At 41.0% G+C, this 126,994-nt stretch overlaps 1 protein-coding gene across 4 annotated transcripts; it reads right to left on the bottom strand.

Annotated features, from left to right (window-relative positions):
- Positions 1 to 84,206: 84,206 nt before the first annotated feature.
- TRIM36 (tripartite motif containing 36) lies at positions 84,207 to 126,458 on the bottom strand. 4 transcript variants are annotated; one of them, XM_067569356.1, is made up of 10 exons: positions 126,081 to 126,458; positions 109,251 to 109,488; positions 99,379 to 99,704; positions 95,329 to 95,475; positions 93,212 to 93,307; positions 91,294 to 91,547; positions 89,647 to 89,771; positions 88,292 to 88,585; positions 87,654 to 87,951; positions 84,207 to 85,125 (listed from the first exon to the last, which is right to left on the bottom strand). In XM_067569356.1, the coding sequence occupies exons 1-10, from the start codon at positions 126,141 to 126,143 to the stop codon at positions 84,771 to 84,773; spliced, it is 2,196 nt and encodes a 731-aa protein (XP_067425457.1). In that variant the 5' UTR covers positions 126,144 to 126,458; the 3' UTR covers positions 84,207 to 84,770. The 4 variants fall into 4 exon arrangements, with proteins under 4 accessions (XP_067425457.1, XP_067425458.1, XP_067425460.1 ...); XM_067569357.1 differs by lacking the exon at positions 126,081 to 126,458 and adding an exon at positions 111,051 to 111,280; XM_067569359.1 differs by lacking the exon at positions 109,251 to 109,488 and having other exon boundaries at positions 126,081 to 126,135.
- Between the last annotated feature and the right edge of the window lie 536 nt (positions 126,459 to 126,994).

Genomic DNA, 126,994 nt, shown 5'->3' with positions numbered 1-126,994 from the left:
CATTTTAGACTGATCCGGAGTGCTGTATAAGTGGTTTTGAAAAGGTCTTCATATTAAGGAGAAAGACTGATTAAAGATAAGCACATTGCTGAAGACATCACAAGAGATCATCTCATTTACAAAAGACCACATCTAAAACAAAAAATTGTGCACTGGAAGATACTCCTGCCCATAACGATTCTGTGGTTTATATCTTCACACCAGATTTCAGCAATCTGATGAACCATGCCCATTGTGTTTTATAAACAAATTAATTCCTATACATTTTCTTGGGAATATATGAGAGTAAGGATATGCTCTTTATTCTCTTAATCTCAAATCATTAATATTTTAGAAGCCAGAAAATGACCAATATCCCTAAATCAATAATAATTCTTACTGTAATTTACCTATATCCAATATCTATTCTCAGCAGTTACTCTTACATTTATCTAAATTTCAGCAAACATGGTGGAAAAATCTCATAGTCAAACAAACTGAGAACATTCCTGGATTCTGCTATGCAATTCTTAGTACACTGGTTATATTTTGCAAAATTTCAGAAAAGTAAAAAGCAGCCATTACAGATGAACAAACATATAAATAATCAATGGGCATGTACTTAAATCCCTCCCACCATCCTAAAACCTAAGTACACGTGGGGCACTAGAAGCTGGATAATTTCACAATGAAAGTAAATTGCTCTTCTAAAATGTGTATTCTATATAGGAGCAACACCATGATAGATACGAACGCAGCAGCATTTGGATAGACAGTATAGTAGAAGCTTATTGAGAGACAATTACCATCAGTCATCTCAGATACCACAATTATTTCCTAGTCTGGGTATATGGAAACATAACAATATTTTGGATACCATGGTGTGGAATGGCTGGTAAGTGTAACTTCACTAATGATGATCAGTGTAACACTAGCTGGTCCAATAACTAACCTTCATCTATTAGTGGAAAGAAAAAGTCCCAACCAGCCACAGCACTACTGGTGCTTCTATCTCATTCACTCAAACCTTAGTCTATTTTTGCAAGTTAAGATTCATTTTCTAGCATATTTTAAATGCTGATACCTACTTTAATTTGATTGGTTAATGGGCTGTGAAGAGGAAATCTGACTACTGAATTTCTTGGAGCATTGCCCTTCAGTGCTACTTCAATACTTCTAACACAAAGTATGATAGACAATGCAAGGTAATCATTTGAGTGTGATGGCATGGTTGAAGTCAGTAAACATGAAACCCAAGGTTTCTGCCTACAAGATTTTTGTTGTATTCATACCTATGCAAGAGAAAATATTTTCCCTGACATTTGCTTGATCATTTTTATGCCTCTAAGTTATTCGTCTCAATATAGCATGCAAGCCATTTTCAAGTATATATCATAATGCTAACGCTCAGTGAATAATTTATGAGGTTAGAGTGAATTGAGCAGAAGCTACATTTCAAGTGAGATGCAAACCTGTTTTTCCTAGATATTCACACAATGCAGACCTAGTGCAGAACCTAGAAGTCCCGTAAAGAGAGAAGTTATTTAAAACTCTATGCTCTTTACCAAAAAGGTTCTCCTGACCCCAAAGGGTCAGGCACATTACCAGATCAATATAAGTTTGGATCTTACCCAAAATACCACGTTGCCAGCCAATCCTTTAGTAACTAAAACTAAAGGTTTATTAGAAAAGAAAAGTTAAATGATTAAAGCAATCAGATACATATAAATGGTTTAAGAGTCCATATGTATGAGGTTTTCATTAGAATTGTGGAGTTTGCATTCCTTAGCAACATTGCTATGCCAGCAAAACTTTCTAGTATAAACTTGCTCTAAAAGGGAAAGGGAATACGTAACAGGAGTTAAGATTTCAGGGTGATGGAGGGTAAGAAGAGAATGGCTTAACCTGGAACAAAGGGCTGAAGTATCTTTATTGTCCCAAATTGCAGTGGTCCTTCATGTAGGGACAAGTGCAGTGAAAGCAAACACAAGCCTGGATGGATTAGGATATTAGACTCTTGGTGCAAGTTACCACATTTCTCCCAAATCTTCTACTTTGATACTTTGATTTGATTTTTTTAAATTTTCTTCTGCCCTGTTGAGCCTTGTGATACCCCAATACAATAAACTACTTTGGATTTCATTTTCTCCTCCTGACAGGACCAGAATTGGGGAACTGCGTATTTTGTGATGTGCCTACCACCCAACATTTGGACCCATATGGAGTATCATTAAACAATTACAACTCATACTTGATGGGGAACACAACCTGAAAGAAAACTTCTCTGAACCCCCTCTTCTGTCCTTCAAACAAGCCTCCAACCTCGTCATCAGAAGCAAGCTCCCCATAGACCAACTCAAAGTGGCATTAGGCCTTGCCAGAACAGATGCAAAATCTGTAGCTTTATCTCCACTGCTGCGATAATCAACACCCCTGACAACACACCTTTATAGATCCTGGGTCTACTACAACATATGGTGTACCCATCCAGTACAACAACCACTATGTGGGTGAAACCAGACGATCAATATGCTTTTGAATGAATTCTCACAGAAAAATGATAAAAAAGGCAAAAGCCCCATATCACCTGTGGGCAAACACTTTGCACAAAGCGATCACTCTGTATCTGACCTATCAGTCCTCATCCTCAAAGGAAACCTGCATAAAATCTTCAAAAAAAATGAATGTGAGAGCTTAAATTCATAACTTGGCTGGACACTAAAAATCATGGACTAAACTGACACAATGGATAAATGGTTTATTACAATCATCTATAAACACCTAATTCTCCCACCACACGCACACACTTCCCTCCCTCCCCCCCTCCTTTCCCCTCTATGACTGCAGAGGTGTTAACTAGTCAGAATAGTCCCTTGAAATGTGTGTGTGTTAACTATGCTAAACCATCTGTTACACTTTGTATTTAGCTGTGACATGCTGAGTACGTTTCCCAGTCCTGAAGAAGAGCTCTGTGTAAATACTAAAGCTTGGCTCTCTCCCCAACAAAAGTTGGTCCAACAAATGATATTACCTCATCCATCTTGTCTCTCTAACATCCTGGGACCAACCTGGCTACAACACTGCATACATCTTGTGATGCTGCACTCTCAAATTCTACCTGTTTTTTCATCCTACATGAAATAGCAGTCACTGAAAGCCTCAAAAGACATAGTTCGTTTTAAGAAAACACGGGGCCTGATCCAAAGGAGTGTTTCTGAGCACTTTTAGTGAGGTCAACGGGAGATGGGGGTGGGCATCACTTCTCCGGAGGCTTTCAGGCACCTTGTAGGATTACGGTCCAGAATTACCAGCACACACATTTTTTGGCATCATCAGGAAAATAAAGTGAAACCGCAATTATCCAATCCTTATTTATCTGAAAACATTACTATTTTGAAATTCCCACAGCATATCCAACACTGTGTTTATATGAACTCCTTCCACATCCCACTATTTTGTTTGGATAAATGAGGGTTCAGTGAACACTGAGCCTTTCACTTGTCTTCAGCATTTTTATTGTAATCAGGCTAGATAGCCATCAGACAATATGGGAATTTGGCTACCAAAAGTATGAGGATACCAGTCTACTTACTATGACCTTCTCCCTTGAGAAGTCTTCTTGTATTAAAGGGCCTCAACCACTGACTGAACGAGGCACCACATGTTTGAAAGAAGTCTGCAAAAGGCCTGTCATCCCACGGTTTGTTATTCCTATTCCATTAATAAAAGCACATTTACAAGGAGTAGTGCTGCCTTATTTTGTGAGTGCTTCATAGGCCCAGAATCAAAAGGAACATCTTAAAAGCAAACATCTTATTGAGTCATTCCTTAGAAGAAAAACACATTAATACAAACAGGTTTTCCTGCTTCTCACTTTCTCTCATGTAGCCTGTTGTCGAGCCTTTTTTCCCTGCAGACATGTCTTAAATTTCTTTGTATCCTCCATGATAAAATTCCCTCACCTCTCATTTACATTTTAGATCTCTCTCAATTTCCTAACAGTTTGTGAACACAATCTCATTAAAAACCCCAATTATTAAACATCTGTTTCTAAGAGTTTAACAAGACTTGCTAAGATCATAAAGATCAATTACTGTTACCAAACACTTTCCCATGTATTTTATCCAACTTGATGGAGTCCCATTTCCCACAGCAAAAGTAAATCTGTTAATTTTTAAATATAGCTATTATTTAGTCAATATGTGTACAGCACTGTGAGATTCTCAGTTGAAGTTAGCCACTATAGGACTATTATTGTATTACTAAGAATTCCATGTTCTTAGAAGTCTCTACATCTGATGGAAGCCTTGCGCCATGTTTTTCTGTGCCCAAAGATCAGCCACTCGCTTTCCCTCAGAACGACCTTTATTTTACATTAAGGGAACAATAACACAAAAAGGTACACAAAGAGGGGCTCCATGAGGGAGCACACAGTGTATAGAACTGTATAGGAGGCTTCTCAGTATCAGACTACTTCTGAATACAAAATGGAAGCTACCTCTGCAACAGATTAGGGACTTCACTCTATTTAAAGGTGCAATATACGGAAAACAAGCCATAGCAGATATGTGCACCACAAAACATTCTGATGCAGTGCCAGTAGATCACATTGCCCGTGAGACACACCAGGATATAGACTTCTTAAAGTCTTGCTGTCCAGGCAACAAAGACCAGGCTTATCATAAAAGTGACATATTTCATTTCCAGACAGGAGAGTGCTGACTGTGCTGTTTTCAAAGCAGTATTATTAGCTGATCTAGGGACAACATTCGTTTGGGATGAAACATAAATTAGACCCTCTCTAATTTTCAACCACTGTAGATGCATGTGTCATTTTAAACATCAGACAGGAAAATTCAGAAGAAAAATCACTTATTCAAGAATAGGGGGAATGGAACTATAAATTCATCTACAGTGCTGCAAAAAATGAAGTTTGTTACAGAGCTTTTCAAAGCAGGCAATTTAAATATAGGACAAACTTTTCAGTGCTGGGTGCATAAAGTTAAGCTGCTAAATCCACATTAAGCTTCCTAAATAAAAGTAGCCTGATTTTCAGAGGTGCTGAGCACCTGCAGCACCCCTAAAAGCATATGCACACTTGCATACAAGAAACGTGAGCCATTGTATGTTCTTCAGACTGAAGAGTCTTTAGACCAAAATTCTGCCCTGAGTACTTCATTGGAAATTATATGTATACATTCTGCCAAGAGTAGCATGGCCTTTAAACTCGCTCTTCTAAAGGCAATACAATTATGTAATATTTGGCTTCCCCAACATTTTAATATTTAAAGTGCATCAGGGCTGTGGAAGTCAAAAATACATATACATTCCTAACATTAGCTATGAAGTATAATGGGAGATTTATATACTAAAAAACTGACTGGACTACACAGGATTAATTAGTTGGGTAATCATTATAGAGAAACATAATGCAGAACAATTTTAGTAATGTCAGCAAATCTGCTGGTGCTGTGCCCAAAACGCTGCCAGTTTGGATAAGCTCTTATCAATCATTAGCATCCACATATAGTTGATGGGCATTTTAGTCATACAAAGGGAGGTCTTCTTGTATTGCTTTCCATAGTTGTTGTCTGTGTATTTTTGCATTAAAGGTTATCTATGACTGCCTCCCAACCCATTCATCATCATCAGAATGCCAACCTCCTACACATAAAAAAAATCAGCAGCTTCCTCAGTGGCGTTGGAACAATTTTTATAGTGGGGTGCTGAAAGTCATTGAACAAAACTGTAAATCCTGTATATGATGGGAACCATTTCAAACCAGGGGATGCTGCCACACCCCAAGTTCCAGCACCTCTTCTCCCTGGATCATAAAGAATCCTGAAAGGTTTTTTGTTTTTGTTTTTTATTAGAAAAGAAGAGTATTTGTATAGAACTTTTACAATAATAGCCAAAGCTGCTTCAGAATTTTGCAGGTGAAGAAAAATCCTCTCTACTAGAAAAAGACTAAAAGCTCTAAGAAACTGACAGTGTGACAGGTAGATTAAGGCCACATCAGAAACACATGGGACTCAGGCCAAAGTCCACTAAAGTCAGTAGAGACACTCCTATGGACTTCCATGGGTTTTAGATCAGGCCCATGGTTCCCGTATTCTGAATTCATATTGCCCTTATTATTGTTGTTTGTTTGTTTGTTTCCAGTAGCTTCTACAAGATGCTAAGCACTATACAGATAAAAGCAGGCTTGGTCCCTGCCCTGGAAAGCTCGTAAATCTAAGAGGGAGAGAAAGAGTAAGGGAAAGGGGTAAACCACATACAAAGAGAGCAGACAAGGTGGTGTAAACACAATGTTTGGTAACACGACAGGGTTTGGTTCTGTCTTTGGTAAAATGAGTAGACTTGCCCCCCAACTTCGCCATCTTTATTTGGGTAGTTTTTGGAATCATTATGGTAGACGTGGGTGTTCAGATTAATAATAATTCTTTGCACTTCCAGGACACTGCACAACAAGGAGCACAAATCATGATGATGTCAATGAATTTAGCCTTATAAAACCCACGTGTAGTAAACATGCTTATTTACCTATTCCCCATTTTACAGATGAGGAAACTGAGGCACAGAGTAATTATGTGACTTGCCCATGGTCACATAGAAAAATCAAAGGCAAAGTCAAAAATGCAGATCTCTTGCCTCCCATTCCAGTGCTTTAATTGCTAGACCATGCTTCAGATTGCCGGCCCCTTGTGGTCAATAGTTGTGTTCTTTGTTTGCCAAACTCTAGCTATTTTGAAGTATCTTGTTGTACACATAAGATGCTATATACATAATAGTTTAAATGATATTTAGCATTCACATGCATGATGTGACAGTTTAAGTATAAATATTTACTGTCATAAAATTCCACTTTTTCTTCTGAAGAGATTCCAAAATAAAATGAGTTAAAAACAGTAACTATTTCTGATCTCTAAAACTACATTAGAGTCTTCTGTTTTGCTTTAAGGAGCATCAGCCTAAGGGCAAAATACTTCTCAAGATCCCACATTATGGTATTATCATCCGCTGTGTGGATCTTTCTTGCATATCTTGCACTAGTTCTGTATGCCAGTCTTTTACTGACATCAATAAGTGTCCAGGCAGGGACCTAGTGTGGAATATACAAGGAACAACTGCTTGCAAAGTTCAGAGAGACTATGTAATTTCAGTGTGTTAACACTGTTAGACTTCCAGCAAACATACCAGTGGTTACCTATCCATGCTAGAAGTGCAGTTATGCTTTCAATACAAAAATGCACTAGAATTACTTTCCTTTGGTCATTTGGGGCAGCTTGTATTGTATAATTTTGCCAATAATAGAGCCATTTAAACTGTGTGATCCATGGTTCATGGATGTCTATTCTTCTGTGTTTTATACATGACAGAGCATAGCACACTGTTGGCCTTTAGAGATAATAATAAGAATTAATAGCTCACTTACTGTATGTGGTAGGCACTATGTTCTCTTTCCTACTGGGTATTAAGGGAACTACATTCTCTCTAAAGAGATAATCAGTAAAAGGGTTACAATTTTTAAACCAAGAATGCAAAGTGTACATTAACTATAAACATTTCCCTTACAGATCAAACCCCATGTCCGGATCCATCTTCTTTTCCCCTCAAAGCACTCAGCACATCTGGCACTCCTGAAAAGTGTCAGGCTGAGATTCTTGTAGACCTATGTCAACAGAACAGGTACAATATGGACAATGGCAGTGAAAGCTTCCCCACTCTGCCTTTCCAATATGCCTTCTCAACTCTGACCTAAAGGAACTCCTCAGGTTCCCCCTTCCATGCACACTCAACCCTTGCTCTTCATGCAGGAACAGATACCGAGGGCCCCATATTGCTGCCAATTGGCAGAGTGCCTTTGGCAATAGGGACACCAGTGCATTAAGCACATGTAAATCTTCCAAAAGTGTCAAGTGTGTGAAGATGAAAAACTGTCGTACAGATACAAGAACTATCCTAGTAAACTCAGCGTGTGACCTGTGTGGGACACTGTCTGTAGCTACATAGATAGAGGGGAGATGTTATGATTCTGTTTTCTGTGCACTGCACCTCTAACTATAAAGAGCCTCCCTGCCTATGTGAGGTGGGAAGAGCAGAGAGTCAATTCACGATGGGCTTTACAAAGCCAGTTACACACACAGTTCCCTTTTGCTTTCTCTTGAACGCTTACATTTCTTTCCTTGTCTTCCTAAATCTGAAAACTGACAGAATATATCTGCTTTCCTCTTTGTGCAGGGAAAAGTTAACCAATACCGCACTCGGTCTGGGTGAAAACTATGATTTGCAGCACAGAAACATGTTTCTAAAGAAGCGTTCCTTAGGTCGCCCAACAGTCTAATGATGAGACCATGCACTGTCATGCAAGAAAGTTGGTATTCAAATTCAGATTGTGGCCTTTTGCTGCCTCGATTAGAAGAGGGGGGGAGCTTTGCGCAAGCAGTGTTTCAAATTCAGGTTCTGCTGCATGCCACTGCCATGGAAGCTTCCAGCAGCCATTAATTTTGGTATGTAACAGAGTTCTAAGAGAGACCCTGGATCTTAATTTCAGCTAAGGATGTTGCTGCCGTTCAAGCCTCATGCTAGAAGAAGCGAGGACACTCAAGGCTTCAGAGGCTCAATTAGGTGGGAGGATACCACGGTGAGATGCAGTAGGATTTTAAAGTAAAGATGTCCCAAGCTACAGAATTCAGATATTGGGACAGATTTCAAATCACAAAATTATGGAGTGGGACAAAATGGGATAGGGGCCTTTTGAAAAATTTAGATCCAACTATTTCCTCGGGACTATTTTTTCTCAAAGAGCTGCAGAAGTCTCATAAGAAACTTTGCAAACATTCTGCTAAGAAACACTTCTGCTGATACATATGTATCAGGCATTTCGGGCTCCTGATCCTTCTCTTAATTTTATTGCTATGGACATTTGCATTCCTTTGTTGCCTAATGAGCTTGCTCTGCTCCTGCTGCTTATTCATCTCACAAAATCATAATTAATATCTGCCTGTTACATCACATATTGCCATATACAGTGGTCTGAGCAATATACAACATATGGCATAAACAATAGAAGCAGACAAGCACTAAAACCTTGTCTTCATGTTAATATTTTTAGTAGTAAGAAATGGGAGGGGAAAAACAAAATAGACTACATTAAGTAGTAGATCAGAATGTTTCCTATTGAAAATATAGCAATGTCTAATAGACAATATTCTTCTACATATATTTTTCATAGTTTTCTGGAGCTGTCAATTTTTTAGATAAGCTCAGAAAACTTCATAATAAAATAAAAATAAAATTAAAAAAATAACAACCTCAATTTCTACATGGTTAAGTAATGTTAATATTTAGTATATATTGTCTGTATCTGACAATGTATCCCTACTTCCTTTTTGTTTTTTTATATATCAGCCAATAACAAAACCCACAAACCTAAACACTAAGCTTTCTCTCAGGAGATCATTAACCATCAAAGTCTCAATAATTTCTTTGCTTTCATAAACCATTTTAATGGTGTAGTTTTACTGAGCCACCTTCATTTTTATGTGGCAGAAACAATTGGTTGCAGTCCCTGTATATGCTGGGTCCCAAGTTGCTAGCTCCCTCTCAGATACCCAGCTACGCCTGTCACACATAGTCCAATGACATTCTCTCCTCTCAGGCTACGTCTTCACTGACAGCGGCAAATTCGCCACTGTCAGATCGATTTCTCTGGATCGACTGAGTGGTCAGTGAAGACCCGCTCAGTCGATCCAGAAATCGACGTATTAAGATCACCTTGTCAAGTGGCGTAGTGCTGCATCAACAGGAATGCGGTTCCCATCGACGCAGTGCAGTGAAGATGGCGCGCAGAACAGCGAAGATGGCGCGCAGAACAGCAGCTGAGAAGTCGATGGGAATTACGCAAGTTTTTTGCTTAGCTTGCATAACTCCCATCAACTGCCACCGAATCTACAAGGTAAGTGAAGACAAGCCCTCAGAAAGATAAATTGAATGTGGGACGTATATGGGGAAATTTGAATCAATTGAGGCCTAAGGGTGGATGGTTGAGATACATGCAAGTTTATGACAAACATGATGAATCAAGATGCAAAACTTTAAATGTGTTTCAATTTTCAAAATATTTACCTATTAATCATATGAGCTCAGAACAGAACATTTGGATCCAGATCTGAATTCTAAACATGCCAACTTTCAAGGGTGCTCAGATCTGCCGTGTCAAGTTGGAGCATTATAAAGACAGCTGACATTTGCAAAATTCAGATCCAGATCTTGGTTCCAATTGCAAAAACTCCAATACCCACCCCCACCTCAGGGATGTTCAGTTATAGGGTTTTGGTACAGAGCCATCTCTAATATATGCATGACATCTTCTGAAGAAACCTTAAGTAAAGTGCCTTCAATTATTTAACAACCTGATCCTGACAGAAACAAAATGAACTAAACATTTTCCCTGAGTGTATGTGATAAATCCATTAGTGTTACAGACACTCACCCCCCCATACACACACTTTCACTAGCTTTCACTTTTTCTCTTCTGTTTTTTTCCTCCCTCTATTCCCACTTACTGCTACTGCAGAGCCAGTTCAACAGAGCTGGGCACCAGCACAAAGCACCAAGAACTGCAGCCGTGGCAAGACATAAAATTAAGCTTTAGCGATAGGAAGCATGTGAAGCAAATGTTCCTCTCATTTACACTACTGTAACTGTTTTCAGTGGAGTTAGTCAAGATTCACCCCGCTGTAAATGAGGGCAGAATATGTCCAAAACGTGTCAGCTGAACAGCACGTCAGGAGACGTTGCAAGCAATCTGACTGGCTAATTCACAGGACATTAATCCTACAGAAATGCATTATAGATACAATTAAAATAGTATCCTCCACAAAAAAAAACAAAAAAAAAAAACCATCCAGGGGTCAAACTCAGGCCTGATGTCAGCAGTTGCACCTTTGTGGAAGTCAATGGGTTCAAACACAGTTGCACCCATTGATACTAAAGCTGAATTTGGCCCCTTTGACTTGTTTATTTTCAGGTTTAGTTTATAACGGCAACAACGATCTAAGCAGAGGGCATTTCCTAGGGATTAATGACCTGCTAGTTTAACGGCCATCCACTGTGATTTGGAACATCAATTCCACCCAGCTGACCATTAATCCCAAGGAAATGTCTTTCAATTATGATTGCTTAAATAACTGCAGATATAAAGTTTCTCTATGCACGATAGCAATGTCCTCATTAGCCACTTATAGCTGCACTGCTCATGAATAAAGATGCTGCCCCTACTTCATGAAAATTAATTTCCAGAATCCAGTCCTAACCTATTTACAGAAATGGAAGGATTTTTGCCATCTCCCCGCAAGGCCCTGCTAACTGTTTCCTACATGGAGTCCTTCTACCTGCCTAGAATCCATTAACCCTCCCACCCTGCTGCGTGTCTATACAGAATGTGCTTTACTTCCCCAAAGTCATGCTCTTTGCTTGCAGAGAGTATCACTTATTGTCCATGGGGGTTTTGACATGTAGCAGAGTTTGTGAAAGTATTTATGAAATACGTTAAACATTGGCAGCTATTGTAGCAATTATGATTTTATTTAATTTACTTCACTGCTGATCTACCACTCCAGATGGATCCCCTTAACTCCCCATAACAGCAACCCTCTCCCACAAGAAATGTCGAAACTGCATCCATCCTATTCTTCATTCACAGAAGGCCAAATCCTGAAGTCTATTATCCAGTTCCTACTATGAATGGGAATTTTGCCTAGGTAATTACTGATGTCCTGACCCCTCCATCACCTTGCCCTTCATGTAGTTATCATTTACCCCTGCCCAAAGGAGATGAACCAAAGCAGAATGGCTGAATTTTGCACTCTCTTTGCACAAGTGTACATGGCTATACCAGATGCCAGGCAGTGGAGGATCAGGTCCTGATTAGGAATTGAGCAAGGACTTTAGGATTTGTTCCTATAGTAGCCGTGCCAGTCAACTTATTTTGGATGACCTCACAGCATCAGAGGTTTGGTCAGATAAACAAAGTTTCTCAGCTGTCTGCACCACTTTGTTTTGGAAGCAAGGCTGTAAAGCTTGTGAGAAAAACCTGATCTTTCAATTTTTCCAGTATTTCCAGGTTTTGGTTGAGTTAGAAACACTGATTTTGTGATATTTCAGGCTTTCTACTTTCTATACATGGAAATGCAGAGACAGATGAAATTTTTAAAGTTAACAGACCTTTTTTTGTGGAGGGGCCTCAAAAAGTGAGGTTCTGTTCAAGATTTGAACTGGCTCTTAATTTATCCAAATTACTTTGCCTGTAACTAGTATCTTCTCCTTCACAGAAGTAGGAAAGTCTGAGCTTCCAAGGCACCCTCTTTCCATGGATTTGAAAACACTGTATAAACATTAATAAAATTCAGCATCTCAATGTCCCTTTGAGAAATAATTCTTATTTTAGTAATGGGGAAACAGTCATAGATTAAGTGATTTACCTAAAGCAATACAGAAAGTCTGTGGCACAGCCAGGAATAAAACCCAGATCCCCTGCTGCCAAGTCCTGTGCTTCCTCTGGAAACAAGAAAAAAGTATCTGAATCTTCTTTTTTGACAGGCTGGTTCTAACGCTGTTTCTTTTCAAGGAACTAGCTTATGATTCCAATAGACAATTTTCTGCTTTTATTAGTATTTGTGTGGCAATTTACTATTTGTGTTTTTCCATAATTTGCTTGTTATCTAATTACTCTCCATTTTGCAGTTGTGTTTGAAGCCTCTGTACTTCCCTGAACATTAAGGCTAAGTCTACATTTCACATCAGTAGCATTTGCAGATAAATAATGTTACCCTGCACCATTCTCAATATAGCCTACATTGCCATATAAAGATATATGGAGCTGAATAATAAAAAAAAAAAATCTTACATCTCTATTTCCAAGCCAAACTGTGGCATTGTTGAAATTCCAAAAGCAGATCTTAACTTCTTCACTGACCTCTATTTCTATAATGTTCCCCAACAAAAATGTATAGCCTTGGGTGTGTGATGCTAGGCCCGAAAAAGCCAAGCAACTTTGCGAGTTGAATGGCCCAACTCTGACCTTTCAAGATATATTATAGGAAAATACAATGTTAGTGAGGGTCATTCCTTATAAGTAGACTTAGAGCTTTGATATGCAAGTGTATGGTTGGTAGTTATTTGATGTTATTTACGCATCTCTTGTTAAAGGTTAGCAAGGTAGATAAACTGCTTTCCTGTCTGTCACTGTTTTATTGCTTAAGAGTTCAAAAGGAACATATGAACATTTAGATGGAACTTTGAATGTAACAATACTATTGTTTGTATTTCTCTTTGAAGTTTAAGTAGTAAATACCTGTGAATGGTTGTAAATGGCCAATTACCTTGTGCTAATGTAACTAGTTACTGGTGCGCTCAATACATAGGAGATGGTACTTCAGAGTCCCAAGTAATCATCTATTAATTGTTCAAGGAGTTACCTGCTGTCAAGAAAGTATTATGTCAGCCTGCATGGATCTATAAAAGACTCTAGTGGACTGATCCCTTTTTATCTCAAATCTGTCCAAGCTTGTCAGGGTAAGTTTGGATCGCAAGATTGAGATTCCAGCACCAACCTGGAATCATCCTGCTAATTCTCATGTGAGAATTTGAACAAACTCTGCATATGGACAATTTACTCTTCATTCCTCTGGATCAATTCATCTACAACTGAAGCTGTGGATCAAAGAATTGAGACCCATCCAGGTACTGGATGTATACCAGAGGAACTATACAAACCTGCAAACTCCACAATTCTACTATAAACCTGATATATATGGACTTTCAAATAATTTGTATGTATCTGATTGCTTTAATTCTTTAACATTTCTCTTAGAGTTTCTTTCCTTTTATAATAAACCTTGTAGTTTTAGTTACTAAAGGATTGGCTGGCAACATGGTATTTTGAGTAAGATCCAAACTTATATTGATCTGGTAATGTGGCTGATCCTCTGGGGTCAGGAGAACCTTTTTGGTAAAGAGCATAGATTTTTAAATAACTGGTCTCTTTACTGGACCTAGTAGCTGATTGGGGGCCAGAGACTGAAATGCAGTAAAGGGGGCCGTGTATATTTTTGTTTTAGCTTCTTGATTACCAGTGTGGGGAATCAGAAGCATTGTTTGCGGCTGGTGAGGAAGTTTGACTTCAGTGTCACCCACCAGTGCTGGGAGAATCTGCTCTCCTTCTGCAGCCTGCCCTGACCTTGGCATTTTCAGGTGGTCTACCCTAGGCATGGACGGGTCACAGGGTGGACTGAAGTATAGATCCAAACTTTAAGTTTGGGACTGTTCTACTGCATTCATGCTTATGATGAACTATGGCTTTGTGCGACTGTCATTAGGAGAAGTGTTCAGTTGACTGGAAGTTGGAATAGCATTCGGCCAATATTTTAAAAGTCCTCTAATTTGGGGTGACACTACTTTTGGGTGCCCCAACTTCAGACACCTAAAACCTGAGGCCATTCAACTTCAGAAGCACCTTTGCAACAAAAGCATTGACTTAGTTTTTAAGCTTTTTGGTTACTGATTTTGAGCTGGGTATTTCAATTGTTTTCACAGAAAAACAGATTTAAAAGAAGTGAGTGAAAAATATTAGCATATTCTACTGAGGAGTACTCTTTAAACAAATCAAACCTCAGATAGAAAATGGGGACAGAAGGTTGCAGCTCTTTAGCCCTCCAGTTTCATTTGTATTCCACACTCCAATACCAGGCCTTTAGATTTATAGTCCAATTAAAGCTGGCCATGGATTTCACACAGAGCTCCATGTCAGTTTTGGTTGGTCTGCTAGGTTACTCTTCCTAGGCAATTCTAACCTTTGCTTTGATACCTCCTCAGAACCAGTGACACATCTTTATTCATATCCATGCTGCAGGCATTTCGTTCATCACTTATACTGAGCCCCTTAAATCATATTATATTCTCTAGGTTTAATTCCAGCAATTTTTTTAAACATATAGAAGAAATACATTAATGTATGTAATTATGTCCTCACTTTGGTGTTGCAACCCAGGGTATAGACCTTACCACCTAATGAGCTCATCACCTGCTGCCTTCTCAGGGATGGATAAAAGTTTAAAGGGCCTGGATCCACCAAAATAGAAAGGTGCAAAAGAGTTGTAAGGAAGGTAGGAGGAGAAGAGGGAAGGGGAGAAAAAACAGCTGGAGTTGTTGGCATATTTTGTTGCCTTTGTCAAAGGCCTGGTCATTTACTATTTCAAGAACCACAGGATGTACATACTGTCGATACAATCCCCTGGATTTGATGATTGCTATTGACAGTGCAGTTCTTTTGTATTGTACTGTTAGTTGTTTAGATGTGGTGTAGGTTCTGTTAGTAACAATCCAGATTTTCAAATTCATGTTTGGTACAAGACATACATTTGTTTTGAAGCCAGTGGTGGAAAGGAAACTAAGGGCTGGAATTTAAAACACATGCACAAAACAGTTTTAAAATAAATATTTTTTCCAGAACATTCAAAAATAGACAGACATTTACAAAAAGTATATTGGAGAAAGTCCATATGAAAACAATTCACTCAGTGGTCTGGGACCCTTGTTTGCACCTTTGCTACAATATCTCTGATTGCAAAACACTATATTATCTATGCCTACAGTCACTGGTTTTCTTTTTTTTAACCTCTGTTTCTCTTACGAAAATAGATAGCTGCATGCTGTACCCGAACTTTCTCCCCATTGCACCAGGGAGTAAGCCCATATTTTTGCCCTTTTGAAAGTGCAGCCCTCCATAATTTATTGGAAGATTTACCTCTGGATTCTTCTCTCTTCATCTTCAACTTCATTATTTACAACTCTCGTGTTCATTATGGCTTATCCTTCATCTTCTTCCAAACTAGACTTTAAGCCCTTTTTGGCAGGGATAGTGTCTTCTTGTCTGTTTGTACAGTTTCTAGTACAATGTGGACTTTGGGAAACTACTGAAATATAAACTATCACAATCACAAAAAAATAGTTAAACAACACAAGAGGGTCAAGATGGCAATCAAAGCATTGATAAATGCCTTTATCTTTTGTAAGTTAGATATTTCCCCTCAGTTTTCCAAATGATCCAATAACTGAGCAGTTGAAATATATTTCAACAAATTTTAATACATCCTAACTAGATACCTATGATGTATCAAAGGATTTTATTTGCTATCTTACATAGAAGCTACCAATAATCGTATCAATGGAGATAATAAAAGTGGATGAACTAATATTTTCCCCACATTCCTCTATAGAGTAGAATTATCCATGTGGCAACCCATTCCAAAAATCATTCTAAATTTTCATAGGTTCTTGATAGTATTGCCAGCCTTTGACCCAGATGGTAAGAATTGAAAGGCAGCACTTGTCCTTAAAAGGTAGGTGAACAGGAACATTGCCCACTAAATAAAATATTCACATTTCCTCTGCAAAGCTGGTGGCGCTTGCAGGAAAAATTGGCAAAAAGAAAACCCTGTCACCATTTTTTCACCTATTTTCTCAAGCCTGACTGAGTATGTAAAAAAACCATCCTATATTCCCTTTTTAAAGTTGGTGGGGAGGGAGGCACCCCAGGTGTGACGCTGGGCCAGGAAGGGTTGAGCCTAGCAGGCTAATATAACATGAGGACATGTTTAAAGATACGAAAATGGAACCACTAAAATAGTAATTAGAGCCATTCATTGAAAATGGCTAAGGCATTGAGGTTAATTCTGGCATTGTTAAGAGTTTAGAAGTAGATATATGTCTATAATTACCTAAAATCTTGCCAGTGATTATCAATGTAAGCAGATAGTTCCCTGTCTGTCATTATGTTCAGTTAGTCAAAAAATCAAAGGAAGACACTAACATTTAGATGGAACTTGAATGTAACAACACTATTATTTTTATTTCTCTTTGAAGTTTAAATAGTAAATATCTGTGAATGGTTGTAAATTACCAATTGCCATATGCTAATACAACTCATTACCAGTGTGAATAAAAAATACGAGATGTTACTTCATAGCTGTGATATCTGCTGTCAAGAAGATATCAATAAGCCTACACGCATCTATAAGAGACTCAAAGGCCTTGATCCTGTTTATCTCAAGTCTGTCCAACCTTTGTCAGAGAAAGTTTGGACCACAAGATCCAATTCTCATGGGAGAATCTGAACAAACGCTGCACGTAGATTATTTGGTCTTCATTCCCTGCTTCACTTCTCTGGACTGGATTTCTAACAAGGAAGCTTTAAAAAAGGACTGATAACCCCCAAGCCGTTTGGGTAATTTCCAGAGACTTTGCAAATTAAGAACTTTGCAACTCAATTATCATCTCTACTTTGAAACTGACCTAAGAACTTCATTTTCATCTGTGAACGAATAATAATCTCTTAACCATTACTCTCTTTCCTTTTTTTAAAATAAATATTAGTTTAGTTAATAAGCATTGGCTTTAAGCATGTATTTTGGGTAAGATCTGAACTATTCATTGATCTGTTTGGTAATGTGTCTGATTCTTTGGGATTGGTAGAATTTTTTTTTACATATGATGGATAAAGATTTTCAATAACCTCCATCATATTTAACTTGGTTATCTGGGTGCTAGCCAGAGGACTGGATGGCTTTAAAGAAACTGTGTTTTTGTCTTCTGAATGACCAGTGAGGGGATCAGACGCTGTTTGTTGCTGGCTTGATATGTTTTACGGAAAAAAACCGCCAGTATTTAGGACTTTGCCTGCCCCATTCTTTGTAGTTTGCCTGTTTCAGCTATCTCAGTGTGGCTCCCCTAGAAGCCAAGATCACACCAGGCAAAAAAGTTTTTAAACTACAATATTTACTTTAGCTGTAACTCTATCTTTGCTTATTTTAACCAATACATTAGATTTAAGGGCCCTGATTCAATTCACAACTGTGTAAATCCAGAGTAACTTCACTGAAGTTAGCGGAATTACACTACTGTAGTAAAGTCATGCAATTAAGATCAGAATCAGACTCAAGATGTAGATGAATACTCAATACATTAATTCAGGATTGCATTTCTTTAAAATCTACACAACTTTAGCAATATCCCTGTGGCAAAATAAAGATCTATCATATTAATCAAGCAGTGCAAAATGTCTGTATATTTAATAAGGTAACACTCATTGAAAGTACACAAAAGGTGAACTCTACTGTCCCACGGATGTAATATACTCACTTACACACAGGGTGTACATCAGTAGCAGTAACTATGGCAAATTGGGTTACACGAACAGTTATACCTTTTGCTCCCAGATCCTGGAGTGATGGGTTCTGAGCTGGCCCCCTAGTGTAGATTAATGCAGCCTGAAGGCCACTTTAATATTCACTGCTGCTCATGGTCTCATTACAGCAGCTGGGGATCACTTAGGTACAAGAAAGTCCAGCCACACACTGCATGCTGGCTGAAAAGAGCCCAAGGTATATCCCATGCGTGGCTCTCCATGCATTGGCTGCCATATCAGATTCAGGGCTGCTTTCTACCAGTAGTGTGGAATAAAGCACTACAAGTGCAGGGAAGAATATGGACCTTTATAGGGACTGTATGGTTTATGCCAGATGCTCTCCTGTTCTATTATGAAACTGAGCAGATTCCCCAACCATGAAAATCCCACATTGTACCACGCACAGTGTAACTAAAAGTTTCATAAGACCTAGGAAATCACAAATGTGGGGAAATTAACCTGTGGGTCCAATGACTCCCACATGCAATACCATCCGATACAGGTCCCAGTCACCAATATCCCTAGTCTTGCTCCTCACTAGCAAATCCTACATCGTAGCTACATCCTCCTCAGTTTAGGCAGTTACAAGACTACTAGCAGCGTTCATAACAATGAATTTCTTCTGTGAATGTCACGTATGCACGATGCCAATGAGACACAGCAAGGGAAAGAATGTGAAAAACAAACAGAATAATGAACTCCCAAAGATGGCTGTGTCCATATTGTATAGACGGCCCTGTCGTATTTGTTCTAAACACATGGCACCTTTGTAGAAAGATCACTTCTGGAGGGATAGTTGTCCTCTGTTTCTTATTCCTGTGATATCTGCAGTAGTTAGAGTAGGCTGAAATAGTAGGGGGGGTACCCTTCAGCACCCGCTGAGCGGGAGGAGGAGCTGTGAAGGATCACTGCTTACCTAAGCCAGGGGGGAGGAAAGGGAGCACCCCTCTGTTTTAGCAGAGAAGAGGCAGCTGAGCTTCCTTCCAGCTCTCATATACTTCAACCCCTGAATGTAGCCCTGGAGGAATCCACAAAGAATAAAAGACATTATTCCCCTGAGAGGAGCGGGGAGCAGCACAGATGAAAGATGGCGATGCTGTATAATTCTATTCCAGCCCCTCTAAAGGAAAAGGGACTCACAGATGAGCCTGGCAGAGATGATTCACTGCTAGGAAGGAAAGAAATATATGGATACCAAGGAAAGGACAAACTGGCACATTTGTTGCTTTAGGGCCTAATTCTACAGCCACTGAAGCCAGTTGCAAAATCCTCATTCATTTCAATGAGCATAGAGCCCCCTGAAGCGGTGATACTCAGACCTCAGGGGTTCAGGAGCCAAATTAGTGATTAATGTTACTCAAAAGAGCCACCGTAGTGTGTTTCATTTACTATTTTTATATATATTTTCTCACAGCAAAGTGACTCACCAAGTGTTACTATATCAGCTACAATGGGTTAACAACATAGTAAAAGCATCCTGATTGGTTAATAATTAAATCACACAGCGTTTTAATATCATGTGCTACACAGAGCAGGAGACACATTAAAGAGCCACTTGCGAGTATCACTGCCCTAAAGGGTAATAGTTAGATACCTGTTGCTCCATTAATAAAACTGTTTTCTGCTGCATGTGCAGTAAAAACCAAACCAAAACCAAATCAGGACTGTGCAGTACAGAATGTGCCAGGAAGGCACAAGGGAATGTGATTTAGGGTAACTCCAGCAAATTCCATTTAACAAGACTCCCTGGGGGCGGCTGACCAATTCATCATTCTGTCCCAATCCAAAACCTTAATGAAAGTTGGAAATCTGTTTTGTTTTGATACAACAGGGCATACATTTGCAGCCCTGTTGTATAAATGCCATTTCCAGGCACACGTTATACTTCTCTTTAACTTCATGTTATATAAATTGCAAGGCCAATGCATGATTTTGTCTGTGTTGCATTTCAGAGAAGCACTGGGAAGCCAACCTTCTGTTCATTGCTTGGCCAAGAGTGAATTCAGTTTAGAGAACTGCAGGCAGCTAAATGTTTGTTTTAAAATATATATATATATATAAAGCAGCAACAGAGACTTTTCATAGCCTGTGTCACGCTGGCTGGATTGGTGGGGGGAGGGAGGGCGGCATTTAGTATATTGTTGGACATCCGTGTGTCAAAATCATAATAATTCATGTGAGATATGCCATGTCAGGTACTGTTAGAAAGGCTATTATGTGCTAAGTAAGATGATGATGTTTATGTTCATGTGTTATATGTGAGATGGAAGTTATGGATATGTTTGATATATCAACATTTCAGATTGTGCTGTCTGGGTAATGACTCAGACAGGATGGCTGCAGAACAATAGCCTGCTTAATGGCTCCTTAAGACATTCCCAGGTGCAAGGGGCCCAGGGGGAGAAGCCAGGGATATACCTGAGGAGTCACCAGGATTTGTCCATGTGACTCTGGATTACTTGCCCATGTGACTCCAGATTCCATTTTAGTTCCTGTAAATTTCCACAAACAGCATGGCAAGGGCCAGAAGGTATATAAGGCAGAGGCCTGGGGAATCCATTTTGTCTTTCAGTTGGGATTCAGCTTCAGCTACCAACCTACATCTGGATCAATTCTTCTGCAACTGAACTGAAGCTGTGAAACAAAGGACTGAGACCCATCCAAGTACTGGATGTATACCAGAGGACTATACAAGCCAGCAAACTCCACAATTCTTCTAGAAACCTGATATATATGGACTTCCAAATCATTTGTATGTATCTGATTGCTCTAATCCTTTAACATTTCTCTTATGGTTCGTTTCTTTCTTTTATAATAAACCTTTAGTTTTAGTTACTAAAGGATTGGGTGACAGTGTGGTATTTTTGGTAAGATCCAAACTTATATTGATCTGGTACTGTGGCTGACCCTTTGGGGTCAGAGGGAACCCTTTTAGTAAAGAGCATAGAGTTTAAATAACGGGTCTCTTTACTGGACCTAGTAGCTGATTAGGAGCCGGAGACTGGAATGCAGTAAAGGGGGCTATGTGTATTAGTGGACTGGCTTCTTGATAACCGGTTTGGGGGAATCAGAAGCACAGTTTATGGTTGGTTGGGAAGTATGGCTTCAGTGCCACCCACCAGCGCTGGGAGAATCTGCTCTTCTTTTGCAGCCTGCCCTGACCTTGCATTTTCAGGTGGCTACCCTAGGCACGGACGGGTCACAGCCTGGTCATAGAAGCTGACCCAGATGCATCAGAGCTCCAGGGGCCGTAGCTGACAAAGCATGAACGATTCATGCAAAAGAGCTGAAACAAAATGAGAACCTCCTAATGTAACATTTTCATATTTATCTCAATGTGGTGGATTCTGGAATTTCAAAATGAGCTAAAAGCTATTAGTTAAATATTTCTAAATGGCTTAAAACATTGTTATGGTAAAATAAAGGCTATTTATCTGATTCATTATTATTAGTTCTACTGCATACTTGTGCCTGGAGACCCCAGTCAAGACTAAGGCCCGCTGTGCTAGGTATTGTTGTGTGCGCGCGCGCACGCACGCACACACACACACACAGTCGCTACCTTGAAAAGTGTACATGCTAAATAGACAATGCAGACAGAATGGAAAGGAAACTGATTGTACCCAGGATTATGAGTCACCTTGTTACCCCTCTGTCTCCAGCATGAGGGACGCTTGCTTGTGCTTAACTGCGTGCCAGCTCCCCGATACCACCAGTCTATTAGCCATTCAAACAATCTACTCTGGGCTATGCCAGGCCTTAGTTTGCCTTGCAGATTAACAACAGGTTTACCCTAGTCCCAACCCCCTTTGCGGTGTTCCCCTTTTGTGTCCAGCCCCTTATCCACTGAACACTCACAGACACCGAGTCTGCTTCCCCAGAGGAACTGTGTACATACCAGCTTGCATGATTCAACTCAAGACAAGCTCCTTGCTTAATACCATGGCACTGAGATAAACTTCTTGTTTTCACTGTAAATATAATATCAAAGATTCAAGAGATAGTGAAGATAATGGAAACAAAAGGATTATATTTAAGACAAAATCATACCATACGTGCTAGAGACTAAATTCAACAAGCTAACCTCCTGTCTAAATAAGAAGTCTTATCTCACCCAAAATCTTCTCTGGTTTGTTTTTCCTTTTTGTGGCTGCCCTGTTGAATTCACATTTCCCTGTTGATTTCGTATGTAGAGATCTCACCACTGCATTAGCTTCCTGTGCTTAATTTGCATGCTGACAGAGATACAGATGAACATCTTTTGCCTTGATACAGACTTTAAAACACATTTTCAGAATACACATGTAACTTCTTACATTGTGTCTGTACATGCATTTCACAATGATACTAATGACCAGCATGACCTCATTTAAACCTCACGTGACATTCTTTGGTTAACCAGAATGTACATACTAAAATGAGGATAATCTTGAACCCCTTTGCCAGTTGGTACTGAAGAGTTTTTGGATCACAAAAACAGAGGCACAGAAAGATGAAATAACTTGAAAGAGGAGAACAAGCCAGGAATAGAACCCAGGGTCTTCTGATTCCCAGGCCCATGTTCTATCCGTCATATGATGCTTTTCAATTTCCTATCCCAAAGAAAATATTGTTTAAAATACTGGGCGCCATCACTTTTCCTATAAAAAAGAACATCCTAAAATTATGACTTTTGTTATGCAGCTAACACCATTTTTAATCCCTTTTTGTCATGAAAACAACCAACCTTGCCATTACATACCATGAGAACATTTCAAGACCATCCCAGAGGCTGAAAGTTATTTGCATAAACTGTTTGTACAATTAATAACAAATACAGCCATAAAAAACATTTGCTTGCAAATGATCCATGAGCATTAAAAAAAAGACTATATTCATTAGATAATTTATTCACAGTAATTCAACTAGTTATTTTCCTCATCACCTTTTTACCTTGCAACAAAAGGTTTGCCTAAACTGGCAACACTAGACAGTTGTGTACAAATACATTTGGACCCAATTTTTTGCATATGACACTCATTTGTTTTGGGAGTGGTAAATTCCACTTGAAGTTACCTCATAGTTTTGATGGTGTGTTCTAATAATGGATGAAAGTCACCCATCTGCAGAGGGCCAACATGAGGTCTGCTATTCTGAGGGCTTAAATGAGACCTAAGTTGCACATAGGCCTCTACACTGGAGAGCATTTCAGCTAACATGAATTCTGTCTATTAAACTAATGTTGAAATGAAAAAGTGAAGCTCAGACCATCTGAGAGCTTCTGTTTCAAAACAAATCTACTTGGTGCCAGTTAGCCACCAAAGAAAAAAGCATTCCAGTTGGCAATCACGGATTGCTCTTTCACAGATGCTGCACTACAGCTGCCAGTGGGTTAATGCTGCAATATGAGAGGTTTGTTTTAATTTTTCAGCGAAGCTCTTTATGTACCTTAGTAACCCTGATACGTCAGCACTGGATTTCACATAATGCTGTGCTAATGCAGTCTAATCTATGCACTTAAATATGCAGAATTGTGTAGCCAACTCTGGGGAGATCTTAAGTCTCATCTAGTGTTTGTGAAACGGTAATGCTGTAGAGGAATGCATGTGCGCTGAAGTGCCATTCCTCAGGCATCGTGGGCTAACAGATTTTCATAATCTACAGCTGAAGGGAGAGCAACTGGAGAGAAAAATGTTAAAGATATTAAATTTGAGTTTAAGAGGTAAGATGCTAATAAAGAAATACTGCAGGATTTCAGTGCAGATTTCATGTGGGTTGTTCAAGTCATTTCCCCACCATTATCAACATTGGAACATTACATTCTGTAATGACTGTCTCTGCAAATAGGTTGTGTGTTTTCTTTCTCCTCCCATCTCACTTCAGCAATTGTTATGCAAATTTCCAATCTCTATGTTCATAAAACTCCAAAGGGGGTTTCTGGTACGAAGTAGTTTTTAAAGCTCCACTTTTATGATGCACGCAATTTATGGGGTAATTTGCATGCCATCTTAATCCTGACAGCAAAAAAGTTTTAAAGTGTCATTATGATGAACACCCCCACAGCAGGTGAACAGACAGCAGGATAGGAAAGTGTATGTGCCCAGTCCACAAATGGCTGATATCAGGTCTGAATCATTGTTCTCATAGTGTGGTAATTAATGTGAGCTAATTTTAAAAGCAACTATCTGTGAACCTGTTCCACATCTACCCACAGTCATTTTCCATGATATCTGTGAAGAACTATAGATGTTTAATGTTTAGCTATTAGTTTCAGCTTACATTATATTTATGTCATTATAATTATGTGCAAAACTCATGGTTTAGAAGTTATACACTATGCAACCGTCAAACCATTCTTGTTTTTCAATGACATTTTTCAAAACTCCTTTCTACGCTACATTTTACTACGTGTGTAATCAGCTTGTAATTTAGTTGACTTTCTGTCTAGTCTACATCTACACATCACCTAGTCAACACACATTTCCTAAATATACAGGTGTGCCAGTTTCATCTTTGCCATCCAGCTCTAATGCAATTGTCAGGCCATAAACTGGCTTTCCTGTGGGGCTTTATCATAAAATCATAGGACTGGGAGGGACCTCAAGAGATCTTCTACTCCAGTCCCCTGCACTCGGATGTAGATGGTATTGTATAGATGGTATCACTCACCCAAGATTGGTCTGCCAGTCGCCCTACATCCTGGGTGTCTCTGCACAAGGACATCCCAAAGAGCACTGCATTGTGTATTATAGGGAGTGGTTGGTGATCAGTTCCTCCTCTGTCTCCCCACATCAGCTGTCCAATATGACGGGGCTGCCTACATAGCCAAGAAGCAAAAGCCCTGATGTTTGAAAATAACTTCTAAAAGTTATTTGTTTTTGCAAGTAAAGAGGACTATGTGCCTGATCCAAAGCTTAAAAGCTCAGCATTTTCAAATGCTTTGTTAAATCAGGCCCTAAATATAAGTATTTTTAAAAAGCTAAATTATCTTTGGTAAATAACAATTTCCCTATAGTCTAGGAACCTCTAGACCAACTTTTCCACTGATCAGATTTGTAAATGCCATGGAACGCATGCTTAGAGAATGGACTCCACTAATATATCTGCTGTTAGAATTTGATTGTTCAACTTCATCCCCAAAATTTACAAATGAATTGTTGTATATCTGAGCTGGCAGAGCTCGTTACTGTGTAAAGCGCTGAGACTGAATATAAACAGTGCAATTATAAAAAATAAAATCTGTTCTGTTTAGTTGTACAATATTTCCTTACAGCTGCCACCCTGCAGAATACAGATAGAAAAATTATGCTATTTTACTTTCTAGCGTTGAATGGGCTTCCACAGCATATAAAATGGATCGAGTGAGTACAGAACTTCACCCCAGTGAGTGGCATACTCCCAAGAGCTAATCTTAATTCTACCACATTGGAAAGCAAGCTGTGATATCATGAGGAAACTAAATTGAAAGTCACAGCCCAGTTGCAACTAGCTAGAAGTCTCATAAATACATTATGTTAATACAAATTAATTTTAGAAAGTAGACTCAATTTGAATATAAGCCATCATATTAAGAAGGTTGGAAAATACGAAATGGCAGGCAGGTGATGACACAAACTAAAAGTTATAATGGAGGGATAACCTGACATACTGTACCAAAGGATTAGATTTAAGTCACTGAACAAACATGACAGGAAAACAAAGAAAATGCTTGTAGCCAATTGGTCTTCAAGCAAAAGTGGAGAAAATAAATAAGTCAATATCTTTTATTGGAAAAACAAACGAAATTGGCCTGCAAGATTGTGAATTTTAGAATTATATAATACCACTTATTTTTATATAATGTCCTTTGGACAAAGAATTTACAATGACAGGCAGAAAGAAATGCTTGACTTTAATATTCTTTCCAACAAAACCCTTTTTGTAGGCCTGATTTCCAGCTATCAGAAACCTAGGGCTCTGCAATTAGTCACAAAATATGTAGATGCAGGTGCCGGAGTCAGGCATCTAACTGGTGAGTAATGCACACAAAAACTGATTTGCAAATACAATCACAGTACCTGTACATGCAAATTAGACAAGCAATTGCACTCACATTTTACTGTGCAGCCTGGAGTTTCCAATAGTTTGAAAATCAGGTCCTGTAAGTCTACCTACCACCATCTCCAAAACAGTGTCAGAATTCATCCTGACCCTGCTTTACTTTAACATTTACACACCCTTAATCACCTCCCAGTCTCTTACAATTCTGTCTTTCCATATTCCTACTGCTGTGTCCTTTGCTTTTTACATAACAAATGTAATAAGAAGGAACCACATTGGTATAGTGAGGTCCTAATAACCATGTTTACTAATTGCATATGACATGCAAGGCCTAGCTACATATTTATACCAGTGCTCTAGCAGGATTCTGATGACTTCTGGAACACAACACAGTGAGGGTTACTAGAGGGCTCACAACTATTTAAAGGAATAATACCCAATTTCCGTACATTATACAAAGCAAAACCTCTCTTTCTTAGAAGTAAGCTAGAATCCTCTCAACTTCCCTGGCTTTCTCTCCATCTCCAAATATAACTCAAATTTGTGTTCCTGGTTGCTGAAACTCTCAAACTAAAGGTATGGCTACACTGACGGCGGCAAATTCGCCACTGTCAGATCGATTTATCTGGATCGATTGAGCGGAAGTGAAAGACCAGCTCAATCAATCTGGAAGTCAATTTAATAAAACCACCTCCCCAAAAAGCATAGTGCTGTGCATTTCCCGTCAGCACAGCACAGTGGAGATGGCACACTATATGGAAGTTATGAAGTCAATGGGAGTTTCACAAGCTACTCAGCCAAATTTCACAGGCAGTGTAGACCAGGCCTAATTATTTTAGCTCAACTACACCTGCTTCTCTACCTACTCTCTGCCAATTTAGTTTTCCTCCTTGTCTCCTTCCTGTGGCATTTAAGAGTCATGAGTCCCTCTAGCGTGGCCTTGCCCTCTTCTCTACAAAGTCTCCCTGGCCCTTAAAGAGAGGGTCATCTCTTCTTGCTGACTGTCAGTATTACTCTGGTACCACTCCCTCTGTCCCCATGTCTGCCCCTGCTGTACTCATGGATTTTGTACACTGGGGTTTACTTGGAATAGGGTAGCCTGATCAGCACTGCCACCTCTGGCCCCCTGATTCTCTGTCCTTAAAGGGCCAGTACTTCCCGTTACAGACCTGAAGAAAAGCCACTGTTAAAGCCAGATTGAAAACTGTCAAGGAGCTAAGCTGGAAGAGATGGTAACTGAGAGAGGGGTGAACCTTGCTGAGGAAAAAAGGTGAGAGATGGGACCCTCAGTGAGGAAGAATCAAAAGAGCTTTTTCAGACGACCCTGACAAAACACCAAAATAAGGCTTCAAAGTCTGCATTAAGTCAGATTTTAAGGACGCAATATTATAAAACAGTATCAAGAGTAAAAAATACTTTTGATGGAAACATTCGCTACTGTCAATTAAAAAAAGAAAAGATAATTGTGTATTTTAAGTGTTTGGTGGTTTTTTGTTTTGGGGTTTTGTTTGTTTTTTATTTTTGTTGGTGATGTTTTGGGGGTTTTTTTAAATAAAAGCAAGTGGACTTTTTGCTAGATTTGTACAACACTGCCACTTAGTTATTGCACCAACCTTCTGCTGTAAAATAAAAGCTCACAACACTTAGGCAACCATGTCATACAGAGCACCACCTTTGTTTTTCCCATTGCAACAGGAGACAAAAACGAGTAAAAATTATGACTGATACGTGATTTCTAAAGTCTGACTGTTCATATTAATATCCCTGAAAATATCTGACAGGAATTTCAAGTAATTACATTTCTATTGATCTTGTTTCTAATTTTGGTTTCTTTACAGGCCAACTGACTCAGATGAGTACATCAATAACTTGACCTCTGGAGGAAGTAGTTTGGAAATTGCTCATGAACTGTTCTGTTATTTATGTCCAAAAATCCTTTCTATTAGCCTTTTGAAGTCCCTGGAGGTATTGATTGCTTTGTAATGTCACTTAAAATTATAAGTAGTTGTTTGTTAAAGAGCCTCCTGTGTCAAGGTTGCATAGAAGTTCATAAGAGGTGCTCCTTATAGGTCTTTGGCGAAGCAGAGTCTGAAAGGTGCTGCTGTGATTTCATTTAGCATTACAGGGCTCTGGGCATTATGGGAACTGTAACAAGTTATGATTTAGAAAAGAGAGTGTTTGCAAAATATGGGCCCAGTCTTCATTTCTTTGACCATCCAGAACCTCTACTGATTGCAGCTGGAAACTCTGGGTGCACGCAGAATTCAGGACTAGTTGCAATGAAGTCATCAGTTTATATTGTCTAAGTCCCATCATTTGCCAGCTTTCAAAGTAGACATCAAAAGATGTAACTGGGATAGAAACAACTCTAGTGTCATTGTTAGTGAGCTTCTGTGGCAAAGTGATTACAGAAAATATCAGTACCTGCTCTTTGATCTGAAAGTGGGAATGCTCAGCTAACTAAGGGAAAGGATTTCAGATCTGGTAAAGATATTCACTAAAATCTGTTTATATATTTGACTAGTGTACAAGCAGTTTTAGACTTCAAGGCATATAAACCCCAAAAGGCTGCCTTCCATATACCAAAGCTGCATTTAGTAGAATTGAAAAATCAGGGTCTGCTAGTAAGAAACACATGCCTACATCACATTTTCTAATTTTAATATGTCACTCAGGATTCAGATCCCACTCACATTTTCTAGAGGAAAATGGCTGATACTCACAGCTACGTACCAGCAGGAGCAGAGTGGAGAAGAGTAACATAACAGCAAGACATGTGAAGATCCCCAAACTCACCCATCTTTTTTTCCCCTTCTCTCCTTTCTTTCTATCCTTACTGGACAGATTGAACTTTTAAAAAAGATACATTAACATGGGGACACATACTGGTTATGACCAAGATTTCAGAAAGGTGAATTGTGATTTTAGTTCCCTCCATTTTGGAGGCATCTTACATGGAGCAGAGTTTCAGAGGGATGGCTTTCAGCCTTTTTTGAAACTCCAGGCCCTTTGTGTTGTCTATATGGGCATGTAAAAATGTAGGCACCCAAATTACTAGTCACTTCTGAAAACCTTGGCCAAAATCTTTAAATTTCAGATATCAACCAACCTTCCTGGTATCTGTTTGGACACCAAATACCAGTTCGTCATCTCTGTAAAATGCTGAACACAACCGTGAACAACCAGTGAAGATTATTTTATACATAGCTGAGTAAGTTATTTGTAATCTTTACTCAATTAGTTTCTAATTAAAACCAAAATGCATACCATATCTATAACAATTAGTTATCCATACAGTTATCTCTGAGATAATCTGCATATTCATATCAGCTAATACTACAAGCTTGTAACTGTAGTTCAAAGTTCTATTTGACTAAAACACATATAGCTGCCGAAAAGCATTGAAATAATGAGATGTGTAAATAATAGCAGCATTTGAAATGTTCTGACACCCTGTAAATCCCTAGCACGTTGTAGGAACTACTAGAATGCAAATAATACTAATTAGCATGTTTCCCTCTTTCACAAAATCATATGCAGGGCCACAATGAAGGTTTTCTCCCATGAAGGGTGTTCATTGAATCTTGTAGAATACTTCTGACTAGAGTTTAAATACTGGCATTTGAATAGAATGGATGCAAAATAAGGCCCCAATCTCGCAATTTACAATATGCAGGCAGATTGCATGGAAACCCACGCATAGTAAATTACAGAGTTGAGATTTTAAACATGGACCAAGGGCACAGGATCCAGTTCTGATTCAACATAGAGAACTTCAGAGAAATTGCAGTCAGTCAGAATTTAAGCTTTCATATTAATCCTTCACCCCACCCCACCCCCAAGACTTCTGTGATTCATTGCCAATTAAATGAGCACAGTATTGGCTAGAACAAAGGACATTCAGGCATTGTTACTGTCTGTCACTCTTGTAAACCATTTAAATCGTTTGACTATACCCACCATACTCTCAAACTTTTCTATTGTAATGGATGCAGTGATATAACATTTGATTCTACCAAAAAACAAAAAAAACCTCAAGTATATTTATTTTTGATGAACTGTCTCATGCTATAGTAATGACAGGTCCATCTTGTGATACTATCTGGAACTAGCTGGTTTACACTCATGCCTAGCTCTTTCTCTAGCTGGTGATATTTGAATTTGGGCAGAAAAATGCTTTAGATGGACTGATGACTAGTCCTGACAGGTTTGCTGTGTCATGAGAATGTGAGATTTCAAGAATTTTTCCCCATTCCACACCGGAATGAAAACTCAAAATCTTGAAAGTTTCTGCAAAGCAATAATTGAAAAATTTTTGGACTGGGGTAATCAAAACATTGTTTGATAGTATGGAACAGTTAGTTTCAACCTTGACCTTTTTATTTTTTTTAACCTTGGGAAGATTACTATAAATTAACTGAAATTTCAAAACAAACATCATTTTGAACCAGAAAACACAACTTTTCATTTAAAAATGCCAAGGACAGGAGATTTCAACCATTACAAAACTTTTAAAATTGGGACATTCGTTGAATCTTTCCTTCAAACAGTTTGTTTCAAAGAATCAACATTTTCTGACAAAAAACATTTTATCAAAAAGTTCCCAATCAGCTCCTCTGCTAATTAAATCAATATTTCATAGCTAAAGGGTGTAAACAAAATATATAAATAATAAAAATCTCATGGATTTTAAAATGTTAGTGGTGTTTTCCTCAAAAGGACAAAGTGGCAGCTGCCTGGCAATTTGCTATTTCTAAATCATTTTAGAAGCTATCAGGTATCAGAAGTGACAGACCTGGAAACCTAGTCAGTGATGAATGATTGTTCTTCTGCATCAAAATCTCTATGAAGAGACTGAGCAGTTTGTAACATCACACACTTTGGTGTTCTTTCACAGATGTTGACATTGCTCTGTCTATGAAAATTTTGTGGAAAGAGATTGGAGAATGTGGCCATTGATTGATAACAAACCCTCTGTCCTCCATAACAGAATAAAATGTGAACAGGTAGTGTTCACATCTTATCCAGGGAATTATGAATCTTGTTCACCACAGATTCTATCATCTAGGATCTTCTCTGGCTGCATTGCTGCATCTAATGCTAACTGAATAGTGCAGATACAACGCATATATGAGAATGCCAGGGGAAGGGAAGGGTTCAAGAGGAGAAAAAACAAGGTGGCTGAAATTTTGTAGTTTGTTAAAATAAAAAATCCAGTTTAATCTTACTATTTGTTTGCACACAAGTCCGACTAGAAGAGTCTCCTTTTCTAGATATTTTGTTCAGCTCTAGACAGTCTAATATCCTTAACAGAGAACCCACAGTATCAACAACCTTCCATTCTACCACCTTTACTCTGATCTTGCTCCAAGTTTTCCACTGAGAATAAATTTTCTTCTGCTCAACAGAAAAAAGTGACTCATTCCACTGAGTCTGGCTTAAATCAAGACTATATAAATTAGAGGTACTAAAACACCCTTAATTTCTTCTTGTGATGTTTCATCGCTGGGCTAAGGAAGACCATGGTCAGATATTGGAGGCATAGTGTTCCCGTGTTGCAGAGATACGCATTGAAGCTGAACTGAAAAAGAAGGGTTGTCTTTGAATATGTACTTGACCCCTTCTTGGAATTCAGGATATAGCTTTAGTTCTACTGTATGGGCAATTTTCACCATCCACTCTATCGAGGTCTATGGAGAGGTACAGAAAAGTCCTCCCTGGAAGGAAGGAGATAGTGTGGGGTGCTTGCACTAATATAGTACCCTCTATTTCTGCCTGGCATATGTCTCCTACACTTTTGAGATGGACTTAGGTGGATAACTGCCTAAGTGGGCATGGAGCTATCCATTGGAGTACAGGCAGTTCCAGACTCTAGTGTATCAGAGAGATTTGTCCATAACGAAGCCATTATCTGAAAAAAAAATGCATGCAGCAGAGTGCAGCCCTAAGGTGAAACAGTACATGAGTACTCCTTCCATGCACTCAAGGAACACAGCAAGGTAGGTTTTGCTGGCAGGTGTTCTATGTACAAGCATAAAAAGAGAAAGTCTGGATGCTGCACTATTCCTTCCACCACAGATAATGTCCCTTTTCATCAAGTGGAGTTCCTGAAGTTTCTGTACATGATCACACTGCAGCATCCCAGAGGGAAGCTATTTATCACAACATCCTTTTCACCACAATCAAACATAAATACCATAACCTGCTTGCATGCTTACCATTCTATCATATCCCCATCATTCAGTTTGTCTCAATAGGTCCGGTATTCTTAAGAGGCAGATGGGGCTTTTCCCCTGGTGTCTGCTCATCCTGACAGAATGATGGTGGTGAGCACTTGTACGTCTTTGTCATGTATGGTTTGTCTTTCCTGCCCTGCTTTTTATGTCTGTGTTTTATGTATTTTTACCAGGTCAAGGAAATCATATTTTTCCTATTCAGTTCTTCATATTCTTGTTCAGTTGCTGCATTTTCATACTCTAGGGCTGCTCTGGATAAGAAATCAGCAACATCTCACTCCCCTTTTTGTAGTGTACATCTAATGTAGCATTGCAGTTTCAGTTGTATCCAACACAAGGGAATTTTATAATACACCTCATCTTGACATAGAGAAACTGATAAAAAACTAAAAATTAACAGTAACTTAGATACAACTGATCATGACCCGATCATACTTATAATGTGCAAACAGAATAGAGTCCGGACCAATGATGTATATACTTGGTGCTTTGAAAGGGCCAATTTCATAAAGCTGAAAACAGAGAGCCAAATCAGCTGAGGAAGAAGTGAATCAGAAAAATGTGAATGACAACTGAGAATTGTTTAAGAACATTATACTAGATGCCTGAAAAGCCACAATTGAGGAAGAAGGTTATATTGGTTACAAACAAAACAAAAAAGAAACCACAGGCAACCTTGTAGAGAGGGGAATTGAAGGCAGCTATAAGAAGTAAAGAAATAATATATAACAAAGGGAAGAAAGGGGAAGCAGATATCAATAAATCAGAAGGTAGGAACTATAGAAAATGGATAAGGGAAACAAAGGGACACAAGGACAAATCTTAACTCCGCAGGCCATAGAACAATAAGACGGAGTTTAAATATATTAGGAACAAAAAGAATCCTAACTATGGTACTTAGACCTTTACTAGATGGAAAAGGTAGAACAATATAGAAAAGGCAGAAGTGTTCAGTAAATATTTCTGTTCTGTATGTGGTAAGCAAAACATATGTAGTCCCATCATTTATGATGATGACGACCATGGCATTACCACCCTTTCCATTCCACTAGTATTTTGGGATGAGGTTAAAACAGCAGCTATTTAAGTTAAACACTTAAGTCAGCAGGTCCAGATAAATTGGCACCAAAATTTTAAGAGAGCTAGCTGAGAAGCTCACTGGACCATTAATATTGATTTTCAATAATTCCTGGAACATTGGGGAATTACAGAAGAAAGTCGAAGTTGTTCCACTGTTTTTTAAATGGGTAAATGGGATGACCCAGATAATTAGAGGCCTGTCAATCTGACATCGATTCCGGGCAAGCTATTGCAGCGGCTGATATGGGACTTAAATGAGGGTAATATAAAGTAATGCCAATCAACAACAGGTTTATGGAAAATATATCCTGTCAAACTAACTTGGTATCTTTTCATGATGATATTACAAGTTTGATTGATAAAGATAATAATGTTGATGTAATATACTTTGACTTAGAAAAGGCATTTGAATTGAAACTCTGTGACAGTTTGATTAATTTTATATCATTCTAGTTTTCTAATGTCGCATACATTAAATAGATTAAAAAAAAGATGGCTAACTAAGAGGTCTCAAAATGTAATTGTACATGGAGAATCATCATTGAACATGTGTGTTTCTATTGTGCTCCCACAGGGACCAGTTCTCGGCCCTGCGTTAGTTAATATTTTTATCAGTGATCTGCGATATAACATAGAATCATCACTGCTAAAGTTTGCAAATTACACAAAAGTTGGGGGAATGGTAAATAATGAAAAGGCCAGGTCACTGCTAGGATACGGTGTCCAGTTCTGGTGTCCACAATTCAAGAAGGATGCTGATAAATTGGAGAAGGTTCAGAGAAGAGCCAAGAGAATGATTAAAGGATTACACGACATGCCTGATAGTGATAATTCAAAGAGCTCATTCTACTTAATTTAATAAAAAGAAGATTAAAGAGTGACTTGATCATAGTCTATAAGTTCCTGCATTGGGAACAAATATTTGATAGTAGGCTCTCTGGACTATCAGAGAAAGGTAGAACATGACCCAGTAGCTGGAAGTTAAAGCTAGACAAATTCAGACTGCAGAGAAGGTGTACATTTTTAAACAGTCAGGGTAATTAATCATGGGACAAGTTTACTAAAGGTCATGGTGGATTCTCCATCACTGACCATTTTTAAATCAAGATTGGATGTTTTCCTAACAGATTTGCTCTAGGAATTATTTTGGGGGAGTTCTATGGGCTTGCACAGGAGTGCACACTAGATGATCACAATGGTCACTTCTGGCCTTGGACTCTAGTTGCAGCCAAGCACACTCACAGATATCCCACTATCTATTTCCATTCAGTTTCCTGTCTGTGTGCTGCTGCTTTGTCTTTGCATTAAGTATCAGTCTGTGCTTTACCAACCATTCTTTTTTTGCTCTTTTGCTTTGTATTAGTGTCATATACATGCAAAATCTCATCCTCAGAACCACTGCTTGCTTCCTCTATATGGTACATTCTATTCTTTGTTTTTCCTGCCAGCTTTGGCATAATAATTTCTCTTGCCACAATTATTGCACAACCCCCCATATGCAGGCTATTTTCCATCATCACGTTTTCCACTGCAGGTCTTCCTTTGCACTTGGTTTTCTATTTGTGCATTTGCTTTGCTCAAATGTGGGTGTATTTTTTCATTATTTTCACGTTTTCCCTTGTGCTACTGGAATTCTTGGTGTCTGCTTCAGTCACACCCTGCATTTGGATGTGAGCTTGGTTACTAGTTTTGCAAGTCTCTCTATAGCTCTTCATAGAACTAGTGTGGGCTCTGAGCATTCCCATTTCAAGTTCCTGCACCTTTCATCCCCCCTACTAACCTATCATAAATTAGTTCACCTTTTAAGATTTGATAATCACATGAGTATTTTGCGCAGTGTTTCCAATACTCTGCTCTGTTTCTCCAGATTCTTGATTACACTGGTTTTAAAGATCCATTCATAAATTTAAGGGTTTTTTTGAAAACTTCAGTATTTTGCCTGGATCTTTGAGGTCTGTTGCTGACATATCCAGATGCTGCTAGAGCACTTAGCAGGCTTTATTCACTACAGCTAATTGTGTGGCCGCTCTTACTTTGTTCTCTTTTTCATAGTTTTCCCATTACAATCTAAAGAATATCCAATTGCTAAACACATCCCCTTTTGTGTCCATCTGCTTGAGAACATAAATCTGGGATGCTGCCATGATTACTGTTTTCTGGTTGCCTTTTTTTTTTTTTTTTTGGGGGGGGGGGGTGGAGGGGGGGAAGAGAAGAACAGGCAAGAGGAGAGAGGATTTTGCAACATGCTTACTTTTGGATTTCACATACCTGCAAAAGCCATCCTACTGCTAACTCCACATTCTGAGAACGTTTAGGCTTTATTCCTTCCTCCACAGATACTGCCCTCTCTCTCTCATCAAGCACTCCCTCAAAGTAGAGTTTTTTAAGTTCCTATACATAAATCATACTATAGCACTCCCTGTTGCGAAGCTGTTTATCTTAAGAGCAGGAGAGACAGCACTGCATGGGAGGGGAAGAGCAACTTCTTTATAGCTGCTTTTTTTCACCTGCAGCCTGTGTAGTCACTATCTATAGGACTACGTGGTCACGAGCTTTGAAGCACAAGGGTCAGAGAGAGACCGTTTTAAAAGGACTAAGCAACAATCAAAGTGTGAAAAATAATATCACTTCATATACAAAAAATCCCCAATAAATTCAAAGCAAATCCTTTTCTTTAGGTTTATGTATCATTGTTTAATCATGAGCTCAGTTGACTACTGGTTGGAATGGGATGGGTGGTAACCAAGCAGGAGAGGGGAGTGGGGGGGAAGAGATAGAGAGAGGAGAATAATGATCAGTATTGTAGTAATTGACAGCAGGTGGCAAAACAACTCCTGGAAGGGCAGAAAGCTATATCTAATGAAGCTTATAGGAGGCAATATGCAGCACTGTGTCACTTCTCATGTAGCTGTTTTCTCTTTTATCCAGGCTTGTGATATGTATTTGAATAGTAGGTCAAACACCTAAAGAACTATTTGCTTTGCTACTGAACAAAGTGGACTTCACCTTCTGCACAGTCTATAATAGCCTCTCCACCAGCATCTTTTCAACTTCAGCATACATGCCCCTAATAACAGCAAGGACGACAGAAGAGATCAGGTTTTTTCAGAACTGAACTTATGAAGAAAATCATTTAAAAAAAGCAAAAACCAAGAGAACAAATTGACAAGAAAGGAAATTAACACTTTACTTCACTGCTGGACAAAGCTGGGAATAGAGAAGAGGGTAGGGTAAAGATTAAAATACTAAATACTATTAATTATTTGCATTATCGTAGCACCTAGAAGCCCCAGTCATGTACCAAGACCACATTGTGCTAAGTGCTATACAAAACACAGAACAAAGAAAGTCTCTGCCCCAAAGAGCCTACAACTAATGTGGATCTTACTAAGGATACTTCGCTTTATAAGTATAAAGCTTTATTGATTTGCATTCGAAAAGGTACCATGGATGGATATTCTTTTGAAAATTAGCCGTAACTAACTTGGTCTAAGGCTACTTATAGTGGGTCACTGGCAGAGATGGGGATAAAACTTATTTCCTGACTCATAGTCCACTGCCCTTTCAAGCATCTGTTGCCTGAAGTTCCTATGAAACCTTAAAATATGAAGAAAAAGGCATAGACAACAAATGGAATGTGTATAAGAGGAAGTGACACACCCCTGCTGCTGGTAAAAGCCTAAACTTCATTTGCTGGTCCCAGACACCTGACCTGGGTTAGTCCTATATAACCCTACACTCCTGTCACATGACAGGGATCAGTATCCCCTGGCTGCTGCCATCACTGTTACAGACAGACCCTGGTTTTACTCATATTTGCAGGTAGCTTCGCAAGTCCTTCGATCAAGGAACTGAATACAAAGAGTGCAGGGTGTCAATTCAAGATGAAAATTTAGAAGACCAAAATTATGTTCAACACAAATGGGAAGGGGGTGGGGGGGGAGGAAGAGTGCCACAGGGATAGAAAAGAATTAGAAGTTGTCAATAAGTGTGTCTACAGCGCCATCTGATGTATGGTATTCAAATATTGTGAAGAGACGAATAAAAGTTGGATGAAGAGCCTGATGGGAAACTGAACTGAACAATACATCATGAAGACTTTTTTAAAAGCCCACAAAGTTATTGACTCCAGTGTGTTGCTAGTTACCAATAGAAAAAAGGAAAAGCAGAAATATTGGGTTCTCCAAAGAGAAACAAAATAATGGCAAGACATATGCTTTGCATCACACAGGGAAAAAGTGAACATACAAGTGAGTGAGAAGGCAAACTAAGGTGAAGGAGAGCACAAAGAGCCTCATCAGATCAAAGAGCCAGCCTTTATTTTGTAACAGTCTGAACAAAACAATGAAAATAATCACCCCTAAATAATCATACCTAGTATGACGCTAGAATAGCCTACTCCTGCCATCCAATCAGCAAACCAAAAGACCAGATAAAAATGCTGGCAATTACAAGAAAATAGCTGTGATTTATTTTTGCTATTCTAATTGTTATTTAAAGTAGCAGTTAGTGATTGTTTGACTTTATATAATAAAAAACAACAATGCTTAACACATGTAGAGCATGTATTAGGTTAGCGGATGCTAGATCCAGGACAGTGTTCTAGTAAGACTGTCTCTTGGTACCATTACTTTATATTTTCTGGTTAGGACTCAAACCTCTGTGTGATGGGTAGCGTCCTCCACTTAGCTAAAGTCCATGAGAGTTGAGAGTGCACTGCACCTGGCAGGATCAGGCCATCACTTATGTTTACAATCCCAAACTTTTTCCATTATCTAATGAGTGTGCCGTGGTTTTGCTCCTCTTAAACCATTTTCCGCATAAGGACAGCAGCAAGTGTGATTTCTCTTTGGTTGCATTTTAAATTAGGGGCTGGGGTGTCAGGGCTGGGTGAGAACCCCTCGCTCTCCAGAGAGAAAAGTGACAGAATTAGTAGATCCATAGCATGAGACTGGCCAAACTTTCAACTTCCCACCACAGAAGCAGATTAAGCAATTCCACACCTTGGGCACTTCCTTCATCTCTGACTAACCTATTCCTTGGGTCTTGGGGCCACGCTTACCCCAGTCTGAAAGCAGCAGCAGGAAATAGACTGAATATCTCTATAGTCAGGTCCTGTTTACCTAGCCCTAAGTTCCTGAGACACCAATGATCAACACTATTCCTGACCGAGGAAGGGGCTGCAGGCAGGGGCATGGAGTGCAACGGGATGGGAGTGGAATGCCCTAAACACCCAACTGTACTTGAGTTACCAAACTTGTGCTGAGGAAGCACTAAAAGAGGAGAAATCTGCAGTTCCCCTGTACTCCTACCAAAGAAAAACAAGGTTACTTACCAGTAACTGATGTTCTTCGAGATGTGTTGCTCATGTCCATTCCACTATAGGTGAGTGCACGCCACCGTGCACAGTTCCCGGAACTTTTTTCCCCTTACTAGACCCCGTAGGGCCATCTCTGGTGCCCCCTGGAGTCCCGGCCCTACACCTCCTCAGTCCCTTCTTTCTGCCAACTCTGGCCGTGGGGACGGGGGGTGGGTTGTGGAATGGACATGAGCAACACATCTCAAAGAACATCAGTTACTGGTAAGTAACTTTGTTTTCTTCTTCGAGTGATTGCTCATGTCCATTCCACGATAGGTGACTAACAAGCAATATCTTGGAAGTGGGCAGGAATTACTAGTGAGCTGCCCTCAGCACGGCTCTGCCAAATCCCGTGTCCTCTCTCGCCTGCTGGACAATGACATAGTGGGACGCGAAGGTATGCACTGACGACCAGGTGGCAGCTTTGCAGATGTCCTGCAGGGGCACTATCTCCAGGAAGGCTGTAGACGAGGCTTGAGCTCTGGTTGAGTGTTCTGTGATGGTTCCTGGAAGCGGCACCCTCGCCTGCTTGTAGCAGAACTTGATGCACGATGTAATCTACGAGGAGATGTGCTGTGTAGAGACAGGTGAGCCTTTCATCCGGTCAGTCACTGCAATGAAGAGCTGCGTCGATTTCCGGAACGGCATTGTATGCTCGATGTAGAAGGCCAGGGCTCGTCTCATGTCCAGCGAATGCCATCTCCTCTCCTCCTCCGAACCGAGCGGTTTGGGAAAAAACACAGGAAGAAAAATATCTTGGTTACAATGAAATTGGGAAACCACCTTGGGCAGGAAGGCTGGATGCAGCCTCAACTTCACCTTATCCTTATAGAATACTGTGTAAGGGGGCTCTGAGGTCAAGGCCCTAATTTGGGAGACCCTCCTAGCTGAGGTAATGGCCACCAGGAAGGCTACCTTCCATGAAAGCATGAGCGGAGGGCATGAAGCCATGGGTTCGAAGGGGGGCCCCGTGAGTCTCGAGAGGACCAGGTTGAGATCCCAGGGAGGCACAATTTCACGAACCTGCGGATACAGCCTCTCCACCCCCTTGAGGAACCTGACCAACATGGGATGAGAGAACAGGGATCTCACCTCTAGCAGCTGATGGAAGTTCGAAATGGCCGCCAAGTGAACCTTCAACAAGGCCAGCGCCAGACCCTGGAGCTTTAGCTGGAGCAGGTACTCCAGGATCACCTGCACAAGCAAGATGCTGGGCAGGATGCCCCGGGACTCTGCCAAAGAGGTAAACTGTTTCCACTTAGCCCGATACACGACCTGGGTAGAAGGTTTCCTGCTGCCCAGCAGGACATGTTGGACTTGCACCAAGCAGGCTCTCTCTCCCTCCGTCAGCCACAGAGCCTCCAGGCCGTTAGGTGCAGAGAGTCCAGGTCCGGGTGCAACAGGCGACCATGGTCCTGGGAAAGAAGGTTGTGCCGCCTTGGGAGTTTCATGGGTAGGGCGATCGAAAGGTCCAGCAGCATACTGAACCAATTCTGTCTCGGCCAGGCCAGAGCGATGAGTATAACATCCGCCCTGTCCCTCTTTATTTTCAGCAGGACGTTGGGCAGGAGCGGAATGGGCAGGAATGTGTACATGAGGGTCCCCATCCAGTCGATCAGGAACACATCGGAAATCGACCCAGTCTCGCAACCCCAGAGTGAGCAGAACCTTAGGCACTTTGTGTTCCAGGCCGACGCGAATAGGTCCAGTTGGGGAACACCCCACTTTTGGGGGTTTGTAGTCACTACCTCCAGGTGTAGTGACCAGTCGTGGCAGGGTATAAACGACCTGCTGAGGTGATCCACCTTGTTGTTCCTCTCTCCCAGGAGGTGAGAGGCAGTCAAGTGGAAGTCATGCCTCACGGCAAAGTCCCACAGACGGATAGCTTCCTCACAGAGAGCCGAGGAGCGTGCGCCTCCCTGCCTGTTTATATAGAACATAGCTGCGTTGTTTTCTGTCAGCACCTGCACCACTCTGCCTGTCAGGAATTGGAGGAACACCCTGCATGCTAGGCGAATAGCCCTCAGATCCTTCACATTGATGTGCAGGCGCCTCTTCTCCCCCGACCAGAGCCCGAGTGCTCAGGTTGGCACTGATAAGGGCTCCCCATCCCACATCCGAGGCGTCGGAGATTAGGGTGACCGAAGGGACCAGTTCCGTGAATGGGATGCCCTTCAAACACTGCCCTGGGAGACCTCCACCAGTCTACGGAGGCTAGGATGGGTGGGGGAAACTGTGATCACCCGATCCAATGGGTGTCTGCTCGGCACATATACCGAGGCCAACCATGCCTGAAGCGGTCTGAGCCTCGAGCGAGCTAGTCTCACTACGTACGTGCAGGCCACCATGTGGCCTAACAGCTGTAGGCAGTGCCTGGCTGTTGTCGTGGGGCATCGGTGCAACTGGTTGATGATAGAGACCATCGCTTCGAAACATGGCTGAGGCAGGAAGGCTCTGGCCTGGGAGGCATCCAGGGTGCCCCCAATGAATTCTATACGTTACACTGAGGTTAGTGTGGACTTCTGCTCATTTATGAGCAGTCCCAGCCTGCTGCACGTGGAGCAAGTGAAAGTCACGCTCTCCTGCACTTGGGACCTGGACCTGCCCCTGATCAGCCAATCGTCCAGGTAAGGGAAGATTTGCACACCCTTCCGTCTCAAGTGGGCAGCCACTACCGCCATGCATTTAGTGAACACCCTTGGAGCCGAAGATAGGCCAAAGGGCAGGGCTGTAAATTGGTAGTGGGAGCCAGCCACCGTGAAGCAGAGGAAGTGCCTGTGGCTGGGGAGGATGGACACATGAAAGTACGCTTCCTTGAGATCGAGGGCGGCATACCAGTCTTCTGGATCCAGGGAAGGGATTATGGAGGCTAGGGAAACCAGGCGAAACCTGAATCATTTGACATATTTGTTTAGATGACACAGGTCTAATATGAGTCTCAGACCCCTCTTCGCCTTGGGGATGAGGAAGTACCTCAGATAGAACCCCTACCCTCTTCTGCCTTGAGGAACCATAACCACCACTCCTATGTTGAGGAGAGTGTCCACCTCCTGCAAGAGGAGTTGCTCATGAGAGGGGTCCCTGAAGAGGGATGGAGGAGGGAAGTAGCCCTCAGAGACTATCTTGAGGACCTAGCGGTCCGACGTAATCTTTGCCCATTCGGGATAGAAGGGCCTCAATCTGTTTAGGAAGGGGTGGGGCAGATCCAGGGGAACAGTAGGGATGACACCCACAGGCGCACCATCAAAACTCCCTCCTCTGATTGCCTGGCCCCTGCTGGGGGGCTGAGGACGAACTGGGGTGCTGATTTCAATCTTCTAAACCCCCTATTTCTGTCCCTATTTCTGTAGGGTTGAAATGGCCTAGGCGGAGGCCTTGGCTGCTGCTGCGCCTGGGGCCGTGACTATTGCCTGGAAGCCTGGGGCATGTACAGGCCCAGGGAGTGAAGCATGGCCCTGGAGTCCTTCAGACTGTGCAGCTTCGCATCGGTCTGATTGGAGAACAGGGCCAACCATCGAAGGGGAGGTCCTGGATCGATTGCTGCACCTCCTGGGACAGGCCCGAGGATTGTAGCCATGAGCACCTCCTCATGGAAATGGCGGAGGCTATGGCCTACCCACCGAGTCAGCAGTGTCACTGGACATTTGGAGGGCTGCCCTAGCCACCGTGATTCCTTCATCCAGGATAGTGGTGAAGTCTGCAGCCTGGTCCTGGAGTAGGGCCTCAGCAAACCACCTGAGGGAGTCCCACAAATTAAAATTATATCTCCCCAGGAAGGCCTGACGGTTGGCAATCCTGAACTGCAGGGCTGCTGTGGAATAAATTTTTCTCCCAAACAAATCCAGCTTTTTGTTGTGTTTGTTCTTGGGAGTGGAACTAGGCTGACCTTGCCTGTCCCACTGGTTGGCTGCGTCTACCACCAGGGTTCCTGGGGCTGGGTGAGTGAACAAATACTCAAACCCTTCGGCCGGGACATAATACTTCTTCTAAGCCACCTTCGATGTAGGGGGCGACCGAGGAAGGGGTTTGCCACAGGGCCTTAATTTTGAGGACCCTTTCATGGACGGGCAGGGCCACTCTTGCTGGGCAGTCGCCTCCAGCACATTGAAGAGGGTATCATCGGCCTCCACTAACTCTAGCCCCAATTTGGAGGCCACCCTCTTGAGCAGCTCCTTGTGCGCCCTGAAATCCTCCAGTGGCGCCATGTGGTCCCGGGAGACAGCTTCGTCTAGGGAGGAGGAAGAGGACTACCGAGATGCATCCTGCGGGTGCTCCCCCGCCTGACGAAGGGATGCACCCGTAGATGGTCCCTCCATGGGGTCCGACTCCTCATCTGAGGAGCGGTGTCTATGGGCATTCTCCTGTGCTGGGGGCACAGACTGAACCCCCGCTGACAGGGTGGATTGGGGCCCCGGTCCCATCTGGATGTCCCATGGGGCCCAATAAGGCCATTGTTGTGGCCACTGTCCCTGGGGCCAAACTGGGGCTGACTGTGCCACCTGCTGTGACGCCATGTGAGGGCGCTGGCTGTCCCGATGATTGTCCCTGCTATAGGATCCAGAGCCACTAGACAGCAGTGCCCTGCCCATCCTTGGTCCCGGATGCTGTGCTGTGCCAGGTACCATCCTCTCGATGCCTCAGACATGGAGGATGACAAGGACCACGTCCGTCGCCACAAGCGGTGCCAACGGATGGAGGAGCGCTCCGAAGAGCTCTCAGTAGCGGAGCGTCGTCTCGGTAGTGAGGACTTGTGGTGCCGTTTGCCCCTTGGTAATCGAGACCAGCGCCGCCCCAAACTCCGTGGTGCCGAGCCAGACTCTGGTGACCGGGTTCCGCGTCGGGGACTGTGCGGTGCGGGGTCCTCGTATGGCGACCGGGTTCTGTGCCACGTTGGTGCGGGCGAACTCCTCGGTGCCGGGGATCTGGAGCAGGAGCTGTCCAAGCGCTGCCTGGCATCCTGAGTCCATGCAGGCCGGCTCGACGACGCCAACCTGGAGCAACTGCTGGGAGAGCGTCCTCGCTCCACCCCCCGTGGCCGTTTGGGGGGAGATCTTCCTCTCCGTAACGGGGATCTTCACTGCCCTTCTGGGGGACCCAACGCGGACTTGCCCTAGGACACCGGCCCCTTCTCCCTTGGCGGGGGAGGGGAGGGGGGGGCGGGGCAGAGGTGGCGTAGGCAAGGCCAAGAAGGCTCTTGCCACCCGAAAAGCCTCTGGTGTCGACAGCGCCGGCAGGGGCACTCTCCCACTTCCAGGAGTCGGGGGAGGCTCCCTGCTCGGAGATGCAGGCACCGGAGAAGACTCGACAGGCCGTGGCCGGTGCATCTCCGCACTCGACCCTGCCTGTACCGATGGTGCAGGGAAGTGTCCGTGCTCTGCCTCTTCTTCTTCGGCACCGGGGATGTTGCTCGGTGCCGAGTCAGGGCCGGTGCCGGCGGTGCACTCTGCACCGAGGTGATGCTCAGTGCTGTGGAGCAGGACAGCTCAGACGCCGAGCGGAGCGTTGCTTCCATGAGCAGAGCTTTTAACCGGATTTCTCAGTCCTTCTGAGTCCGTGGTTTAAAAGCCCTGCAGATCTTACATTTATCTTTCCTGTGCTCTTCCCCCAGGCACTTAAGGCACCGATCGTGGGGGTCGCTGAGCAGGAAAGCCTTCCTGCAGGAGGCACACGGCTTAAATCCAGACAACCGGGGCATGGCCCAGCCGCACTAAATCCCTCAGGGACTCCTTATCTAACTACACTTAACACTACTTAACACTAACTAAACTACTTCGAATAACAAAGAGTTCAAAGAAAGGGAATTGTACCTGCAGAGAGCAAGGCTAGTTCCAGCAACCATCACGGGTGGAAAGAAGGAACTGAGGGGGCGTAGGGCCAGCAGTGCCTCACATACCACGGCATGCGCGCAGGACTCCAGGGGGCACCAGAGCCAGCCCTACAGGGTCTGCTAAGGGGAATAAAGTTCCAGGAACCGTGCAAGGTGGCGGGCACTGACCTATAGCGGAATGGACATGAGCAATCACTCGAAGAACCTTTTGCTTCCTGAATTGGAGAGAAAACAGCCAAACTACCCACTCTCCCATCCTCTACTTTCCTGGAAAGCAGTCCCAAAGAGACTTTAGAGGATCATCTCAGCCATGCATAGAAGTAAAATACTATACTTTTACGGTGATTGCAGTCCCTGAAGCATCCAGCAATTAGCTTGTGAGAGGAACTTCACATCTATCTCTGAAGCATTGAATGCAGAAGACAGCTCACTTTTAGCAGACTGAAATTGGAATTTACAAGTTCCCTACAGATAATGTTATAGCAACACATCTACATTCCTTGTAAATTGATTACATTATTTGTCACCAGTCTATATTGGCAGGATCTTTGAATCCGATTTTCTAAGTGAAAAAAACTGAACAGGACATGTAGTCTTTAAAGATATACATACACACACACACACACCCCTGTACAAAGCACTAGAGTAATCTGTCATACTAGTTTCAAATTGAGTGTTTACTCTCCGGAGTAGATATGAGATATAGTTAGTGTTGCAGATATCAATGTCTTATGTCTCACCTGTTATTATGGGCGGGGAGATATTTCCAGATTAAAAAGCTATTTTGATTCCTGGTGAACTATACATGTGTTTAACTGCATTCAATTTTGATATCAGCACAAAGAAGGAATGCAGCACTTTGTTCAAAATGAATGCTGGTAGATCGCCAGAATTTGAATTTTTTATAAAATATCATTAGTTATCTTCAGAAGTGCTGTCTCTGTGCTATTCTAAGGTCTGAATATTCAGCTCAATTAGCAGAAGATCTCAATTTGCTAAAAGACTATGCAGCTGGAGCGTGTGTGACTTGTTCATCATTGCCAGAAAAAATAAGCGAGCTTGGGTTTTTATGTAATAAAATGTTATTTCAATGGGAATTAGATGTGTTCTTGGCTAGGAGAAGAGAGTCCCAGAATTTAACAATATTGTTTCCCAAAATATTCACTGTCACTTTAGCTAGTGACAAACAGAGGGACCAGTCATGGCTTTAGGATGCTCTGCTAGCCAGTCTGCCATCTACTCATTGGGTTAGGTGTGTTGGTAAGCAGGTCTGTAAGTACATCAGATTGTGCCATTCAACCATTCTTTGACGTTATAGAATCATAGAATATTAGAGTTGGAAGGGACCTCAGGAGATCATCTAGTCCAACCCCCTGCTCAAAGCAGAAGGTCTATAAGAGCTTCTCAGCAGTTACTGTGCTCTGGCATGGTTGTTTTGCTTTGCAGATGAAAAGTGACAGTTACTTCTGGGTAACTGAGTTACCCAGTTCTCATACTTCTCAAGTGTCTCTGCAGGAGTTGATCCCAAAGTGCATTGTAACATGTGATACAGACAGCACTCTGTAACAAAGTTCTCCAAGAATGCCACGCACCCACAGTCTCAGCCATCCCGAAGGGCATAGCTGTCAGTGCCTATATAATCAGGAAATGGTAGGCAACTATAACATGTCTGGTTCTTGCTATAACACTCTAGAGTAATAACCTCTGCACCCACATCTGCTGGATAGCTGAACACTTGTGAAAAGTTGCATCATGCCTTGTCTGTGCTTGCTATCGGCCTGCAAGAGAAGCCATGAGCATATGCCTGGTCTGATATTAATGTAGAGACCTGCTAACAATCTAGAGCAAGGAGATCATGCAAGCCAATTTCCATTCTGCATTCAGCAAGCCACAGATCACAGCCAAACTGCCCAAGTCTGGAATCACCCAGATGATCAGCCAAGTTTTGAGAAATTACAGGTCTTAAAGGTCTGGTTTTTTACAGACTTCAGTGACCTCTTAAGTCTGCCAGAAACACACTCCCCACCACCACTCAGCTACTGTGGAGACAATAGACGTGTCACTTGTCCATATGAGAGTAACTGGGTTATGATTTCATTCCCCAAGATAGGAAAGGATAGTGAAGGAAACTGATTGTCTCACAGGGACGCTAAAATGGCAGAATATAGTTTCAGATATGACTCTGATTTGTACCTATAATTGTTTGCTTTCTTCAATCTCAATACCTTTATCTCCAATGAGATGAGAAAAACTTTCAGGTTTTACCACTATTTTTGACACAGGATTATTAGATAACCACTGAGCTTCGGCATAGATGAAGCAGTCTCTGCAATGGTTGACAAATGGATCCACCAACATCACACCCTTCTAATTGTAAGTCTTGGTTTACAGAAAAACTTCCATAGAAATCCCTTGGCCACTGCATGGTGTATCTATATTGTAAATATTCCTGCTCAGAATAGAAAATAATCAGTGCTTCTTTCTAAATCCTAATCACATTATGTTCTTGAGACGACAACATCCAAGAGGAAAAAAAATATCATGTGGACTATTTATAACTTCCTATGCAGTACACTGTACATCATTCTTCAGATAGTCTTGTCACGACTGTTAGGGAGCGTCCCCCGATATTCTAAGAATAGTCACAGCTTTTCCAGTTATCAGTCACTATCTACAAATCTACATGCAGATTTAAATTCTTCAGTACTCTTAGGACTGACTGATTTTCATCTCTTAGACCTTATCTACCAGCATGTAGCTATATTTAATTACACCAACATTCAGTCAAATAAATGCTCAGTGATAGTATTCATTTTACAGTTATCAATAATAAGTCTCTCTAGGACCGTGTCCAGACATTTGGGGGATTGCCTGTAAAACATCCACTTTGAATATACCACTTGGTTCGTCCCCTCTTCAATTAACAGCATAAACAAAGAAACCAAAAACACAGAAACCCACTAGTTATCTTCTTTAAGCCTCAATTTTATCTTTAAAATCATGCTTTCATCTTCTCTGAATTTGTCTTCCTTCTTTTCCATCCACCCCCTTACCTCCTCCTACTCCAATAAATAATGCATGGCTCTGGATATCGGCATGCACACAGCTATTCATACTCCCAAGCAGCAGATCCTGGGCTTTCACAGCATAACAAATGAGATCTCACTGCATAGGTTTGCAAGTAAAATAAGTGCCAGTGTAACACAACAAATATTAGACAGTATGTCAGAATGTTGCTAAAGAGCAACAGTTGTGCAGGCAGGTAGCTCCCCACCCTGCTCCAAACGTTTTACAGAAGCTGTTTGGAAATGGAACAGTACATAATCTAGCCCAAGCCTTCTCCCAGGGCTTGTCTGCTTCAGGGCTCCTCACTAAGGACTCAGCTTACACCCTGCATCTGAGAGCCACTCCTACCATCTTTCCCTCTGAGCAGGGTTCATGTTTTCCAGCTGGATCACCATCTGCTAACAGTGGAATTCAGACAAACACTGCCAGCCTGCTGATCATTTAAATCAAAACAACCTCTCTTTAGCCTCGCCAGAGCAGCCCTGTATATTTACATAGAGGGCCAGGAACAGGTAAATAGCATCACTACAACCAAACCAAGAAAACACTCAGTATCTGACAGCCATAGAAGAAACCTAAAAAACACATGGGATATGCTTCCAAACTTTCATGTATGGGGGTGGAGGGAATGGACTGTGGTCTTTGAACAGGTCCAAAGTTGAGAGGTGACAGCTTCACAACACAAAACACTGCTTCAATTATCCCTGGTCTTCTTTCTTTGTCTTCTAAGGACCAAAGAAAACCTAATACTCAAAGGAGAAAAAGAAGTATGTATAGCAGTCTTCATTCTGGGGTCTCAAAACAACTTATAAACATTGGGCTAAGTTCACTCTTCTTTTCTACCCTATGGATGGACAAATCTGTCATGATTTGTAAAATTTCAGATTAGACTTTTAATGTTACTTAAAATAGCTGGTCAATTTTGCTGCAGCGCATGTTTGATCTTTCATTCCAGTTCTGTTGTCCTAATTTTATTATCTTAATTGATTTTTATGGATGGAGACTTGGCTTAGACAAGTAGTCTGGCATAATGTTATTGGGGGTCACCAGATAGTGTTATTACAGGAAGTCTTACAGACAGTCTGTTTAACTCAATGTATTGGCAGTTAGATCTTGGGAAATGCTGCCTGTTAATTGTGGTGCTGTTCCTTTTAGAAATTCATCATGAAAAGTTAGTTCACTGCCCCGGTTTGTAACTTTACCAGGTTATACACATGCAGACAAATAAAACACAAGGTTTGTTTTTTTTAACATAGTTACCCATGAAAGGTTACATTTCATGTCTTAAATGGCATCTACTGAGGCAGTGCATCATGTTGACTAATTTTTTAAGGGTTATATTAGCCTGAGGCTGAACTCAGTTTTGTCTATTCATTTGCTTTAATAAAATTTTTATTTCCATTTTGTATGAGCTGCAACAAAAACAGCTGTCTATTACTATCTATTGTCAATTCAAAGGAGAATCCCAATGCATCATCCAAAATACACATATGTTTTGGAGACAGGAAGTCATATCAGAACCCTCTAGTCTAATACCACTGAACTGTAGGAGGGAGATCAAGGTTTACGTCCCAGGCCTCTCTCTATCTTGTGTTTCAATGGGGTATTGGTGATATGCTGAACTGCTTAGAGAAGATCTTGCCACCATATTTTATCTTGAAACACTGGGGACGGGGCTCTAGGCACACCAGAAGAGTCTCTTAAGTCCCTATATACCTGTTGTAGGATTTTGTGCAAGACCCCTCACTATACGATCTAAACCCCGTCTTCAGTTCTATCAAAAGCTGCGATGAGGTTCAGTACAAGCAAACTGGCCATCTGAGCCCAAATTAAAGTCACCAGGAAGTGCTGAGCAGCACAGTGTCAAATACAGGCTAAAGCTTCCTCAGAATATCACTGATCCATGAAAATTTTACAGCCATACTTTCTCAGTCATCTTCCCAAAGAAGTCAAGACCCCAAGACTGGTTGAAAATTGGCAAACAATTCATGGTCAAGAGAAGTTTGTATGTTTAACAATTATTGTCCCCTTTCCACTGCTATGCGAGCCATTGATAATGTATCACATTAATGGCTCTAAAGCCATAGCACAAGAAGGTCAGAGTCACTGTTGGTGGACCTCTAGGATCATAGAAGATCAGGGTGTCCTAATCTGAGACCAGAGTTCAGCTCAACCCAGGGAATATAAAACCCATAACCCTTGCCACCAAAATATCTGAAGACTTTATCTGTTTTATCAGTAAAGAACTAAGTCACCACAGTGACCAACCAATAGAATTACAAAAGACCTGGATTAATGACAGAGTTAAACCAACAATAACAGCCATCACATCTAAGATGGACGCTGGTCATTCTGAATGGAAGTCTGCACACACACACACTGAAATCCTTGAGGGCAATGATAAGTTCTTTGGTGTGGTGCTGGCATTATCTATTAAATTCTCCATATCACTTCACCGTCTATACCCCAGTTGAACTGGGTTATCCTGCACAAAAGTGATAGGAAATGGCCAGATTACTCAAACTTTTGTCTCAGCAGTTGACCACCTCATGTTTTGTAAACTGAATGAAATCATCACAGCTATCGGTCATTAATTACCTCTTGGGAAGCTTGTTGTACCAAAATATGGCCATATACATTGTCCAACCAGATCTCAGTGATAGACACCCAATCCAGGTGCCATATCCCAATAGAACTGGGAAGAATTTCAGCTTTATTCACACGAGATTGGGCATTATCCAGTCAAAAACAGATGCACATCAATTAAAAATGCTATTGAACAGCTGGAAAACCTCAACTATATTCTTCAGAATCAGTTATTATTCAACTGATATGTATGGCAATAATTGTCATAAATCAAAATGAAACATGCATTTAAGAATGTTAGTTTAATACACTACCCTGGCTTTTGCTTTTTTTAAAATTATTATTATTATTTTTTAAACTAAGTGGCCATTGCAGCTAGTAGCACAATGTGTTTGGCCCCCACTAGCTGCATTACCCAATGGCTACACAGTTCAAACAAAGTCCCTCTAGGCTTCCAACTTAAACTGTTCACTGGTTTAGCCCCCATAGCTGAAAAGAATGGAGCTCCAGTGAAGCAGGAGTCTCAGATGTACTGGTATAGAAGCCTGCTGATTACAACACAGAGCACAAGTGGAGTTAATAATAATAAGTGGTGGCCTTTACCCACTTTGGAGGAAATGTTGAGAGATTGCTTTATATTATGTTACTTTACAATAGTGCTGTGACAGAATGAATTACATATACGTCGTGAAGTGCTGTTCTACAGGCAACCATGGCTACCATTCTGTACTCACAAAAATTTACAGCTGTCTACAAGATTTTTTTTTTTTTTAAACCAGAGCTGTTCCATGTTACAATGGGACTTATTACAAGGAAAACAAAGTCTCTTCTCTAGGTTGAACTGTGGACAGTGCTGGTACAAGGGACACAGCTGTAAAAAAAATTGTTTTAAAGGAAAAAGCTGGGAATATTGAGTTTCTGATTTTTCAGTTTGCAGCCAGATGCTCAAGATGAAAGTGTTTGACAGGCTTAATCATGTTTTTATTGATTTAGTATTGTCAGCTTAAGTTTATATGACAGGTATCTGCATAGCTGGCATATAGACATTTCATGAAGCTTGCTTGATCAAATATCCTCAGAGACTTGAGCTTCAAGGCAAGGTGAAGTTGAACTCATTCAAAAGGAAGGAAGATGAAGCACTTCAGCTTAATCAAGAACTACCCTCTCTAGCAGGTCAGAGATGAAGAGTACATTCCCTCAGATTTATGCTAATGTTCACCCTTTGTGGACAACCAAAAGCAGCGGAAAGTCTGTTTTCAGAAAGCATTCATAACCTCTCATTCACCAAGCAGACTAGTGGAGCCCAAAAAGTGGGCCTTGCTAGGAAATGGACATGGCCAAGTAGTAGGGAATTCACTGATTCAGCACAACCTCTCAGCAGTCCGACTCAATGGGAATGGCTCCAACTGAGCTCCCAGTGGAAGTTAAAGCTACTCCCCACCCCAGTGGAAAACTTAAGGGAAGTTGGCTGGAGTAACACTAATAGGGTTCTGCTTTCAGGTCAAGTTCTGCACAGGACAGATGACCCTGGTCCAGCCTCTCTGCTATTAACTGCAGAAGCAGACTTTTGCATTACCTCCTAGCTGAATAAATAGCGTTCAAATGCTGTTACCTTTTGGGGGAGATTATGTAAAAGAAACAGCAACAATAAAAAAGGTTCATTTTATGATATAATCTGGGAGTTCTGAATGATTGCACAACATATGAACAGTTGGACACAACCATCTCTTTGAGCAGAGGGTTGGACTAGGTGACCTCCTGAGGTCCCTTCCAACCCTAATCTTCTATGATTCTAAGATTCTATGATCTCCTATACTATTTGGAACTGAAGGTCATCATATCATATGCTACCGGAAAGTTAATTCATACCATATGCTACCGGAAAGTTATTTCTCCCTACATATGATTTTCAAAACAGGATCATTTGGATATTTTTAGTATACATGTTCTTTGAATGGTACCTCCACAGTATTGATACAGGCATCATGTTGGCAAGTAGTTATTCTAGATTTCTTTCAGGACTTATGAGTTTCCACTATAATAGAGAAGTTTACTAATCAAGAGATTATAGCTGCCTCATTACAGCAAACAGGGAAGGAAAGTTTGTTTGTTTGTTTTTTAAACAATGTTAGCATTAGAAAGTGTTTCCCAGCAGTGTGGAAACTTAAGTTATTTTGACTAGTTGGAGGTAGGAAGGGGACATGGGGCTTGATTCACCCCAGTATAAGTGCAAAAACAGGCTGTGTTTTATACTATGAAAAACAATGCAATCACCCCTCACCCCCATAATATAACAGATTTCTGCTCTCCTAGGATTACAGGATTGTCTCTATGTTAGAGACAGCTTTTCACTGGGAGAGTGGGGATAGAATTCATATCCGTATGCTTCTACAGCTCAAGCCCTGCTGCTTGAACTAATGGAGAAATGCTGTTAGCAATACAGTGCCTATGGCACACAGCATGGCAACTGCAATTCCATCCAGTAGACAACTGTAGTTGCATATATGTACCAGCCAGTTTGTTTCCAATGGCATTCAAACAAAAGATACCAGCATTGTTTGTATAATTTACACTTCGGTGTTTGTACTTCATCCTGGAAAGACTTTTATATATTTAAATCTTCTCAATAGGAAAATCAGCTACAACAGGTAAGTTTGATACACTCAGTTTGCACAGTGGACTCTGCATACTTGAGTTGGAGTTTAAGGACCAGCAAGGTGCAGTTTATTTAAAAACAGAATTAGAGCAAGAGGTCATTTTTTCCTTACTAAGCCTCAGCAGAAAGACAGAAGAGTTTTCCCTGAGCCATGGCTAAAAGAGGAGAAAAGGGCTTTCTGTGGCTACAGTCAAAAACAAAACAATATAAGACGGAGCTTGCTTAAGCCAAGATCCCAAATAACCAGAATATATATTTAACAAAAGACACAAAACTTGCTTTAGTCTTCACAGATCTAAGATAAAAATTACCCTCCCTGATCTGTTGATACATCTCTCTTCCCTGCAGTACCTTCGCTGCAGGTTTATATGCACCAGCCTGAGAAACTCTGGTGCCTGTTGTCAAAGACTCATTAACATTCTTATAAGGAACACCTGATATTAAATCCATCCTTTGAGGCAGAATTCAAGGGCAGTTGACGGCTTAGGGCCGTGATCTTCGCTATTTTTCAAGCGGGGGCCACTTTGGCAAAAAACCTTCAATGTGAGAGCCACATCAACTACTAAATTAACACATTGGTTGCTATGGTAATATTACGGTTATTACACAATAGATATACTTAGATGCACTTATTGGCACACATCGTACCATGTGGTCAGTGTGACGTGTAAAGAAGGCAGACTTTGATAGGCTCGGTACATATTCTAATGTTAAAAATAAATTGGTATATAAACAATTAGTCAGGGAGCCACACTTAGGGTCCATGGGAGCTGCCACTGGCTCCCGGGACTTGCAATGAAGAACACTGGCTTAAAGAGAGACTTTAACCCCATTGCTAGTGATGGGCAATGGACCACAATTCACTGCATCAGAACTGAAATAATTCCAAATGAAAAATTATTTTGATTATATTACTAGCCGCCCACATTACCCACAAGCAAATGGAGAGACTGAGAGAGCTTTACAGACAGCCAAGAAAATCTTACAGCAGAAAGATCCATTCCTTGCTCTGAGGTACAGATCAACATCAATAGCAGTTACTACATATCGTTCAGCACAACTCCTGATGGGAGGACAACTCAGGACAATTCTTTTAACTTAGATTACTTTCCAGACTCCAAGGTGCCCAGATCCGAAGAGAGCAGCCAGATCGGGGGGGAAGGGTGGGGGGGGGGGTGTGGAAAGAAAAAAAAAAAGACAAAAATAGCTTATGAACACTGTAATAACAGACGACACTCAGAGAGCTGTTGAGTCTAGAACCTAGTGACTCTGTGTCATACTGGAGGGAGAAAGAGGATGGAAAACTCCAGTTGTCAAAGAAAAAATTCATTGCCCAGACCTTATGTAAATGAGTGGAGAGTTCAGACACCGTTGACATCTATTGTTCTTTCAGAGGAACAAACTATCAGCAGAGCAAATTCTACAGATGCAGAACAACAGCAAAATGACAATTCAAAGATTCCAGACCAACCACAGCCAGTTTTTGTAGCTAACAGACAGCCGGATGATGAAATTGTTACATAACCCAAATGTGCAATTAGAAAATCACTATGATTCAGACATTTACCAGGCAGATCCACACTTTAAAGATCGCATGACAGGGCAAATTTTGTAAAATGGTAGGAATGTAAAACCTAACGGGGAAAATGGAATGGAAGTGCGCTTGGTCTTGGCCATAATAGGCGGCAGACCGAAGTAATGTTTTATCGCCTACAGCCAGAAGACACATGGGAGCCAGAAGGCGCAGCATAGTCCCCAACAGGCAATCAACTAGATCTTAGCCACTAGCTACTAAACTGCTCAGCCACCAAGTGGTGCTGAGTGTAACGTACCTGACTTAAGTCACAACAGCCATTCATGGCCGTGCAATAAAAGATCTTATAGTGAACACATGTGGTCTCTCTCTCTGCAAAGGAAGCTCTGTAGCCAGTACATATCGGGTATAGAAGCTGACCTGTTAGCAGCAGCCTTGCAACCTGCCATGTACACAGTGTACAGGAGAGTTTGGTTCTTTGCTTTGCCACTGATGTACTGGGTGATAGCAAGCAAATCCTTTCATTTCCCTGTGCTTTAGGATTCCCCTTTCCCCCATCTGTAAAGTGAGGATAATGATTCTGACCTCTTTTGTAAAATGCTTTGAATTCTACTGATGAAAGCCACTATAAGAGCGAGGCATATGATTTTTATTATCGTCTACTTCGATTGTAATGTTTGGGGCAGAGGCTGGCTCTCACTCTGTGTATGTACCGAGCCTACTACAGGTTTCCCAGCTCTACGAGTTAACAAGAGTTAAGTGGGCTCATCCACTGCTCTTCCAGGAATGCAAGTTACAGTAAACTCATGGAGTCGAACGGGTCAAACAGGGGAGCAGGACAGTGGACTCCTGTATTCTATGCCAATTAATTTACTGTCTGACTTTGGGCAGGTGACCGATCTGTGGCTGAGTTCACCCCTCATACAATGAATGTAACAATACCTCCTCCTCGGGGACAAAGACATTTCATGAAAGCTTGTAAGTGCTCCGAGACCCTGAGATGAGACGAGCTATAAAGATGCGAAGTATTACATGGCTACTGCTTAAGAAGATTAGTGTGACGACAGCCAGAATAGAAGGGAGGGCATTGTGAGTCAAGGCCCCCCGTCTGCTAACCTGACCTCGCATAGGTGCCAAAGGTCACGGTCACATCTAGTGCTGTATGTGGCAATTTAAATATCAATACTCCTCTCAAGCTATCAGTGGCTGCCTTTTAATCAATCCTATTTCTTTTTGGCAGTCACCATGACCTAATTAAGTACCATATCCCTTACTGTGATGAGTCTGCTGTTCCTTTTCATCTCCCAGCAAGGGAGACCTTCCGTTGGCATCTAATAGCATTGCTGAGAGGCAGTGACCTGTGATGTCCTTTATGACTATTTGCTGCAAATAATTAGTAATCAAAATGAGCTGTGGTCTTTCTGTGTAAGAGCCCCATACTTCCTTGTGCTGACGGGAACCTTGGCCTGTTGAAGGAAGCAGTTATCTATATTACAGTGGCACTGAAAACCCCTAAAGTCACATTCCCCCTTGTGGTAGACACTGTAAAACATCGTGGGACAGTCCCTGCCCAGAGCATCTAGTTAGATTGCTCACTAAGACTGACAAATGGAGAGAGACACAGAATGGAGACACAGAAGTAAAATTACTCGCCTAAGGTCATATGCCAAGTCAGTGACAGAGCCATAAAGAGAACCCAGGCTTCCTGACATGCAAACCCGTGCCTCATAACTAGACCATGCTGCCTCCTGACTGCAGCATTCTCCATCCTTCTCTCAAACTATAAGTAAGCCTCATTCATGGATAATCTATGAGTTTCAGCCTCACAGAATCAGCAGGGGCAGGGAGGGGGAGGCCAGGGACAAGATGGGGCAAGGCAGAGAAGCCAGATGGGTACGTTCAGGTTATCCCTAATCTCCAATGTTCAGCAAAAGCAATGCAAACAATTACCTCCTGAGGCTGTGTGAACCTGTGCTACTTTCCTTTCTATGTTACAGAGCCCCTTCTTCGGGATGGTTTGAGGGCAGGTGCAGCAGGGGGAAGATCCTGAACATACAGCTTCTGCCACAGGAGTGCTGTCCAGGAACAATCAAGAGCCAAAGTGTCCAGGCTGCAAAGATAGGCAAACAGTGTCTGGGCAGATCCCTCAAGATGTATGCAGCTGTCAGGACATTAATCGATCAAAGGCTTCTTCTATGGAGTGGCAAACAACTCCCACCCCTAGAAGGAGTATAGCAAATGTAGATCTGGTCTATATTGAAAAGTTTTATAGGTGTTGTGAGTCCCACGTAACTCGCCATGTGGACTCTTATTCCAGAATTTTTTTTTTTTAAATGTGGCTTTTTGCAGTTTAGCTTAAATCCCTTCTCAAGTGACAAAACGACACTTTTAGCAGAATAAGAACATCCGCATGTTGGGGAAAGGGGAGGGGGGGAAGTTGTACTTCCTGTCATGGGGATTCTGGCCTCCACCACACCCCTTTGTGTCCCCTTATGGCCCTGCGGGTGCACTGCACTCAGCACCTCCTCAGATTCTTTCAGTTACCCAGACTTGATTCCAAACACGACCCCTTTCAAGAAATCAAATTTACTGAGTTGTTCTACAAAATGTAACTCACTTTGTTAGTTGCCCCAAGCCACCCCACTCTGGCTCCTGGTCAGGAAACTGTCCCAGCCCCCTTCCTGGAGGTGTGTGATGAGGGTAGGGGGAGGAGATAAACTTCAAAAGGCCAAATCCTGTATATATTTCACTTTTGGGGACCCAATGTTGCAAGATGCTGAGTGCCCTCAACTCCCACTGACTTTATTGGGCAGTTGTTTAGCAGCTGGTGAGATCAAGCCCTAAATGATTCCTATCAGCTTGATTGATTTTTCTGGTTTCTTTTTCTCTTCCATTTAGGGTGAGCCGCCTTTTCTACCAAGGCCCCTCAAGAGGATTTGAAATCTCAGTGCCCTTTTGCTGAGTACATTGATGTGGATCCAAAGCTTGAGTATGAGGTTATCCGTGACTTTCAGTGACTAGTATGTTTTGGCTAATCAAGTTAGTTGCCAGTTGCCCTGAAATGTGTTCCACCCCAGTGTTGAAGCCTTAATTCACCCAGTAATATGCATACCAACAACCTTGAAGCTTTCTAACAGCTACTTCATTTCTCACAGCCATTTGTGATGAGACTCATCTATGTGCTACACTAATTTCACCTGCTGCAGTGACTTTCTTTGTCCTACAGAAATGACTTCTCAAGGGAAATATTCTCTCAGGGGAAGACAAAGAAGAAATGATGACTGTTATGCATGGATTTTTACTGCTCTATTGAGACATAACTTGTTAAGACCTTGATCCTGAAACCCTGGCTCACACAAGTCATCCTGTTCACTTCCATGGGAGTACTGGCAATGACAACTACTTGCATAAGCAACGGTTGCAGAATTTGTCCCTATACAACCGCTTGCTTTTTAATTATGTATGATCAAGTTTATAAGCCACATTCTGTAAGGTTAATGTGTGTTCTAGGCACCAAAGAGAAAACATGCATCCTGAAAGGGGAGCACAGCGCTCATTGTCTGTCTAATTCCTGGATCCTCAGCAAAATCCACAGAGCTTACTCCAACAGCCTTATTGACAGAAGCCATGAATGGGCATTTCAAGGAGGAGGAATAAATTATGATCTACATGAACCCCTTGGCTGACCTGCATCCACCTCTTTACACAGATTATCCATACTAATAGCATGAATAATCTTCAGACTGCTTCTGAAATGGATCTGTGTGTCCATTTGAGGGTCCTTAATAGGTTGGTCCAGAATTAAGCCCTTTTGTCCCAATTAACAGAGGACAGCAATGCCCTTTTATTACTATATATTTCTATTATTTTTTCCATTCATCATTATTGTTGAGTTGCTGAGGCCTTCTTTATGACGTCATTCTAATTTGTTCGGCTGCTCAAGAATTTCAATCTCCCATAGATGGAATGTTCTAAGAGGATCTGCATGAAATTCTAGAAGTCAGACTGAGTCAATCCCGTTAGATATTTAGCTAAACCTCACTTATTTACCCAAACTTCAAAATATATGTTTTTTTGTTTCTATTTTCTGCCCCTTTACTCTCTCGGGTATTGATCCAAATTCTATTGAATTCAATAGGATTCTTCCTGTCGATATCAATGGACTTTGGATCAGAATCTAGACTGAGATGCTGGAAAGGTTTACTACCTCTCCATGTATGTCAGTGGTCACTGCAGGTACTCTTATTAGCTTTTGGGGGGAGGGACAGTATACCATTGCACCAAAAATTGTATAAGAGTTCCCAACCATGACAAATGGGCAAGTATGTGTGGCGGAGGAAGATATGGGAGGAATCATTCCAAGTTACTTTTGCAGGTATGGGAGAGAATGAAATTAGTGATGGATGTTGATGGCACTATATCTCTATTAATCTAATTGGCAAAGTGACTGAGTAGAAGGTACAGCTGTTCATACATATTATGCTAAAGTATTGGGTGTAGCTTGAGTTATATAATTGCCCTGATGAAGATGAATATATTCCTTAGGAGTATACTAGCAATCTGAACTAAACTGTATGTTGCAAAATTAAGACTCTAGGGGAAAATAAACTAGGTAATTCTAAAATATAATTACTTTTGTCTTCTTTGTGGTAATTTAGATTATTAAGCAGCTTTTTGATGCTTTAATTATATAGAGAGTTTGCTAAACTCAAATTTGGGAATAAGGAGATGTTTATTATATATGCACACATGTAAAAAAAACTAACTAAATAAGTTGTCTGGCTACTCAGAATTATAGGGGTGTAGGAATACAATTTATCAGATGGACTTGAATGCCTTGTATTTTGTTGTTGCAGGATCAGATTATAGACAGTAAGAGTAAATGAGGAAATTTTCAAATAAGTAAATACATTTCATAGATACTCTACAGGTTAGAGATTTTAGTGTATGTTTCTCTTGAGAATAAATTCTATAGTAGACATAAAAACACAGTGGAATTATAGGTCCTGGTTCAGTCCATCTCTATTCAGCAAAGCTTTCAAGCATATATTCAGGGCTGGTCTACACTTAAAATGCTGCAGCAGCACAGCTGTAGCACATCAGTGAAAACATTACCTACACCAATAGGAGGGCTTTTCCCATCATAGGTAATCCACCTCCTTGACAGGCAATCGTTAGGTTGACTGGAGAATTCTCTGGTTGACCTAGTGCTGTCTACACTAGGGAGTAGGCTGATTTAATTGCATTGTTCAGGAGGGTGGATTTTTCACATCCATAAGGGATGTAGTTATACCAACCTATTTTCTTAGTGTAGATTAGACCTAAATCTGTTCATATTCAGCAGACCACTAAACACATGTTTAGGTTCCATTGACTTCACTGCCATAACGAAGTTTCACTCTATTATAACTGGATACCATTGTGCTAATCCCACTGGAATGCAGTAATTATCACCTACTAGATAGATGCAATATGCTGTACTTCCAAAGGGATTATCAAATCTCCCTCATCCTCTGAGCTGGTTGATTTTTTATTATTAATACATGTACCTCTCCTCAACTATATCAAACACTGCTCTGGCACAGCTAAGAATATGGCCCCATCTGCTCGTTTGTCATTGTTTTCATTTTATACATAAGAAATAGAGGGTTTTATCAAGAACAAACTTATATTAATGATCAATAAATCAAAGAGATATAATAATCAAATACCCTTTTACATTGTATTGGCTGAGTCACCGCAGAGCCTTACCAAAGAGTATAGGAATAAGCTATCAAGACATTTATTTTTTTGGTGTAAACAAAAAATGCAGAAAATCATGACTCTCCTAAACATTAGCTTTTGAAAGATTCAAGTTGTATTCAGAAGTGACGGTAAAGGCCAAAGCATTGTAAACAATTAAATAAATGAAAAATATGTATTCAGTCCTAGTAAAGTCAAAGAGGATTAACGTACCCATGTGTAACAATGAAGATACAAGTTCAAGGGAAAAGCCTATCAGGTACAGCACTTTACAGAGGAACTAGACAATCTAACAGGTGGTTAGGAAAAGGCCTTGAGGTTTATAGCCTAAGACAAGCTACATTATTCTTATCCTTTTGTCGTGTTTAGATTTGAACGTTATGTTACAGAAACACTGAGACAAAACAAATCTAGCCAACCATGTTATAAAACAGTAAGTAGAAACTTTACTGCAGTCAGATGTAGTTCAAGAACTATGTTTGCATCCAGCAGGTTGTATGTTTAGCTTAATAACAGATCTCAGTTTAATGCCCAATATACATAGTAGTGTTGGAAAACTGTGTAATGAATTGTGCTAGACAAACTAAACAATATTAGAGAGAGGAATATTATGGGAAAATATAAAGGAATTTTTGCTTACATCTCTGCTGATGCAGCATTCAGAACTTAGCTAAAACAGCTTCAGGGTTAATAAGCCATGAAACCTGGTTTGTGTGTCTTATTTTGTAAAACCTTAGTCTGTAAATAGCAGGATGAAACAATGTCACAAGAGACCTTTTAATTTCAGGTGCCCTCCCAAGAGAAAACAAGCAAACACTCAAGCACCATAAAAACAGACTTGATTAGCTAAATAGACTGAACTCCTTATATCTCAGTGTTTTCCAGTACTCAGTTTATTCTTAATGATTTTCTGAACCTGTCCCAATTTTTCAACATTCATTTTAAAATGCAGACACCAAAACTAAGCTTACAAAATAAACTATAGATATAAGCACCTTTATACCAATATAACTGCATTCATGTTAAGGGCTAAAGGTTGCACTGATTTAACTATATTGATTTCTAAACAGATTATAGTTAAATTTATAACAAAAAGCTGTGTATAGACAAACCCTTATCAAAGTCATTGCTTTCCCTGGGATACAGTTTCCCAATCCTGTAGGCATGGCCAACACTCCGTTCCCAGATGACCTTGCATTTAACTGTATTAAAAACAAAGTGTTTGATCCTGTCTGTTTACCGAGTGATTCACTTCACTATGTCAGGTACCAGGAAATGGGAGTCAGTTAGGAAGTGAACAAGGGTTGAACAAAACAAATATTAAGTCATTATAGAATCACAGAAAAAATAGTTGAAGAAAGATTTATTTTCTTTGCTTTCCATCCGCTATAAAGAACACTCAAATACTACAGTGATGGGCACTCTATAGATACTTGAGACACAGAATGATCCATTGATCTTTAGCAAAAATTCAAGTGGGATTTTGATAGACGGACAATTGTTCTGATATCAGCATTTAGAAGATTTTAATTTAAATACTTAGAATTAGCGATGCTTCTTCTGCACCTGTTTGGAATAAGTAACTTAAGAGACCAGGAATGTCAGATATTTAAATTCTAGCCCATCTAAGTTTTGTTGAGCTGGAGGTAAGATAAGACTAGCCCTAAAATTGTTAAGTTTCCTTCAAATGTACCAGCTTTTTAACTTCACAATGTCTCTTGCTCTGTGAGACAACTGAGCACCCCATGTGCTTTCACGTTTTTCCTGGTATTCCTTTAAAGGAGGAGTTTTACTTTTCTATACCTCCACAACATCTTTCATACTTATGGAAAGATCTTCTTCTCATCTCTCTTAAGAGTAGTCCCTAAACACAGATTGTCCTTTGTGAGCGGTTATTCAGCATGGATTTTGCCACTTTATACAGATGATATATTAATATAATCCTTTATACAAGAGCAATTTGGCATCACATCTAGTGTGTAGGACATATGTGGCTTGTTATTTGTTACTGACTGATAGGGGTACAGAAATCCTCACCTATTAATATTTAGAAAATAAAGCAGAAAATCGCAGATATACTTGCCCACTAGCTGGACACTTTGGGCCCAGTTGCCAAACTCACATGACCACCTCCCATACTGGTGTTCTCCAGCGGGCACTAAAGATTCCCAAGGAACTTTTTAGATGGCTAAGGTGTATTTTGAGCACCTAAATTTAGTATTTGGGATTCCAATTGAGGTACTCACATTTGAAATGTATGTAGTAGGCTCAATATCTTCTCTCGCAAGAGAAAATGTAGCATAGTTCTCCCCTGCGTCTTCAGCATTATACTTATTTAATGTCTGATGTTGGTATCTACTGCTTTTACCAGTTGTGATTGTTGTTTAGACTTGTGATTATTGGAACAAACTGTCTGTTATTTGGGAACACGTTTGCTCAGGCTTTTGTCTCACCTGATAGATCAGCTGCCGACAGACCACATGATTCCACCTACTTAAAGGAAGTGTACCGTTGCAGGGACAAAAGGTCCAAGCAGGTGTTACTAGCAACATTGACCTGTGCAACAATGCACTATGCTATACTACCAGTGAGCTTTTTGGTACCAGTTCAGCCTTGTCTACATTAAAGGAAAAACCACTGTTAAAAAAAACAACCACTGTTATTTGGAAATCCTTGTTCTTACAACACATGTACAACATTTTGCATCCATACTCCACAGCTGTTGCAGGCACTATACAAGCACTGGTAGAGATTTACCAGCTGGATCAGTCCATAATGATTTCTCCAGTGTGAAGAGGAAAATCCCAAGCAGCCCCACTAACTATCCCACAATGCAGTGCCTCATTTTGGAAGTTACCCCATTGCTCCCGCATGCAGCAACAGTGCCAGCTCTAGAGGGGTACGTTTTTTAGGCATACATTGGAACAAGAAGGTGGTCAGGGAAAGTGTGGCCCTTTACTGAATGGGGGAGGCAATCTACTGACAGATGATGTGGAAAAAGCTGAAGTACTGAATGCTTTTTTTGCCTCTGTCTTCACAGACAAGGTCAGCTCCCAGACTACTTCACTGGGCAGCACAGTACGAGGAGGAGGTATGCAGCCCTCAGTGCTGAAAGAACAGGTGTAGGACTATTTAGAAAAGCTGAACATGCATAAGTCCATGGGGCTGGATACAGTGCATCCAAGAGTGCTGAGGGAGTTGGTTGATGTGATTGCTGAGCCATTGGCCATTATCTTTGAAAACGTGTGGAGATTGGGATTGGTCATGTATGATTGGAAAAAGGCAAATATAGTGCCAATCTTTAAAAAAGGGAAGGAGGATGATCTGGGGAACTTCAGACCAGCCAGCCTTACCTCAGTCCCCAGAAAAATCTTGGAGCAGGTCCTCAAGGAATCCATTTTGAAGCACTTGGAGGAGAGGAAGGTGATTGGGAACAGTCAGCATGGATTCACCTAGAGCAAGTCATGCCTGACCAACCTGATTGCCTTCTATGATGAGATGACTGGCTAGCTGGATGTCGGGAAAGCAGTGGACTTGATATAGTTTGGCTTTAGCAAAGCTTTTTATACAGTCTCCCACAGTATTCTTGCCAGCCAGTTATAGAAGTATGGTTTGGATGAATGGACTGTAAAGTGGATCGAAAGCTGACTGGATTGTCTGGCTCAATGGGTAGTGATCAATGGCTCGATGTCTAGTTGGCAGTCAGTATCAAGCAGAGTGCCCCAGGGATCAGTCCTGGGGCTGATTTTGTTCAACATCTTCATTAATGATCTGGAGGATGGGGTGGATTGAACACTCAGCAAGTTCATGGATGACACTAAGATGGAGGGAAGTAGTAGATATGCTGGAGAGTAGGGATAGGACACACAGTGACCTAGACAAATTGGAGGATTGGACCAAAAGAAATCTGATGAGGTTCAACAAGGACAAGTGCAGCGTCCTGCACTTAGAATCCCATGCACTGCTACAGACTGAGGACTGACTGGCTAAGCAGCAGTTCCGCAGAAAAAGACTTGTGGGTTACAGTGGACAAGAAGCTGGATGTGAGTCAACAGTGTGGCCTTGTTGCCAAGATGGCTACCTGCATATTGGACTGCATTAGTAGGAGCATTGCCAGCAGATCGAGGGAAATGATTATTCCCCTCTATTCAGCACTGGTGAGGCCACATCTGGAGTATTGTGTCCGGTTTTGGGCCCCCTCCCCCCCATCCAGAAAGGATGTGGACAAATTGAAGAGAGTCCAGCGGAGGGCAACAAAAGTGATTGGGGGGCTGGAGCACAAGACTTATGAGGAGAGGCTGAGGGAATGGGGCTTATTTAGTCTGCAGAAGAGAAGAGTGAGAGGGGACTTGATAGCAGCCTTCAACTACCTGAAGGGGGATTCCAAAGAGGATGGAACTAGGCTGTTCTCAGTGGTGGAAGATGACAGAACAAGGAGCAATGGTCTCAAGTTGCAGTGGGGGCGGTCTAGGGTGGATATTAGGAAAAAGTTTTTCACTAGGAGGGTGGTGAAGCACTGGAATGAGTTACCTAGGAAGGTGGTGGAATCTCCATCCTTAGAGGTTTTTAAGGCCTGGCTGGGATGATTTAGATGGGGTTGGTCCTGCTTTGAGCAGGGGATTGGACTAGATGACCTCCTGAGGTCCCTCCCAACCCTAATCTTCTATGATTCTATGTTTTAAGCATGCATTGGAACAACAGTTATGTGGCAGGTTCTGCGTGAATGCACTAAAGCAGTTCTATCAAAAATTGTTTTGCTAGCAAGAAACTTGCACTCATCAAATGGCAAATATATTTGTTCAGGCCCTCTCCCTATTGTTTATATACCACATGTTCTTTTTCTAGGTAGGCTGTAAAATGATAATATTCTAAGGTTAAATCAATCAGGTCACAAGTTTTAACCTCCAAAATCATACCTGTCCTACAAATCTGACTTGTGTTCTGTCGTACTTTGCTGCAGATGCACTGGACTGTTGCAAAGACAGGTGTCGTAGCACATCATTTCATGCAGTCAATGTCCCTGTAACAATTTTCTCTCTGTATGTACACTAGACACTGGGGAAATCTACCATTCCATGACCACCAGTGCAGCAATAGCCTAGACAAGATGCTGGGGGTTTAACCCCTGTGCTGTATCTGTTCACAGCAAGTCTGGATGACATGCTGGTTGTTCTAAAATAAAAAATATTTTACTGAGCCTGCCTACAGTACTGCTTCCAGCATTGCTGCTGGAGCTGCATTGGTGATAGCATAGCAATGGGAGCATCCCCCCAAAAAAACATGTAGAGTAGAAGAGTCCTCAGAGTGCCCCACTGGACAAAAACTCCTCTAAGGGGTCATTCCACTGGCCACCAGTCAATGGCACAAGTGACTTGGTCAGACATATAACCCCATGTACAAAATGGTTTTCTGATACTGGTTCTTGTTTTTATTTGTTCAGATCTGAGGAAATCCCAACTAAAGCACTTTCCAGAGCCCACTCCAGCATACTGTGTCTGGTGCACTGCCCCAGCTCTCATTACATTTGGGTTATTCTTATCCGGGTGGGTACCACTTGTGGTGAACAAAGGGGCTCATTTTCTCTGGTTGGGCTGCTTTGTTGAGATATTTTGGGATAACCATAACAAAACTCGACACTTGTTTTGATAGTTGTATCATGCAGTCCTGTGCCTTACCTTTTTAAAGAGCTAAGAGCTCAGCACAAAGCCAGTATGACAAACTTGGAAAGACCCCCGCTGCGGTGCGAGCAGGGCTTCTTCTATCGTGGCCACTGGACCCAAGCTGTGGAAGGAGTTTTAATTTAAAAAAACAAAACCCAAAAACTATCAATCTAATCACTCATTTGCCAGGTAGTTTGGAAAATGGCAGGATTCTAAGACTTAAAGCATCTAGGTCACAGAGTACTTATACTTCCAAAAAAGCACACACCCTATCATTCTGCCTTTGTGTGGTGGTGGTGGTGGTGGTGTTTTCTCTGTGAACAAAAAAGCCTTGAAAGGGGCTATTTACTATGTCTACCAAGGACCAAGTGCCCATCTACTCTCTGGAGGTTGCTTGTCTGGGTTTTACATTTCGTTTTTGTGTTGTCTTGGAGGGTTTAGTCATGTTTCTCCCTCTCTCTCAAGGAAATCTGCATTGCATTGCATGCTGATAGAGAGCTAAGGACCTGGGGGCCCTCTTCCTTGCTTATTGTCCAGTCCATGATTGCCATCTACTGGTAGGATCAAGGAAGAGCAGAAGGGAAAAATTCACAAACGAATCCTGCTTGTGGATAGTGCCAGGACAAAGCAGACTCGATAGTTCGTTTGCTGTTAAAAAACAAAAAAACCCCAAAAGACATCCACCCATAATCTCACAGATTATCAGACTCAGAGGAGAAGGAGGGCAATAACTAGCAAGTGACCTGTAACCTAATTACGTCTTTTAAATGGGACAAATTCACTGAAGAGGCCATACAGTAGTTCAGAATGCCTGCCAAAAGCCTTGCTGTGAATTTGTTGAGACACAGAAGGAAAGGAAATGTATAAATTTTCAAGAACCACCAACATTGGTACAACTACCCAGGCGCACAGCATATATTTCAAGTGAAGATATTTGGAAGCAGACTGTACCATGACAATGCATAACTCAAAAATTTTGTAAATAGTGACCAGCGTGGCATTATCTAGCACCCCAACCAACAGCAAGGGGATGAAGAAGCAGGAGGACTGATTCTCATTCTGCAATACACAGATATGCCTCCTAAAAGGAAGACATTGCCCAAAAGTCCTGGCTGAAACAGACCATGAATTCAAGTGGACCTAGTGAGAAAGCTGGTTAAACTGTTGCCTACTCCACTCACCCTCCCCTACCACTAGATCATTCACACTGGAGAAGCAACTTTAAAAGCATTTAAAGCTCTAGATAATGGGTTTATATGGCAAGTATTCATGGGGCATCCAGCTAATCTAGGGGTTTTTTATACTACTTCTCATCACTGGCACAATTGTACAATTTGTAGAGCAGAAAAATTGCACCAATAGCATCCGAGTGGCTTAGACTAAAACCCAAAACATATTTCCAATTTCCAGAAGGCTAAACTGAAACCATGCAAGAGATTTGAAGGTTCAATGGACCAGGCTGCATTCAGACTCAGAACAACAACAAACCCACACACCTCGTTGCGATCCTGGCAGGATGATGTATAAACTGAAGAATATGGCAGACAGAAAGTGTCAACGTGGTTTTGGCAATTTTATATCTCCTATTGTGCAAAACAAATCTTGGGTTAAAAATCTCTAAGGACTTCTGGGCTCGGAAGGGGCTGCCCCTAGTTGTAGGGTCTAAGAGTTCTCTAAACTATTCTTGGAACTAATTTTGATCATTTGCACATTTTTCATAGGAAAGAGTGGTTTTGAATCACTGGGGCGGCCCCAGTTGGAGAAGCTATCACCAGTACTGTCGTCAATGTTCCATCTTCTCTGGAGTTCTGAGGGCCTCTATTTCTCTTGTTTCAATGACAAACTTCTTACACATATAAAGAAAGCAACTAATAAGTATTTATGGGAATACACAAATCCATCTGTTTCCCAACCTGTCCTGAACAGATGCAAGAAACCTGAAGTGAGAGACAACTTGATCTTGTGGTTAGAACACAGGAACAGGTGCCAGGAGACTGGGTTCTAATTATAGTGCTTTGGAAAGACACTTTGGCCAAAATTTTCAAAAGGGGCCTCTGACCATGAGTGCTTTAGGCCCGCTTGTTCCCACTACTTCAGTTGAAGTCGCTGGAGGCTGCAGATGCTTGGCATCCCTGAAAGACAGACCCAGCGTGTCTCAGGTGAGCACCCACAAAATGAAGTGGGGGCTAGGGCCCATTTATTTCCTTGATTGAGGCCAAAAGGTTTAGGGACTTTAAGATGGCATTTATCCACGAGTGTGAAACTGAAAAAAATTCCTCAGGTGACAATTCCAAAGATGATTGTATCCAAAACTTCAGTTTTACAGAATACAGATATTTGTTACTTTTAGTCTTCAATGTATGTTACATTTTCCTTTCTCTCTGACAGTTCAAAATGGCCTTCTTTAGAGTGGATAACTTCTAGCCAAGATGATATAAATTATGTTGTTCCAAAGTGTTTCCTCTCCATCTGCATACATAATAGATGTCTGCCACCAGCAGTAACTTAGGAAGTGACTTGAATGGTACAGTATATCGATTATAGCTGCATATTTTAAATTTGTGTCCTACTTGGACCCTCATTTTTCTTGTCCCATCCTTCCTAAGTGTAATTATCTGAGATCATAACATACTACACACAGGACTATATAATTCTGCTTTTCTTAGATCACCTTTCAGCTAACCTGATTTGTTTATGGGCATTCTGATTTGTCACCAGTATTCAACTTTACAAATGGAGAAAAAAGAAAACTTTACAAAGTTACAATTTTTCATTAACATTACACAGAGATGCCATGCTGTACAGCAGTCCACGGGCAGTGCTTGGTTTTACACCAGAGGTGCTGGTCACAGGTTCACAGTAAGCAATCCAACCCACACCTGTGGCCATGGAGACTTGTTAGACAATGGAATAGGCATGGTCCTGCTGTGACGGGGAGGGGGCTCAATGTGAGGGGGTAGCTGCACCCCAGGTGCATGCCCCCCTATATCATGGAGTCCTGTGCCATGGAACAAGCTGTGCAGCAGTCCACAACGCCAGGACACGGACAGGCCATAGGAGAATGGCTGGGGAATCTGCATTTATGATGATCCTCTCATTCCCCCACCCTTCCTGATGGGGTCCAACACAGACACTATTTCCATCCCCCAGTCGCACCTGTCTGCCCACTCCATGTACAGCTATTTGGCCCTTGAGCTGGGCTGTGGTTTGTATCCCATATTATTCTCACTCTTAGCTGCTCTCTGCTGGCAAACATCGGGGCTTGCTTTTTCCTAGAAATAGTTGCTGTAAGTTATTTGCTGGTGATTTTTCAAAGAATCAGATGCAATGAAAATTAATTTACAGCAGCTATTTTCAGCTTTGCAGTATTTTACTGGTAGAGTAAGTCATCTGTATTGAAAGAATATCTTCATAGAATGAGTGGCTGGGTGTTTCTGGGTTGCCCATGGCTTTAGATGTCATTCATGCAGATTTGCTTTTATTAATCATTTTTCCAATGATAACCTCATGAACTATGTTTTGAGGCTGTAACTAAATAATCTCACCTAGATCTGTTAGTAATAGGACTTCTGCTTTCCAACTGTAATATTCAATGACTGCAGCCTAGAGAAACTAAGCATAAAACTTGTTGATAATAACCGTCAGAACTGAAAAAGCCAGACAGTTTCTTCTTACCATCCCAGCTGCATGCCACTACTGGTCAATTTTCATGTTAGAGCTGCTATATGGGAAGTATGCCATCAGCAAAATGCTAAAGAAACATGACTTTTCAACTAAAGATTACCTTATCCAAAACGGAGCAAAAAAAAGTCTCTTGTGGAAATCACCAGTGATTTCATGCAAACAAACAAAAACCATACCACAGACGACTATATTAACTGCAACAAGCAATATCCCTGGTAGATAAAAATTCAGCAACAGGCTTAAAACTTGGCTTGGCACCCAGAGCCCCAACATGGAAGGTCATGACACAAGGAGAAGTAAAGCGTGATGCTGTCTGGATTAGGGGTCACCTTTTATAATATTATTTAATACTAATATGACAAAATTGCAATGATTCTTACAAGATATGCCAAGTCAGGTAGCAAATTATAATCTTTCCAATGGTAAGTATGCTAATATGGTTTGTGTGTATGTATCATCTTTGTACTGTAAATTATGGATGTGTGTGATATATCTGTATCCAAACACTTGTTCTGTGCTACTGGGTTACCCCACCTCCCCCCACAGGGAGATTAGTGTCAGCATTGATGATTCATCGAGGGCCATTACCTTTACAATGAGCCCAGGGAGAGAAGCCAGGATGGCATCTGTGACAGGACTTGTAGGGACATGCCTGTGGTCAGGGGGATTGCAAGTGCCTTTTCCTGCCCATGTGCTGTGAGCTTGTGTTTGAAACAAGCCACATAGCAGAAACTATAAAATGAAGCTGTACCATCTCCATCTTGTCTTCATGCCTACTTCCAACCTCTGGATCAACTCATCTACAACTGAAGCTGTGAGACAAAGGACTGAGACCCATCCAGGTACTGGATGTTTATTAGAGGAACTGTACAAGCCTGCAAACGCCACAATTCTGCTAAGAATCTGATACATATTGACTTTGAAGTCATTTGTATGTATCTGATTGCTTTAATCATTTAACATCTCTCTTCTTGTTTCTTTCTTTCCTTTTATAATAAACCTTTAGTTTTAGTTACTAAAGGATTGGCTGGCAATGTGGTACTTTGGATAAGATCCAAACTTATATTGGTCGGGCAATGCGGCTGACTCTTTGGAGATCAGGAGAACATTTTGGTAAAGAGTATAGAGTTTAAATAATTTATCTTTTTACTGGACCTAGTTGCTGATTGGGAGCCAGAGACTGAAAAGCAATATAGGGGGCTGTGTATTTCTTCTTGTAGCTTCTTGATAACCAGCATGGAAAAACAGGAGCACTCTTTGTGACTAGTCAGGGAATCTAACTTCAGTATTATGCACCAGTTCTAGGAGAATCTGCTCTCCTGTTGCAGTCTGCCCTAACTTTGGCATTTTCAGGTGGGCTACCCTGGGCACGGACGGGTCATGTAAGGTATCAACAGAAGTGGCGAACAGAGAGTGGAAATGGGGGATGCAGGGAAGTCAGAGGAACAAGTCAGATAACTCTAAGTGCTTTGATAGAAAGAACCAAAGACTAACTGGAGACCTGAGTGACAGGATTTCAAAATAGCGACTCAGTATTCGGGAAGCCGGTGAGTTTGACTTGATAGGGTCTGTGGTTCCACAATATGATTGCGCCATAGGCTTTACCTCTAGAGCATCCCCTTGGAGCAGCATATAGGTGCTTTCCTTGTCCCCCAATCCCTTCTCTTACAGCAGAGCTTGCTGTCGAGTTGGTCTTGAGAGGCTATATCCCTCCAGCTGCACTCCCTTCTGGGGATTAGCAGTAGGCTAAATCAAAAAGGCCAATCTGAAAAGTCCTACACCCAACATACAGTCTAGCTTCACCCCATTCTCTGCAAGGCCACTGGGTCAGCGGTCTCCCAGCTACAGCTGGGTTTCTAATTGCCCATCACTCTGAGCGGCCCAGTCTGAGCTACTAGGCTCTAAGGAAAAGAAGAAGGAAAAATAAGGTAAAGAGGAGCTCTCTACTCACCCAGAGGCTCCAGGCAGCAGAGGATTTGCAGCAGTCTCTACCCTGTGTTCAGGGAGCTCAAGCTCTGCTTCTCTCAGCGTGCCATCCCTCACTGGGCTTGGAGCCTCCCTTTCAGGGATTTATGAGTTTGTTTTAAGTATGCTATGGACCATGGCTGCTACAAAATAGGAAGGCATTTATTGGTACGAGGAGAGACAGACCTGAATTCCCCACAGCTATCCCTGTGGCAGACACCTGCTCCCGTGTGGAGCCACCCAGAAGTCTATTTAAACGTGGTGGGAACATGTTATTTTTGGCCTCTTTCAAGGGCCTGATCCTACATTCATGAAACACACAGAACGCCCACTTACTTCAGTGAAACCCCTGTTCAGGAAGGTCTGGAACCTGAAGCAAAAAGTATGAATTTCAATAACTTTCTCAAACTTCGCCTTGTCCTATTTGTTTGGCTCTCTCCCAGAAGGCTTTTGTATAGAGGACGGCAAATAAATACAATCAAAGTTAAACAATTCCAGAGATTCAAGATGTCAAGATGGTGACAAAAAGCAAATAGGTGCTCGATAAAATAGTTACCAATCAACTTTCAGATAACACTAATTGCTCAATGATCATAAGTGAGGATGTCATGACAATAAACTCTTTTTTTTTTTTTTTATTTTAATCTGAGGTATAAGAAAGGGGAGCCAGCATATGGTTACCTGTGTGCTTCAAAATGAGAAAGGTAATCTGAAATATGATTCAGACTCAAAATATACGCCACACCATGCCCCCCCATGCTTTTAAAGGATAATATTGTCTTTGGCAGAAAGTGTGCAAAATTCAGGGCGTGGTTTTTATTTTTTATGCATTAAAGTGTAGCAATCACAGTATTTCTAATGTCTCCAGATTCTGGAAATAGAATAAGTATCTGAATTATCTGGTTTTGAGGATATTGTGGGGTATATGAGACTTTAGTTACAAATCTCCATAGAAGCACTTATACCTGTAATGATGTGGGTTTATCCCTATTGTGATGTTTTGAATATGATATTAAAGGAATACTATCTTCTGCGCTAGTTAAGGCAGTGTCTAAGGACCAATTGTGTAACAATTTTGGGGAAAGCTAAAGGATGTTAATGTTTATTGCATGATGTGTTAACTACAGGATAGCCAAATTGCAGCAGATTAGTTCTGGTGTAAAATAAAGCTCTGTTTTTCTATTCAGCAAGTAACTTGGTGGCTGTCAGGCTTGTAACACTGTCTCCTTAGCAAAAACCCAGACTTCCAAACAAATAGCGCCTATGTGTCTGCAGACATTTATGCTTCCTACAATAACAACACTCTAGGGGAGAGGGTCATTTATAAAGGGATGTGGTTATCATGGTACAGCCAACATTTCTGGTGTAAATAAAGCCAGGATAAAAAAAAGGCAAGTTTCTCTCTTACAAAGGCCCTGACATTTATTAGAATGCTTCCTGAGCAAAATTTCCCACCATTCCTTCCCTCCAGTTCATCCGTTAGGCCATAGTCCATTGATGTCAATTAGGCGGAGCCCATTGACTTCATTGGACCTTGGAGTAGGCCCTTTGGGTATGTCCACATAACTGTAACGAAGTTAGGGGCCCTGGTTACAACATGGTTGTCCTCTGACCTACTTACAAACACAATAAAAATCTGTAGTGTGGATGAACCCTAACCAACCTTTGTAACTGGGCTAAAAACAAGGCATGGCCATGACCTTGACTCCATCATGGAACATGGTTAGAGCACTATTCACACTAAAAATGATACATTTGTTGTAACAGAATCAGGGGATAACATTTAGTAACTAGTCTCTTAATTCAGTGCGAACTGCAATGCGGTGGGACCTGTGTGTTCATTGTGTAATCATTTGAGGAATTTTGACTTTTTTTAAAGAAAAGAAAAGAAAAGAAAAATTTCCTTTTGCTTATTATGAAAAAGGCACCCAGGGGGGGAAAAAGTGTCATTACAGATTAGTAACAATTGGACATCTAACTTAATGAATGCCAGAGAAGATGAGAAGCTAAAATATGGAAAGAACAAGTTAAAAATGACTTAGACAAGATGGATGTCTTCAGGTCACATGGGACTGATGAAATGCATCCTAGAATACTCAAGGAGCTGACTGAGGAGATATCCGTGCCATTAGCAATTATCTTCTAAAAGTCATGGAAGACAGGAGAGATTCCAGAGGATTGGCACTATATTTACCCTTTTCCAATCTATAAAAAGGGGATAACCTGGGGAATTACAGACCAGTCAGCTTAACTTCAGTACCCAAAAGATAATGGAGCAAATAATTAAGCAATCAATTTGCAAACACCTAGAAGATAATAAGGTGATAAGTACCAGCCAGCATTGATTCGTTGAGAACAAATCATGTCAAATCACCCTGGAGGCTTTCTTTGACATTATAACAATCCTTGGGGATGGAGGGAAGCGGTAGATGTGATATATCTTCACGTTAGTATGACTTTTGAAATGGTCTTACATGATCTTCTCATAAACAAACTAGGGAAATACAATCTAGATGGAGCTACTATAAGGTGGGTGCAAAACTGGTTGGAAAACCACTCAGAGAGTGGTTATCAGTGGTTCTCAGTCAAGCTGGAAGGACATATTGAGGGGGGTCCCCCATAGATCAGTTCTGGGTCCAGTTCTGTTCAATATCTTCATCAATGATCTAAATAATGACAGAGTGTGTACTTATAAAGTTTGTGGTCAATACCAAGCTGGGAAGGGTTGCAAGTGCTTTGGAGGATAGGAATAAAGTTCAAAATGATCTGGACAAACAGGAGAAATGGTCTAAAGTAACAAGATGAAATTCAATAAGGAAAAATGCAAAGAACTCCACTTAGGAAGGATCAGTTGCACATACACAAAATGGGAAATGACTGCCTAGCAAGGAGTACTGCAGAAAGATGTGGGGTCATAGTGGATCACAAGTTAAATGCGTCAACAGTCACACTGTTGCAAAAAAAGCAAAACATCATTCTGAGATGTATTAGCAGGAGTATTGTAAGCAAGATACAAATAATTCTTCCGCTCTACTCCATGCTGATTTGGCCTCAACTGGAGTATTGTGTCCAGTTCTGGGTGACACATTCCAGGAAAGATGTGGAAAATTGGAGAAAACTCAGAGAAGAGCAACAAAAAATGATTAAAGGGCTAGAAAACATGACCTGTGCAGGAAGATTGAAAAAACCTAGGTAGGTTGTGGAATCTCCGTCATTGGAGATTTTTAAGAGCAGGTTGAACAGACACCCTGGCAGGGATGGTCTAGATGTGCTTGGGCTTGCCTTGAGTGCAGGGGACTGACCTAGAAGACCTCTCGAGGTCCTTTCCAGTTCTACAATTCTATGATTCATTTTGGTAAAATTGACCAAAAATGTGAAATTTACGTTTTTCCTCTATGCACAAAATTTCTCACAGTTTTAGCTGCAAGGGCAGTTCATGGAAGTTCCACCTCACCCAAAATACAAACACAGTCATTTATGTATTCTTCTTAGTGCTGCCATGCTTTATGCGGACACATGTCTGGGTGAGGGTTAGACTTTTTAAGGAATCTTTATAAATCAATGACAAAGTGTAGGAAGCTTGACCATTTTTAGTAACTGACCAAGTTCTCCTGATCTTCACGGAAAAGCATTTGCAATCCCTTCTGACGTTAGCTGGCTTTAGTTAAAAATGAAGACAAATAATCAGTTCTACTCCTTGATTAATTGTCTATTTATTACCCCCATTACTCCTAACAGCACAGCTGTAAGAAAATCCAACAAGTGACTAAGCAGCTACTTTTTTGACAAGGTAAGTTGTTAATAGTTAAAATCCTTTGGTTAAAGTCCAATAGAATCCCCAACACTTTCTAGATAGAATTTAGCAAAACCTAATCTAGATTTTTCATATATAATCTCTTTTCCAACACAACAGAGTCATTTAAAATAAGAGAAAAACTAACATGAGTGATGAAAATGTTCTGACACTCAGAGTGGGTCATTAAACCATCAGTGCACAAACATTTGATTGATTTGTGTCCAAGAAGTTGCACTGCCCTGGACAAATACGCATAGTTTAGGAAAGGGTCTTTACAACTAGCATAAAAAAAAGTGGCAAATACGAGTGCGTCCTTTTGGTCCTCTGCCTCTCAAAACCCTTTTTGATTGTCACTCTCTCCATTCATCAGCATTGTGAATGCTATACCAAAGAAACTGGCAGCCACAAGAGCAATGGCAATACCCGTAGGTTTGCATTTCAAAGGAGAAGAAACATTTCCCAGCGTTACTTCAAAGCAATCATTTAGTGTGTCTTTGCATGCATGTATATCCTATAGCGAGTAACAATGCCACCAGCAGCATTGAAAATAGATTAAAGAGAGGAGTGGCCCCATGTCAACCACCACCTCTAGCAATCTTAAATCTTGTGCTTCTAATAGATACTTTTGAAGCTGCTGGATTACATGAAGTTAGACATACAATTACTTTACTTGGGCTTCACAAAGCAGACATGTCATGTTTCCCAATAGATGCCGCTACTGGCTGCTCTGAAACTACACACTCCACTCTCTTCCACTTTTAATTCTCCTTGTGAGTCAGTACACCCATATGTTACTCTCTTTTCTTTGCCCATTGTGAATAGCTTGAAAGGGAGTGTTTAAAATTTGCCCTTTTGCATGAGGGCAAATCATGTTCCCCACACCATGGATGCAAAAGGCCCTGAACCTAGCAGAACAGGTGGAGGAAGAAGACAGATCCCCTGTGCAGGCTCTACACATACTCAAGCACTGCTGGCACGAGGCGGTCTACCCAGGCTGGGAGACTTGCTCTTAGCTGCAGTGCAGACATCCCCTAAAGGGCCAGCCCACTCCATATCACCAGTTTACATTGATCCTGCAAACACTTAGGTTTCAATTGTATACGTTTTTACACAACTTTACACAAGTGCCATTGACTTCAATATTTTTTCATACTTACAATTCTTTGTCCACCCCAGTTTTCAGCTCTCCAGTCTCAGTTGCACCCAGCTACTTTCTTTGAACCTTTTAGTTGTCTACTCCAGCCACCACAGTCCTCTCTGACCTGCTGACTAGGAGGGAGTCAAGGGCAGCTGAGTCTGCTCTCAGCCAGCTTCCTGCTTAGCCCATGCCCCCAGCATTTCCCCTCACTGCAAAACAGAGCAAAGAACAGCTAGGCCTGGCAAGGAGGGAGCTTCGCCTAGGACTAGCTTACCTTCTTCTCAGTCAAGCAGGTCCTAGGGATGTGTTAACTGGGCAAAAAGCTGGGTCAGCAGCAATTCAGTAAGTTTGTCCCTTTTAAAAAAGGAAGAGGATGAGAAATGTGAAAAGCATCATGGGAAGAGGGAGGCACCTCAGCTGAGGAGAGGAGGATGCAGGACTAGAGAAACTAGCACCCCCTAGGAAAATCTTGCATTTCTTGACCTTGGACAGGCCTGCACTGCCCCACCATCAGACACAATGAGGCTCAACATGGAGCGTTGCTACTCCAATCCGAGCTATGTGCATCTTTCCCATAATATTCACAGCAACAGAATGGGATATTCTGTGGGAGCTTAATTATTTTTAAATTGCTTTCTTTTTCTACCAGGCACTTAATTAGCCCAGGAGACAATGTCTAAATAGTACATTGACACACAGCTTTGCTTTCTGCTGCTGTGCACATGACATCAAGCAAATGTGTACAAGTGTGTGTCAAAGCAAAACAGAATCTTATTAGCGACAAATGGTATGAATGATTGGAAAGACTTTTTTTTAAAATGTTACTTTTTAGAGAAAATTGACCCCTGAGGACTGTTTTTCCCACACACAGACAAAAATGCTTTAAAAAAAAAAAATCAGTGAGTCACAGTAGCTAGGGGTCCATAGGATTCAAACACATTGTGAACTACTGAAATTAATAAGGATGTTTTGAGAGAGGGAAGGTTTGTGGAGGAGAGAGAGCAGGCTGCCATGAAAATATTCCTTACTCATCCTGGTCTTCAAAATGTCATGACATTAATCATCTAGGCCTGAGGTAATAAAGTATCATTTTACTCTGAACTGAAACTAAAAAGATCATCCATGGTGGCTTCATTTTTTTTTCTTTTAAGGATTCCTTTCCCCCTTTTTCCTACCTTGACCTTGCCATCTTAGTAACATGTGTCTAATTTAGACTATAAACACTCTGGAACAAGGATAATGTTGGAGTGGTCATTCATAATATGGGGCTGGCCCATTCCTTTTACAGTCCCTAAGAAAAATGCAAGGGATAGAATTTAATGGAAAGAGGTACAAATAAAGGGAGAAAGACATTGACCCCTGAGGAGGTAGGCATGTCTACACAGGTATACTGAGCTCCTATGAGAATGCTTGAGTTAAATTGTCTCTCTTCCTCAATACAACAAGAAAGGGGAGCTCCCTTAGGTAAATCCAGCCAAAGCTTGAGTTCTGTGGGGAGAACAGGCAGGTACCACAGTCTGAATAGGAACAGGTGTCTAAAAATAAAAGGACATTGAAACAGAGGGGCCTATATATGGAAAGGAAGCCTGATATCATTGTGAGCCACCTGCTAGGGTTTTGCATGGGGCTCATACTAGAGCAGGGGTGGCCAACCAGTCAGAGACGAAGAGCCGCAAAGAGCCACATTTACCCTACCCGGCTTCTCAATTTCACTTTTCAGTCTCTTACCCTCGGCAGAAAAATTAGCGCTGATTCGTTTTCAGCAGCAGCTTGTCAATTTCACTTCTCAGTCTGCCAGGAGCTGCAGTTGTATCAGCAAAGAGCCACATGCAGCTCGTGAGCCACGAGTTGGCCACCCCTATGCTATTGCCTTGTCTGAGCGTTAGCTACTATTGCAGTGTGACTGGAGGTAGTGAGCTCCTTTGAGGGAGCAAGAAGGAAAGGAATTCAATCACGTCCTGGGTCAGAGGACTTGAGAGAGAGGGAGGTTAAAGCTGGTCAGGGTGGGGAGCGTGGCTTCCTTCCTTTGCAAGGAAAAGTGGGAAACGTCTCAGAGCAAATGGACTTCAGTAGAGTAAGACTCTACATGTTGCTGTGGTGGGAAACAAGCCTAATCCAATTCTCAGAAAAGTTAATGGGACCCGTCCATTGATATCAATAGCAGTTAAATCACATCCTAAGTGAGGTGAGGGAAGGTAAGTCACCATGAAAAGGGGGAGGAAAGAGATGGCTGTTGCACTTACCTGCCATGTGGACAGCTGTGGAGTCATGGAGAGAAAGGAAGAGTTTGCTGGTTACCTTTCAAATCTTAGTATAAGATGTTGACAATTCTCTCCTTACCTAGGGACTGACTTCAACAGAAGTTTTGGGTATTTAAGGGTGGGGAACTGAGCCTCAGAGGCCTGCTGTCTTTCCAAGGCAAGGAGGAAGGCCCAGATCCACAAAAGGACTTAAGCACTGTGCAACTCAGTGTTGCAATGCCTAACTTTTAGACACCTAGAAAAATTACTAGATTCTACAAAGCCTGAGTTAGACACCTCGGCCTAGATACCAAAAGGTCTTTAGGTACATAGGCATCTATATACCTTTGAGGATCTGAACCCTAGGATCCCTATACAATGTGTGGGGAGAGAGAGAGGCACCTGAAACTGGGAGTCTCAAAAGCCAGCACATGAGGTAGGAAGCCATCTAAGATGGGCATCTGCTGTTGGCTATGAGATGGATGTCTTTTAAACCCCACTTCCTCACAGAGTTATGCATCTACCTCCAGGGTTTAGGGAAGCACCTATCTCTGCTAGCAATGACCGGGAGCCCTCACCTGGATAAGATACTCATTTGGCACCCAAGCTGTTTTTTGTGAGATGGGCTGAGGTGCCTAATTCCACAAAAAATTGGCCAGGCTGTATGCTCTGTTCACCAAGCTAATGGCTATCCTGGGATACATAGGACTGCCTCTGGTTTTTCAACATACTTCAGGAGGCCTGAATATGGAATGGTGACACTTCTGACATCACAAAAAGTTTTATAAGATGGAAGACTGACTCCCACCCCCATGTGACTGAGGGTAAGGGTTCTTGCAAGTGGGCTCCAGGGGCCAGTGGCGAAGGAGAATGTGTGTTTGTTCTGGCTGGAGCACAAATAGGCTCTAGTAGTGGTAATAATGTGCGTGCACGGAGACATGTTCTTGCTGAAGCGCATGGGGATTCTGGTGGTAGAAGAGTGGGAGAAAGAGGGTAGTAACTAAAGGGCAGGGAGGACTCACAGGGGAGGTGTGGAGAGGTGGTAAAGTCTTGAGTGGAAGTGGAGCAGCTTTAGGTGAGCACCACGTACCTCCAGCTTCAATTCACCCTTGTTCCAAGGCTTCAAGTTCCCAATTCTCTCTGGGCCAGAGAGCCCTGCCAGTCCCTGGCCTCTCTGGAATCTTTCCCACAGAACAACTCCTGGACTTACAACTCTTTCCTCTTGATTAAAAGATTCCACACCCTTCCTTCATGAGGCTGTGTTGTGACATAAGCAGGTTTCTCTAGCCCCCACCCTCTGTGCTGGTTCCAGTTCCCAGCTGCTCCCCTGTAATGCTCCTCTGCAGGCTGCCACCTCTCAGCAGGGTTTTGTTTAATCAGGTAGCTACGTCCTTTAAACACCTGACCCCATCCCCAAGCTAGGCTTCAGCCCCATCAACCCTTAAGAGGGGACAAACGACCCTGTTAGGAGTTTACCACTACCAACAAGCTCAGGTATCACAAGCTGGTCTATAAAATTTCTAGGCTTAATCAATCACAAAGAAAACAGAGGAATTGCAGAAATCAGGTCCTCATATAGGGCTTATAATTGAGAAGCTTCAGTGTTGCCTCATTGTAGGTGGAGTGATGTAATGGTGTTCAATTTACAGGAAGATTGAATAAAACCAAATGGGAATTGTCCTTTCTATATGCCTTATGCAGATATCACCCATTAACACTAAATAGTGTGCATATGAAGAGGGGCTGTAAGATGGAAACGGATACATTGCAAACCCCTCGATTCATCATGCCACTAAAGAGCACCTACGCCTGCACCTGATTCAGTAATATGCAAAGTCCTAAATAAGGATGTTATCCCTTTGCCACTGGTTTTCAAAGCACATCATCTATTAGTACTACTAGATGATGAAACAATTGCCAGCATGAATTAACTGACCCAGGAGTATGCTCTATTTGGTTAGCTTCCTAGCAATTTCATAGTGAAAAAGAGGCTAAAGAGATAATTGACAAAAAAAATATTTATACAAAGGGTGGAACAGCTGTGGCACTTCACACTCCATAATTCACTGCTTAGTTTGGTTACTTGGATAAGTATATCTACACATGGTAAGAGCTCCTGCTTATTCCTTGAGCTGAGGTGGTCTTGCAGTTCTTATCTTCATTTATTGAATAACAATTTAAAAAGCACTTATGATTCAACTATTTATTTTTCTAGGAGGAATCCCTATCACTCCACTTTTTTATAGAAAAAAATTATTAAAATTTGGTTTTACTCATTTTTACACCCTTTAAGTGACATTACTACTACAAGTTAAACTCTTAAAAGATGTACCCCACTTCTCTCAGAATGAGGGAGAGGGATCTGTTTTTGTATAGACAACTTGGAGGGGCCTCTTTGCTTACTGGCTGACTGACACTTTCTTAAGTCACGTGATACAATCAAACCAGGACCAAATATAGTCTCCTCTAGCAGAGACAGAAGCATTTTTTAAAACTGAAGTAGGGAGAGAGATTGTATTAGACTCTCACTTTTCTGTCATAAGGATTCTATCTAGGAGCGTAGAAGAGGGAGGAAGAAAGGGGTTAAAATTCTACAAGGACAGTCTGTCAGAGTAGACTGGGCAGCAAAAACAAATGAATCCCTTCATGCTCAGTTGGATTTGCCTAGTACAATGTTTATGGTTGGCAATGAGGACACAAAAAGAGCCTTATTGCAGTGCCAAGGAGCTAGAGATATTCCTCAGGCCGTATCAAAGCCACTTTTCAGTTTGCACCGAAGTCTCACATTAAGCATTTTCACAGACAGATGTACATTTATAGTAGTGTTTTCCTACATCTTAAAGTAAGACTTAAGTATAAGCAAGACTGTGATAGAGATTAAAAATCCAGCTCCAGTCAGAGACCATGAAGTCTCTAATTATGCCCCTCAAATTATGTGCTTCCAGGAAATAGCAGCAAGCTTTACCTCAAGGCAAGTGATGGTCAGAGAATGCTTACTTGTAGTCTCACAGCTGCTCCTTCCCCGCCCCATCACCACCATTTATTTTAAAAAGAGTTTCTCATAATAAAGGTACATCACAAGGCAATTTACTCAAAGTTACAATGTATTGGTGCAATCATTATACAAACAAGAGCAGCCTTTTAACAGACTACAGTATTTTGAGAGCTCCTGTTGGCTAAATTTGGACTACCCCCTTACCTCTGAAAAGATATATGGGATCATTTATTTGCACAGATGAAAGGTTGGTAAGAGACTGTGCTTTAGCCTCAGTAGAGAGCAACTCTAATGGTGAAACAGCCCACAAACGTCAGCACTCCATAGGAGCATGACTCCTTGAGTGAAACAAGAACCAAGCCCTTCTGACTCAGAAGTGACAATACGGTACTAGCAGAGCCATATAAACATTTGTTCACAGATCACTTAATTTGTTATATAGTAAACTTAACCATAGCTCTCAGTATGCACAAACCAAACAAGTAACAGATCCAGAAAACCGCAACCACAAGATAGGAGGAACTTGGAATTTGTTGCTTTCACAACTCCCCTATTTAAGTAGTTTCATATAACTTCACTTTCATGGTGCAGCATAGGTGAAGTCAATCATTTTCAGAAATAGTTAAATCAGAGCAGTCCCAGACAAACTTGTATGGACTCTAAAATAGATTAATCCACTCCGAGAAGTAGGGAGAAGAATGCCATGGGCATTTATCTCACTTTTATATGCAGAGGTTTTGAAGTGTGATAACTGAAGAAACTTTCCTTACACTAAAGAACATGAAACCCCTTCCCCCCATCTAAAAAACCAATGTTCAGCTACTGTGAGAAATTAGCACATCTTAAACAACAAAACTTTAGGGCTAGGATGTAATAACGTAAATGACCCAACTACATTACTTTTCAGTTTTTATTTTAAAAAAGCAAAACCAAAGTGAAGTTACATTTACACTTAAGAACAAGAAAGTCTTCTTCAAAATATTCTGGTTAAAGCTTTAGATCTAGTATAAGAAAAATGTCTACATGACTTACACCTATATAGAGCTTTGCAGATCACAGTAATTACCTGTTAGTTTAGTTTAGCAAGTGTTAGTTTAGCAGCTCTATTGCACAACGATACACACACAGCACACAATCTTAGCTTCATCAACAAATGTAAAGTGCTATTTTGTAGGAAGAAATTAGTTTAAAAAATATTTGGATAGGCAAGTGTCACTGAACTGTGTTTTAAGAGGACACTTTTTCCATTATAGTGAAAAAAAATGAGAACTGTTTGCCTCTGTACAATCAAGGTAGTGTGTTTTCTGTTTATTAAACTGAAGGAGCAAGCACCATTTGTTATTGTATTAATGTGTCCAAAGTACTCAAGTAATGCCCAGTGCAAATCAATTTTTAATTGAAATAAGGAGATGCATAAAATAGAAATGTTAGAAGCTGGATCATAGTTTAGTTGACAAGCACATTGGTCTTTTATAGTAGTCCATTATTCACTGTCTAATAAATAAGTAATGGCATAGATGGCAAATCTTAAATAAAACATTAACTTGACTATCTAGAATAACTAATACCATCAATCTTGGAGGTGAGGGGAGAGGAACAAAGTACTGTGATTTCCGGATTCCATTTAGTTAAATACTATACTTAGAAAATGTACTTCACACATTCACTATTTACATCCTTAAAGACAGACAATCACAACCAAATGAGAATAGTGAATTATTACATATCTTATATTTCAGGAATATTTTCAGTTTTAGAGATGCATGTTTCTTATAAGCTATGGTAACAGTGCAGACACTTAAACCATTTTGCACATACTCATTTCAAACATATATAAATACCACAACATTAGAGAATTTTAATGCAACAAGGGAGAGGTTTCAGCTAAATAAATACACTTTAAGGCAAATAAAGAAAGTCTTAAATGTAATCAGTGCATTTTTCTAACATATTCTTACTAAAAACAATCGTTTATTGAATACAAAGTTAAGTTACAAAGCATATATATTAACAGAAAGACCTGATTTTTTTTAATTAAAAAGTTGTTTTTATGTATTTTATCATTTGTGTCAGTTCATTATTTGGTTTTGCCCAGCAAAAGACCAGGAACCATTATTATACATGCAGATAACTGAGTTTCATACACATTGAAGACCAATGTTTCAAGAGAAATTGCACTTTTGTAAATATACTTTATGCAGTCCACACTAAAAACCTGGGATAGTAAAGATACATTTAAGAATTTTACTATTAACCACTTGTAGAGTTATCCACCAGTTTTTGGAAGTCATAATTTTACTTAATAGTCAATCTAAATTTATAACAGATACAATATGTCCCCCTGCTCCCCCCCCCCCCCCGCACGCACACACACACACACACACCCCTCCCCCCCCAAATATAACTTATTCAGTTCAGTTTTGGTTTCCTACTGCTTTGTATTTTCCATTGGTGCAAACATATAGCACAGAAAAATACATCCCACTGGTGCTCATAAGTCAATTACAAAAATGCCTGACCACTCCAATGCATTTAGACAGGCTTCTTTTAAAATAAAGGAGCATACATAAAAGATAATCACAATAAATGCACTATGATGTGGGCCCTGGCTCCGTTAAAAACAATGAAAGTGAAGCCAGCAAAGCCAGCTAAGCAAGGATAGAAGTTACATAACAGACAGGTTTCCAGCTCATGAAAGATGATCAGGTTGCAAATCAAACTCTGAGGAGCAAGTTTCACCACACAATCAAAGAAAGGCAGGAGAGCCTCATGGGCACAAGTTGGTAAAAAGACAGAAAAGGTTGGACCACCATTTTTGTTTCTATGATTAAAAAATGACCCAAAAGCATGAGTGCAGCAAAAGCACTTAGGAGATATGATGTAATTAATCAAGACTTAATGCTAAGGCAGATCCTTCCGTTCACATTTTTCATCTCAAAACAGTACCAGTAGATATTTGCACTACATATCATCTTGGTATTCCAAATACTTTGCTGTGACAGCTTCCTCAAGATGAATTCCTGCACTACCCATTAACGCAAATGCTGGATACATTGTACCAGAGCAGTCTACCTGGCGCTCATAGAGGCATTTCATGTGGTCTGCATCATAGAATCCAACTTTGCCTCTGTCACAGTCAAGGCAGATTCCTATACATGATGGCATTGGAAGAATTCTATTTGCAGAATCTTTGGAAGCAGTTGGTACCTTGGGAATAAAGAATTTCTTCATGCCTAAAGTAATCAATGTGAAAGGCTGTGATGAGTCAAAGCAGGTATCTTCACTCCCACTGTCATGACCGCTGTCTTGTTCATACCTAGAACCAAAAAGCACAAATTTCAGAACAAAGAAGTCAATCAGAATGCTGTCAGTTATTTTAAACTGAAGTATTTTATAAACACACAACATTATCTGAACCAGAACACCAGAGGTTTGTGCAATAAATCTTAGAACCATGACACCTGGACAGAGTTCCAGATGGTCTTGTGGTCAAGATAAGGATTGGAATCAGGAGCTCTGGATTTAATTTCTGGCTCTGCAACAGACTATGTGCAACGTTGGTCAATTCACGATGCTGATGCCAGTTTCCTTCTCTGTGACATAGGGATAGTACTACATTACCTCACAAGATTCTTGTGAAAATAAATTCACTAACATTCAGGAGAGGTCAGATACGATACAGATGAGCACTATATGGAAGTCTAAAATAAAATTCCTGATGTAGGTAGAGAGATGCACCAGTTCTGAGTGTCAGCTCTGGCAACACCCCTTCAGTCTGATGGGACTAGCTGCATCAATCTTTAATAAAAGCCAAAATCAGAAAACCCCAAACCAGTCTGAGTCAGTGAAGGACTAGCAGGATTGTTTGGTTAGAATGTTGAGCAATGTGCACCAGGTGAGGAAGTCCAAATTCATACATTTTTTCCTCTCGATGCTCATAAAATGGATGTCCAATCTCAAACTGTTTTGAATAATTTAATTAAATAAATTCATGATGTCTGGTTTTCATTGTCCCTCTCTTCTTTAAGCCCCTTTTCAGGATCACAAACTGTACACTCCTTGCCAGCTTCCCCCAGTGGTAATTAATTAAAATAGCTGCACTTGTCAGGATTGGCTGTTAAATAGAAGACAATCAACCCAGCAGAGCAACCCAAACATTGATCTAGAAACACCTGACTGTCTCAAGCAGGCAGAACCAGCAGAGCACCAATCATTCAATTTGCCTGAGGGGCACGTGGCAGGGCAACACCAATACAGGAATGCCTTTTAAAAAAATCCCTTGATTTCCTTAAACATTCCACAAGCTCATAACTTTTGTTATTTGTTTCTGAGTTTACTCTGGATCCTTGTTCCCACAGTGGATGGGTGAGGGAGGAAGGGAAGTTGTATATGGTCATACAAGAAATGGAAAATCTTTTATTGCCAGTGGTCTTAATGCATGATAGTTTCTTGTGTAGAAAAACCAACATGTACATCGAGATGTGTGAAAAGACCACCTCACTGTCTTAACATCCTCAAACTTACCCAAGTGACCCCTGCATTAAATTACCTACCAAGTTAACCTCTGAAGACTTGGGGCCTACTTCAAAAGGAGATGTTATAACTCCACTTCTACCCAGTTACCAGGTGAAGAATGTTGAGGAATCTCTATTGTAATCCAAGAAGATGGTGAAAGTTAAAGTAGGGGATGACTTACATTAACTTACACTTCCTTGCCTTCGCCTGGTAAGTTACTTTTCTTGTCATTCTCCTCATTTCTGGACCCTGATCATGTCAGTTATACCAGTTTATATCAGATTTCCATAAATGCAGTAGGTCATGTTCCTTGGTGATGTGTAAAGAGAGGGCATAACATTAAAGTGTAAGGGAACCTAATAGTTTAACACATGATGGTAGGCATACTTAAAGGTGCAAATTACATCATCTGAAATTCCTTCCAGGCTTCATTATGAATTTGGCCCTTAGTATTCTTCTCCCCAATAAGTAAGAACCAGGAGTGGCTTACAAGTTCTAAATTTGCAGGAGTTTCTGATGCAAGAGGCAAAATCCAACAGGAGACAATATGAGGCCTTAATAGTACTTTGTTTGTTTAATGCTGTCTCAAGAGAACTCAAAACACATAGGACATCACACATGTGAAGTTTTGATTCCTGTAAGGACCAGAGTGCCCTAGATGTACAAGCTCTTTACATAGATTCCTCATCTCATTGTAGATGCATCCATGCTTACTACAGTTGTGACTGGATACATTTGAAAGTCCTTCCTTTGTACTTTGCCCCTGGTCTGCTATCAAGCCAGCAAATGTTACCCCAGTACACTGCTATGCCTGCAATCAGTGAGACTTTGAAGTCCACTGAAGTAGACTACTATGAAAATATGTTACCGGTATTGTTACAGTGTCTACTGTAAGACCTAACAGGCACATTGAACTCTGGGAAAGCCTTCTTATGAAAGTCTATAATATCCTGGACACTTGCAATGGATGAAAAGTCATGGAAAACCATGTAAAGTAAGACTCCTATGTACTTCAATTGCCTCCAGGAGACTAACTAGGGCTTCAGATAATTTAGATACCAATATTAATTTCTAGCTTCTCAGGAAGTCAACCAACTGCTGAAAAACACACTGTAATTTTTCTTTAAATCAGAGGTTCCATGGATGGCTTCTCCTCATCTCTTCCTTCACCCTTCCTCCCCTACACACAATTGCTGAAGCTAACCTAACTGGAACCAAATGCAAGGTAAGGTCAACTCTTAATTCTACCAAATGGGAAGATGTCCCTTTAATTTACTGAAAAAGATTCACTCATTAAAAAACTGTTATACAAAGATCTTCCACATTTACCTTGGGCTGGTTACATCACGGGGATTATGGAGCCATTCTTGCAGTTTAGCGTTAGATGCAACTCCCACTTTCACCAAGTATGAATAAGGTTCCACATGAAAAGCCCAAAAGTGCTTCCCTTTTGTGATTCCAGTGTCTCCAATGATGTAGTCCAGGGTTGTGTAACACCCCACTTGGATACGTTCAGCCCCTAGCAGCAAAGGAAATCCAGCCATACTTTCCACACAAGTTCTCCTTGGATTCAGCATGAGACGTTCACTGTTGTAGCCACATTTATCATCAAAAAGAAAACTAAAGACTAAAAACAAAAAAAATTCACATTAGGTCAATATCTGGCCATAAGGGGTTTTGGGGTTTTTTCTGGTATTTATCTTACATTTTTCTAAGATGTGCTAACATAAGAGAAACTACTGGTGGTGCAATACAAGAGTGTGTAAAACTCTGATAGCTGACTGCCAACTAGTTGCAACCTTAATTAATGCATAAAAACAATACTTATTTATTTACACACGCGCGCCCCTAAGATGACAGCAGGTTGAAAATTTAAAGTTTACTTGAAAATGGGTATAGATTAGAGAGGAATTGTAGGCATTGTATGCTGATTCCGTTATCTATGGACTCACTGAAACTTGGTATACCTGGAGCTGGAGGTGTGTGTAAGATAACTTCTCTGCTCCAGGGGCTACAGATAGATCCTTTATATCCTCTGACTCTAAAGGCATAGCTGCTGTTATTTTCAAGGTCAGAGATTACTTTACTCTTGGTGCAGGCTTCAATCTCTTGCCATGTTGCATTCTCCTCTTCTCTATTAAGTTTACGGTATTCAAGGACATAGGTATCAGCTGAATCTGCCTTCACTGGATGTTCCCAACAGATCAAAGCTTTATTATACATTCTGCTCTTCTCCTCATTGATCTCTGGTACATCTAGACCTGGAATAGCCATAAGATACAAGAAAATGACATTCTTATATGTAAGCAGCTAGTAATTTTAGAACTACATACCATTGGTGTACAAGTGGCTTATGGAGTAATGGAAAGTTCTGCCTATCCCATGGTGAAAGACACTATGATTGGATGTTTATTAACTGACTAAGCAAGATGCATTCCTCGTGTTCTCTGCATTCATTTTGAAAGTATATATTTAAAATGTCATATAACTACAGAAAGTTTTAAAAAACCTACACACAATGTCCCTTCTGTATGTTGTGTGAGACACCAAAATTTCTAGTTAGAACAAGTGTAATTGCCAGTCTAAAAGATACTTCGAACCATCAAGGAACAGTCCTGATGCAAGAGTACTCTATTAGTGAATACCTACTAAAATGGTTTTTGGTACCAATACCTCTAAACACAAATGTCAATTATTGTGGTTACTCCTAAAGTAGTTCTATGTGCCCGTTTACATTAGGTTTTACCGAAAATTGACATTTGCTACACGCACTCTGTTTAATAGTATTTTTCCCTTTGCACAGAGAGTTACGATGAAGAGAAGCCTAGTCTATGCTTAAAAATGAGATCAACCTAGCTACATCAGTCAGGGCTGTGAAAAATGTTGCAGCCAGAGCACTGTAGTTCGGAGGACCTAAATCCCTGGTGTAGACGCAGCTAGGTCAATAGAAGGATTCTTCCATGACCTAGTAACCGCCTTTCAGAGAATGTGGATTAACTCATCCATGCAAAAACCCCTTCTGTCACTCCAGGAAGCACCTATACTACAGCAGTGTGCTGCTATAGCAGAGACATACCATAGGTAAACATGGAACTACGAGACTGAGAAGCTTGGAGTGCAGACATCTCTACAAACCTGTCTCTATAAAAAGCATTTTCCTGCTGGAAAACGGCTTTGGGAGGAGCATCAAGGAACTCTGAAGCCATAGTCTGATGAGTTTGGGAATCCTGCCTAAACCTAGCCTCCTGTCAGAGACAGCAACATTACCAGGGCCACAGCTCAGGAAAGAGGTAACAAAAACAACCCCCTTTATGAAGCTCACCACTGGAGTAAAAGGACAAATCACCAAGAACCTCTTCTTGTTTTGCTATATCAACCACATAGTCTTCAAAAGAAGCTTGAGCTGCTGGCCTGAAACTCTTCAGGGATTCAGTAGCTTTTTGGATTCTGAAAGAGGAAATAAAGACAGATATATAGTTTAGCAAAGTAGGGCTACAGTCACAATGGGGGAGGAAGGGCTTAGAGAAATGTCTATACAGCCAAAAAAACGTTTTGGCAATGAGTCTCAGAACCCAGATCAACCGTCTCATGCTATGGACCAAAACAAATAGCAACGTAAACTTCCTGCTCAGACTGGGAACCTGGGCTCTGAGGCCCTTCCAAGTTGCCCCCATCACTGGCTTTCAGAGCCTGGACTCCAGCCCTAGCAGGAACATCGACACTGCTATTTTTTAACCCAACAGTGGGAGCCTGAGTCTGTAAACCCAGGCTCGGGGTCTCACTGCCACAGATCTTCTTTGTTTTTTGCAGGACAGACATGTCCTGAGGGACTGAGCACTGCAACACCTAACTTTTAGGCTCCCTGGCACCTAGAGGAATTTACAACCCCGAGTTAGGTGCCTAAACTCTCCGTACAACACATGGGGACACTTAGGTGCCGAAGAAGGGATTCGTAGAAGCCAGCACGCTGAGCAGGCAGCCACCTAAGCTAGCTGGCAGCAAGTGCTGAGGAGACAGGTCTAAGCCCTGCACCTAAAAAAGGGAGTCAGATGCCTAACTCCAGGCCAGAAGAAGCATGCTAGACTAGACTGGGCCTTGCAAGAAGGGATAGGCAGAGGAACACCTACTTTGAGGTCCCCACTAGGACTTAGCTCATACCTAAGTGCTGAGCTTTCAGTACCGCCCGGACTCAGGTGGCTTTGCATACACACACCAGCAGAAACTTAAGACACCCAGGGAATTTAGGCACCTACAAGGTTAGGCAGGGACTGAATGGGGGTTTTGTGAATGCCAGGAGTGCCTAAATGTTGCACTTAGGCACCTAACTAACCCTTAAAGCACCTTCATCTCCCTTGTGAATCTGACCTTCGTGTAATGAAAACAGCATTATGACACAAAGCATGAAGTCCTGCTCCCCTTGGCAAAACTCCCCTTGGCTTCAGTGGAGCCAGGATTTCACCCAAAAACTGTAAACACTGTACAATGCGACAGAGAAATCTAAAGAGGTAACAGATGAAAAGTGACAAACTGAAATGCATAAACATGCTTCCACAAAAGCAGCTTAAAGCACAAGATGGATATTCATTATCACTAATGGAGATCAGCTTTTAGGATAAAAGAGGCAGACGATACCTATTAGATCATCAAGTCTATCCCTTTGCAAATTCATGATACACTCGCCCCACAAATGGCGGGATGCATATTAATCCAAGGGTATTCCACTTTGTCACTTTGCAACCGATGAATCTCTGACTTTTTATCTCCATAAATTATTGCTACATTACGATGCAACTTAAGAATTGCCCCCTCAGTAAGACTGACCTCATTAAATTAACCTCTACATACTGAGTATCAGCTACATCCAAAATTGTATTTAACTCACAGCAATATCTTAATGCATCTGAAAAAAATGTGATAGAAATAAGACTTACATTTTAAACAATCTTTATTACATAAGATAATTAAGTACCTGACATGGAGCTGTTTTGCTGTTTGAACAAAGCAAGACTGGTCTGTTTCTTTAAGCACTTCTTGAGCATATCCTACAAGACCATTGTTTTCCAGAAGTCCCTGATACTCCTCTATTTGGGTTTGTAGTTTTTCTAGTCTTAAATTCTTGGAAGCTTCAATTGCCCTCAGAGCAGCTGATCTCCTCTCTTCCAAAACATCAAACAGCTTGTCAAAGTTATTAGATGCTTCTTCTTTAGCTCTCTCACCATTGCACTGTTACAAAACACAAAGTGCATTTAAAAAGCAAAAGACTTACTCATTCTGTAGTACTGTGGTATCTTCTGTGAAGTAATAAGATGTTTTATCAACTTTCAAAACTGCACTGGAAAGTTCTTCTCATTCGTGACAAATAATTTTTGATGGGCAAAACCGACATCGTCAGTATTTTCATCATGATCAAAATAAAGAGCAACTGAGTGGATTTTGTGCCTGAGTTGATAAATTTTCATGACAACTTCACAAGGCTAATGTAGCTCGATGAAGAGACAGAAAAATACTTCTATGCTCATCCAATGCGAACCCCTGAAATATGCAAGGCATTTCTCCACCTACATCATCCCACTACAAAAAGGATGTAGACAAGTTGGAGAGAGTCCAGCGGAGGGCAACAAAAAAGATTAGGGGGCTGGAGCACAAGACTTATGAGGAGAGGCTAAGGAAACTGGGCTTGTTTAGTCTGCAAAAGAGACGAATGAGAGGGGATTTGATAGCAGCCTTTAACTACCTGAAAGGGAGTTCCAGGGAGAATGGGGCTAGGCTGTTCTTGGTGGTGGCAGATGACAGAACAAGGAGCAACAGTCTCAAGTTGCAGTTGGGGAGGTCTAGGTTGGACATTAGGAAAAAGTTTTTCACTAGGAGGGAGGTGAAGCACTGGAATGGGTTACCTAGGGAGGTGGTGGAATCTCCATCTTTAGAGGTTTTTAAGCTGAGGCTTGACAAAGCCCTGGCTGGGATGATATAGCTGAGGTTAGTTCTGCTTTGAGCAGGGGGTTCGACTAGATGACCTCCTGAGGTCCCTTCCAACTCTAATATTCTATGATTCTATGATTTAAACTGATTTTTGAACAACTTCGGTGATGGCAACTCAACAAATTTGAGAGTGGAATAATTTAAGCACTAGAGAACACAAAAGTTTCCTTATAGCTAATATTCATGTAATATTCCCCATGTTAAAAAAAAAACAAAAACCCCGTTATTTCTATTATATACACAAGTAGCAACATGATTTTTAAAAGAATTTCCTGGTGTCAGCTGCTCTTTAAGGTTTCTCCAACAAAGACACTAAAGCTGGATTTCCTAAAATATGGGAAGTGAAAACTCCTGGACCTACTATACTTTCCATTCTCTCTGCACATGTCTCATATGTAAGCTTTTTTCCCCAACCTCAACTTCCTACACTTTTATTCTGTCACTTCCTTAAATTTGATTTTGACTGTATTATAGTCTAACTAAAATTTAAGATGGAAGAGATCTGTTAAATCAAGTTCCTCCTCTGCAGGATAGTCATTAAATATTATTTCTATTTAGCTATAGAACAGTAGCACTTAGAACTTTCTAGTTCAATGGGGACCTAATGCAGATTGGAAGACATTCCCTGTCCTGAAAAAAAAATATATAGCCTAAGGGGATGTTATCAGGTATTAATTTGGTACGTTAGTCAAAAAATGGATTAACTTCAGACAAGCACATTTGATTGAAGCGTGAGTGACACTGCGCAAAAATAAACGGTCTACTGTGAGGCATCTGCTCATCCCAATTTGCAGAACATATACCATTTTAATGATAATGTGAGAGACGACAGTCTAGAGAAAACACGTAAGAGCACAGCCTTTTTACGAGAATGTCCAACAAAAAAAATGTGACCAAGTTATTCCTACCTCTGTTTCTTTCATTAAGAGTCCCAGTTCAGAAATTTGACCTTTCACCTGGCTCTCCTTACTAATGAGGTAATCTATGTCCTTTGAAAGTTTCTCCTGTTGAAATATAACAGCAAGTTAGAAGAAACAGGATAGTATACCTACATTGGCAGTTGGTGCATGTAAACCATCTATAAGACAGATGAACAATGCAAACTGAGCGTTGATAAGTACTTTACCTAGTTGCAGAGGACCAAAAGCCAGCCATGGATTATATTAGCGATCGGTTATAGGAACATACACAACCATGACAGATCACCACCGATCAACTCTACCTGGTGTTCTGTAAGTCAGGTGTCAGATGTTTCCAAGGAAAGTGAAAAACCTCTATAATGCACTTAAGCTTATGCTACACTGTACCGAACACCAGCAATGGACATTTCTTCCCAACCTCAGAAACCAATTTTCTCATACCTTGAAGAATGAAATTTAAGGTCTTTGATAGCTGCCAGTAAATTTATGTTCCATTTATATAAATAAGGTCTTAAAAAACACTAAGGCAATTAGGATGAGTAGGGTTGGCAGAACTTGACTTTTTTTTTTTAAATGTAATTTTAATGAATATATCAATGTTTAGTTTTAAGTATTTTTTATTTTTATCTATTTAAATTTTCACACAGTTTCAGGATATAACTGGGGGGGTCAAATCATAATTACAGTAGACACTGGGATTCAAAAAATTAAATCTTTAACTGTAAAAACACCAATTGTCAATATCACCTGGCAAAAGAAAATATTCTTAAATTAAACTCTAGTAATTTTTTAAAGAGCATTTTTCTTATTTTGCCTACATGTAAATTTTGATCATCAATGGAAGTTTGTGAATTGGTATGTGAACACAGTGAATTTGACATTAACCGAAAGTTAGCAATAAAAACAAATCTTTCAAGCCTAATAATGATTGAGTTGTTTGGAGTTTCTGAATATTTTGCACAAATATGCTTCTGCACCTCAGTTTTTCACCAGAACCAGAGAAGCTGGAAATACTGCAAGGATGGTGTGATATAAATAGCCAGTGCTGGAAATCTAATGAGAAAGAAACCCTATCTTAGACCAAAGTAGCCTAGATAAACTACCCCCTTAAAAAAAGGAGGGAAAACAAGTATTTGAAGTTTGCCCTACAGTTCTAGATGGATGCAAAGTAGCTCAATTTTGGTTTAACTTCACTTGTGGTTCTTAGACCTCTAGAACCTGTTTCAGCTGTTGCACATCATATGATTTGCTTTCCGGTACTTAAACGTCATCATTTGAAATTCCATTTGCACCTTTGTTTTTAGAGACAGTTCCTCCCCAAAGTCATAAGACAAGACACTGTTTTACCTGAATAACTAGAATGGACTGAGTTAAACTGGCCAGTAGTGCCATGTTCTTAAATTTTTTTAAGTCTGTGCTTTACAGTCAGCTAAAACAAACATTATGTAAAGATGACCAGATTAGAAGGTTTATAATTTTAAATGAGCTGGAGCATAGGCGTGCACACGGGGTCTGCTGGGTGTGCCCAGGCACACCCTAATGCAGGGGTTTCTAACCTACGGCCCGGGTATCTTTTAGGATGCGGCACACAGCGCCATCTCGCTGTGATGCTGGAGCTGCACCAAAAGACTGGATGGCGCGCTATTTGTCAGCGGACGGCAGTGAGCCGAAAAAGAAGGAGCTGCGAGATTTTGCGGCGGATGGGAAGCCGTGATCTGCCGCCGAAAGTCCTAATCTCACGACATTTCTCGGCGGAGACTAGGACGCGGCAAGAATTGCGCCGGCGGGTAACTCAAATGTGGCCCGCCAGTGGAATCGAGTTTGATACCCCAGATAAAGATAATGGAAATTCCCTGGGTGCACACCCTAATGAAATGTGCTGCACACGCCTATGAGCTGGAGTATGTAGTTTATTGTTTTAAATAGAAGTTAACACCCACTCATATGACTGAAGAAACTAGTTACATCATGTTCTATTGCACAACAGTCACATGGATAAGGCATTAGTTACAACACTCTCTCAATGTAAAAGCCTGAGAGTGTTTAGAACATCCTATACCTTACACATTTTTCTTAAGACAAAATGGAATGACATTTAGTCTTACCTTGAGAGTTTTGTAGGCACTGCTCATGGTTGTTACTCTATGATTTGCATGAGACCCACCCAATTTACAAAGATGACACACAGGCCTTCTGCAAATTTCACAGTACATGTTTACCCTCTCCATTTCATGTTCCGGACACATCAAGATCTGCCAAAAAATAAGAATGCAACTGTATTTCTGAAAACTAACATTTAACAGCTCATTAAACTACATAATAGTAGTAAACCAATCCCAAAGTCACTGGACTTCAGAGTAAACAAGTAATTTACATTCAGTTTATTTGTAATCCATGCAAGTGATATGGATGGGGGCAGGGGGAACTGTGTTAGTTTATTAGAGGAAAGTTTTAAGTGTTACTTTATTACAACTGTGTTAAACATGTCTGTATCCTTGTCAAGAGTAGCACAAGGACTATTACATTTATTATCCACACTCAACACTACCAAGTTCGTGCTAGCACAGCGCCTCGACTACTCCCCAAAGGAAAAGAGGTTTCTTAAAAGCAAAAGATTATGCAATCTACAAAGATCTGAGTCTGAAAAGTAGAAAACGCCAATTTAGAATTAGCAAAGCATAGAATAAATACAGCCTCCATAATGATACCGTAACAGCCAAACTGACTAAATGAGATTTGCAATGTATAACTATAACAAAGAAAAAAAAATCCCAATTGTAGTAATAGTTGACTGATATTGAATACTCGTTGTTCACCAAGTACGCACTAGATATTAAGATGGTTATGTTTGGGTTTTTTTAATAATGTAAAATAATTCAAACTAACTGAAAACAATAATTTAACCTCTCAACAATTGAGCAAAGTAGAACAGTGGCTCAAAGAGAAACATGCAAATGACTTTCAGAGGGCATCTCTGATTGTGTCTGACCCCTAAAAGAATTTTCTTCCTCCCCACTCCACTCCTGAAAACTGACATATAAACCTAACACCTTCTATTTCATACTTCCTGAAGAGCAACTGCTGGACAAAAGGTTTTCAGCCATTAACTAGAAAACAACAAGACACACTGTTTTCAGGAGTAAGCCATTAATTGAGATTGATTTCTTTTTTTAAATCATTTTGGGGGAGCGGGTAAGTAGAGGGGGAGAAATATTGCCCACTGACTTGTGAATAAAAGGACAGAGGTGAAATGAGCAAGTGGATGCAGTCCTCAACTGAAGCAAACTTTTACTTTTGAATTACAAGTACCAACTTTGATCTTCTTTAGTCTTTTCACTGAGGAGGACAATCTGTTTACCAAGGTACTAATGAGATGATTTCAAGAGTGCATCATTAGGCCAGAAGTATGAATATTTGGGATTCTGTGGTTACAGACTATTGGACTTGCAAAAAGAAGGGAAGTCCTAACAAAATTCCTTTAAAACAGACCTCAAAATATGAGGATTGAGTTAATAAGGGCATTGTTAGCCACTGTTTGAAAGACAAGTCATTTTTCCACAGGAATGTCTGGCCTTCATAACATACGACATTTCTACTCATCATCTTATCTCATGCTACAATCAAATGAAAATTACAGCCCTTACCCAAGATGCAGATGGAAAAGACCTAGCAGATTATTTTGTCCTTCTCTCACAATTCAGGAACAATCATAGTATATGCCTCTCCCATCCCCACTACACACATCACCAAGTGCGATCAAGTCTGGTTTTAAATGAATCAAATAGATGACTGGGAACATTGTTTAGAGGACTAATACTTCACGCATTCAAGTCCTAACAAGGCATGTGATTCAAGTGCACATTTAATCCTACATAAAAGTGCTGGCGTCCCTCAACAAGACCATCACAAAAGCTTTAATGTAGCTATTTGTTTGTTTGTTTGTTCTTGTAGGGAAGCCTTTATAATTTGATGTGTTTAAGCCACAGTTGTCACACTGTATTAAAAAATGTTTCAAGAACATGTCTATTTTTTCATTATCACAGCTTCCATATATGAGAGAGAGAGAGAGAGAGAGATTTATTATATATCACAACCACATGCACACAAAATATATCCAGGTCCAAGGGCCCAAAATTATCATCATCCCGCCCCTTACTTCCTCTGCCTGAAAAAGGGAGATTCTGGTTAAACTTTAAATCCTTTTAAAAAAAAAAAAAAAAAAAAAAAAACCAACCACCCAACAACCTTAATATCTGTAAATAGTTATACAAATCAGAACATATGGAAGAATTTAGATGTCAAAGCTGCTAGAAGTCTTTTTTAATTTTTTTAAATAAACAAACATTTATCAAAAGTTAAGTAAATGACAAGGATTTGCTGCAATGATATTCTGTATTAGAGAAGAATTAAGTAACATGTGTTGATTATTGATCTGATTACCGAGTTCAGAGAATCCAAAAATTTTTAAAAACTGACATCACAAGTAAAAATGTTTGTTGTCAGTAAAAGTTTTTTTAAAAAACCTTGGCTTTAGAGAGAGCAAGAGCCTGGGTCTGTGTGTTCCTTCCCAACATACACTTTTTTCTTGCAAGGACTTTGTGTAAGAAGAAACATGCAAACAAGGTTTTGTTTCATTCAATTTCCTATTTTACGTTACAATATTAATATTTTAATTATATAGTTTTGTACAATTGGATTTTCTGTGAGATTGCAGGAATACTATACATGAAAAAAGAGTTCAGCGTGAATAGAATATTTTGTTTAAAAAAAAAAATCACATTAACTTAGTTATCCCTACAATGCTAAAAACAGGATTATTAATAATTCCAGGATTTCTATCTGCACCAAACTGGGATCAGGCTGCTTCTCTAGAGGAGAGAGATTTAATAACGGTAACAAAGCAGAAGCGGCTAGTCTGGAGAGCAAGAGAGAGTCTTATAGAACGTACATTTTTTTCAACCAAGACAAAACTTCTGCAGAACTATAACTCAGCTCTCCTGCTAAGCCTTGATTTTCTAGAATATGGAACCATTAAGTAATGGCATAACTAGATTTGAGAGTCCTGTTTAAATTTAAACATATATTTAAAGAGCTGCTAGTAAAAAATATGTAGCTGTTTCTTAGTATAAAGCTTTCAGATAACACAAACCTTTACATAAAAGCAAATCCACACATGTAAGTCTATTTGCCTCTCTGATTCTAGAAATACGTTACGTTTTCTCTAGGTCAATTACTTGACATACATATTTTGACCAAATTAGACATGCCTTTCAGCCTACAGTGGATCAAATTCAAGAAGAGAAACTGGCCTCAAAAGCAGATTAGCATCTTAAGAAAGCAGTATTGCACTAGCTTGGGTACACAGACAGAAGAGCTTCATAAATTCAGCAATAATTTTTGGTATTAGTGGGGCCCTAATACGCTACAATGATAGCTGTTAAGAGCTCTCCAGCTGTCTTATGTTCCAAGGACAGCAGTCGTGACCAGTGGCGTCAGATGGGGACGTTTATACTGTTTAGATTTTAAGTTCAACACAAGAATCCCACATTCCACCATACACCTACCACATCAGTTGTGTCATAGATTCAACCTTCTGCTATTGCTAGGAGTGCAGGTAGAAAGCAGCAGAGGAGGCGGCGAGAGAAAGGAAAATGCTTTTATATAAATGAACCCTCAATTCAAGTAATGTCCAAAGAGTGTGAATGGAACTATTGCTGCAAAACTCTGGTTATTGTGCTACTTCTAGAAAAGACCCACTGCAATGATTTTTTAAAAAACAAAACACATTTAATACCATTAAGAACAGTTTAAAATTAACACTTTTTTTTTTTAAAAGCCCCACACCTTCATCTGATGGGAACTACGCCAAACATTTAATTTTATTAAGTCCGAGTCTATGATCCACTTCCAAGGTGTGCCCCATGCACTTGTAATCACCCACCTCTTTAGCATCAAGTTTATAACTTTAATGCAAAAAACTTACAACTCATTCAACAAATGATAGTGATGGAAACCAAATGTAAGATGATAGATATCACCCACTGCTTTATCTGGGCAACATTTGGTCAACATATGGGCAGCGTCAGATCAGATGCAAAAGATTAAAAGATCTGCAAAGTTGATCTGCATGGTATGCCAGATCAAAAACCACTTACCTTGGGCCTGAAGTTAGTTGTTGGTCCTACATACTCGTGCTGGGCTTTTACAGTTCCCCAAGGATGATATATTTTGAAGCATTCATTGCAATAGCTTGCACTGCAGTCCATGCAACTCTTTGTAGATTCTTGAGGTGGAGGTTTGCAGAGATCACACATAATAGCTGTGGCTGCCCTGGCTGCCTGCCTGTATCTTTCCACAATAGTCTCCAACGTGAAATTTCGAAATAAGCCATTGATGCCACGTTCTCCCAGATCCACATCATGCCGGCAGCCGGGACAAGGAAAGATGGTCATCCTAGGAGTCAGTGAATTGCGTTTCCAGCCTGTATAGATGGCAAGTCCTAGTTTAGTTACAACATAATGGGAAGAATGATTAAGAAGGGAATAGGGAAAAGACAGCACCCAACACAAGAATCTATGAGCCTAAATTCTGGAGGAAATCCTGAGACATTTTAGCACATCATCCAAAATGGCATAATGTGAATTCAGGTGAATTCTGCCAAGCCGAAGACAACATATTTTCCTTTACAAGGCATGGCCCTAGTTGCTTCAGAAGACATAGTAAGTCAAAATTTAATCCCAAATGAAGTGGTGGTAAAAATATTTAATAACTCCGACTCCAGAGCTGCAATGTTGCAATTTTGTTTCTTGCAATAGTAAAATATGCCGGTGGCACTATACTCATGCCTGTTTCTTCAAAGTAGGCACTGTATGCTCCAGACATTCTGAAAGACAATATGAATTCAATTCAGTGATTAGTCTCAGCAGCACTGTGCATGACAGGGATAATCGTCAATAAGTCTGTATTCATTCCTGGTGGCAAGTCATTTTGGGACAAATGCACTCCAGTTACTTCAACTAGTCTGACTTTACACAGGGTAAAGTCTCTTCCCATTAAGCTTGACAGATGTACATGGTAATTACATGAGTGTGAAAAGCTGAAGCCTAATCACTAACTGACTAAGAGCTACCATAATAAACCTAGTTTTCAATACCCCAGGGTTAGAGTATCCAACACTTTCTGGAATCCATATTAGTGTCCATATACAGATGTGGGATTTTTTGCAAAATGTTCAAAGTGGAGATTGTAAAAGCTCAGATTCAACTATATACATCTGGGAATAATGCTATTTATTCTTTTTTGAGATAAAACGAATTTGTTATGACTGCAACATACCTATTTTGCTTATCCCAAGAGGAGCCAAAAATACAAAACAAGACAAGTTGGGCATTTAGATGACTAGGAAATTCCAGCCAAATCGCTGTCAATCGCAACATGCACAGACTGATTTGGTTTTTCCCAGTTGAATGGCTCAGGATATAGTGTTTTTAAACAAGGGTGTCAGAACCATCTCCGTGAAAGGAAGACTACTTCCAGTGAGGTTAAATGAGACAATAGCTCCAAGTCCAGAAAGAAAAAAAGCTAAAAAGAATTCTTACTGGCAGGTTGTTCTATCCTAGAATGATGAAAGTTCAATAGAGCCAACTGACTGGATTTTTTTCCAGGCTTTAGGCACCAGTCTAGGGGAACCCCAGCACCAAGATTAGGTATCTGGGTTTTGGCTGGCTTAATATAGTTCCAAGAACTATAGGATGGGAAAGGGGGAAAGATGATATCAAAGAAAATATCAGCTTGCTTGGGCTTAAAGAAATTTTGCATTACTTTTAGTTGGGGAATATAGTGCATTATGGTGACATCAAAGAACTATACACAAAAACCAAGAATTCCCCTGTTCCTTCTTTCTATAGCCATTCCATCTTCCCTTACTCAACATCTGGGGTAAAGTCACGAACTTCACCAAAAAACACACACCACAAAGCATGTTTTCATTTTGAGTCTGGAGATAATACAACATGCTCAAAAAAGACTCAGACAGGAAGTACTTAATTGATTTCATTCTTGAACAAAGAAATAGGAAGAGCAGCAGAAAAAAGGAGGCAATTTCAATAAATTCAAATTTGACTAAACTTGTATTTAAGGGTGGTGCACATCTTCCCCTCTTTCTCCTGCCAGTAAGCTTGAAAGTGATGCTTCTGTCACTAGAGCATGGCATTACCACCGTTCTCTCATAAATGTTTTAAAATCCTGAGAATTGTGTTGCTATGGCTCATGCAACTGTAAATTAAGACAATTTCTTCTTTTGTTCTTAAGTATATGTTGGGTGCTGTGCACTGAAATTCTAAGTCTTGTCATTTATTAAGCTCTTTTAAAGTGTTTAATTCTTTTCAATAGGAAATTAGACAATTAACATCTGTATTTAGTCAGCTGCCTTAATTCAGAAAAAAAAAAAGGATAAAGTTTCACAGAATTGTGAACGTTTTCCTCGAGTATTATGATTCCATTATGTGCAAAGATATCTAGTGGTGCCAATCTCTAGCTGCCCCTACTATATTAACCAATTCAGAATTTTCTTCACATCGTCCAGCATTCTGTGACCTTTCTTTAAAAATATTCACATCAGGAGCTAACTCCCTTTTATAACCCTTATTTTAGGGTGAAAGAACTATTTTTCAAAACATGCTCTTCGTGATAGCTATGTATACTCTCCAGGGAGTGAAAGGCCCAACCATAGAGTGAGCAAGTGTGCACAAACAGACAGTGGTCTCCAATTCAGTAGGTCCTGTATTTCTGTCTAGAGAGCCTACAGAAAGATGGCCAGCTCAGATTTACAAATAAATACAATTAAACTTCTTAGTGTAGTTAAGACAACATACAGATTTCTGGCTAAAAAGGAATCCAAAGTCTTTTGGTACTTACTTGAAGTGAATTTAATAGCCCGAGCTGGATGCCCTGCAACACCTGTAACTTGGCAGAAATTAGCAACACACACATGAAATGTATGAAAACAGTAATGATTTAAAAGCCTTATTTAAAGATATGCCCAGAATGTATGCAGATAAGTTTAAATAATACACCTTCTATAGAGACTTCAAAGAGAGCCTGAGAGGCCTGAATAGAAGGATGATTTGGCATTGAAGACCATGCAGTGAAGAGCAGCCATGAAAAGTAAGATAATACTTATGTTCACTAATAAAGCAAATAAATAATGAAAAACAATGGTAGCTTATACAAACACAGCACATGACCAGTTTAACAGTTAAATGAGCAATGACAAAAAGCAAAATAGCAGGTACAAAATATGGTGCAGTGGTCAAGTTTAAATCAGTACAATCAAACTCTTATCCAGTAGCATGCTTTTGAAGTCTGGACCAAGTGACACACAGAAGTGGGATTAGTATTTGTTTAACCAAAAAGTGAGTTAGTTGCCAACCAATTGTGGTCTTTCATTCTGTCACTTAAAACACAAAATCAGACCATGGTAATGACTACATGCTTACACATATACTGATGACACCATGCCTATAACAACACATTCAGTGGCCAGGAAATACAAAAGATCTTTAAAAGATGTTCCATCCCTTTTTGTTAAATTTACTCCAATAAATTGGTTTTTCTTAAACTCAGGACTATTTCATGGCATTTAAGCCCTCTCAACAGGGGAACAAGAGAACTTTTGCTAGTTAAAATAGCACCATATGCTAAAGTTTCAGATACTTGAAGAATGACCTTCATCACTATTAATGGGAATTGCATAGTTACTATCCCCATATTTTTACAAAAATTAATACAGTTGTTAAAAGATAAGAGTCTGCTCAATTTACTCCATCTTTAAACAGTAATGTGCAGTGAATAACCAGGCAGATAAATATGTTATAGTTAATGAGATGGGTTCTCTTCCCCTTCCATCCTCATTCACAAAAGCAAAAGTTAGATTCTGCAGATATACAAAAGGTAGAATATGCCTAGAATAATTTCATAAAAACACTTAAATCTAAGCAGCATATGGCTGAAGATTTCAACTTTTATGGCTACCGCTTTTATAGCGAGCCAGAAAGCTCCATGACATCTCTTATATGTTACAAATCCAGCTTCTACCAATCAATTCTACACATACCTCCTACTAATATTCACAAGGCTATCAAAGATTATTCTCCTCTATCTTTAAATTTTCAGGATACTCTGCACAGAGCACACCGCACTACTAATAAATAACTTTACTTGTAAGTATACTATATCCAAACAAATCACGTCACATGGATACAGTTTGACTTCTCTAACTCCATTAAAAAGATGGTTCTCTTGCAAGCAGCTTAGGCCCTAATCCTGCCAACACTTATGCACATGCTTATGTTTACTAACATCAAAGCCTTAAAATCACACACATTTTAGCTAAATCTTTTTTTTTAAATAATGTTTTCATCTAAGAGTACGCTAGATCAACATTTACAATGTGGAATAGCATAATCTGTGGCAAAGGGATAATGCATCTTAAAAATATAAATTGCTTATTTGGGTTTTTCAAATAAAATATGATATCACCAGCATTCTGTGATTATGGTGCATATGAAGATTGAATTGTGGAGGAGTTAAAAAGCTTAAAGGATATTTTAAAGGTCAACTGGATTCAGCTACAAACTTCTTAAATGAATTAATATTTCCACCTCCCTTCCACAGTTGGCATTTCTGTAAGGAATTTAAAAAATATTCAAACTATTGACTTTCCTTTCTTTCCAAAAGCATATGTTCATTCATATTAGGTACTGCATGAATTTAAAATCTTTCAATTACAATAATCTTGGGTGTTGCTTGTAACTATAGCAGACATATACCAGAAGTGATTTTTGATGGTGCTGTCTGCAAACTAATAGTGATCTCTATTTTGATAGATCTTTCCTAATTTTTTCCTCACTTGCTTTGATTTACATGTGTTTAATGTGAAGTTTGTATTCAGTTCATAATTTTCTGAAATCTCTCCTCTTTCAACAGTATATATCCAATTTAATCTCTTATGAAAGGTGTACTATAATGTGCAAGAATGACAAATTATTTCTCCTCCTTCCTGTTTGTTTACTTTGTGCATTTGACTATATTTAAATAAGTGAGTTTCAGTGCTTCCCCTGTTTGTGCAGGTCTGTCACACAGCAACAAAAAGGATTATTTAGTAAGACAGAAAAGTGCAATTGTAAAACCACAAAAATTAGCAGGGAGATTAAGGAGCAGGGTTAGTACTGAAACTATATATTTTGTAAATTAGCTATACTTCAAGCTGATTGTGTTCAATTAAGCACTCTGAACAGCTATGTTCAATATGTTGTTGGTTGTTTTTTTTGTATATACAGAAACTAAAGCAGATGAGGAAACACTATCTACAAACTTGAATTCCTAAACAGCAATGTGCTGTTACAAACAGCAATTTACAATCATCACTTAAATATAGTATCTTAAAGATAGCTACATGTGAATTTTCATAATTATATAAAGTACTTGTCCATGTTTCGGTGTCCCTGTAACTATGATGAGTGTTGGCATATTATAAGAAAAGCTACTATTTCACTACTACTTCCCAGCATTAATTCTACTCAACATTTTGGAAGTGCCAGGAATAATATTTGAATCTTTGAAAAAGTTGTAACCAAAATTCTTCTAATACACACACGACACACACCACCTGATATTGGTATACCAACTTTTTGAAGTCTGCTGCTTTCCTCATGCCGAGATTCATTTCCTGGGTCCCAAAACTACCTTATCAGACTGGCAAGATTGCAGCTTCCCCTTTAGTAGTTATTTATTACATTTAAGACACCTTTAAAAGTGTTTAGTTATTCACTCTTCCTTGTGATGGATTAAAAATTATTATCCCTTTAAAGAAAGCATCATAACTGACCATGCTTTATAGTATGTAGAGGATCAATATATTAATTAGATATAACTGGAAGCAAAACTATAGTCAGTTTTATTGGAGCTTAGTTATGTAGTCTCTTAGGAAATATGATTCCTTAGAAAAACAAAAACAGTAGACAGACATTTTTGAATGGCGAAACTACAGAAATTAAAAGAAACCCCAACAAGAAAAATATTCTATGGGTTTTAATCCAGTTGACCTTTAGATCATTTGCAGAACAAAATTAAATGTTTTTCAGATAAAAGTCTTCCATAATTTTGGTCAAGTCCTCAAAAGTTTAGCTAATGGACACTGATATCTACAAGTACTATATGCTAACCAATAATATTTAAATTAAGATCTAAATGCTACACTATCTACAACCACACAAAAAGTGAAGCATTTCTACCTCTCCACCCAAAAGACCTCCGCTGTGAGGCTGTGAATGAACAGAAAGCTGTTTTTAGAAACTGAAAGAATAGATTCACCACTGGTTTACAAAAGAAAGCAGCAACTGTTTTCTTCCCCACTGCAGTCAAAGTATTGTATCGCAGAAATGAAATATTGTTTATTTTCCTAATATACACTACACAGTTATAATGCATAAATGGGGGAGAAAGAAAAATCAAGCTCTCTTTTACTGTTTTTCTGAATCATTCATCATTTACATAGCTCTGGGACCTAAACACTGTATATGATTTTTGTAGTATAATGACATTATACTTAATTTTATAGATTGGAGAATTTGATAATTTAGTTTAATGAAAATAGGGGTGGTTTATAATGGAAATTTTGATAGCAAATAATTAAGACCCAGAATTTTTTTAAGTAAACATTTATGTATATTTAAATTAAAGGATAAAACATTTACCAATTTCAGATATTGTTGGTATTATTATAACAAATTGCATTTGTAAAAAGCAAGTTGTACAGATACTAGCTCCATAATGTAGACCAATTTGTTTTTGGTACTTAAAGAGTTAAAAGGCCAAGACATTAATTTTAATGGGAAGTAGTTTAAACTAATTGATTATTTATTAATCAATACTATGCCATATATATAGGTTTGGCAAAATTTGATTTTTTTATAATCTCAACAGATAGCAATGTTTATTACTGAGCATTTTTATTGATTTAAATTTTCACAGTTACAGGAAATTATGGGGTGGGATCAGATTATAAAGACAGTAGATGTGGAGATTCAAAAAAGTTAAAATGTAAAGCTTTAAACACACAACATATCAACATCATATGTCAAAATATACAAATAGCCTTATGTAAAACTTTAGTAAGTTCTCAAGAAGTATTTTTCTTACTTTGCCTATCTGTAAATTTTGATTATATTGATGAAAATGTTTTTACGTTGCTTTGTGTATGCATGGTGAAATTTGTTGGTAGGTTAATAAATCTTCATATAGTTTATTACAGGATTGGCTACAAGCATTATCCTTGGTGTGAGATCTACAGCACAATTGACCTGGGGTAAGTGACTGGTTCTTTGGGACTGAAAGTAACCTGAATATTGCTGTGATTCTTGGTCGTAAGAGCCACCTATCGCATAAATGCACTCACTTGGGTGACAAGACAAACCAAGTAACCAAGGACTATCTGTAACTCTGTTTAAAGCTGTTAATGTGCCTGAAGAGTTTGCACATGGTGCAGTTGGTTGGTGAAATCGAAGTTTAGAACTCTGAACCAATTTAGAGTTTGTGCCCTGATTTTTTAAATCTGCCCCAGGGTTGGTACTCATGCTTTTGGGCTACCCTTGGGAGCATCACAAAGTCAAAGGGAGCTTTGTTCTGAACATACAAATTGGTACAAAATGCAAAATACTCTGAAAAATTGGGCCCTAGATGTCTCAAACTGGGCAGCCTAAATAACTTGTCATTTGTTTACAATTTTGGCAAAAATGCAATCTCTGTACTTCATCCTCATTTTACATATGAGACCTGAAAATACCATCCCACCTCAGAGGTGCGGTAATAGTTAATTAATATTTGTAAATAACTAAGATGTCTGTAAAGACGATCATATGATGAGAGTCCCACAGAAATGCTCAAGAGGAAATTAATAATTCTGTGTTCAGTGCAGGGTTTGGATGGCATGTGGTAAATAGTGTTACATACTGAATAGCAAAAACAACAAGAGTTCTGTAGCACATTAAAGACTAACAAATTTAATTTCTGTAGGCATAAGCTTTCGTGGGCTGTAACCCAGAACCCACAAAAGCTTATGCCTACAGAAATTTAACATGGAACTTTTCAACATGGAAGATACTGAATAGCTACCCATTCAATGAGCACTGTTCATCCTGTGCACTGAATGAGGCATCTTATGGATAATATAGTATGTGATCATGTAATTACAGACAGTACCATAGTGCAGATGCACAAAGGGGTTCAATTAAGATTGTAGAGTGTGAATTTAAAGGGAACCCACTTTGGAAGTGGATTAAATTAATTCAGAACAAGGCACACTTATTCCAAAAATAAGAGTGTCCACTCAGTTATTCCAGAGCTATAGCTATTCCAAAGTACCACCAAATGCAGCCAAGCCTTTAGAATTTTTTCTTAAATGTTACATAGAGTATTTTTTACACTTACACACGTTTACAGAAATAAGGTGTGTCTCTTTCACTTAACATCGAGGGTGAAAGCTGGAGGCATGAAGATACGTATGAAGATGGCTGTAGACAATGGATCGTGTAATGTGTCCAGGGTGAAAGCTAAGCCTTAAGATACAACCGGATTTGCTCCAATCCCTCAGACAGAGACAAACACCTACAGGATCTCTATGAAACATTCCTAAAACTACAATACCCACCTTTAGAAGTAAAGAAACAAATTGACAGAGCCAGACGAGTACCCAGAAGTCAACTACTACAGGACAGATCCAACAAAGAAAACAACAGAACCCCACTGGTCATCACCTACAGTTCCCAACTAAAATCTCTCCAAACACATCATTAAAGATCTACAACCTGTCCTAGCAGATGATCCATCTCTTGCTCAGGCAGTAAGCTTACAGACAGCCCCCCAACCTGAAGCAAATACTCACCAGCAACCATACACCCTACAAAAAGTCCAACCCAGGAACCTATCCCTGCAACAAACCCCATTGTCAGCTCTGCCCACACATCGACTCTAGTGACAACATCACTGGTCCTAACCACATCAGCCACACCATAAAGGGCTCATTCACCTGTACGTCCATTAATGTTATATATGCCATCATGTGCTAGCAATGCCCCTCTGCCATGTACATTGGTCAAACTGGACTATCACTACACAAAAGGATAAATGGACACAAATCAGACATAAAAAATAACATCCATAAACCAGTGGGAGAACACGTTAATCTCCCAGGGCACCCTGTCACTGACCTGAAAGTCGCCGTACTTCTCCAAAAAAACCTCCAAAAACAGACTTCAAAGAGAAACTGCTGAGTTAGAAATGATCTGCAAACTTGACACATTCAAACTGGGTTTAAACAGAGATTTGGAATGGCTCTCTCATTACAAGAGGTAATTACTTTGCTCACCCATTCTCACCTCCTACTCAATGACTGTCATTTGCCCTTAAGTATTCGGCTTTCATCCACCTCCCCCATTGTTCTCTATGCACTTGTATATCTATGTTTCCTATTTACTGTATCATTCTACCTCTGCATCTGACAAAGTGAGCTGAGTCTCACGAAAGCTTATGCCTACAAAAATTAAATTTGTTAGTCTTTAAAGTGCCACAGAACTCTCATTGTTTTTGCTGTATACAGACTAACATGGCCACCCCTCTGGAACTGCTCTAAAGATACAGAAGATTATGTCACATTAAACAGGCATGTTAACTACAGTAACTTATCAGAAAAATAATAGCTATGAACCAATTTACAGGATACTGTATTTAAAAAACTATTTTTATATAAGCCCCTTAGAGTAACCCAACTTTATAACAGAACATTTCCACGGCCAATTTTTTGTATGTTGTAAACTAAGACCGAAAACTAAACCATTCTGAAGTTATTCATGTGACAGCATTCAACACTTAAAAGTATTGAGATGACACCTTTACTAAGGAAAAGACCATTCATATCAAGTCAGTCTTCTACATGAAAATCACAAAGTACACACAAAATTCTGATACATACCTGATCTACTAACCCTGTCAATTCTATCCAAACTAGGAGAATGAATTCGAATACGAGGGCTACTTTGATTGGAGGATTCAGAGCCTACATCTGTGAAAGAGTCTTCAAGTGTTAAGAAGAGAATTTCTTTTACGCATTTGTGACAGATACTGTGCTGACAAGGAAGGATCAGTGGATGGGTAAATAACTCCTTGCATGATGGGCAGATGAGCTCTCGTTCAATATTCTTAATGGTAATCTTGAAAAGAGCATGAGGAGGAAAGCAAAAGAAAGAAAAGATCAGAATCTGAGCCAAGACGACTCACGTTATATACAAACATTCAAAACTGCATTTATATCAGAAAAAGAAAGTGGTTCCAAAAATATAAGCACAATATAGATAAGACTTGCATAGCTGGTCCTCGAGCAAAAATAGGAGTCAAAAACAGATATGTTTACTATAAAAACAAGCAGGTTTTTTTTTTTTTAAATTAACCATAACAGTCTTTTATTTTGGTTTTGCAGTTCATCTTCTAAAAAGGATCAAAAACTTTGTAAAACCAGATTCCCTATCTACATTACTAACACCACAGATTAAAATATAAAGGCTTGAATCTGATTTCTTTCACCACTTATACTGTGTTTATTATCCAAAGAGAGTGAAGTGCAAACAGTTAATATATTAAGCAAAAGTGGAACTGTCTAAAGTCAATTTCAACTCGAGTTTTATTTCTACTTCTCCTGCCTTGCACAATAATCTGCAATAGAGCTGTGAATGACATTTTAAAAAATAAATGAAAAAATGTAACAGTCCAGAAAACATACATATGAGGTTTCATATAGGGCTCTTTTAAAAATAAATAAAAGCTATGTATTTATGTTTTAACTACCTGAGGGTATCATTTTACCATACACAACTTAATCAACTGCATTGTTCCATTTATTTCAGTGTATTTGGTTACAAAAAAATTTCCACAAGAAAGATTTAAGTACTCAATAAGTAGCTCTGGATAAACGATTCCTCCCACATCAACTTAAGCTCGCTTTTCTCTCGCGTGCATTCAATAGTTTGGTTTACCCTTCTTCCTAACAATCGGGAAGAAACAATGTGCTTTCTTGTACTCTAAGGGGAATGGGAGGGGGGGGGGGAAGATTCCTGTCCCAATTACAGTCCAGTCAAAGTAAATTACAGCCTGGTTGAATGCATGAGGAGAAACGCTCCGCATCGCCCGAGGAATAGTGCTTTGTGAACTGGGTTTGGTTTGGTAGAGTGGGGGGGGAAAGTGGGAGCTCTGCTGCTAAACAATCAGTGAGTAATGGGCGACCTTTCTTCGGTCCCCCAAAACAAAGGCTTCTCCTTCCACGCCCCCCCCCCCCGGGATCGCTGGCGGGTGCTCTCGCAGGCAGGGCTGCTGACAGTCTGTCAGCTCAGAGGGGAGCGAGGAAGGGCAGCCCTGACAGCTCCAGCGCTCCTCGGGCCAGTGTCCGGGCGGAGAATCCTTGCAGCAGGATGAGTGTGCAGAACGGCTGCCGCAATCCAACGCGCCCGGGCTCCGAGCACCCGAGGGAGGCAGGGAGCGCCACCCCCGCCTGCAGCTGTCGGGCTGGGTGCGGTGACTCACGGCCGGGCCCGGGCTGCCTGCGGGCCACGGGGCCAGAGCTGCCCGGCGGCCGCGTTAGAGGCAGGAAGTTTGGGGCGCCCACGGATCGCCGCCCGCCTTCAGAGCGCCCCGGGACCGGGCAGCGCCCGCCCCCACCCAGCCAACGCGCCCCCGAGCCGGCAGCCACGGCCGCAGGACCCCCGGCGCCCCCATCACTCACAGCGGGCTCCAGCCGATCGCCCTCCATCCCGGAGCCGCCGGGGCGCGGGCGGGCTGGGCTGGGCTCTCCTGGCGGCGGCGCCGGCTGCAAGCGGAGAGCGGCTGACTGTGAGCGGGGCAGGCGGAGGCAGGCTCCCGGACCGTGCAGCAGCTGCCGGCTGGCCGGGGCGGGGCGGAGCGGCCGGGCAACTGCGCCCACCGCACAATGGAGGGCGGGGCGGCACCTGGCACCTTTGTGAGCCGGGAGGACGGAGCGGGGCCCCCGGCCAAAGCGCCCCCAGCCGGCCCGGCGCGCCGAGAGAAGGGCAAAGGGCAGCGCCGCGGCGGGGGGAGCTGATCGCGGAGAGCGGGGGGCGGGCCTGGCTGGCGCTGTCCAGCAGGGAGCGGCCCCCGCACGGTGACACCGACCAGAGGGAGAATCACTCACAGAGGGCAACCCCCCCTCCCTCCACACACCAAGGCTCCGCAGAAAGACTAAGGGGGAGGAGGGTGTGAAACAATTGCACCAGTTTAATTTAAAGTGGTTTTTAAACCAATTTAGGTAATCCCCCCGCGTGGCCACGCCTTTGGGGTGAAGAGTGGCAGACTGGGGATTTGTTTAAGAAGATTCCCCCTAGACTTAAGCTAAACCAAAAGAGGAGCTGCCTTTTACACCACTTTGATTCCACGGGTTTGCCAGTGTAAACCAGAACAGCTGCCTGGGGTGGACAAGGCCTTTGCCATAGCAAAGGCTTCCCCCGTCCAGCAGGAGACTAAACATAGACAGGCTTCCCTTAAAATCCATCCTGGGTGAAGGATTTTCCTCCTCCTTCCTCAGTAAATGAGAGACTTGGCAGTGGACTTGATCATAGCTAATGTCTTCTTGGTTTTGCTGTAGTAAAAAAAACAAAAAAAAAAAAAAAAAAACTTTTATAAGGGGGGGGGGGGGAAACGCAGTGGAAGAGGTAGCATGGAGCAGGACAGTCATACTTGAAGATCCCAACTTCTCAGTGTACTCTTGACTGTTTTCAGTGGAGGTGGGGGAAGGGTTATGTATTTGAAAAATACAGCAATACAAACTTGAAATGTCACTCAGTTAATCACAATATTGACTATTTAGACATTAACATAGAGTACCTAAATCTGACTGTGCACACAGTCAGAAAACCCTTAACGCTACTTATATGTCACCAGGAAATAAAGTAAACATCTCCCATTTAGGTTTTAAGACAGTTTGTGTTTTCATTGCCAAATTGGCCAGGTGGTGGTAGCAGTCTTGCAGATTCACCAAAGTTGCAAAGGCTCCAGCTGGTGCAAAATGCAACTGCTCACTGCTTGAATGATTTATGGTGCCAGCCCAGGAGCACATCAAGCCTGTGCTCCAGTACCTCCAATGCACTATCAATCTTTAGAGCCAGGAATCCATCAGATCCCAGCTGCATTAGAGTACACAGGTAACACTTTCAAAAATGCCTAAATCACTTTTAAAATCTGGATTTAGGGACTTAAACATCATTCTCACCCTTGAAAATGGGATTTATGCACTTTTGAAAGTTTTTATCCACCATCTCTATTTATGAACCATCAAGACAGCAGCACTTCTCTGGGACAATGCAGATCACAAAACCAAGAAAAAAGCATGAGTGGGAGAGACGAGAGGCGGAACTTGTCTACGTGGGAAATTGACTGGATTACCTCCCTGTATCACTTACAGCATAAGAATGTCCACACAGAGAGCTATTCTGGAATAGCTACAGTGCTTTACACTTTATAGTCACACTCTACCTTATACAGGAATAGCTTCCCCATGCAAACTAGCCCATAAACCCTGTCTATATTAAATACATTTGCACCAGTCTAAAAATATTGATGTAGCTACACCATAAAGGTTTGCACCATAAACAGGCTGCACTGGTGTAAAGCAGTGCTTACACTGGTGCAGCTTGATCCTTTAACATACCAAACCAAACCCATCAAAATAAGCTCCACTGTGTCAGTGCAGCATGCCTACATGAGGGATTTGCATCAGTAAAATTACACTCATGCTTCCATTTGTGTAAAATTCCTTAATGTAAACAAGATCTTTGTCAAAAGGTATCCAGCTGCGGAGTAAAATTAAGAGATTAGAAGAATCCAGTCTGACCATCTTTAGGAAACTGCAGTCACCTTCCTCTTTGATCACATTTTCCCAACATAACCAAAATGACATTCACAACAACTATTCTCTCCTAATTTCTCTCCCTGTCCATTCCTTCCCCTGAAAAAAACAGAACGCCACTCCAAGCACAGATTTCAAGGACCCCAAAAGGAAGAGGAGTCACTCTGTGAAAGACTTTGTTATTGTCAATCTAATTACCACAAAGTGGGCTCAGATATTACAGTGATGGGGTGCAGTAAACAAAAACAAAAAAACCCACATAGCATTGAGGCTCTATCTGCATTGGAGACAAAGAGCATTTTCTCACCAAGAAAATGGTATACTATGCTATTGGGGGGGAGGGGGGAGGACGGGGAGAGAGAAATAGGTAAGCTTTCTAGTAGTCATCGTACATCTCAAAAGTAGTTAGATAAGACTGTGTAGGATGAAACTGAGAATTCTATCACTGTTCTATGGTCAATGTACGTCTTTGTTGTAAACTAATCACAGAACAGTGATGCCTATACTGACAGTAGGATGAAACCAAGAATTGTGACATTGATGCAGAAACACTATCTTGCTCCTGTCAGTGTAGCAAGAGCAGGATGGGCCTTCTGTGGTCTCGCTCCAGACTGAGTCGGAGTACTGTGCTGAGAAAATAGCACAGCAAGAACTCAGAAGTTTGTGGAACCATCTCATTTTATAATAATCTAAAAGAGCACTGCAGGGTACCTCTTCTCAACTGGAAGCCTGCGAGTGAAAGTTTTCAAGATTTTCCCAGACAGGGAAGAGGGCCAAACAAAAAGGGAGTGAAATGAAGGCGGAAGGAAGAAGAACACATTAAATTGATTGTGCCCAAAATTGGAAGAAGTCAGCAATTCCCAAATTCTAATCAGATCTCTGCTACCAATTCCCTCTGTGGTATTGGGTAAAGCACTTAACTGCTGGTAAGGCCTTCTGAATACTAGAAAAGTGCATCAGTTTAAACTAAATTAATGTTTACACTGAGTTACTTAAACCAGTGCAAAAGTCTAAAGTAGAGACACAATCCAATTTGACCCTTGTATCAATTTAGCTTAAATCAGTAGCTCAATTAATACAAGGTAAAATTAAACCTGATTTATGTGCATCTTCATTATGGATTGCACCAGTTTAACTAGACTGATTTTTTAAAAATAAACTTAAACTAGGTCACTTTTCTGGTATAGGCAAGGTCCTAATTCTTATTTAGATAATGGGATAAGATTATTGCCTCAGGCCGTGTCCATGCTAGATTATTTTGGGAAGTATCCCACCACTGCAGTATTAGGATAGATCGGGGGATGTGGCAGCTCATCTTGCTTAGAGCAGCTTGGACAACTGTGGTAAAGATGCCCAGCCCTGTTTTCACCTATGCTCACTGAGACTAACACTGGTAGGAGATTTCCCAAAAAAGTGTAGTGCAGACAAGATCTCAGGGTGTTTAAAACTTAAACTTTCAAGTGCTGTACAAATATTAAGGTGTTGAGTGTCTGAGTGTTGAGAATGTTGTTCTCCAGTCACCAAAAAAAAAAAAAAAAAAAGATGCATGGTTCTTGCCCCAACGAGCATAAAATGTATGGTATCCAGGCATTGGAAAGAGAAGATTATAATTTTAGAAAAGCAGGGAGGAAGAGGCCAGGACTTCTTTTCTTTAATTGCAGTTGGATAGAAAAATAGCTGAAGAACCCAGGGGTTTGTCTCATCTTCCCCCTTTTCCAACATGCTTCCATTTGAAAATATGAAGAAAACATCCTCTCCACCCACATCCCTAACAGGAAAAAAAAATTAAATCCCTACATAATATAGATTATCTTCTTTAGATATTGGGGGAGGACAGAAACAATACCATCTGCGGTCCTGTAGAGTTAAGCTTGTGGAAAAAAAAAAAAAAACACATCAGCTAGGAAATGCAAAGTTAAGACATACAGTGTCCTTAATTCACACAATGGAAAGAGGTTTAGTTAATTAAACAGATTGAGTTATGGCCCTAAATTTGACCTACATGTTATACAAACAAAGTAAAGTCAATTTAAAAGAGCACAATCAAGATAATCAGGTATTTATTCCCCCTAAATTATTTAATGATGTTACTAATACCACTTTCAGATGATTCATTAATACCAAAATATTTTAAAGAGTAATTTGCTTTTCATCGTTTACTTTTGCACTTCAATTACTAAGCTTAAGCAGTGAAATTTTACTGGTGGTAAATTACATTTGCTGGAAATGGCGAACACAGCGCTGATGTTTTTGCATTTGCAGCATTGCAAAGGAAAGTTTACATTCTAAACAAAGGGGAATATGGTTTAAAGATAAATACAATCATTTTATTTCAAGTTCGCTTTGTAACCCATCCTCCTAAAAAAATCCAGAATGATGTACTTAAAGCTACTGAATTGACATTGTTACTAATTTTTATATGCTTTTTTGACTGAAAATGCCAGTTGCCCAAAACTCAAATACAGCAATAACCCACGGCACAAACAAGGAAGGAAAAACAGGTTAGTGAGAAAATGTGTCATCATCGAGCTTCCAAGAGGATAATAAACCATGAATTAAGACTTAATTTGATAGTTTATGAATAACTGCATTATCCTTTACATTTCAGAATTCCTTAATTCTGTTGTAAGGTCTGAGGCCTTTTTCTTTGGCTAAGAAGCAGCAGCCCCATTAGGGCAGCAGCAGCCATGAGCTAAGAAGCGGAGAGTCACATCCTCACATTCCATCTAAATTACACCAAAACAATGCAATTTAAAAATAATACTGTTAAGAAGGTGCTCCTGTCTTAATGGTACCCATCATCACCAGAAAAAGAAACAGATCTTAAGATCTTTAAAGAAAACTTTGATATCACTCAGTCTGGCAAGAAACCACTTAGCAACAGTTGTGATTGTGAAATCTATACTTCTATTGTTTTGCCTTGATGGTCCACACTTCTCTATTGTTTATCTGTATGGTCTGTTTGAGTCTTTAATTGTTTCTGTCTGTTGCATAACTAATTTTGCAAGATTTAGATCAACTAAGGTGGTGGAATGTGATTGGTTAAAGAAGTGTTTTGTAATGGGCTAGGATTGGTGAAAAATACTGTTTTGTAGTACTTTAATTTATAATGATAGGTTAAGATATAGCTAAATAGGACTCAGTTTTAGCTATATATAACTGGGGTCCAAAAGGAAGTTCTTTAGAACTTAGCCCCAAGACACAGCCCAAGATCTGCACTGCCAGACCTCAACACCCTGCCAACCAAATCACAGAGATGCTGGAGCCCTGGATGACTTGATCCTGATTGACCATCAGGAAAAGTTTGTCTGCTTTATTGGGAGTGGTAAGCATAAAATGCTCAGCATGTGTATTCTGTTTTGGTAACTGTTAATAACTAGAGGTTAAGAATATCACTGAGTAAAGCTCTTTTACTGGTAAAACGCCCTGCAAACCTGCAGATTACCCAGTTCCTGGGGCTTCTGGTGTAAGGGTAGGTCCCTTTCACCCAAATCCCTAGGAACAAGGAAAGGATAGGGGTTCCTAAAATCAGGTTACCCCTTGAGCCCATGGAAGGGTAAAGGTGGAGTGCCCTAGAGCGTGTGGGTAATGCTACAGGCATTTTCCATCAGAGCTTTGAAAGAATTAGTCTTTGAAAGTATCACCCCGTTTTGGTTGCACTAGCAAGAGTACCCATTGCTAACAGCAGACATGACTGAATTGGTGCGGAATATGGTCAGCTATCAACTGCAGCCAAGAACAAAACCTGTTCGTCACTGCCACCATCTCGGAAATAGTACTAAACAGGGCTTGGCCTTGGCTGCAGTTGATCCTCCAGCACCACTTCAGATGCACCCCTTGCCAACACCTATTGCAAACAATGGTTAATTTTGCTATCATAGATCAACCTTGCATTGTAGGGTCAACTATTGTTATTGTCAGGACTTTGAGTGACTAATGATGTATTAGAGGATTGAACAAACAAAGTATTAACTTGTTTGTGTCTATTTACTTTGGCTTCAGGGTACTTTGAGAGCAGGGTTTTAATTAGCCTGATCTCCCCAGCCTATTAAGATGCTGCATAGATTAAAAGGTCTGTGAGGCCTGGGCTCCAGCTAGTAGATCTGGGAAGGAGAAGCACATGTTCTCCCTTTAACTCCTCCCCTCTAGTCCCTCCCAACACCTATTTACTAGCTTTTTGACATCCTCTGAATCCAGAACTACTGCATTCTCAGTGCTGTTTCCCCTGCACCATTTTTGTTCATACCGTTGCATCACTGGGAAGAAAAAGGAAGGGGCAGGGGAAAGGAAGCTCCATTAAATAAGTTAGTCAGAAAACTCATCAAGAACTGTAAAGCAATCCTAATGGGAGTAGCAGGGGATTGAGAGTCGCTGTGCAACATAAAGACAGTATACAGTTGGCTACACTATGTGCTCCTGGTCCCTCACCACATGGAGGTATAGCCAGAGTGCCTGGCATTCCCATTATGCATGACTTTATTTTTATTGGATTCTAACACACCCATTCAAAGGGTTTTCACAATAGCTGTGTTTTGTAGTTTGGTTTTGTGACTAAACAAGTCCCTCAATTGTTTTTTATATTAACATCTCCCCACTCCCTTCCATCCAAAATATAGCTACCAAAGTCATTTATTTTGCTCTTTGCTTCGACCGTTGCACCCACTGACTCACCTTTGAGTTATTTCACTGCTCCTCTCGCTGCACTGCACATGAGATTCAAACACCTTGTGGTTTCCATACTGTCCCTCACACGTAGAGCATGCCCCTGAGTGCATCTACCAAGCTGCCTCACTGGACACATTCAGTGCCATGGAGACAATGGCTAGTGAGTTGGAGGATAGACAATCTTTTAAAAAAATTAACCACCATCAAAATGGTTCAAGTGTTACTGAGTCATCCCTGCCTTTCTTTCCAGTCCCCCATTTTATCTGTTTACGACCCTCACTTGTTGTATCATGCTGAATTTAGTTTGCATGCTCATCAGGGCAAGGACCTTGTTTTTAATGAGGCACTGCAAAAATTAAAAATAAATGTAAAGGCAACAGTAGATTTCTGATGAACATATCCAGCCAACCACTGACAGCCATCAGCTTCACCCATTACCCACAACTGCCGGCTTTCTAAATACAAGGTGGAAAAATCACTTGTGAGATCTACAGAATCAGAGGACTGGGTTGCACTTGAAACTTAGATAAACATAGCTACGGTACCCAGGGTTCAAAAAAAAAAAAAACACATGCGTGAGTGGTGTAGCTATGCCAACTTAACCGATGGTGTAGATGCAGCTAGGCCAATGGAAAAATGCTACCATTGCTTGGGGAGGTGGGGTTCCTACAGCAATTTCTTTCATCACTGTAGGTTGTGTCTAGACTTAGAGGTTATGCGGACATAGCTATGGCACCATATTGTAGACCTGGCCAGAGAAGGATTCGATTTTTATGGCTCTCAGGGTACTAAGCCATTTATAGGCTCTAAACCAGGGGTGTCAAACTCGCTGGTGGTGACGGACCAAATTCTCATAAACTGAACTTCACAGGGGCCATGCAATACCCTCTGCTGAAAAATTCGGGCCATCTTCCCCTTTTCAGCGGCGCAGCATCAGCACTTTTCGGTGGCAGGATTTCGCAGGGGACCGTGTTGCTGGACTGAGTGCATTCCCACTTTAAGGGATTTCTCTGCGGCCGGCATCGACACTTTAAGACATTTCAGGGACTCTTAAACTGGCAATGCGTAGGCAGAGAAATCCCTAAGTGCCAATGCCCTCACTTTGGGCCGCAGCACGTCTCAAAAAAACTGGCTGGACGCGGGCCGGATCAAAAAGGTTCACGGGCTGGATGGGGCCCGCGGGCCATATGTTTGACACCCCTGCTCTAAACAGTCTTTGGGTCTGGCCATTCAATCTCCTCTACAGGACCTGCACCGTTTTTGGTCTTACAAACTCTGCTAGGCTGATTTATAAACTTCCTCAGCTGGACTGCAGAGGTTCAAGGTTAGTCACAACTGGTGCAGAGATAGGCCCATGGAACCTGAACAGTTGCTAAGGTCTCCGCTTGCTAAACTGCCAGGACGTTATGATTCTCTTCATCTATGAGGAAGGGACCGCAGCTGGTATGCTGCCGCTACTTGGCAGAACAAAGAGACGTTAAGCACATCTTTTCCGCTCCAAACCTGTAACATCCTGCTTCACATCAAGGGCAATGCAGGGAGCAGCAGCCGCCCTCCGGCTTTATTGTGCCTAGTGATCCAGGGAGCAGTAGCACGCAACAGATCAGATGGATGAGAGCTTCAGACCTGCCCGGTCTGCTGCTTTTCTGCACACCTGCACCTGAAGCTTGACGAGTACTCACTTGCCAAACAAAGGTAAGAGAGACAGTGAAAATACCTCGACTTAAAAAAAATTCAGAAAACATCCAGCCCAAAAGACACTTCATTAGGACTGCAAAGTAATGACACTTCGAACACTGTAGTTATTTCAAAAGCATTTTGAAGTCTGGGACATTCGTTTTAAAATACATACTTTAGAAAGTCAGGAAATTCATAACTAAGGTTTAGCAACCATCTTTAATTCTGAGCTTATATAAAACCAGACATAAAATGTGCATGATCAGCAAACGACAGATACCCAATAATGGGATTATCAGTGCTTTTCTAGTCCCACTAACTTCTCCCTATGTTTTGTCTTCCCTTCCCCTCATTCATGTCCTCAGCTCCTGTAAATTCTTCACAACAGGACAGAATCCTTCTGGGAAGTGACTATTACATCTTTGGATGTTGTTTTAAAAAATAATATAAACTTCTACTAAAATAAAGCACTGACCCTCAAAATGTATGGACCACCAACCCAAACACTCACCCATTGATAGCAAGAAACATCTGATGTCTTTATATACCTGTCACACACACCTTTAACTCCTGTTCAAGTCAAGTGAGTTAGTATGGCTACACAGGATTTTGGAGGGAGCCTCCCAGCTTGAGTCAACAGACTTGGGTTAGGAAGGCTGGCATGACACACTAAAAATAGTTGTATAAGACAGCGCTTTAAAGTTCTGACTCAGCCTGGAGCTTGGGCTATCTGGTTGCTAATAAACCCTGCTATACTTCCTCTTTTCAGTTCCTCACACAGCTCAGTTTTTGTACCACTGTATAGATCTTTAACAGTATCCTCTCCTAAAATTAAGCAGGAGCTGCACCATAAGATAGTTATCAACGTACATATAGTCACTATTCAGGAATGGATCATAGACAGGGATACAAAACAGAGGCTGAGTTTAGGTTAGATCCTGAATTATGAGTTTCCTGACTTCTAAATGCCTTTTAAAATAATGTTTAAAAGCTCTCATGTTCTAATTAGGGGGTTTGGTTTGTTTTTAAAAGCACTCTATGTACAGTGTTTTGTCTGAGGCAATATTTTTAAAGCTGCTCTTTAGGAATCACAGGCTGTCTGGAGAGTCAGATAAAAATAAGGAAACACACACAAAAAAAAAAAGGTGAAGTGAATTGAGTGAAGAGAAGAGCCTGGGGAACTGACCAAGGTGTTGTGTGTGTTGTGCCCCTTATTTTAACAACAAAATCTACAGTTAAATATAGTCATGGATAAGCTAAAATATCACTTCCATTCTCATTGATTTATAGTAGTCTCCTCTTATAGAGCTATGCAAAACAACATTAGTGCTGCCCTGCTGCAGTTAAACACGATTTCCAGAGCTGCACTGACATCAGTTATGCCTTTACACAAATATATTTTTACATCACATGGCGTTAAACATTTAAGTTGCACTGCTAGAGAACCAGTCATGTTAATTCCAAGATCCATTCCAAATAAGAACAAAACTGATCTCTAAATGCAAGATAATGTTGTGAATGGGCTGGGAGGAGGAGATTTATTTTATTAAATATGTTCATATGTGGCTGTTGCTAAGTGGTATTACATATAATGGAGAGTTGCACAAAGGAGAATTGATATCATTAGCATATCATGTTTTCTGAAGACAAGACAGATGTCAGCAAGGAAGGATGGTCTGGAGGAGATCTGGAGGAAGATCAACCAGTTTCTTTATGCCTCAGTTCCTCTGCTGTTAAATGAGAATGCTTAGCCTCCCTACCTTACAGGCATATTGTGAGGTTCCCAGATATTGTGGTGATTGCCACAGAAAAGCCTGTAAAGCGAAAAGTCAAAGGATGCAGAAAAAGGTCCCCATCTTGCATTCTTCATGAACCCCAACCTTCATTTAGGTCAAGTGGGAGATGGGGTTTATAAGGAATGCAGAGCAGAATGGCTCTTTGCGAAATTAGGGGCAAGCTCTATATTGACATTCAACCCTATGCTACCCCACTGAAGTACATGTTGTTTCATAGATGTAACAGGACAATTTGGCACCAGTTACCAGTATAGAACCACCATTTATGGAGGAGGGGGTGGAAATAAAACCCTTACAGGACAACTCGTCCCCAAGCACCTCTCCTTTACCTATGCTACATTGATGACATTTTCATCATCTGGATCCACAGGAAAGAGTCCCTCGAAGAATTCTACCGGGATTTCAATAATTTCCACCCCACTATCAACCTCAGCCTGGACCAATCCACACAAGAAATCCACTTCCTGGACACTACAATACAAATAAAGGATGGTCACATTAATACTACCCTATACCGAAAACCAACTGACTGCAATATATATCTTCATGCCTCCAGCTTCCACCCTGGATACATTACATGATCCAGTGTCTACAGCCAAGCCCTAAGATACAACCGGATTTGCTCCAATCCCTCAGACAGAGGCAAACACCTATAGAATCGCCATAAAATATTCTTAACTACAATTCCCACCTGGAGAGGTGAAGAAACAAATTGACAGAACCAGACGGGTACCCAGAAGTCACCTACTACAGGAGAGACCCAACAAAGAAAACAACGGAACCCCACTGGCCATCACCTACAGCCCCCAGCTAAAATCTCTCCAACACATCATTAAGGATCTACAACCTATCCTAGCTGATGATCCTTCACGCGCTCAAGTCATGGGAGGCAGACCTATCCTTGCTTACAGACAGCCCCCCAACCTGAAACAAATACTCACCAGCAACCGTACACCATACAACAAGAACACTAACCCAGGAACCTATCCCTGAAACAAACCCCGTTGCCAGCTCTGCCCGCACATCGACTCTAGTGACACCATCACAGGTCCTAACCACATCAGCCACACCATAAGGAGCTAATTCACCTGCACATCTACTAATGTTATATATGCCATCATGTGCCAGCAATGCCCCTCTGCCATGTACATTGGCCAAACCGGACTGTCACTACACAAAAGAATAAATGGACACAAATCAGACATAAAAAATGGTAACATCCATAAACCAGTCGGAGAGCACTTCAATCTCTCAGGACACTCTGTAGCTGACTTGAAAGTTGCCATACTTCTACAAAAAAAAACTTCAAAAACAGACTTCAGCGAGAGACTGCAGAACTGGAACACATATGCAAACTTGACACAATCAAACTGAGTCTGAATAGGGACTTGGAATGGTTATCTCATTACAAGAAGTAATTGTCACTGTTCACACATTCTCACCTTCTAATCAATGGTTGTGAATAGGCCTCATCTACTCTAACTGAATGGAGTTTGTTAACACCTACCCTCCCCATTGTTGTTCCTTACCGATGGATAGATGGATGGATGGATGAATGGGTGTGTGTATACTGATTTCTATTTCTTGCATCTGACAAGGTGGGTTGCTGCCCACGAAAGCTTATGCCTGCAGAAATTAAATTTGTTAGTCTTTAAAGTGCTACAGGACTCTTGTTATTTTTGCTGCATACAGACTAACACGGCTACCCCTCTGGAACTTTTCACCAAGAGTAGGAAAGGATTCTTTCCCTTGGAAACAATTTTTATTATGCATATTCTTTAGAGCAATCTGATCCACGACAGGCAAACACTTATCTTCAGAATTATCTTTATGGAGCCACAGGGTACCAGGTACAAATTCCCCTCAGCAGGGCTTATAAGTACTAGACAGAGAAACAGAAAACTGCATCAGATGCAGGAAAATTTCTTCACCCCCTCTTTCCAAACATTTATAATTACAGCCATTATTTTCAAGTTACAGTTGTTTATAATGAGAAACGGGGAGAAAAATATCATGAAGATGACTGAAACACTTTTGTGTACATACAAAGAGTTGAATACTCCTTAAGAATAGAAATAGAAAAAGAGAGAGTGCCTAAAATCATCCCCTTCACAGTTTAAAGTACTGGGTGTATTTCAGATTGCTAAAACTATCACAAATTATGACATAGGCTTTTGGGGAAAGCAAGCTGGACGTAAGGGTAATGCAAGGATATCAGCAGTTAACCATATACAAAGAGGGGTCTGTTTTGGGTTTGTTTGTTTTTTTTTAAGTTTTAGAAGATGCAGACACTGCCATTTCCCCCAAGCCATATTTGCAAGTTATGAATCATTTCCTGCTACATGACAATCTTTCCACTACAGCATTTCCCATAACCACACCAATTGTGGACTTAAACAAAAACCACACTGCCATTCTTTGTGTCAACATTAGCACACACTTTGCCACAAGTTGGCACTAGGCAGAAGTTATGTTATGGACAGGCTATACAGTGGTAAAAATGCTTTCTTTCAACCCTGCTCCACATTCAATAATATGTCTCAGGATTTTTCATCTGAAGATCTCAGTGTGCTTTATAACAACATTAAGCAAGCCTCTGAATAGGCCTGTGAAATATGTCAGTTCCACAGATGAGTGAAGAGAGTTGCCTGAGATCAGATCACATAGTGAATCAATGACACAGCTAAGGATAGAATTCAAGCGGCCCAACTCCCAGCCCCCTGCTATAATCATTACACAGACTATTCTTCCACACAGATCTTTAGCAACCTTCTGCTTCAGAAAAGAATTCACCGATTTTAGTGCCCCTTCCTCCAAAATGTTGCAATGAGAACATCCCTGACACTTTCACATTTTATCTAGGATCATATACGGCACACACCACTGTAAGTGAATGATCAAGCCAATATTAGAATTTTGAATAGTCCAGATAAAAGCCTAGGGCTCTGTCCACACCTAAAATGCAATCGCTGTGCCACTCTAGGGCTTTAGTATGCTGAATGGAGGCGTTGTCCAGCAGGGGTAATCCACTTCCCCGGCAGGCAGTAGCTCCATCAACAGAGGAATTCAACCTAGTGCTGTCTACACAAGGATTTCGGTTAGTTTAACAATGCTGCTCAGGGATGTGTATTTTTCACACCCCTGAGCAACATAGCTGGGTCGATCTAATTATCTAGTGCAGACCAGCCCTCAGGGACCAAATAATTCATTGTGTTACTAATGAGGTAGAGCCTGGTCTTGCAAAGACTTATGCACATGTTTAACTCTAAGCATGTGAATGCCCTCATAGGTCACAGTTATGTGACGGGAAAGTGTTGTTTAATGCATGTTAATCTCTTAGCATAGACAAGGCAAGTTGTGGTTTCACACATTAGCTAGATGAGGTGAACATTAGTGAGGAATCTAGGATTTACTCTCACCCAGGAAAAAAGAACAGCTTGCCACATCTACACTAGAATTTGGACACGCATTAAAAACATACCTTCCCCCCCAGTGTAGACATGGCCATTGAGTCCAAAGGGACGAACCAGGTTTAAAAAGTTAAGCCTGCATGTATACCTCTTTGCAGACCTAACGTATCACCCCTTAAAGGACTAAATAAGGAGAATAGCGAGCAAGACTCAGAAACCTTTTGAGCTCGCTTGATCATTTGGGAAACCACGTGTGTCGCTCACTCCTGCGCCATCTAGAGCGTGGGCTCGATGCTGATGGCCTCCGAGAGGGCGGGTCAGCGCCACTCTCCGCCACTGGGCCGGTGACCGCAGCTCTGAGGGAACCGCTCCTCCCTTTCCTGCTGCCCGAGCGTGGCCTGCAGCCCTCTCTGGCCTCGCGGAATCGGGGCTGATCAGCGGCACGTTCCAACCCCACCGTCGGACAGACGTCGGCCCCGGAATCCCCATTCCCCCGCCTCAGCGAGGGTGGCACCAGCCGCGGTGCAGACCCTGCATCCGCCGCGCGCTGCTGAGCAGGCGGGTCACCCGCCGCGCGCTGCCCGGAGCCCCGCCCCCGCCCCCGCGTGCTCCGAGCCTGGGGCTCGCTCGTGTCCACGGGCTCGCAGCCGAGCTCGGAGCGGGCGCGGCGCAGGGGGAAGCGCTGCCGGAGCTGACGCAGCCCGGAGAAGACACCAGCTGGCCGGGCCCCGGCAGCGGGAGGCGCTCGCACACCCGCGTCAACCGACTGCATGGCGCCACTTCAGCTGCTCACTAGGTGTGAACAAGTCCGGGAGGGGAAAGGCAACCGGATCGCACGAACACCTCATTAGCTTGAGCCCCTGTTGTCACTGGCCGGTAAGAGGGAGGGCTGCCCTGCCCTGCCCTGCCCTGCCCACGGCCGATCGACTAGCGCTCGGACCCTGCATCCCGTCACTTTCACGCTGGCGTCGCGCTCCGAATTTACTCCGACTACAGAGCGGTCCTTCCACGCAAGCCCGGACCGCCCCCCTCCCCCGGAGTAACTCAGCTGCTCGAGTTTGATCTAACCCGGGATTTGGCACCAGCGCGCCCGGTGACGGCAAATCATCCTAGCACACCGTTGCTGCAGCGAGCCAAGGCAAACCTAGGGCGGAGAGGACGAGTCTAACCGCAGCCCTACCTGTATCCGGACTGCGCACCCTCAGCTCGGTTTACCTCTAGAAAGCAGAGCTGTCACCGGGCACTACCCGCCTCAGCTACAAGCTGCGGCTTCCCAGGGTCCAACAGGAGGGTAATTACCCGAGATCGTCTTCCCAGGAATTGTTCTGGGTCCCATTTTTCCTTACCTTGCCTTTGTCTATCAACTTCATTATGTAGCCAAACTCACTCCCCTCATCTGACTCACACATGATCCGCGAGCTGTGCAAACAAATACAAACGAGGAAGCAAACTCCTCAGGGCAAAGGAGTTTCAAGCACATTGACTTATGGCCGCTGGTCTTTGCCGGAGTTTTGCCAAAGAGAGAAACAAGCGCCAGCCCTGCCTCATGTGCCTGCTATTAAGGAAGAAAGAGACGAGCAGCGGCGCTGTCTTCATTGATTCTCTTTGTGATAGGGGCAAGGAGAAGATGAGCTAACGGAAAAAACGTGAGAGGCTGTCTGCTGTGAAAATTTCATTAGATGAACTCGAGCTCGGGACATTCAAGCTCCGCCTAAAGAGACGGTTTTCTCCTTCCCCCACCCGGCCCATCTCGTCAGCTGGGAACAACAAAAAGCTGGGAGCCAGTCAATGGCTAGAGCCTAATGTGTCTAATTTAGTCTTCAGATCTGATTTATTCAAGCAGCCTTTTTATTTGTTTGGAACTTTCAGAATGTCTTCTAGGCCTTCTTCCCAGGAACAGTCAGTCCATTTTTAGGTTAGTAAACAAAAGAAAGGAGAGAGTGAGTTAGCAAAAAAATTTGAAACATGCCACCGCACCTGGCATTCAGTCCACCAAATGCAGGGGCATCAAAATCAGCCTATGAAGCCTGTATAATTAATGACGCTACGAATGTATGGATTGTTTTTTAGATCAAGCACGGTATAGCTGGGAAAAGGGGGAGTAGTTAATTTTAAAAAAATGATAATGGGCTATGAGATTTTGGGAGCATCTGTGGAAGAGTCATATGCAACAGCAGACTGAAGATTCAAAAGATATTCCTTAACTGTTTATTTTTAAATGGCTCTGTCAGGTTAAAAATCAATTTATTACCTGTGTTAC

The sequence above is a fragment of the Emydura macquarii genome, unplaced genomic scaffold (genome assembly GCF_026122565.2).
Source record: "Emydura macquarii macquarii isolate MOO-44397 ecotype Brisbane River unplaced genomic scaffold, CSIRO-AGI_Emac_v2 contig_2897, whole genome shotgun sequence".
NCBI classification, from domain to species: domain Eukaryota; kingdom Metazoa; phylum Chordata; order Testudines; family Chelidae; genus Emydura; species Emydura macquarii.
This window is presented reverse-complemented; position numbering and strand designations above follow the sequence as displayed.

What these genes read in the sequence shown, in the direction of transcription:
- TRIM36 (XM_067569356.1), bottom strand. Translation starts at nt 126,143, where the DNA reads ATGTGTGAGTCAGATGAGGGGAGTGAGTTTGGCTACATAATGAAGTTG. An exon ending in GCAAAACAGCTCCATGTCAG is followed by an intron (nt 89,772 to 91,293) that starts GTACTTAATTAT and finishes TTCCTCTTTCAG; the next exon opens with AATCCAAAAAGCTACTGAAT. An exon ending in TTTGTCCTTTTACTCCAGTG is followed by an intron (nt 88,586 to 89,646) that starts GTGAGCTTCATA and finishes TGGCTATTCCAG; the next exon opens with GTCTAGATGTACCAGAGATC.